General features: G+C 37.2%; 2 protein-coding genes across 3 annotated transcripts; both read left to right on the top strand.

Annotated features, from left to right (window-relative positions):
• The first annotated feature begins 36,271 nt into the window (after positions 1–36,271).
• On the top strand, positions 36,272–90,302 carry CPB1 (carboxypeptidase B1). Of its 2 annotated transcripts, XM_008707396.1 has the most exons (12): positions 36,324–36,393; positions 56,058–56,305; positions 56,417–56,492; positions 63,100–63,224; positions 70,992–71,091; positions 71,179–71,280; positions 72,125–72,226; positions 75,215–75,325; positions 75,414–75,504; positions 76,390–76,592; positions 88,118–88,202; positions 89,992–90,302. In XM_008707396.1, exons 2-12 carry the CDS (start codon positions 56,235–56,237, stop codon positions 90,177–90,179), a joined length of 1,254 nt encoding a protein of 417 aa, XP_008705618.1. In that variant the 5' UTR covers positions 36,324–36,393; positions 56,058–56,234; the 3' UTR covers positions 90,180–90,302. The 2 variants fall into 2 exon arrangements, with proteins under 2 accessions (XP_008705634.1, XP_008705618.1); XM_008707412.1 differs by lacking the exon at positions 56,058–56,305 and having other exon boundaries at positions 36,272–36,393.
• Positions 90,303–95,991: 5,689 nt separating this feature from the next.
• Positions 95,992–125,018, top strand: CPA3 (carboxypeptidase A3). The gene is made up of 11 exons (XM_008707390.2): positions 95,992–96,109; positions 96,208–96,283; positions 98,856–98,980; positions 107,465–107,567; positions 107,673–107,774; positions 109,334–109,435; positions 110,724–110,834; positions 111,756–111,846; positions 112,868–113,070; positions 114,861–114,945; positions 124,447–125,018. The coding sequence occupies exons 1-11, from the start codon at positions 96,042–96,044 to the stop codon at positions 124,632–124,634; spliced, it is 1,254 nt and encodes a 417-aa protein (XP_008705612.1). The 5' UTR covers positions 95,992–96,041; the 3' UTR covers positions 124,635–125,018.
• The last annotated feature ends 2,618 nt before the right edge of the window (positions 125,019–127,636 follow it).

Here is a 127,636-nt window from a genome sequence, read left to right as displayed (position 1 = left end):
ATATGAGGAGCGGCTGCAACCATTTAGTCATTCCAGAGGGAAAGGCAAGAATTTCCTGGAGTTTTCACAGTAAGCCTAAGAATAAAGGCAATGTATGAAGCTAACATATGAAAGGCTAGACTAAGAAATGGGGAGAAACCAAGTCCTTATGACATCGTTTTAAAATTGACTTTCTGTGCCAGGAGCTAGCATTACCCTCCATACTTCTCTTTTCTCTTCAGCCAGTTAAGAATGGGTTTCCTGTCAACAATTATCCACCAAGTCCAATCTTCAGCAAAATCTAAATTACAGCTGCCATTTATCAAATTCTTACATAGGACAGTCACAGAGTTCTCTGTTTATATGCATTATATTATTTAATCCTCACAACAACCAGTCTTTTCAGTTCCACTATTATCCAATGAGACAAAAAGAGGCTTAGAGATTTTGTATAATCAGTGCAAGATAATATGACTGGCAACTGCTAGAACTGAAATTTGAACCCAGGCATTTTGACTTAAGAATCTGTGCTCTTATTTACTAAACTACATTGTCTTCCTCCAAAAAAAAAGGGAGGAGGCATCACAAAATATGAATCATGTAGGCACCTTCCAAAATACTGACCACATCTGCTTATTCAAAATCAGTGTACATAATATTTTACTTTGTTTTTAACTCATACTTACTGGGTTTCAAGCTAGAATTTCAATAGTCTTTGTCCTTGAAAGTTGGGCTCATTAATGGAAAATACTAATTGACCTTATACGACATAACACTGGATTTTACATTTATTGTAATTTGATTTTGGATGAGCTTATACTGGACCTAGCAAATAAACAGGCTATGACTGCTAACCATCACAGTAATTAGTTCAGTGCTCTCTGGTCCTTTCTGCATCCAAGATTTTAGATAGCATTTCCTAAATAGAAGGGGGAAGGAAATTTCTAAAATAATTTTCATGTCAAATTTTACCTTCTTACAATCTAAGGGAATGATGTTCTTTTGAAAAAACATTGTGGAGAAACTATATTACATTCTGAGATAGATTTCCTTTTAAGGTGTAGAGTTCAGATTTGGCAATAAATTTAGATGAAGAATATACCTGGAATAATGAAAACAAAATGTGATTTATTTCAGCCCAGAAAATAGGAGGATAAAGATGAAAGATGACAGCCATGAGTTCTGAAGACAGTTCTAGGAGCATCATAGAAAATCACCTAAAATAGATGGTACTCAAAACAGTGAGAGACAAGAAGAGAGTTGCAACCGATTGTGTACAACATGCTCACCACCTCACCTTTTGCTTCTAGCTGTAGGACAGAGAGAAAGCAGTGGTTACACATGAAACATTAAAAACAAGGCAAGTCAGCCACAAGCTGAGAGAATGACCATGACAAGTGAAAGTTCCAGCAGCCAAGATGAATCAGAAAGTAGTGATGAAACCTATCATCCATGATAGGAAAGTGGGCATAGAGGTAGATCAGTGATTCTCAACTGGGGATGAGTTTGTGCTCTGGGGCATATTTGGCAATGTGTGGAAACATCTTTGGTTATCACAACTTGGGTGAGTAAAGTGCTACTGGCAGGCACCCAGTGAGCAGAGGTCAGAGATGCTGCTAATTGTCCTATAATGCACAGGACAGTCCCACAAAGAAAGAATTATCTAGTCCAGTATGTCATAGGGCCAGGGTTGAGAACCCCTGGGATCAAGAACGAAGGGGAGAGCACCATTCAAGTGGCATGTATTAGCAGCCATGCATGGTGGTAAATGACAAGATATTTGGTCTCCAATGTTTATGACCCCCTCTCTTTTACATGCTTCTCCCCTCTCTTCCCCTGCTATCTTTTATGTGCTTCCACTCACCTTCTCACATGCATTGCATATGAACTTCATCCAAATAATCTATTTCATTGAAAAACTAATAAAAACTAATAAAAAGTGCAATGTCAGGGTGCCCAGGTAGCTCAGTCAGTTGAGTTTCTAACTCTTGGTTTCAGCTCAGATCATGATCTCAGGGTCATGGAACTGGGCCCCATGTCAGGCTCCCTGCTCAGCGAGGAGTCTGCTTGAGATTCTCTCTCTCCTTCTGCACTCCCTGCTCACTCTCTCTCTAAAATAAATAAATAAATCTTTCAAAAAATGCAGTGTCATTTCTGGGGCTAAGTAGGCAAGCCTATTAGGCGTGTGCAAAATGTATATTTTAAATTCACTAATGAATGTTGGGAACAAAGGCAGTTGGTAACATGACATAAAACCAGTGGTTACACCTCCACTTCCATGGGAGACAAAATGAAGGTGTGGGTCCCACTGAGCAGCTAATCCTCAGAGAAGACACTAAGTGCAGAAATGAAACGCATGGGCATGACAGTGCAGCCAGCAGCTTTACCAGGACACTCTATAGTATTTCTAGCATTTGATGTAATTCTACTAATGAAAATTTTTATTGAACAAAATCAAAGATATATTTTATTTTTACCCTAAATATTTCCACAGAGGATTTTAGCAGCTTCGAATAAAGAGCACATTAAAATAGGGTAATGTATAGAAATCAGAAATAAGGACCACAGAAACAAAAAAGAAAAATGACTGATGATGCAAACTAACAGAGTAGTTGTGACTGAAAAATGTATTAGGTTCTGAACTTCTTGCAGGTGGGATGAAAAGAATAACATTACAACAACTTCAGCTCTTTTCATCAAAGCAACAGCAGACCAGGTTCCCAAGGAGCAGTCCTCTTGACACTGGATTCCTTAACGGAATTTCTCATATAGGACTGTAGATGGAGATAAGGAGTCATGTGATGGATCATTTTTCATTTAGGCCTGATTTTTAATGGTTATTTTTGATGTTTCTATAAAGACCAAGAGCATGACACCACCAATCCAATGAAGGTGGTGATTTGAGGGTACCCAGTACTGTGGTGTGAGAGCCACCCACCAGTGTGCTCAATAGAAGTAGTGATGGATTTGTGATGTCAGTGGAGACCTCTGGGTCCACTGAAATCTTAGCTCAGACTCCCTGAGAAAGCCCAAGATCTCCAAAATTTTCTGCAGAAGTCTGAGAAATTTACATTTCCATGGTCTCATTTGAGCCATCTGCTTCCCAATTCAGTTTAGAGGCCATTTTACTGTTCCATACAGGCTGTAGGATGCCCCCATTCCATGTGATACAGATGCGAAACAGCTCCAATTACACACACACACACACACACACACACACACTCACACACTCACAGGCATTAAAGGATACCTTTGATTCAAAGTGTCCTTCGTCCTTCTGGACATTTCTCCCTAGCCCCATGCAGTCCCCATCTTCACTGCATCTCACACCTTTCTTTCTCTGCACTTCCCTCTAATATTAGTACCCCTGTCAAGAAAGCAAATCCAGTTTCTCTTACTTTCTCATATAAAGCATCCTAGCCATTTCATCTCACTAGCTCCCCACTGCTGAATATCAACCATACCTGAAGCAAAGCCTCAGCTTCTTCCCCAAGCAGACTGTCAGAATATTTCCTTAGACAAATTCTAGCACACACAACTAAGACAGAGAATTGTTCAACCCTGTCTACCCACCATTAGAGGAGTCTAATGGTGCTCAATATCAGTACTAATCCTAAATAATGGAAAGCAGAAAAACTCCTCATGGAATAGAGGGGTCTCATAATTTTATTTATTCAGGATTCATGCTCCATCAATCTTCATATTTTTCTGCCAATCTGATATGTCACTTCCTGCTATTCCTACTTGCCAGGGCCATACTGCTTTGCGTATGGAAATGCCCTCATGATCTGTGTGGGCATCCACTCATGAAGGCACACTCATGGGGTTCGTCCAATGAATGTTTAGGTGGAACCAGCTTCTCAACTTTTTTCCCCTTATATCCATTTAATGTATGACTGGGCTTAGTTTCTAAGAAGTTCTCATATTGCACAGTTATTTGAAACATTTAAAACAATATCATCTTTATTTTAAAATATAAATCATTATGCAGCTAATGCCTAAATGTACACATTCTAAGTAATCATATTCTCCATTTACCATATGTGGGCATAAAAATTACCAACGTTAAGACAACCTCACATTTTAAAAAATACTGGTGGCAGGTGATTAATTTTATTGAAGTTAAAGATTAATTTTTGTTCCCTTGAACTATATGTTCTTTTCATAATCTTCAGGGCTAATCTCTTACTTACCAAATACCTTATACTTTTATAAATTTTTCTTCCCCTGTGCCTTATGAAGGCAGGTTTCAGTTCCATCAGAAAGGCTCTAATAAAGTTTCACGTTATCAACTTTAGGAAAGGATCATATCATTGGATATGATCTTCTTTAACCCCCTCATTTCATAGGCAATGACACCGCAGCCCTAAAAGGTGAACCTAGCCCTCTTGGAGGCTTTCTGCTTTAACACCAGGACAATGCCTTACAAAACATGGGATTTTTGAAGATGGGATTCTAACTCTTAAATATCAGACAGAGGGAAAGAGAACTTCGGAGCAAATGTTTCTAGGACTCCTAAAATCACACCATAGGTCAACCCTGATAATAGGAAAAGGCAGTTACAGGAAATGACAAGTCACCACCCAGGGGATCTGGGGAAGGGGAAAAAGGGAAGTTTTTTTTTAATTAGGAAGGAGAAGCCTAGTTTCATGAGGAAGCTACTCAAATAAGCCAAACCCAGCTCAGTAGCAGCTCATCATTATTTCTTCATCGTGACAACTTCCACATGCCTCAGGGGTCAGGATTCCCAGTTCCTGAGACAGTGAACCTACAAAGCAAAGGACCTGTGGCAGGGAGAAATTCAACCCTGCTCTAGAAGTGTTATCTTCTCCAACTGGAAGGTGAGGATCCAGTCACTACGGGAGGTCAGAGTTCAGCCAGAGTTTGAGCTCAAATCTCCTATTTCCTAGGTATGCAAGCCACATGCTGTCACCTAGAAAGCATTTCTTATATGAGAGAGTTGCACTAAAATGAATCTTGGGGAACTTCTGCTCAAAACTTGACTTCCGTTACTTTCCACATAGTAACTATCTATGAAGTATCATTCAGGCTGCTTGAGAATTATGATAGCAGAAACTCAAAACACTAAACGCATTCGAACCAAAAAACACTTCAAACCACAAACCAAGGTTACTACGGCAGCTCCCACACGATTCTAGGGTTCCTCTAATCTCATTCACAGTCATTGAACATCTCTGAAGTGTCTACAACTCTGTCCCTGCCATTTAATGTGGTATTGCTTTGAGGAACAAGTTGAAATTTCTTGCCTGTTAAAATGACAATGCTTAGACTTCATGTAAATTGTAAGACTCAGTCTGCGCAGCAATGTCTCAGGCAGACTGTCTATTTAAAGATGGAGAGAAAGAGCCATTATATCTTTTTCAGGGTTTTATCTTCTCTCAAATGCATATGGATGCACAGCAAGCGAGCAGCAATACCACACTTCCCTGGTCATTGAATATCCTGCAGTGTACTTCTTAATTAAAACCAGCATCACAAATATGATTGCTTAAGTGCCAAAAACCTGGCCGGTTTAATGGCCAATCAAAGAACTACATAATCATTAAATCCATTTGAACTACTGCTTTTTTTTTCCCCCTGAGGTGAATACAGTTAAGCTCTAAATATTCTTATTGTTTTCCATCCAGTGTATTTTTTAAAAATGCTCTTCTTTTTCAGCATCATAACTTCCATTTCAATTCTGTCATCAGATTTAAACCCTATGTTACAATAGTTTATTATGGTTTTTTGTTTTTTTAGCTGGAGTTTGTAGCAATGCCGGGGATTAAGGAATAATTTGAGTGAACGACACATACAGTGTTGCCTAGTAACACAGGCTGATCTGTACAAAGCCATAAATTGCAAAATTTCATAGCAGCATAAAAACTTTTACTGGCACTTAAGCATATTTTTCCCTGATTGAAGCAGAATTCATGCAACAATTACAACCACATGACAAAAGCTGGTAATGATTAGCCTTCAAGAGCTGCTGTTATTTCCTGACAGTTCCAAAGCTGTTTTTGTTTGTTTCAGGAAAGAAAGCATCAAATTCTTTATGGACTAGCCTCACTGACAAGGCAGAACCCAGCCTGTTAATTAGCCAGTGCCAGCATTTTAACTACAGCTCCCGATGAAGAATGGAAGAGTTATGTAATAATTTACAATTCTAATTAATTTGTGTCAACCAAAACCAGCTCTAAATATACCAATACACACTTTAGAGGACAGCCCTCCTCACAATGGCTCAAACATGACTGAGACTATCATTGAGAAAAGAACTTCATGAAGATGAAAGCTGTAAGCCAGGAAGCTTATTTTCAATTATTGTAACAAATATCTTCACGAGCTATGTTAAGATATCTTTAACATTTATAGTTATTGAAGTAAAAATGACAAAACAAAGTTGTTAGAGAGTTCAGGAAAAATTATTATTTTCACAATTAATTCAAGGCAGCCTGTTGAGTAATATCCCCTCGTCAGCCCAAAGAATATATGAGTTTTGGGGAATAATAATTTATCATACCCTGATACACACTCACACACACATATGCGCACACACACAATGAATATTTCACTGAGTGACTTCTTTTTCTCTGACAAACACAGGTTTCTATGAATAGATTCACCAATGTCAAGGGATTCGTACTATAGCTCAAGGAAATTGAGGAATAAATGCTTTGATCCTTTCATAAACTTTGCATTCTTCTAACACTGACTTGAATAAAAAAATTTTAAAAATTAAAAAAAAAAACACTTACAGGGACACCTGGGTGGCTCAGTCGGTTAAGTGTCTGCCTTCAGCTGGATCATGATCCCAGGGTCCTAGAATCAAGTCGCATATTGGGGTCCTTGCTCATCAGGGAGCTTGCTTCTCCCCTCTGCCTGCTGGTCCCTCTACTTATGTGCTCTCTCTCTCTCTGACAAATAAATAAAATATTTTTTAAAAAACCCATAGAACTTTACTAGGTAATACAAGCAGCAAAGAATTCATCATGTAACACATGGGAAGAGTTGTATGTTGAGGCTTAGTCCTTTCATCAACTTTGTGACTGAGCTTCCCGGTGTACATCTCGATAAGTCCTAATTTACTTTCACTCAAGCCCCATAATGTCAAACTTCTGGTTTGATTTCTCAGAATCCCCAAGTCCAACATAGAAACAGTGAGATACTTGCAAAGATCCAGATGCCACCAAAAAAGATGGAACAAGATGGCACTAAAGCAAAGGCAGACAATGAAATAAAATAAATATACAATAAAATAAACAATAAAATAAAACCAGATAAGGGAATCCATTTAATCCAGAGATTTCAGGCCTAAGAAAGCTCATTCACGCACCACAGACTTAAAATGCATGGAAATGGCCCCAAAGTACAATAAGCCCACAACTTTGTGACTGTGGGACCTTGAGAAAGTTGTTTAACCTCCCTGAGTTACAGTTTGCTCCTCCATAAAATTACAGGACTGGATTACATGAGCTCTAACAGCTCTAAGATCCCACAGGTGAATCCTTCCACTGATGTATAAGAACGTCCCCAAGGCTTCCCAGTATCCGATTTTACTACAAGCAACAACGAGCAAACCAGCAGTCAGAGCTGAGAAACTAAAATTATACATAAGCCACGAAGGTCAAGCCGTGATTCGCTTTCCAAACATACAACTGCATGTTACAAAAATGAGACCTGTGTAATTACCTAGTGTGCTTAGGGCAAAGTGGACACTTAGCAAAAATCAACCCCCACTGTTGCCCCTCTTATATACACACAAACCTCCAAACAAGTTTTGCTGTTTGCCCTCCTTTATGGAGTGAGTGCCTGTGATTATGACTGTGAATTTATAAAGACTGAAAATAACAAATTTGAAAAACTTACTTAGCAAGTGGCAGTACCTTGTCTGGATTATGTATAGACTGAGTGACAATTTAGTCATTGATTTCTGATTAAATTTTAACACTGATTCACTTATTTTGAAAAAAAGTTGACATTCATCAAATAAATCCCAACAGTAAGTGAAACATGTTTTCTACACTGTGTTAGAAAGCAAAAGAAACACCAAATTCCTGAATGATCAGTGAATAAATTAGATGGATTATGAATATTTTATGTTTTATTGAAACTAATAATTCATTATGAAAGGAGGCTATAGGACATGGATTCAATACACTACTGAAGCCAAGAAAAGCATAATTAGAATAACAGAACCTCTGAGCATCTTTTTACAATTAGCCAAGAGAAAACAAATAGATACATCAAATTGCTACTCACTTATGGCTGGTCAGAATAAAATAAAGCATATAGATTCCCTGAAATACACTCTCTAAAATTTATTACTTGAAATTTCCAAAGATTGCTTAAAGATAGATATAGTATAATTTTCAATAACTCATGTAAACATTCTAAACTACAGGGGTTATCAGAGCCATGCGTAACTTTGTAGTTTACTAAATTAACCAGCATGACTGAAGTACCTTAGACACTGCATTACACAAATGAAATGTACTTTTATTAAAAGTCTCTGGCCCAAATTGACAGGTGGAAAATTTGTTAATCTGCCAAAAGGACCTACTGTATTCCTTAACATCATAATTTAGAGGAGTAAGGTCTATGTAACCAAGATTGGGAGAGTTTAGGTTCTTAACTAAGGGAAAGTTCCAAATTAATTTTTTGTCTTATCTACAAGTTATTTCATTTCCCAAGGAATTCAGTAGTGATGCTTTTGATTATGTTTGAAACAGTTTTATTTTAATTATCCTTCGTGTTCTTTTGGGGCTCTTCCCATTTATATGAATGATGTTGGACACACAAATGTGAGAGATCTGAAGCTTTTGGGACACCTGGGTGGTTCAGTCAGTTAAGTGTCTGCCTTTGGCTCAGGTCATGATCCCAGAGTCCTGGGATCAAGTCCCCGTATCCAGTTCCTTGCTCAGCAGGGAGCCTCCTTCTCCCTCTCCCTCCGCCACTCCCCCTCCTTGTGCTGTCTCTTCCTCTCTCTCTCTCTCTCTCTCTGACAAATAAATAAATAAAATCTTTTTTAAAAAAGAAAGAGAGATCTGAAAATTTGAAGAGGGCCAGGTTTCTTAAATGTATACTTTAAATCAGAAAAGCATTCAAATAATGTACTTCTCTCAGAAGAGCATATTAAAAGTGCTCTCTACCTTTTAAATAAGGTGCAACGGAGAGTATCATTATCACCCTATATTTTAGAATTTGTAATGGGAGTACCATTAAAAGGTAACATAATGAAGGGGAGAGGAGAAAGCATGAGTTTTGTTTTGTTTATTCTTTCCTTTTACTTAAAATAGTGGCTTCCTAAAATCTCATGGAAGACTGAAAAGTAGTTTTCAACTCAAGACACAGAAAGTAAAATAAAATAGGTCAAAGTCCACTGCATCTATTTTCAATTATTGAGACATATAGTCCTCAAGCAGCCAGAGTCAGCCAGAATTGTCTGAGACCTAGGGATCATGATGAAAATATCTTATAGTAAAATGTATTCCCCATAGGTTTAAATGCAAAATGAGAACCCAACTTTTTATTACCCGTTAAATGAAATGTGCAATCTTTTTCCCCTTTTAAGGTCAAGTATGCAGTATTTTGGAAAACAAACCATAAAAACATGATTAGAGAGAACAGAGGAAGTCATTATTTTCTCTAGTCATAAAGAATGCAGCATCATTCTATCAATCTAATGTATCTTTGTAACGGCAGTGGCAGCATGTGGCAGTGCTTAAATTGCAAATACAGTATTTAAGAAAAAGCTTGAATTAAAAGAGCACCAAGATGAGCTGGAAAATATCCACATGGATTAGATGATTTTTATAAATTCCATCTTCTTCCCAAAGACCGACTTAAAATTATTTATTGCCATATTCTCTACCTACATGGAAATAATGCATTCATCAGGCCCCAAATCATAACGTAAATCCAAACGTACATAGTAAATGGTTAATGGAGAGAGAGTCCAAGTTGTGATATATGGCACAGGAAACCAAAATATCTGTGGAATCAGTGTAGAAAATGTTGAATCTGAATTGATAAATGTACATAACATCTTTCAGTTTAGTTTGGTCTCTTGGAAAGATTTGTAACAAAATCCAAAGATAGCACGATGCACCTTCTCACTGTTACCATCAGGACAGACTCCATGCAAAACCCTATCACAAAGACAAATATTTCAGAGTGTGTGGCTGCTGCAAAGCCCAGCTTCACTGTTGAGGCAGTTCCAATGTAGCGTCAGTTTTGCAACAACAGCTGCTAGCTATCAGTCATATTCAGGGCAGTTATGCTTTTGAGATACTCTGCTAGAGGCAGCTGGATCAACTTGAAACCAATTTGAAAAACATGTTTAGGAAAGTAAAGGAAATGACCTGTAACTTTATAAACACACCATATCATACATGCAATTCTCACCAATCTAGCTCTAGCAAGTCAGGTTATCTAGGAGGGGATGAATTTTTAAGCCACCATTCAGGCTCAGTATTTCATGTTCAGGACTTAGTAATTTTCAGTCTATCTTCTTTCAAATGATGTATGGCATTTTGTGCAGGCCCTGGTTCTCAATAAAATAAAAGAACAAGAGGTAAATCCTACCAAGAGCTTCACCATTTACAATACATAACAAGCAAAATCATTCTGACTGAGGAAGAGCATAAAACAACTCAAAGATTTGGCAAAATCCATAGGAGAGGACTTCTGTTTTCTTGGTTGGCTGGTTGGGGTTTTTTTGTTTTGTTTTTTGGGTTTTGTGGGGTTTTTTTTTTCGTACAGAGTAGTGATGTTGCAACCCTGTCTCATATACTAACATGAATTAAGAAAGTTGTTTCTGCCCTGGACAGTTTGTTTTTCACCCCAATGGTTTGTTAATGTAATGAACAAGATAAATAGTCTGCCTAAGAAATAAAACTGACCTCATGAATAAGCTAAAGAAATGTCAGGCCCCACTTGTTACTGAAAACTCAGCAGAAATCTACACAGACCCAGAATAACTGGAAGAAGGCCAAAGGTGCAGGCGCCAAACAAACTGAAGATTCTCCTTCAGGCTTCAGTTTATTTTTTCTACACATCTCCATAGTAAGACCCAGGATTTGGCTAGTCACTGCTAAGTAAGAATGTTGAGCCCATAAAAAAAATTGGCATAAAAACATCAAGACTTCTTATTTTAGGGGCGCCTGGGTGGCACAGCAGTTAAGCGTCTGCCTTCGGCTCAGGGCGTGATCCCGGCGTTATGGGATCGAGCCCCACATCAGGCTCCTCCGCTGTGAGCCTGCTTCTTCCTCTCCCACTCCCCCTGCTTGTGTTCCCTCTCTCGCTGGCTGTGTCTATCTCTGTCAAATAAATAAATAAAATCTTTAAAAAAAAAAAAAAGACTTCTTATTTTAAAAGAGGTTTTTTCCTTACGCTCACAAGCTAGATATTCACCAGACTCAAAGTTGGTGGCCAGACTGAAAACTTGAACATTTATGTCTTCAGTTTTTTAAACAAAATGCTCCTTTACATTTGGCTTTTTTTTTTTGAGGGTCAGATCAGTTTCTTTTTTATAATTAACATATAATCTATTATTAGTTTCAGGGGTACAGGTCTGTGATTCATCAGTCTTACACAATTCACAGCACTCACCACAACATATACCCTCTCCAATGTCCATCACCCAGCCACCCCATCCCTCCCACCGCCCTCCACTCCAGCAACCCTTAGTTTATTTCCTGAGATTAAGAGTCTCTTATAGTTTGTCTCCCTCTCTGGTTTTGTCTTGTTTCATTTTTTCCTTTCTTCCCCTGTGATCCTCTGCCTTGTTTCTCAAATTCCACGTATCAGTGAGATCATATGATAATTGTCTTTCTCTGACTGACTTCGCTTAGCATAATACCCTCTAATTCCATCTATGTTGTTGCAAATGGCAATATTTCATTTTTGATGGCTGCATAATATTCCATTGTGCACGTGCACGTGTGTGTGTGTGTACACACATCACATCTTCTTTATTCATTCATCTGTCAATGGACATTTAGGCTCTTTCCATAGTTTGGCTATGGTGGACATTGCTTTTATAAACATTGTGATTCACGTGCCCCTTCGGATTACTACATTTGTATCTTTGGAGTAAATACCCAGTAGTGTAATTGCTGGGTCACTGGGTAGCTCTATTTTCAACTTTTTGAGGATCCTCCATACTGTTTCCCAGAGTGTCTGTACCAGTTTGCATTCCCACAAAGAGGGTAGAAGGATTCCCCTTTCTCCACATCCTCACCAACATCTGTTGTTTCCTGACTTGTTAATTTTAGCCATTCTGACTGGTGTGAGGTGGTATCTCATTGTGGTTTTGATTTGTGTTTCCCTGATGCCAAGTGATTTTGAGCACTTTTTCATGTGTCTGTTGGCCATTTGGATGTCTTCTTTGCAGAAATGTCTGTTCATGTCTTCTGCTCATTTCTTGATTGGAATATTTGTTCCTTGGGTGTTGAGTTTGATAAGTTCTTTATAGATTTTGGATACTAGCCCTTTATCTGATAAAACATTTGCAAATATCTTCTCCCATTCTGTTGGTTGCCTTTTGGGTTTGTTGACTGTTTCCTTTGCTGGGCAAAAGCTTTTTATCTTGATGAAGTCCCAATAGTGCATTTTTGCCCTTGCTTCTCTTGCCTTCGGCTATGTGTCTAGGAGAAAGTTGCTGCGGCTGAGGTTGAAAAGGTTTCTGCCTGTGTTCTCCTCAAGGACTTTGATGGACTCCTGTCTCACATTTAGATCTTTCATCCATTTTGAGTCTATTTTTGTGTATGGTGTAAGGAAACGGCCCAGTTTCATTCTTCTGCATGTGGCTGTCCAATTTTCTCAACACCATTTGTTGAAGAGACTGTCTTTTTTCCATTGGATATTCTTTCCTGCTTTGTCAAAGATTAGTTGACCATAGAGTTGAGGATCCATTTCTGGGCTCTCTATTCTGTTCCGTTGATCTATGTGTCTGTTTTTGTGCCAGTACCATACTGTCTTGATGATCACAGTTTTTTAATAGATCACAGCTTCTTCTTTGACGATTTGGATGCCTTTTATTTCTTTTTGTTGTCTGATTGTTGAGGCTAGGACTTCTAGTATTATGTTGAACAGCAGGGGTGATAGTGCACACCCCTGCCGTGTTCCTGAACTTAGGGAAAAGCTCTCAGTTTTTCCCCATTGAGAATGGTATTTGCTGTGGGCTTTACATAGATGGCTTTATGACATTTGGGTATGTACCCTCTATCCCTACACTGTGAAGAGTTTCAATCAAGAAAGGATGCTGTACTTTGTCAAATGCTTTTTCTGCATCTATAGGGAGGATCCTATGGTTCTTGTTCTTTCTTTTATTAATGTAGTGTAACACACTGACTGACTTGCGGATGTTGAACCAACCTTGAAGCCCAGGAATAAATCCCACTTGGTTGTAGTGAATAATCCTTTTAAGTGTATGTTGGATCCTATTGGCTAATATTTTGGTGAGAATTTTTGCATCCATGTTGATCAGGGATATTGGTCTGTAATTCTCCTTTTTGGTGGGGTCTTTGTCTGGTTTTGGGATCAAGGTAATGCTGGCCTCATAAAATGAGTTTAGAAGTTTTCCTTCCATTTCTATTTTTTGGAACAGTTTCAGAAGAATAGGTATTAATTTTTATTTAAATGTTAGGTAGAATTCCCCCGGGAAGCCATCTGGCCCTTGGGCTCTTGTTTGTTGGGAGATTTTTAATTACTGCTTCAATTTCCTTGATGATTGTGGGTCTGTTCAGGTTTTCTATTTCTTTCTGGTTTAGTTTTGGTAGTTTATACCTCTTTAGGAAATGCATCCATTTCTTCCAGATTGTCTAATTTATTTCATATAGTTGCTCATATGTTCTTATGATTGTTTATATTTCTTTGGTGTTGCTTGTGATTGCTCCTCTTTCATTCATGATTCTATTTATTTGGTTCCTTTCTCTTTTTTTTTTTTTTTTTTTTGCTAAGTCTGACCAGGGGTTTATCAATCCTATTAATTCTTTCAAAGAACCAGCTCCTAGTTTTGTTTATCTATTCTACTGGGTTTTTGTTTGTTTGTTTGTTTTATTTCTATTTCATTGATTTCTGCCTTGATCCTTATTATTTCTCTTCTCCTGCTGGCTTTAGGCTTTATTTGCTGTTCTTTCTCCAGTTCCTTTAGGTGTAGGGTTAGGTTATGTATTTGAGACCTTTCTTGTTTCTTGAGAAAGGCTTGTATTGCTATATACTTCCCTCTTAGGACTGCCTTTGCTGCATCCCAAAGATTTTGAACAGTTGTGTTTTCATTTGTTTCCATGAATTTTTTAAATTCTTCTTTAATTTCCTGGTTGACCCATTCATTCTTCAGTAGGATGCTCTTTAGCCTCCCTGTATTTGAGTCCTTTCCAACTATCCTCCTGTGACTGAGTTTGAGTTTCAAAGCACTGTGGTCCAAAATATGCAGGGAATGATCCCAACCTTTTGGTAGCAGTTGAGACCTCATTTGTGACCCAGGATGTGATCTGTTCTGGAGAATGTCCCATGTGCACTAGAGAAGAATGTGTATTCTGCTGCTTTGGGATGGAATGTTCTGAATATATCTGTGAAGTCCATCTGGTCCAGCGTGTCATTTAAAGCCCTTATTTCCTTGTTGATCTTTTGATTAGATAATCTGTCCATTTCAGTGAGGGTGGTGTTAAAGTCCCCTACTATAATTATATTATAGTCAATGTGTTTCTTTGATTTTGTTATTAATTGGCATATATAATTGGCTGCTCCCATGTTAGGGGCTTAAATATTTACAATTGTTACATCTTCTTGTTGGATAGACACTTTAAGTATGATATAGTGTCCTTCCTCATCTCTTATTATAGTCTTTGGTTTAAAATCTAATTTGTCTGATATAAGGATTGCCACTCCAGCTCTCTTTTGATGTCCATTAGCATAGTAAATGGTCTTCTACCGCCTCACTTTCAATCTGGAGGTGTCTTTGGGTCTAAAATGAGTCTCTTGCAGAGAGTATATCAATGGGTCTTGTTTTTTTAATCCAATCTGATACCCTGTGTCTTTTGATTAGGGCATTTAACCCATTTACATTCAGGATAACTACTGAAAGATATGAATTTAGTGCCATTGTATTGTCTGTAAGGTGACTGTTACTGTATATTGCCTCTGTTCTTTTCTGGTCTATGTTACTTTTAGGCTCTCTCTTTGCCTAGAGGACCCCTTTCAATATTTCTTCTTGGGCTGGTTTGGTGATCATAACTTCTTTTAGTTTCTGTTTGTCCTGGAAGCTTTTTATCTCTCCTTCTATTTTCAATGACTGCCTAGCTGGATACAGTATTCTTGGCTGCATATTTTTCTTGTTTAGTACCCTGAATATATCATGCCAGTCCTTTCTGGCCTGCCAGGTCTCTGTGGATGGGTCTGCTGCCAATCTAATGTTTCCACCATTGTGGTTACAGACCTCTTGTCCCAAGCTGCTTTGAGGATTTTCTCTTTGTCTCTGAGATTTGTAAGTTTTACTATTAGATGTTGGGGTGTTGAGCTATTTGCATTGATTTTGAGGAGGGATTCCCTGTGCCTCCTGGATTTCGATGCCTGTTTCCTTCCCCAAATTAGGGAAGTTCTCCACTATAATTTGCTCCAATATACCCTCTGCCCCTCTCTCTCTTTCTTCTTCTTCTTCTGGGATCCCAATTATTCTAATACTGTTTCACTTCGTGGTATCACTTATCTCTCAAATTCTCTCTTCTTGGTTCCAGTAGTTGTTTATCTCTCTTTTTCTCAGCTTCTTTATTCTCCCTCATTTGGTCTTCTATATCATTAATTCTCTCTTCTGCTTCATTTATCCTATCAGTTAGAGCCTCCATTTTTTATTGCATCTCATTAATAGCCTTTTTGATTTCAACTTGGTTAGATTTTATTTCTCCAGAAAGGGATTCTCTAGTATCTTCTATGCTTTTTTTTCAAGCCCAGCTAGTATCTTTATAATCATTATTCTGAACTCTAGGTCCAACATCTAGTTCCAATGCCCATATTGATTAGGTCCCTGGCAGTTGGTACTGCCTCATGTTCTTTTCTTTGAGGTGAGTTTTTCCATTTTGTCATTTTGTCCAGAGAAGAATAGATGAACAAGAGAACAAAATGCTAAAAGGCTAACAATGACCCCAGAAAAATATATGCTAAACAAATCAGGAGACCTGAAACGGGAGGGGGGGGGGAGAAATATGATCAGGCTAGTGAATAGAACAGAGCCACAAACTAGATTTGGGGTGCATTTTGGTCTGTTAGAAGAAACTGCCTCCCAAAATTTTAAAGAAAGAAAAACTATATATATACAAAAATAAGGGTAAATACAATGAAGGAATATGACTATAAAAATGAAAATTAAAAAAGATTTTTAAAAAGGAATTGATAAGAAGTTGGTTGAAAAAAGAAAGAAGAAAAATTACCAAAAAAAAAGTGGGGGTGGGGGGATGTGATCAGGCAGGTGAATAGAACAAAGTCATACACTAGATTTAGGGTATAGTTTGGTCTGTTAGAAGAAACTGCATCCCAAAATTTTAAAGAAAGAAAAACATATATATACAACAATAAGGGTAAATACAATGAAGGGATGGAATATGACTGTAAAAATGAAAACTAAAAAAGATTTTTAGAAAGGAACTGATAAGAAGTTGTTTGAAAAAGGAAAGAAGAAAAATTAAAAAAAGAAACAGGAAAAGAAAAAATAAAGAAAATTAAAGAAATTAACTTTGAAAGACTAAAGAATCATGGGGGGAAAGCCATGAATTCTATCTGCTGTATTGCCCTAGTGCTGGAGTTTTGCAGTTCTCATTGATTGGTAAACTTGGTCTTGGCTGGATATTCTTGCGGATCTTCTGGGGAAGGGGCCTGTTACACTGATTCTCAAATGTCATTGCCCCAGGTGGAATTGTACCACCCTTGCCAGGGGCCTGGCTAAGTAATCTGCTCCGGTTTGCTCTAGGTAGCTTTTGTTCTCTGTCCTCGGAGCTTTAAAGGGTAAGAATAAAAATGGCAGCCTCCCAATCTCTGGCCCCGGAGGAGCCTAGGGCTAGGGGCCCCACTCTTCAGTGCACCCTCAGAGAAAAGCAGTCAATCACTCGTGTCTCCCTGGTCTATGTCCGCACTCCCTGCTCACCCAGCCTGTGACCAAGCATTTCTATCTCTGGCACACAACCCCATTTGGAGTCTCCAAACCCATTAGATTCCTGCAGTGGGCTCCTGTGCCACTCCTGGGGGGAAGGGTCCCCATCCCTGGATCTGCTGCTTGTTGCACCCTGGCTCAAAGAGCAGTGTCCTGACTGTGCTACAGATCACGGTTATGGCAACCCTGAGCTGAGAGCCCTCTCCTCGGCTCACTCTTTGCAGCCAGCTTCCCTGCTCCAATACCTGGGAGCTCTGCTGTACTCAGGGCCCCTCAGTCTTTCTGTGACCCCGAGAGTCCTGAGACTACACTGTCCCAGCGAGGGTTCCGCCCCCGGGTTAGTCACCAGAGAGACCAACGTCCCTCGCTGGAGCAGACTTCTAAAAGTTCTGATTTTGTGTTCCACAGCTCTACCACTTGCCAGTAGCCAGCTGACAGAGGCTCCCTCCCCCGGCAGTCTATCTTCCCGTAGATCGTCTTAGATTGACTTCTCCACACGTCCTACCTTCCAGAAAGTGGTCGCTTTTCTATTCATAGAGTTGCTGCTATTCTTTTCTTCAATCTCCTACTGAGTTCGTAGGTGTTCAGAATGGTTTGATAGCTATCCAGCTGAATTCCTGGAACCAAACGAAATTTAGGTCTCCTACTCCTCTGCCGTCTTGGACCACACTACATCACCGTTCTCCATTTGGCATTTTACAATTAGTAACAGTAAGATTAATCTCACCTCCAAGCAAATTAAGAAGATAATAGTCCCAGCTGTTCCTTTGAGCCATTCTTGGTTCACAAATCAGAAATCCATTTCTAAGGGGAGTTACAAAAGAGCAAATGGGACACCGGGTAAGGTGTCCAGGTCCACAAAAATGTAGGTGTGCCCATGTGGAGAAAGAGTCTACAAGCCCAGCCCACATCTTGAGCCATGGCTCAGCATCTGCATTTAGCAAAGTAATCAAGAGCTGAAATAGTCACATGGATGAGTCAGCCTTGGTAACAATACTATGCACTGTGTCGATCAGTGCTTTCATTTGTGTGAAATCATATTCCAACTTACAAAATCTTGGTAGGTACAACAGACAATACTAGTATGTTGTACATTCTGTTAGCCTAAATATTGTTCTCACCTGTTCAAAGTGCTGCTGGAATCTCATTCCTTGTGATAATTTGATATTGCACTTAAATGAAATGTACCTTCAGGAGCCTGGTTAAATGTATTGGGCAACTGATAAATGCAAGCAAAGCTGAAAGCTGATGAAAAGAAGGATCTGAGAGTGTCAACTCTTTCTCCCTCTTTGTCATTCTTAATGATGAAGTAAAGTTAAACTGCACAACCAGACATGAATTTAACATTCATTCAACAAATATTTTTGAGCACCTAGCATTCCTAAAATTGTTGGATATATAGCACTTAAACATTTAAAAAAACACACACACAAGAAACAACCTCTGCTATCACAGAAATTGCATTCTAGAAGAAGTAAGAAGATAATGAATGGGATAGACAAGGCAAATAAGTAGAGTATAAGTAAATAAATAAAATATATAGAACATATAGGTGGTAAGTACTATGGAAAAAAAGAAAGTGGGCAAAAAGATAGCGACTGCCAGGGTTAGGGGTGGGGCAGGGATTCTGTTACAAATAGGGTAGTATCAGCGAATACCTCATTGTGATGGTGACCTTGAACAAAGGTAATGAGAGGTCAACCAGAGTAATATTCAGGAGAAGAGCATTCCAGGCAGAAAGAATGCAAATGCAAAGTGAGGAGGATGTGCAAATTTTGCATTGATTATGTGGGTCAGTAGAATTTTTCTGGATTCCTTCTGAAACAAGGAGAGATATACTTCTACACAAATATGAAAAATCCTATATACATAAGTACATAAGTATACTTGTCTGTTATCATCATAGAATATTAAAGGATAGTGGCAAATTTGGGACAGGTCACCAAACTCCCTGATTTTTAAGTCACAGAAAAAGAGGCCCAGAGAGATCAAATGGTTTCTCAAGGTCACACCCTTATTCTGGGTGGCAAAGCCAAGGTCAGAACTTCAGTGCTCCTCACTCTGGAATTTTTACTTACTTGAATTAATCATACTAAATGCTCTGGATTCATTCAGAATTATGGCGGGAAATCATTGGAGATTTTAGGGAGAAGAGTTCATGATCCACTTTACTATTATAAAGGCTCACTCTGGCAACTATACGGAGAATAAACATTAGGGAGGGCACAGGTGCACACAGAGAGACCAGTTAGGAAGCTGCTGTGGTGTCCTCTACACCTAGAAAAATATTTGTCAAATCAATGAATGAACATAGATAAGAGATCAAATATTATTTCTTAAAAACTGTTTCCTAAATATATTTGTTTCCTAAAAAGTGCCTGGCACTTTGCATATGCATTTGGAAAAGCTGGAGGTACCAAAAGAATAATAAAATCATAGCCCCTGGGGATCTGCACTTCTGGGAAAATGGAGTAGAGGTGCTTTGCCCTATTCCTCCCACTAAGTACAACTTAAACCATGCACATTATATATAAGATAAAACCAAGAAGACTCTGAAAGATGGAGAGAAGCCAGCAGACTAGATAGGGAATTCAGGACCCTAGGAAAGACAGGATGCTGAGTTCTGGGTTTTCTTTCTAAAGTTGAATACTAGGACAATGCAGAAACGTCAATGGGCACAGACAAAAAACAGCCCCAACAAAAACTTGCTCCCTCTAACCAGAGGACTAGGAAAAGGGCAGCCTCGAAAGACAGGACACTTTTAGATAATAACTGCTCTACTGCAGATGAATACCATAGAAAACATCACGGCCTCACTCCCACCCACACAAGGCAAAGGCCAAATACACAGTCTAAACACCTGCATGAGGCTGTAATGAGGTGCCTCAACAGCGCTGCCAGGGTGTACTCAGTGAGAGTAGTGAGCTGGGACTTTCACCTCCTCTGGCCAGAAACAAGATCCTCCCATAATATTATTAAAGACCACTGGGAAGCTTGGAATTCTACCCTCTCCTCTCAGTAGAGACCACACGGTAAGCCAGAACTCCACCCCTCTGGCAGTAAGGTTAGAGCCCCCAACTCAGGTGTCAGAAGAGGCTAAGTGGGAAACCTGAACTTTTATTTTTTTTTAAAAGATTTTTATTTATTTATTTGACAGAGAGAGACAGCCAGCGAGAGAGGGAACACAAGTAGGGGGAGTGGGAGAGGAAGAAGCAGACTCCCAGCGGAGGAGCCTGATGTGGGGCTCGATCCCAGAACGCCAGGATCACGCCCTGAGCTGAAGGCAGACGCTTAACGACTGCGCCACCCAGGCGCCCCGAAACCTGAACTTTTAATTCCCTCTGGCAACAATGAGGTAGCACTGTGCCTTCCCAGGCATAGTAGCGCCAGAGAAAGCCAGATAAATCAGAAGGCTTAATAAGATCCACAGTCTCACAATATAACGTCCAGGCTCCAACAAAAAATCACTCATCACGCCAAGAACGAGGAAATTTGAAATTGAATGAAAAAGAAAATCAGTACTTGCCAACACTGAGATGACAGAGATGTTAGAATTATCCGACAATGATTTTAAAGCAGCCTACACAGAAATGTTTCAATGAGCAATTATGAACACCCTTAAAACAAATTTTAAAAAAATTAAAAGCCTCAACAAAGGAAGAAAGTCTCAGCAAATGAACAGAAGATATAAAGAAGAACCAAATGGAAATTTTAGGAGTGGAAAATAACCAAAATAAAAATCTCAGTGGATAATCTCAACAGCAAAATGGAGGGGACGTAGGAAAGAATCAGAAAAATGAAAGAACAATAAAACTTCCCCAATATGAAAAAGTGAGAAAACAGATGGTGAAAAATAAATAAATAAACAGAGCCTCGGGGGCCTGGGATTCTATTACAAAAAATTTCACATTCATGTCACCAGAGCCCCACAAAGAGAGGAGAAAGAGGTCTGGGCTGAAAAAAAGGTAGTCAAAGAAAAGATGGCTTAACACTTGCTGTATTTTGGTAAGAGTGATAAACTTACAGACACCAGCAAACTATCCTAAAAGAATGGCTACAGGAGATTCTCTAAACAGAAAGCAAATGATGAAAGGAATAAACTTGGAACCTCATGAAAGAAGAAAAAACATAGGAAGAAAAAACTATGGTAAATACAATGGTTTCTCCTTCTTGTAAGTTTTCTGAATTATGTTTGACTGTTGAAGGAAAAAGTATAACTGTATCTGATGTGGCCCTAACTGTATGTAGAGAAAATATTAAGGCAATTATAAATGGAGGAGGGTAAAATGACAATAGCAGTAGACTGTGAGCAGCTAGCTAGGTATACATAATACCTAGAGCAACTACTAAAAAAAGCTAGACATTATGATACACTCAAAAACACTATACATAAATAAAATACAACTCTTAAAAACTGTTTAAATAGCCCACGGAAGTCAGAGAACACAGAGAAATGAAAAACAGAGAGAACAAACAGAAGACAAAAAATAAAACAAGTCCTAACCTATCAATAATTACATTAAAAGCTGTATTGGTTTTCTGCTGCTGCTGTAACAAATTACTACAAACCTGGTGGCTCTAAGAACAAAAATTTATTACGTGATGGCTCTGTAGGTCAGAAGTCTGACACAGGTCTCCCTGGACTAAAATTAAAAGCTAGGAGTCAGCAAGTCTGCATTCTTCTATGAAGGCTGTGTAGGATCTGTTTCCTTGCCTTTTCCAGCTTCTAGAGGTGTTTGCATACCTTGGCTTGTAGCTCCCTCCTCCATCTTCAAGGCCAGCAAAGACAGGCTGAGTTCTGCCTTCCTCTCCCACGTGTAAGCACCTATGTTTACATTATGCCTGCCCTGATAATCCAGGTATCTCCATGTCAATGTCAGCTTATTAACAGCCTTAATTCTATTTGCTACCTTAATTCCCCTTTGCTGCGTAATAAATTTGTCATGTAAGGTAAAAGGTTCTGGAAAGTAGGATATGGACATCTTTCTGGGAACATTTTCTGCCTAATACAAATGTAAATAATCTAAATATATCCATTACAAGACAGAGAGTAGCCGAGTGGTTTTTCAAAATATGACCTAACTATATGCTGTCTATAAGGAACTTACTTCAAATATAATGATATGGGCAAGTTGAAAATAACAGGATAGAAAAGATATATCATCCAAACATTAAATCAAAAGAAAGCAAGGATGGCTATGTTAATATCAAATAAAGTAGACTTCAGAGCACAGAAAATTACCAGAGACAGGGGCACCTGCATGGCTCAGTCAGTTAAGCGATCAACTCTTGATTTGGGTTCAGGTCATGATCTCAGGGTTGTGAGACCCAGCCTCACATTGGGCTCCATGCACTGAGCATGGAGCCTGAATAAGATTCTCTCTCTCCCTCTCCCTCTGCCCCTCTTCTCCCTAAAAAGAAGAAGAAGAAGAAGAAGAAGAAGAAGAAGAAGAAGAAGAAGAAGAAGAAGAAGAAGAAAAAGGAAGGAAGGAAGGAAGGAAGGAAGGAAGGAAGGAAGGAAGGAAGGAAGAAATTAAAAATTAATTACCAGAGACAGAGAGGACATTATATAAGAAAACGATCAATCTACCTAGAAGATGTAACAATCCTATGTGTATACACCAAACAGCAGAGCTGCAAAATATGTGAAGCAAAAACTGATAGAGCTGAAAACAGGAATAGAGAAGTTCATAATTGTAATTGGAGGTTCAACACCTCTTTCTCAACTGATAGAAAATCAGTAAGGATATAGAAATCAACAACACCAGTAAGGAAAGAATCTGATATTTATAGAATACTCCATCCAATGACAGCAGAAAGCACGCATTATTTTCAAGTACCCATGGAACATATGTCAAGAAAGACCATATCCTAGGCCAGAAAATAAACCTCAACAAATTTTTAAAAATTAAAATCATACATAGCTTGTGTTATGAACTGAACTGTGTCTCCCTAAACCCCAATATGACTTTATCTGGAGACAGGGGCTTTAAAGAGGTAATTAGGGGCATTTGGGTGGCTCAGTCCCATAAGTGTCTGCCTTCGGCTCGGGTTGTGATTCCAGCAGGATCAAGCCCCACAACAGGCTCCCTGCTCAGCGGGGAGTCTGCTTCTCCCTCTCCCTCTGCCTCTCCCCTTGTGTGAGCTCTCTTGCTCACTCTCTCTCTCTCTCTCTCAAATAAATAATAAAATCTTTTTAAAAAATAAAGAGGCAATTAAAGTTAAATGAAGTCATAAGAGTGGGACCCTAATCCAAAATGACTGGTGCCCTTATAAGAAGAGATGCCAGGGATGTGGTGCACAGAGGAAAGGCCATGTGAGGACATAGTGAGAAGATGACCATCTGCAAGCCAAGGACAGATGCCTCTAAACATGCCAATACCTTGATGTTTCACCTGCAGCCTGCAGAATACATTTCTGTTGTTTAAGCCACCCAGCCTGTGGTATTTTGTTATGGCACTGTTAGCAAGCTAATATGGTGTGTTCTCTGACCACAGCAGAATCATACTAGAAATCAGTAACAGAAAGATAACAGGCAAATAAATCTCCAAAAACTTGAAAAATAAACAAGATACTTCTAAATAAACCATGGGTCAAAGAGGAAGTCTCAAAGGAAGGCAAAAATTTCACTGAACTGAGCAACAGTGCAAATATATCAACAGCTGCAAGATACACACAGTGTCAAGAGGAAAACTTATAGTACTAAATGCATGTATTAATAAAAAAGAAAACTATCAAATCAATAATCTAAGCTCCCACTTCAAAAATGTAGAAAAAGAAGGATAAATAAGCCCAAAGTAAATAGAAGGCAGGAAGTAATAAAGAGCAGAAATAAATAAAAATATAGCTCCAGCTTTCTAGGAACATATAGCTTATATATAGAGAAATGGTGTTTATAAGCAGCACAAAACAATGAAGAGCCAAAGTCTATGAAGGCCAAGAGGGCTCCAGGACACTTCTATTTTTGAAGCTCTAATATATCAAGAAATAAAAAATGCCAAAACAGAATTTTTGGTGCTGTGGTATATTTTAAAGCTTTATATTTTGTAAATCAATCTTTATAAAAATAAGGAAATTCAGTAATTCTATTACTCACAAAATAATGACATAAACTATGAACACATGAATTTAGAGTATACTTCAAGGAATCCAGTAATGGGACACAAGGCTAATTGTATAATAAATATGTTCTTCATTAAGCCTGTCTTAGTACATGTGACTATACTTTACAGTCTTATTAAGAAATCATACCACAAATCTGCATTCAAGAGCCTTCAGATCATAAAACGTAAGATAAACCGCCAATTATTCTATTCTAATATTTCTGTGGAAGATGTCTCAACCAATAATAAGCCATTGAAAGTCACACTTTTTCCTTTGCCACTAACCATATGCAAAACTCTGCACACAGACAAAACGGTCTACCATTTGTGTTATTATCATAAATCCATATTCCAAAATTGCATCAGTCTTCTTGAATATGACAGTCATGTCTATTACACATAGAAATGTCAGTATGCAAATTGAGCAGCTAAACACTCAATTACCCAATACGCATGCACAAAATGCAAGTTTTGTATGTGAAAACAGTATCAAAAATATACTGTGGTAGAAATTAACAGAATTGTCCTGGAGGGAAACCCCAGGCATCTGACCCTATAAACCAGGAATTTATAACCTCTACTTCCACTATCTCATCAGCCATTGTAACCATGGAGGCATGCAGCCCCCATGGAAATCAATTTTGCCATTGGTTTTGTCTATTCCAGAACTACATGGGAACAAATTTAAGTTAAGGTCAAGGTAAAAAATGTTATCAGATCAAGGGTCTGCCTCTGCAAACCTGCTGTCTTGATTCAAGCTTAAAGCGCAAATTTGTCTACTTCAAGCTAGAGTGGATTGCAAGAGTTCCATTTTTCTGTGTTGGCAGGCTCAACTGATGGACATTGTCTTCCTGCAGGTACAGTGGGAAGTTCATGTTTAGTTCACCAAGAGGACTCTGGGTGCAGTGGAATGGGCCATTTAAGTCTTTGTTCAATCGCGCATGAGTCATGTACTCTTAAAGCAAGTTACTTCATCTCTTTGAGCTTTAATTTAATCATCTGTCAAATAGAAATACTGGCTCAACCTCAGAGTTATTGGAAAGGTAGAGCAAAGTAATGTGTGGTAAAGAATTTGGTAGGTATCAAGCCCTCAGTAATTGTTAGTAAAATCAATGATAGCTGTCTGTTTCAAGCAAGAGTGCCAGAGGGGAGATACGAAAGAGAGCATCCTCCTGTTCCCTCAACTTAAGAAAATGGAAGAATGAAATGTCCACCCCTGAGAGGTCTTAAGGAGCTTAAAGATGAATCCTGGGTTACAAACAGCCTCTGTCGCTATGAGTTCCTAGTTGATTACTATCCTCATTGCACTTTTCCAGTACCAGGAAAATGGAATTACCCCCTACTAAGTTTCTCACCACTGTGATAAGAAATCAAGACATTACTTAACTAACCTCGCAACTGCTGTAAGAGGTGAATAACAGTACTTCCATTTGAAAGACTGAAACTCTGAAAGGTTGGGAAACAGTAAAAATTTGAACTTTACTCAGTCTCATGCCAAAGCTCATGCCCTCTCCTCTATACCACACTGCTTTGTGATGCATTTCAATACCAGCATTAATACTCTTCTGAAAGTGACCCAAGTATCACTAATACCTAATATTTAGTTAGTATTTATTATGTGCCAACTACTTTCATCCATTAACTTATATAATTCCTACAACAATCTAATGGGATAGATGAAGTTATTGTTATCCTCATAACACAAATGTGAAAACTGAGACCCAAGAAGTGAGCCAACAATTTGCCCAACGTCAAATAACTGATGAGCATTGGGGTTCAGATTCAAATCCAGACAGCCAAGCTTCATCCGAGGTGTACTTTTTTTTTTTTTTTAGATTTTACTTGTTTATTTGAAAGAGAGAGAGACAGAGAACAAGTGCACAAGCCACCAGGGGAGAGGGAGAGGGAGAAGCAGGCTCCCCGCTGAGCATGGAGCCCAATGCTGGGCTCGATCCCAGGGTCCTGGGATCATGACCTGAGCCAAAGGCAGATGCTTAACTGACTGAACCACCTAGGTGCCCCCATCGGAGGTGTTCTTAACCATTACTCAAGATGGATGTACCAGATAGAACCATGATTCTCAATACTTATCAAATAACATTTTCCCCAGGGAGATATGGCCAAGAATTATGAACTTCATTAGAGAAACAAAATGATTTGCCGAAGATCACATAGCACCAACACCAGAACTTAAACCAAGGCTTTGTTGGTATTAATAATAACAGCCACTATATACAGGGAGCCTACCAGATGCCAGGCATGGAACTAGGTGCTTGAAGTCTCAGAATGACCCAATCTAGTGAGTATTATTTTCTTCTTTTCATAGATAAGAAAAATGGAGTCAAAAGTTATGGAAATTACATGAAGCGAGGTAGGCAGTAAACTGGGAATTTGGGATTTGAACCCATCTCTTTCTATCTCCAAAGTCCACGCCCTTTCCAAACATCTCAGATTACTCCCATGAGCCTCACTCAGTCTACTGTTCTCTCCACTATTTATAATTTATTCCTTTTACCCAACAAGAAAGACTTTGTTCCCCCAGATCTTATTTCACAGACAGTTTGCCCAGTTATTTTTAAGATGGGAACAAAAACATTCCAAGGAACAAAGATCTTCTCTAAGATTTTTTTCTTTATCAAATTGTATCCAGTATTATTTCTTATATATTACTATATTTTGCCCTCAGGCAAAAATGCCCCCACAGATCTGGGAATTTGTGAGATGTTCATGAAGTGCCAAAACCTTAATTTAGATGCTAAGTGAAGTAAAGTCACCTCACAAGAGTGGAAATTTGGTAGGTATTGTGATTAAGATACAAGGAACTGGAGAAATCACCCTTAATTTGAAAGATGAAAGACAAAATTTTGAATATCTGGTAACTTTTCACACTCTACTAAAAAGTAACAGAATATTCCTGGTCCAAAGATACCTTGACAATCATCTATTCCAATACTCATTTTATTTGTCCGTGCTTGTTTATTCAGAAAAAAGATTTGAAGGAACATATAAAAAAGATAGGTGAACCAGAGCATTTAAAAATAAAAAGATAAATAAGAACCATATAGAGGAAGGGAAGAGATCATTCCATCAGGAAACTAAAGAAAGATCATAATTGTACTTGGATATCAGTTCCATTTTGGCAGCAAAGACAAAAATAGAAAGTGTTATTTGCATATAACAATTTATATTATGTAATAATGTGAACAGCTTATATATATAAGAAAGGCTAAGGTAGTGCCTAGCATAAAGTGGGTTGCTCAGTAAATGTTTACTTCTTCCTACCTCCCCTTAAAAGAGCCTTCTTTCTTTATTTCACATAAACTGGAGATTAGAGAGTAGCATCCCTTTCTCAAATAATATGGTTTTGAGACTATTTTCTCCAGGGAATTGTTCCTGGACACAGTTTTTTCCTTAAAATAAATAAATAAACTCCTATACTGTAAGATAAAATTCAAAAGATGAGTGATAAATTCTTCATAGCCTTAAACTACTCAAAGGACTAGATTTAAGAAGAGAAAGAGGAAAGGAAGGGAAGAGGAGGGAAGGGAGGAGAGGAAGACAGAGGAGGGTAAGATGTAATCATATAAACTGGCAACTAATATGTGTGGATGTTTATAAAATTATAAGTAAATTTCCTCAAGATCTCAAGATTCAGTTAACAATATTTTTCCCCTAAACACTCGAGACAACTCACCCACAAGCACCCAGTGACTCCAAGAAAGCCACTTCACTTATAAATGTTGATGAGGACTAGCAACATACAGGTGGTGACCATTCTTAAAGAACTATATGCATTTGAGGATTTCAGTAATCAAATAACTTTATACATTTTAAGTTTTGGTTCACTCACTCAAAAGTTTTAAAGTTTTAATAAGTGGAAAAACGACTGAAGCATATGAGAATTTCAGACTCCATAGGTGAAATCCTAACGAAATAGAGACAAGATGGAATCATGCAAGGCTTCCCAACTGGCATGCCACTCCCAAGGGTACAGGCGTGCCAGTGGGGAAAAGGTGATCTGAGATAGTGGCCCCTCAGCCTCAAGGCTACTGGATCAGGTGGCCTTGCTCGTTGACCACAGTGTGTAAAAATACTATCATTTCCCATGTATGAAAAAGGATGGGAAAGTACCAAAAGAGACTATGAAACGACAATAGTGAAGATGGAAGAAATACTGGTGAGAAGAATCATTTGAAACAGAAGAAAAAAAAATCATAGGAAAACCAGTCTCAAATGATTATGGAGATGTAGTCCATTCAAAAGAACACAACAATTAGAAATACATCTTACAGTTGCAAGCATTTCCAGGCAAAATAATAGGGTAAAGAGTTAAACAAGTAAATAAATACATTAAACACTCTAATGATGGTAAAGTCAGAAACAACTAGTTTATTATAAAGTCTGTACCTGGAATACATGTAGATGCATATTTTGGTTTGGTTCAGCTTGGTTATTTTTCTTAAAGCTGTACAACTCAAAACTGCATTTACTTCAGTGTACTCTAAGGTGAAATCACCAACTGGCATTGGTTACTCAACTTTTAATTATATGTACAGCCAGATTTTAAAATGCATTATTTTTATTAGTAACTGTAAAAATCCATTTGAATACAAATATATATGCTATTCCATGAACTGATAAGTAGGAGCATTTCTTATTTTACTAAGTATAAAATTCAAATTTTAGTCCTTAGGGCACTAAGGACAAGAAAAGATTGAATAAGTTACAGAATTTTATTTAAACTTAATTTAGATAATTATATGAAGGTTATTTCTTATGGTAAAATACCTTTGAGAATGTTTACAATGTTTTGAAACCAACGTACTTTCCTCATTCTCAATACTCTTTATTCAACCCCAGATGTAGGGAAAACCATACAATTAAACCTCCTAAAAACTATTTTTTTTTATTTTTAAGGTATAGCCAGTCAAGACATAAAGTCTTCACAGTCCTTGAATACTCTTTGCCTTTTTTTAAAGTAATATCAAAACTGAAAGAATAAGATCAGTTAGGTCTTAAATCACAATTTTAATTGCTTAGGTTTCCCTAGTCCTCAACATCAAAGTATTTTATTTCAACCAATATCCAGATAATACTGGAGTCATAAAGTACCATTGGTATTGTTATTATTAATATTTGAGGAATTCTATGGAATTTTTAGGAACGTTTGTCAAAATTACTTTTCTGTTACCTCTACAGAAAATAAATTTAATAATAATCCCACAAACCAGAGGTTTACTCTTAACATTCTAGTATGTTCTTATAGATACTTTCCGTACATGTCATTTTTATTGTTTTACATAATTAACATCCTATAATTTCATATCATGCTTCCTAACCTAATATTATAAGCATTTCCTTTCTACTTAAGTATATTTCAACTACATTATTTGTAATAGTTACATATTATTTCATCTTATATTATAATTTATTTTAGCACTCCACTACTGTTAAACACTTTAGCCATTTATAATTTTTCATTACTGGAAACAATACAGACTTCTCCAGTCAAAATATTAAAATGGGCACCTGCACCCCAATGTTTATAGCAGCAATGTCCACAGTAGCCAAACTATGGAAAGAGTCCAAATGTCCATCAACAAATGAATGGATAAATAAGATGTGGTATATATATATACAACAGCCATCCAAAAAATGAAATCTTGCCATTTACAACACCGTGGATGGAACTAGCAGGTATTATGGTAAGCGAAGTAAGTCAATCAGAGAAAGACAATTATATTATCTCACTGATATGTGGTATTTAAGAAACAAAGGAGAGGTTCACAGGGGAAGAGAGGAAAAAATGAAACAAGAGGAAACCAGAGAGGGAGACAAAATAAGAGACTCTTAATCTCAGGAAACAAACTAAGGTTTGCTAGGGAGATGGGGTGGCTGGGTGATGGACATTGGGGAGGGTATGTGTTGTGGTAAGCGCTAGGTGTTGTGTAAGACTGATGAATCACAGACCTGTACCCCTGAAACAAATAATACATTATATGTTAATAATAAAAAAAAATTTTAATTACAATGTGCACTAATATGTAACAAAAAAATCAAAATGAAAAACTATTTTAATATATAACCAAGTATTACAAGGTAGGGGAATTCCTAAGTGCCAGAACCAAAGAGAAAACTAAAAGTCATAAGGATAAGAGGAGACAAAACCACTCACCAGGGGTATGAGACAGAAATAGGTCCCAGGGGCTGGAGGCTGGAATTTAACACGTCAGGAGATAGGAAAAGAGAAGTCATATCCACAAGAGTCAGAACTAAACTTTGCATAAAACCAGGAGCCCTAAAAGGCTGTTTTCTATTCTACAAGTTCTGCTTGCCAGCCTCAGAAAGCTACAAGCAATCGGGCTGTGCATGTAGATGAAAGTTGAAAAAGAATCACTTTAGGAAAGCAGAACACCAAAAGATGTGCCACTCATGGGAATGAGAGTCATAGTCTCTAGGTATGGAAATTTCAACATGAGAATAATTAGAATAGTTCATCCAAACCTGTAAAATTCATGTATTCTTAGAAGAGACAAATACAAAATCATTCCACAGGAATGACTCCACAGACACAATTTCACAACCCAGGACACCAGGACTTCCATGTAAACAACTCCTACTGAAGAACTGCTGATAGAAAAATTATAAGCCCTACACAGAAATAAGCCACACTGAAGCAGAGTGGGTAGATCATTTGAACCCTAAGAATGGAATATAACAGAGCAGTCCAAAAGAAACTTACAAATAAATATGAAAGTAAGTTTCAAATAATCAAAGAAACAGAGAAAACAATAGAAACTCTATCAAGAACAGAAGATCATGCATTCTGATTGGCCTGTTTGCCTTGCCTGTTGGTCTCCCAGTGCCCCCACACCCTTTCCTAAGAATCACTTCTTCAAAATAAACTCTCTGCATTCACATGCTCATGGGTGCACACACACACACACACACACACACACACACACACAATTTTTTAAGAGATTTTTTTAAAAAGAGATTCTAATAAAATAAATAATATATGATCAATGCAATTTTTTAAAAAACCTTAATGTTTCAGTTCAAAAGTCATTGTAAGTCATGAGTAAGATGGGTGTCTGAGTAAAGTCACTGAGTGGGGGGTACAACTGCAATAAGAAATGGGCTATGTAAGGTAAGACTGGTGCATTAAGTAGTATATGGATGATAATGGGAGTCCATTTCCTCACTGTTGGAGAAAGTAATGGCAAATATGGAAAGAGAAAAAATAAAATGTATTGGAAATGAAGGTACCAGTGAAACTCACAGTGTTTGGGAAGTAAATATAGAAGTGTGCATATATATATTTATGTTTATGGGGAGAGAGACAGAGAGAGAATGTGAGAGAACATGGGAATAACGGCAATGATTACACTTAACACTTAGATCTTAGTTTCTACATAGCCACTCTCCACTGAAAAGAACCAGGGTTCCTTAGAAAAATGGCTGCTTCCAGGGCTGTGGAAAAGAAAGTATAAGGTGAGCCTAGAACATCTCTAGGACACAAAGTAAGAAAATGCTCAAAGAATCATAGGGAAATATCAAAGACACAGACACCAGTGTAAAGAAACTCCGAGCCAAACTTTGGACAATTTAAGCATCAAAATAAGTAACTATTGTAGGGGATTATAATCCATTGACTAAAAGAAGAATTCATGAGTCCATGCTGATATAAATAAGAGAGCATCTAAATGTGGGAAAAAAAGAAAGCTTTTCCCTACAGTAGACTTCCAATGAATAAATGGAGAGAGAATAAACAAATTAGCAAATTATAGTTTCACAACCATCAGAGTAATAATTAATTCAGCCAAGAAACATCAATGGCTAAAGCTACTTGGTGAAAGTATAATGAAGAATGGGATATTTATATAGCTTCAAAGTATTTCTTCACAAAATCCTTATTAATTACAAAGAGATAAAGGGTACCTTTACAGTGGAAAATCCTGATAGAAACCACCTTAGTCATGATCATGATCACTAATAATGGGACAAGTCAAAAGCATGTGCCACCTGATAGGATGCAATGAGAAGAATATGGTATGACTTCTGTGATACTCCTATCAAAATATATAATGTGAATCTAGCCATGATAAAAACTGAAGGACATTACACAAAATAACTGGGCTATATTCTTCAAAAGTTTCAACATGAAAGTCAAGGAAGACTGAGGAACTGTTCCAGACTCAAGAAGACTAAAGAGATCTGAAAACTATATGAAGTACGTGACTCCATGCTCGATTCTTTGCTACAAAGGGCATTACTGAGATAACTGACAAAACTGGAATGGAGTCTGATTAGATAGTAGTTATGTATCTATGTTAATTTCCTGATTTTGATGGTTGCTTGTGGTTATGGAGAAGAATTTCCTTGTTTGTAAGAATTACACACTGAAATAATCGTAAGTGATAGGGCATCACTTACTCTTAAATGTGTCATGAAAAAAAGTTCTTTATCCTATTCTTACAAGTTTTCTCTAGGCTGAAATTATTTCTTATTTAAAAAATTGAAATGTTAGGGGCACCTGGGTGGCACAGTTACACATCTGACTCTTGGTTTCAGCTCATGTCATTATCTCAGGGTCCTGAGATCGAGCCCTGTGTCAGAGACTCTCTCTCCCTCTCCCTCTGCTCCTCCCTCCCAAGCTTGCTCTCTCTCTCAAATAAATAAATAAGCCTTTAAAAAAAAATGGAAATGTTAAACAGTAGAACAGGCACAACTAACAGTGAACTAATCATCTGGAAACTAGAACAGAAATGACCTTAAAACAAGGGGACTAAAATATAGGACAAAACAAAGAAAATGAGGAGGGGGATTTCAGAGTTAAAGGAGGATAGAGGTACTGTTTAGAATTTAAATAGGAACACAAATATTGAAAGTACAAAGTAGAAAAAGGATAAAAAACTTTCAAATTAGTAGAAGAAAAAGTGAAGTGACAATCTTATAGAACATGATCAATCTTACAGAAAGCTGAATAAAGAATAAAGCCATAGAAACTGAGTTTTATTTTTTACTTACTTCTATTTAAAAAATAAAAGTTGGCAACACCATCATAAACATCCTTGGATATAAAGTACTATATATGTACGTGTGTGTGTACATATATGTGTGTGTGTGTGTGTATGTATATACATAAAATCATGTCCTGAGAATCCCTAGAAATGGAATAACTGCCAAAATTTATGTAGACAGTTTCATTATAGGCACAATAACTTCTGATTCATGAGCAAGTGAGCTAAGGTTTTACTTTACAAACCATATTTTTTAAATGTTTAACTGCATATACTTTGCCATGCTCCACACTGTTGATGATGCCCTCCTAGCCACACTATTCGACTAGCTCCCAGAACATGCCAACCGCTTTCTTGTCTGAGGCCTTTGCATATGCTGTTCCCTCTGTCTACACTGGTCTCCCACTTTTCCCCATACCCCATTACAAACATGTTTCTTTCGGCCTTCCCACAATCACCACCTTCCCAGAGGAGTCCCCTCTTAATTCTTCTTTAGGTAGCCTCTCCTGGAAGATCACCTCCCAGAACATCAGCTACACTCTGCAGAAAACTTTCTACAACTTTCTCTCCTTAAACTGAGAAGTATAGTGTCATCTTCTTTTGTTAATTTTTACAGCAAAGTCCTTCTCTTTTGACACACTACATTCAATTTTTTTCTTTCATAAATCAATCCGCTAAGTGCTAATAAAGCATGTAATAAAAAGGTAAATGGTCTCTGTATTAATCTTAAGTACTGCCCCCTGTAATATGATTTTTAAAACTATATTCTCAAATTACATAAACCCTATAGGGCTGATTATCAATGTCTTTCATATATAAGAAAGCCTCACTGTGGCTGTCGTATAACTTAAGCAAAATCTGTTTTATCTTAAAAAAAAAAAAAAAAAAAAAAAAAAAAAACCTTGTTCTAAAGAGACTTTCATGAAATTAGTGCAGGTGAAAGAAGCCACACTAACAATCTTAGTGACCTCACCATAAGCCGAGGAGAAACGCTTTCTTATAGCGCTGATATACCTCACAGGAACTTCAGAATATCCACAGTTCTCCTGTTAACAATCATCTAATACTAGCGAAAGCTCTCATCATTCATGTTTTTGCCATTTCCAGTCGGAAATGACCTGGACTTCGCAAAGCAACTGGCTTTAAGGGTCTGGTGATGACTGCCAGGCGTGAGCTGGTGAATTATTAACATTACCAGATGTGACCGTAGCACTTTGGATTTTCAAGAGTGTTTTACAATCCCTTTTCTTAGTCGTACCTCCTAAACTTGTGAAAGAGGCAGCTTCTGTCATTTTTGCTTTGCAATTTGGATGCTGATCCATGGAAAGGTTAAATAGCGTGTCCAGGGTCACCACAAGTTTTCCTGACAGAGCCTACTTAAGCATGCATTGCCTCCGACATCAGGCTCTGGGGAGAAGGCAGCAGACGAGGTGAGGAGAAGCCCTGGGCACCGAACGAGAATGCAACACCAGAAGCACATCGCTGGGGATGGCCCTTCTCATAAACTACTAAAGACAACCGTACCATAAAATGGCCAATTATGTCCCATTCTTGATAATATTAAATAACATCCTCAAGATTCCTGAGGAACAGCAAAACTATAAACTGAAATAGAATGGGAGAGGGGATGAAAGGAAGTAAATTGACTTTTTAAGTATGTGCCAAGATAAACTACTTATTTTCTATTTATACCACGTTGGTGCTAACATGTGTAGTTTATATTTATGAACACTAATGTAGACCTGTTACATGTGCTTGGCAGCTTCGGCATTGTTTGATTTTTCTAAGGGTCACAATAGGATCTTATTGTCAAAGGAATCCTCTCATTTTTCAGAGTACTGCAGTGTTCAGAAAAGTGCCTTGTCCAACATCACACAGCTACCCACTGCCCCATTGCGCCTTGCCCCCAATTCAATGCTCTGTCCCCAAGCCATGCTATCTCCCTCTGGCATTCCACTAGTGGGCATAACTGATGACCTTAAATATGTGGAAAATAAGATCCATAAGGCCATTTTAATTTGGGAAAGGGCATGAGTAGAGGGAATCAATCAGCAACAAGAGCTACTAGTTAACTGCAAGGGATCTGGTGAAACTGCATAAAATACCCTGAAATCACATGATCTGAAGACCATTAAAGAGAGGAACTCATCCTTGCTCAGTAATCACCAATCCCTGTGTACTTCATGCTAAGAACATGGACAAAGAGGAGGGTGATAACCCAGATTAGCTCCAGAGGCAAGCTATGACCCCAATCCTAGGTTCTTTTTTTTTAAAAGATTTTATTTATTTATTCGACAGAGATAGAGACAGCCAGCGAGAGAGGGAACACAAGCAGGAGGAGTGGGAGAGGAAGAAGCAGGCTCATAGCAGAAGAGCCTGATGTGGGGCTCGATCCCAGAACGCCGGGATCACGCCCTGAGCCGAAGGCAGACGCTTAACCGCTGTACCACCCAGGCGCCCCCCAATCCTAGGTTCTTAGTCTTCATAATCATTTGTTTAATCAGTCTGTCTTTTGCACAGTGGAAGGTGCAATAATGGCTAGTTCTCATAGAAAACAAAGTAGCATTCTAATCAAATCTCCAGTCTTTATTTATCCCAGATACTAACTTCTTTCCATTGCACTGTGGTTCATGAATACACTTGATCAAAAGAACTTGCAGCTCTTGGGAGTTAATGCTGCTTAACCTGGAGTAGATTGGATGTCAAGGCAGGGCCTAAGGCTACTGAACAGACTTGGACCTTCAAGAAATTCCTTTCAGTTACACTGTCCTCTAAGTATAGCCCAAGCATGGCCCTTTCACCCCTGCTTTCAGAAGCAAGCCACAGACTTTTCACAGTGGGATTTGAGAGTTTGGTTTGTTTTCCCTTAGCCTTGTGACCATGAATTTCCTAGCCTGTTGTGAGCAAGTTCACTGCCTCTCCCTGCTAACTTCCCCAATTGGTCCCCACAGAACAGACTTGGCACCTAAGGCAACATAGTTAGGCAGACCACAAAGTCTCCAGAATAAGGAAATGTTGGAAGCAGATAATGTATTCAGCTGAGCATTCTTCCTGGCAGTGTGAAGGAGAGCCTGATTTGGATCCTAAAAGTTTAGTGACAATAAAAAATGAGCATTGGCCTGGAAAATCGGCTTCCTCTCAGGTAAGACAAGGTGGGTAATATGAAAATAAGTTTTACGTATTTGCTGAATCTATCTGCATTTAATAAGGGGGAAGGTCACAATCCCAAATAGGCCACTTTCATGGAGTCATTTAGCTCTGCATCCCTTGTGTGTAATCCAAAGCTCTTTGCATCTCTGACTGCTTCCCAGTACCTGAGGGTCAAGTATCCCACTGACAGCTTGGAAATAGAAACCAAAAAGATTTGGAGCTGGTGTGGGTGACTGTCGAGCACAGATGGCCGGTTATCAATGTAATCTGTGTATCTGGGAGGCAAGTGCTGTAAGGAGGCAGCTGCTGAACCAAATGAATCAAGCCACAGTTTTTAAGAAGAGAGAGAATGTGGATCGGAAAAAGACCAAAGTTACAGATGCATGCAACTGTATAGGGCTATGATCTACGGTTAAAAATCAGGATTATATGCACTAACTGATCGAAGGTTTCCCAAAGTACAACCCTATCCTATGGAGGGTCAGAGCAATCATCTATTTCCAGGTGGGGTGGGGGAGGAATGTTGTGGGGAGTAGTTATGCAAGTTCAGCTTTAACTCTCTAGGCCCATTGTTTTCCCGGTATGCTGGAATGGATTATATTACTATTGATACTCTGTGCTTTGGGATAAGATAGCAGGTCCAGGTTTAAAAGAAGGTATTGACCTGCCATTTTCCTATGGAGGGAGAGCAGGAAATGCTTTTACTCCATTTATTGATCACTTAGTTCTGTGGCTTAATCTGTACAGCTGGGTAAATCCTGAATTTTCAATCTATGGTGTAACCCATAATGTTAGTGGAAAATGACCCAACATTACTTTGTTCTGGCTATGTGAGCCGCACTGAACTCCAATTGTGTTGCTCTATCTAAGCCCCAGAATGGAAACTGCCAAGATCAATTCATTTTGATAAATCAACTGTTTCTGATGGCCATCTACACTGAACTACAGCTGCTGTGGGTTTTTTTTTTCCTAACAAAATGATTATGAAGCAAGCGTGTTCCAACTATTATTCACATTGTTTTACTGAACTAATGAATTGCTCTGGGAAGCCTGTTATGAAGACTTTTGATCAATTATTGCATACAAACTGGTTAAAAGAAAATACATCATAATTAAGCTAACAAATCTACTGTGATGCTCCCTTTCCTGATGAATGAATTCCTTGGAGATGGGGGAGGGGAAGCACAGAGGGGTACTTTGCATTTTTCTATTTATTGATTTTCATACTTTATAATATGATGAATTAACCAACACTGGCTCACAATTGCTCTTTGTCCAGAGTTTAATGAAGAAAGAAATATCTTTTGGTTCCTTTAAAAGAAAATCTCCTAGACTTGTAAGAGTTGAATAAGCATATGGTCTCCAGCAATACTACTGAGAACATTCACGTAGATTAAAATGAGGAAATGCATTTCAGCTGTCACTACCATGTCATTACAGCCCCTCTTCAACTGCATTTATGTTGCCAACAAGAATCCTCACCAGATCGAAATGATTGGAATCAGGCCCAAGACAGCTGTGGCCTAGATAAAGAAAACTAAATGATTTTCAGTCTCCTAGATGCCAAGAAACAAGATATGTCATCGATGGCCAGTTAGTGATCTTGTTCTATACTTCAATACTGTTCATCTGAGTGTGACACCTTCAGTACAGTCCTTGGACTATCATTGTTGGTTAAAGAGAAACAATTCCATTTTCTTAAAAGCTTTTTACCGCAAAGTTGGGGACTTCGACACCAAGTGACACAGAGAAAAATTCAGAAGCCCATAAAAAGATCCAACAATCCAATCAACTATGATTCATTATCAACTACAATTTCATTACTCAAAAACTGAGGAGGCACTATCTGCAAATATAAACTAGAGACAACCAAATGACATCTGAAGTGTGACTATGGATTTCTTAAAATTTGAACTTACATATTACATAAAAAGAGGGAAAATAACTACATGAAGAGAAAGTCACCAGTCAAACCTCTCACAAAAAGTTTTGAGCAATGATAAGAAATTACCCCTTTTATGGCTACCTATGTTTAAAGACACTGTTAGCATTATGCTCTATGAGATACACAAATTATATCGGTAACTGGCCATCTGTGCTCAACAGCCACCCACACCAGCACTGTGTATGATATAATTTGAACAAGTGAGATGTCTTTGGAGGACCAGAGTGTTAAAAGAGTGAAATCCCTAGTAACTTAGATCGGTGCTCTCCAACCTTTCTCATAGCATAGCATACATAAAGTTAATGGAGGCCCTGCCACGCTGGCGACTGAGAGCGTAAATATCTCGGGCACACTGTAAACTATTCATGTGGGAAGCTCTGCTATCCAGCAGAGGTTCTTAACCTTTTTGTGCCACAGACCACTTTAGTATCTAGTGATGCCTATGGAAACTTTCTCAGAATAATATTTTTAAATACATAAAATTTGTAGGATTGAAAAGGAAACTGATTATATTGAAATACAGTTCTAAAATATTTAAAACCAAATGTATGATATATAGTATATGTGCTTTTTTATTAAAGCATTAAAACAGAAGATCTAGTGGCAAGTCTAGTAACTACCATAATTTCAACATAGTTAAGAGTGTAAGCAATATTTCAAGATATCTATAATAATTCCATTGTGATATGAAAATATTTGTTATTTCTATTAAAGACAAAGCCATCGATGTTGCTAATACTACAGTGATTTGTGGCCTATATTCACAGTTGAGGGAAATGCCAAATTTCTGTTAGAAGTGAGAGAAAATGAGGAGGTAATTTTTTCAAATCCCAACTCATAGACCCCTTGAACTTCCTCCATGGATCCCAGGTTGAGAATCCTGACTTAGAAGAAGAAAGGTACAGGAAGAAGAGTCTTCTCTGTTTCTTTCCATTCCTCCCTTTCCCCAGATTTGTCCTGAATCTCTTATCCCCCTTCTCTGTCCCTTTTTCCTGCAGTTTCTATTTCTTCTCTGTACTTGTCTTTCCTTACTTCCTCCTCCCATTCTCTTCCTTCGCTTCATTTTCTTTTCTCATTTTCCATAATCCACTTCTCAGTACACTCAGCACATGATCATCAGGAGCAGGCCCTTGAATTGGTCTGTTCATGGCAAATAGATGAAGTTTGGGCAAAAAGGGAAATGCACCATGGCATGCTGCCAAAGTATGAGATGGATGCAGCTTGCTCCAGGCCAGTCCTCTTAATCATAAGTAAAAGAAAGCACCTTCCACAGCTCAGAAAGAAAATGGGCAATTATTTGCTCACTTTAGTCAATATACAATCAGTAAAGTTATCCAATCTCCAAAGTAGAATATTTACAGGTATAATTTTTATCACTTAAATATCAAATTCTTCCTATAGAAATGAAGGTTTCATTAGTTAATCCCATATCACAATAGAAATTAATACTAACAAAAATAAAAATATTTCTGGACAGTCAAGAAGACTGTAAGAAGTTCAAACACTTAAAATCATTATCCACATACCTCAAATACACAACCATACACTGGCACTCAAAAACGTAATCATATTTCACACACAATTACCACCCTCCTCCTCAAATAATATTCTAGAAGCATTTAAATGCTTATTCTCTTAGAGGCCACTGAATTTTCTAGCTGGCATTCTGGGCCACTGCTGAGTAATCCAGAAAACCACCAAGTCTCCCAATAAGTAAAGAAAAATACTGAATAAATATGGAAACAATAGGAAAACAAGAGGCTCATGAATGAAATTTATTTTTAAATTGTACTGAATAGATAAGACTTACCAATGAGGCAAGGGAATTCATTAAATGTTAAATATTTCATGTCAATAAAGCACGTGTAACATTTCATGTAATTTTGTGTAAGACCATCTGAACTAATTTTGCAACAAAAAAACTCAGCCATCTGGGTAGAAAACTGAAAAAATAACAATAATTTATAAGAATGCCAATTGGGGAAAGCATGATACCATGCCGCTTGGCCAAAGAAAATGAGAATTATTTCAATGCTCGGTCATGAAGCTTTTTGCATTATTTTGTTCATAATTCCTCATGAAGAAGAACCAATCAGGAGGGAGGTAAAAGCATCTGTGTCAAAGTCACACCTAAAATTCCATGCTTCTTTCTCATATGACTCATCCCTTTCCAGACTATGTAAGTCTCCCTGCTTGTTGTTTCAACTACAAATAAACATGATGTCTCTGATTAAAATCTTGGCTTCTGACCAGTTGTGCGAACTTAAGCAGTTACTTTTTCCTAAGTCCCAGTTTCTTCAAATATAATATAGGAGTAATTCAAAGACAAATTATGAAAATCAATATAAATAATCCACATTAAGTTGAAAGTTCTGTGCCTGGCCCAGAGTAAGTTCTCAATAAATAATATGGTGATAGTCCTTAGCTGACCCACTCAACCGACCAGATAATATTTTCAAACTATGAAAAGGAAGCAGAACTGAATTTGGTGTAATGTGGAATGCCTTTTACCTGTATGGAAATCTATTTTCCCCTTATGTTTGGTGAAATATACACCAATGCTGTGCCAATGGCAAGCCATTTTTCACACACCAAAGTTGATAGAAGTATGACTTTCACTTCAAGCACAAGCAGCTCTTACTGTGCCTAGGACTGTATCACCTGCCTTGATACAACGTTATAAAAAAAAAATCACATCCACCTGGAGAGAGAACAGCTATACCATTGTTTCTGTTAGAATAAATTAAATTTTGTGATTTCTGTAGCTTAGGCCTGAGGATTTCCAAAATAATAATTTTTTAAAGTAATAGTAATCTTTAAAACTAGGAAAATGATTAAAATTCCATCTCCTTTAGTCAGCCCATTCAAACATAATATCTAGAAAGGCTTTGTGTTGTGGTAATAATCCCTTACTATTTCCTCTCTCTCCTTGGTCTTTTCATTTATTCATTTCCCATTAATTGTAAAATTGAAATAAAAAGAGAATGAATTTTTTAAAGTCACTTCCCATTCTGGAGCTTTGTTAATTTCTTCTAAGTGCACTTTAGTACTGTTTAATTTGTATCTAGGGGTAGTGTACTATTACTGCACTATTTGCTTATTCCTCCAGATAGAAGCAATTAGTTGGGCTAGCCAAATCCTCCACCTGGCCACCATCAGCATATGTATAACACCAGGAGAAAACAGGAGGCTGAGTGTTCCTTAGGGCCTGTTTCCTCTGGTATTCAAAACCCCCACTTCCTCCAGTGGGCCTGCAGTTGTGGAGGTATATTTATGGAACTCAGATCTCTCTGATCCTAATCCCAGCAGACGATGAACATAGCTACATTTCCATTCTAATACTTCAGTACCAAATGCAGTTTTTTCTGTTTAAAAGCTAAACTGACAAATAAGGAATCTTTAAAATGCACTTACTAATTTGGCATTGGTTGATATTTCTTAAGAGTGCGTGTGTGTGTGCGCGCGCACGCATATATGCATGGGTGCGGGTGTGGGTGTGTGAGTGTTGTTAACACCACCCAATTATTTGCCCACTTTTTTTCTGTGACACCAGCTGGGTGTCCTACAATTTAACTCAATTCTGACACTACCTGGAGATAGCATCAGATCCCAATATGGTTCTAGGACTAATGGCTAGCTTAAGGGCTCACTCCCGCAAGACTGCCCCCACACCAATTCTAAGTCCAGGCTGTCACTTGCGCTTGTGGCCAACTGGCTATAGACCAGAGGTTCCCATAGCCCCCCCGCCTTGGGTTTCGTTAATTTGCTAGAGTGACTCACAGAACTCAAAGAAACATTATACATATTCGATTACTGGTTTGTTATAAAAGGATATAACTCAGGAACAGCCAGATGGAAGAGATGCATAGGGCCAGGTAAGTGGGAAGGGGCTCAGAGTTTCATGCTCTCTGAGTAGGCCATTCTCCCTGAATCTTCATGTGTACACCAACCCAGAAGTTCTCCAAACCCCAACCTTTTGGGGTTTTATGAAGGTTCATTACATAAGCATGACTGATTAAATCATTGGCCATTGGAGGCTGATTCAACCTCCACCCCACCTCCCCTCCAAGGAGGTCAGGGAGGTGGGACTGAAAGTTCCAACCTCCTAATCGAGGCCCTGGCAACCTGCCCCCATCCTTAGGTGCATTCCAAAAGTCACCTCGTTAAACTAAACTTAGATGTGGTTGAAAGGGGCTTGTTTTGGGTATCAAGACATCTTTATCACTCTTACCACTAGGAAATTCCAACGGTAACTCAGATGTGGTTGAAAGGGGCTTGTTTTGAGTATCAAAACATCTTTATCACTCTTATCATTTAGGAAATTCCAAGGGTTTAGGAGTTATGTGCCAGGAACAGGGACAAAGACCAAATATATAGTTCTTATTATAAATCACAGAATCACAATATGAAAATCAATGTTTATTAATATTATATAAGAAAAGTCTAGGAAAAAAACTGGAGTGCTCTTGGTGTGGCTCAACCAGGATTATGCACGTCCACACTTTGGAAAATATAGATATTGTGCTACAGTAAGATTGTCTTTGTAAGGTGACATAGCCCTTTAAATTAGAATTTGGTAAGTCTGAAATGTAACTTGATATATACCTATGTTGAAAATGGCTTTTCTATTAGATGATAACATCATTAGTTTCTAGGCTTTCTTCTCAACACTCAGACTAGCATTTTCTCTAATTTATTTATTATTTATTTATTAATTATTATTTATTATTTATTATCTATTTATTCACTCCATAATTGTCACCTGATGAGTGCTTGCTGTGATTCAGCAAAGTCTGAATTTAAAAATCAAATTATGCTTCATCTGGGAATCTGATACCCAAGCGAGTAGCCATTTTTAACTCAAGATCTATTGTGTCACATTCAGCCGAAGTAAACACTAAACATCTTGTACAATATCAACAGTGTGAGAAATGTGCAAGAATTTTAAATATGTAGGACACAGCACAATATTTTTTATTCTGTATGAAGTGTTTGTAATTAACTTCATATTTTTACTTTTAAGCAATATTTATATCTTTCTCCTTAGGTTTCAACAAGAGACATAGGGGTCAAAAGAGCTCATCTTGGAGGTCTTGGAACTTTCACCTTAGAGAATGATTCTTCTTCTTTTCAGTCATGTTCTTCCTGGTCTTAGAAGCTGTTAAATACCAAACCCACAGTTATTCAGGAAAAATGCCCACCAAGTTATTCCATCCAAAGAGGCAAAGGGAAGCCCCAAAGATCTTTAAATCAAGTAACCAAAAGTTGCAAATTTCTTCTCCTAAGGCAAATTAAGTTTCCTTAAATTAGTTGGGAAAATCATCTGCTAGACAGCTTCTTTACTGTGTACAATTTAAATTGTTGTTCACACTTGTCATCTACGTACCTAGATTAGTGCCTTGCACATGGAAGATGCTACATAAAAATCTTTGGAAATAATAAAAGACTAGTTTAGCAATGGATGAGTGAATACCAAATTCTAAATTTTAATTGATTGTTACGAATGTATAGCAGAAATGTTCTGAGAAGAGTTGTTGTTAATGTTATTTTAACATTAGTCATCATAACATTTTCCCTATTCATACTGTCAGAAATGTGCAAATGTAGAATTAGGTTCTACATTGCTCTGCAGTGTAAGTGGTCAGGAAACAGAGCAAATCAAGATGGGGAAATCCTTCCAATCTCTTAACTTCCCTGGTAAATTAATAAACTATCCTGCATGTATTTCTGGATTTAGAAAGGTTTTAAAACAAATAACTTTTTTCCTCTTCATCCCTTTAAGAATCAATCTAAATCCCAGTTTTCAAATGTGAAATGCCCTTCAACCATAAAAGGACAAAAAGGGAGGGAATGAAATGATACACTCAAGGACACAGTTTTAAAGAATTAGATTGCTACATCACCTCACAGCAGACAGTCTGGAAATGACAATTGCTAGGCTTTTTGATGGTATTAGCAGAGTAGTAAATATAATGTATATGTCATTTTTATTCCAGACAGGAAGACTGGCGGTAGTTACCAGTGAATGACAGTAAATTGTACCAGATGCCAAGTAAATTTTAACAGCCTTTTAGCTGCATTTCTCATATTCACATACTCATTAGTATTTTAATTTTTAGGTATATAACTCAAGGTCTCAATACAACCCCCACATAAAAGAAAATTTCAAAGATGTCTATAGAACAACATCCTGCTCTTGAGACAAAAATCCATAGTTTGATCAAGAAATTATTCTGTCTCTACCCAAAAGAAATGAAGACAAACATCCACACAAAGATTTAAATGTGCATGTTCTTAGTAGCATTGCTCATAATAACCAAAAAGTAGAAGCAAACCAACTGCCCACGAACTAGTGAACGGATAAACAAAATGTGGCCCAACCAGACGATGAAATATTATTCAGCAAAAAAAAGTTATGAACTACTGATAGGTGCTACGATATAGATTAACCTCAAAAACATTATGCTAGATGAAAGAAGCCAGGTACAAAAGACCCATTTTCTATTATTCCACTTATTTGAAATACCCAGAAAATAAAAACCTAAGAGATATAAAGTGGATCAGTGACTACCTGGAACTTGGGGATGAGAGCAGGGATCGCCTTCAAAGGGCCTGAGAGATCTATCTGGGGTAATAGAAAGGTTCTAAAATTGAATTTTGGTGATAGTTACCCAACTTTGTAAATTTACTTCCTCATCAATTCTTAGTTTACATGGCCTCTCAGTACTTTGGGTCTTAGGGTTGATGCTATAATGCATTGAGATTCGGGGGGATGTTGAGATGGGTGAATGTATTTTACACCTTTACTTCTCCAAAGACCCCATCACTTCCAACTGCTTACTGCACATTTCCACTTGGATAACACACTGGCAGTTTACATTCATATACTGTATTTCATTAAGTCTAAATCACCATCATTTATAAAAATAAATCATTATTTTATATACCACTAAGAAAAAAGTCACCAATTCAATTATGACATGGTATTCATTGTAAGAACCACAGCTAATTGCGACATATTAAAAATGGAATGGGGGGTTGCAAGAAACACTGTGTTCTGAGTTCATTGAACTACAGTAAGGAGGTGAAGGATTTCCTCCACTGGACTTCAGAAAGGAAAGTATTTCAAGCAGCTGGCAGACCATGAACAGAGGCACGGACGTTTGGAAATGCTTGGTCTGTTTGGACAACTATGGCATCTGGAATGACCAAAGGCAACTTGAAACAGATCTATTATCAAAAAAGATCTGAACACTTAAGCAGGCTTTCGACAATTATCCATAATCGCCTACCTCTGAAATGTACTTCAACATCCACGTTCAAACTCTCACCAAAGCACAGTCTCGTTTCCAATGAAAATGCACCATTCACTTCAGTCTTGAAACTACCCTCTTTTAAAATCACCTAGTGAGCAGTTATACATTTTTAAGAATTCTGTAACTCAGAAATTAGCAAATTACATTAGCTCTTTAAAATTCTAAATAGTTTTCTTTTAAAATTATGTGCTAAGGATGAAAGAAAAAAGTACAAAATAAGGAAGAATGTCTAGTGCTTGCAAAGATTTTAACTAACAGTATTAAGCAGGCCAAAGTCCAGAATGTTCTACCGTCTATGGGAAAATGTCAAGGACAACAAAAATCATTTACTTGGATCATAAAGTGACAAGAATTAGCAAGAAATGGGTCCATCTTCCTCACTTCACTTTTGGGAGATAGCATCATAACTAAACAACAGAAAGGAAGTAGATATAAGTACACAGGTCCTAGCTGCTCCTGTCCCAGCTCGTCTTCACCTAGAAAGGGTAGAAGGAATTGAGCCCAAGAAAGATGAGGAACAGTAAGAAGCACCGCAGTCTATTTACTATGGTCATAGCCTCTAGGCTCAGCTGCAGTATGAAAGGAACCCAATTTCCCTGAGGGACTGAAAGCACTTGTAGATGTTCAGAAGGAATGAATGCATGGAATGTTAAAGAAATCAAAATAACTCTATTCAAAAAAAGCCTCCCACTCAGTAACTGCTGCCTTCTTTGTAGGCAACTTGTCACATCTCAGCTTCCACCATTCAAGCTATGCTTAAGGATTTGGTAAAGTTGCTTGCTCCATTTCATCTCACAAAACCATAGCCACCTACCAGGCTGCCAACCTCTCTCTGTTCTGCACAGTTCCAAAGAATAACCTATTGGAACAAGCATAGTTTTCATGCTAGCATGTAAGTATCTCATTGTTGCTGATACTGTCTTGTGATTTAAAGCTTTAATAGGTTCTTATTATGCTGATGGAGCCATCAAAAAGCCATGACCAATGTCTAATCTAAACATACTACACATATCTTTTTCCTGATTTGTCTTTCCATCTATATCTACAATCTTACTAAAGTTCAAGGAAGCCTTAGCTAGATTTGGAAGCAAGCTAATCCTATCAGAGGGCCAGTGGTTCTCAATAGGAGAAACTTAGCCCTGAGGAGACATTAGGCAATGTCTAAAGACATTTTTGGTTGCCACAACTCGGAGGGAGTAAGGGAGATTATTGCTGACATCTGATTGGTACTTTCAGGAAATAGTACTAAACATCCTACAATGCACAGGACAGCCTGCACAACACAGAATTATCCAGCCCCAAAGGTCAACAGTGATAAGATTGAGAAAACCTGCAGCAGTCTAACAAAATGTTACTAATTTCATGACTATAAAGTCATTTCCCATTTGACATGTATTCTTGGTGTACAGGGATACAGTACCTGCCTTCAAAGATTAAACAATAAACGAGCCAGAATACAAACCTGTATTGCATACCTGCCAGGCATATATTTAAACCACGTTCAGAGATCACCAGCCATCAGATAAAATAATGCACATTAAAAACATTGTTGACTTTTTTTAATATTATTCCCAAAATACATGTAAGCTATTAATAAGTCATTAACAAATCATTTAATAAGTGCATGAAAAAGGAGTTACTAATGGTTTATATGCATAATTTTCATTTATGAATCTGTCTCCAGATTGTTTGTTGGCCCCATTTAAGCTTTATCTGCATTAAACATGATACCCCTCACCATAACCAGGAAGAATATACGGAGTCCCTCTCTCATATCAGGAGGTCTGGGCCAGACGCCTGACCCTACATGGCTGGAGTATATATTCTGGATCTACCTAATGTCCACGATGATGCTCCCACACTGTGGTAGTGATTCATGTGAACAGTTTGTTTGTTGGATAACATGCTAAGTAGAAGCATAAGCAGATACGTGATTTAAAAAACATGTGTAAGTAAGAGAGTGAAAAAGGAAGAAAACTGGGAACAAAAAGAGAGAGAGAAAGAGGGGGTTTTTTGTTGTTTTTTGGGTTTTTTTTTTTAAATCATCAAGGCTTATGCCAGAGATGTTGGGGATAATTACTTCAGCTGTGTCCTTGCTCTGCCTCTGAAGCCCTGCCATTGTCTACAATTTGCGACTTGGTCCTGTATTTCTCTTGATCAACTTGTCTGTCAGTTAAATTTGCCATCAAACAAAACTTTTACCAAATGCTACCCTTATGCCCATTGGACTTAAACCAGCTACTCTTCCCCACATTTTATACTCTGAATTAAATTGTGTGTGAAAATTACCTTTTATTGACTTTAGTGAGAGCCTTATACAAACAACTGAGGGCAGATTTCAACTGCCCACTGCCAAAATAGCCCTCTGTCCCATCTGTTGGATGCACATATCATTAAGACTTTTATTAGCCTCAGAAATAGAGAACTCATTTTATGGTGTTAGCTAAAAATCTACAAAAGTCCTTGAAAAGCAGCTCTTACTGGTCCTGGTAACCACTGCATCTCAGCAAATGCTGCTAAAGATCCAGACTAGCAACAGATATCAAAAGTTTAAAATGCTTCTCAATGATAGCACCAAAATGTAATTTCATGTCTATAAAGTCATAGTTTACAACAAACTGCTTAAGAAAAATCTATCTACTATCCCTCCAAAAGTGGAGACTTTTTAAAATTTAAGTTTTAAAGGAATATTAAGAAAATTTCCTCAGAAACACTGGAAAGACATAATGTCTTACAGAAACCACTATGAAGTGAAGACATGGCATAAGGGTCACCATCAGTAGAAATCAAGAACTTTCTTGGAAATGAAAAAGTTGTAAAAGGCTTAACCATTAGGGGCCCAGGGAGAAGTAATGACCTTTTACCAGAAGAAGAGAATAAAATCATGGAAACCTAATATGGCTTTTTACAGTTCTGCTTACAATTACGCATTAGACAATTTACCCCTTGTGGATGAGTTCCTAAAGCCTGCTGAGATGTTGCACTCGGAGAAACGAATACATGCTGTTTTTTCTTCTGTTGTGGTTCATTTTTATTAAAACAAAAACTCACAACAACTAAAAAAAATTTCACTTTTGCTGAATTTTACTCTTTCCAAGAAGACTGACAGCATGGATGAACATTTGTCCAATATTTGTGGTAAGCCCGACAATAAAAGACAATGGCTTATACATTCATGCCCAGTCAATGTCCTATGGGCTGGAATTCATAAAACAAAGGCAGCAGATGGCATACCTAAATTTAATTTGCTATTTGATTTATCCTTGTGTTACCATTCTGAAATGCAAACACTGAATGTTTTCTAACACTGTTAGAAAACACAAGACCATGCTTTGAGGAAGTTTATCATATAATCTGATGCTGGATCATCAATCCTGAAAATGAAAACTGTAGCCCATCCAGAGGCACTCTCCTCAGATTAAGGGGGACCTGTCAACAGCCAATGTTCAATGTATCAGGGATGCCATTTCATGCAGTTTAGAATCACTACTCGTGGCAGTAGTGCAATACCAGACACCATCAAAAGGAAGAATGTGCTTTTGATTCTGCTGGTCTAATTTGAAATTAGCGGGGATATTTCTTGTGTTTCAACCTTACCTTCCAATGTTTCCTGAGAAAACTGGTGTTTCGTTTGATTAACTTGATCACTTTTCCTTGTGGGTTCTTCTCTTGAACACTGTGCTACCATCTTTGATTGCCCATTAGTATGTATACAGATCAATATTCTAGGCTACCACATTCTAAAATGAAAACTTCTTGAGCCTTATGTTGACATCATGTTTAACAGACTTGCCTCCAAGTCAGATCAACGTTGGAGAACAGCATGCAGTGCTGCAAAATTAGGTCATTAATTGTGAAGCAACCTCACCCTCCTTGCATTTGGAGACCAAAACTTTGGAGGTAAAAGGAAACTGAACAAAGATTCTGAATCTTTTTTTTTTTAATCTCAATCAAGGTGTCAATTTAAGTATTTAATTCTCAAAATTCTTTGGAAGGATCTTATTATTTTAAACTGTGGTGATAAGATATCTAATTCTTCAAAGGGACTGCAGAACATTCCAACATTAAAATATATCCCTCCTAAAGGGTGAAAATCCAAGTGCAAATATCCATTGTACTAATTATCTTTCTAAGCACTTCGTCAACTTTTTCAAATGACTCCAGGAGATTCTGTTGTCAATCTGTTACCCTCAAATGTCAACCAGACTGGTCGTCACAGGGTTAGCCTATAAATGACCTCATAGTAATATAATAGACACAAGAGTCTCAATGAGTTAGAATCTGGGAACAGAAAAAACAATCTGGTAGTTAGAACCAGACCGCCAAATAACAGCATCGGCTGCAGTATCTGTGTGCCTGGAGGTTGCCTTTCCAAACTAATTTTAAGAATAAAATGAAGTTGAACTGGAGCCATGCAAAGTAGAACACAGACCTTTTCGAAGATTCATATCAGGTAAATATTAAACAGGCTGTCAGAAAATATCGACTTTTTCTTTTTTGAATTGATTTTATGCTTTTATTTCTCTACCCATACAGCATTTAATATTATTAACATTTTATTTATTAAAACCCTGACCTTTCTTCAAAAGGTTTTAAGGAACTTTCATGTTGTGTCACAGCATTTTAAGAATAAAGATAATTCCCTACTACCTTACAAAAAGGTAAAAGAAACATTTCTTGTATTTGAATTAAAGGTAGAAATGTACATCTTCCTACAAGTTTGTTTTCAGTAAAGACACTAATATGGAAATATAACATTTAATTGATTCATTTAATAATCAGAAATACCTCAGAATTTCTTCCTAAAATCCATAATCTAATACACAAATATCATAAGATTGTGTATTAGAATTAACAAAGATAAATGTAGCTACAAAAACAGGTTGATTTATTTGGCACCATTCCAATTTACCTCCCCACTCTTCTGTCCTGATTAATTGCCCTCAGCAAGGAGCTAGAGCCTAGTTATGCTGTTTCCTTAATTCCTGTTGATGGAGTGTTGATATAAGGATAGAAAGAGAACCAACTGCCTTTGAACTCACCCATTCTTCAAGAGTTAATCAATCATAACCTGTCCATTTTAATTATCTCCCAAATTCCAAATAGAGATATGTTTGCAGTTTCCAAATATTTGCTTGATTAAAGACGTTTTCCTTGTTTCAATAAGGAACCTCAAATTGATGAGTCAGGTGGTAAGATTTATGGGATGAAGCAGTCCTGTTTATCTTCAAGTTTTCAAAAATACTGGTCTGCAATTCAGTAACAAACAACATTCCCCCCAGGGATATGCAGACTATACCCATTAATGATGATGATCATGTTTAAAAACATATATATAAATATATATCAACATCAGTAGATGCCAGAGAGAAAAGCCTGCCAAGAAAATGTTTACTAGCCTCCCTCTTCATATCCATAAAAAAGCAGTTTATTGGGATATTAAATATAATTACACAATGCTAACAGGCCATTGGAGCACCTGGATAACATTGTTTGGTTGTTTTTGCCCTCCTTGGAGCAATACCAACAGATTGGGTCATTAATCAGTTATACCCATCAAGTTACAGGGAAATTCTGGCTGCCTCGCAAACAACCGGACAGTTCAGTTAAGACAAGGATTTGAGCAGAATTTTACCTGAATTGACTGAACTGATCAGTTGTCTTAATTAGATGCAAACAAAAACAAAAACTAACTCTTTCTGGAAATTATTCCCCATTTAGGAGCTTTCCCTCTATCACTTAAAATCCTACTGTATTATAAGATCAGAATCGAAGGACCAAAGTTCTCCTTTCATAGTAAATGATCTAGCAATGATGATAGAATATGATGATAATGACGAGGATGATAAGGACGATAATACAAGATTTCTGAGAAAATAATTGTTTATAAAATTTCTCCTATTTAATATCAACAGACACAAATACATGTACAAAGTACTTGAACTCCTCCAAGTCATTAAAACTGTTTTCTCTGACTTAACAGAAATTACACATTCCCTAATTTATCTCTTCTTATATATCATTCAGTCCTTTAACAGTGATTCTACATGGCTCACAAGTTGAGAGAATGGTTTACCCAGAATCATCAATTGATCCAATTGTTAAACCCACACTTTAAAACAAAGAAGGAAGATGTCAAGAAAACTACTCCTTTAATATCTGTACCTAACCACTTGCATGCCTGGCACAGCAGGGCTTGAAGAACAGAAATCAAGCCCTTTTCATCTCTAAGTACTCCACAGCACTTAACCCAGTGACCTTAATGTTGAAGTCACAATAAACTCTTTGGCCTTGAACAAAACAGACCAAGAATCCACAGAACCAAACTTTTAAGCTAATGTGATTCCATTTGTGAACTCAGTCTTGAGTTTCCCAAAATGTGTTCCCCAAATCACTGGTCCTAACTGATACTTTTGAAGAATTATGTTTCACAGCCAAACATATTGGAATGTAGCAATGGTCCTAAGTCTTCTAATTTTACCTAGACTTAACCAACCTGGGACTCTACCGTGAGATATATTTGGGAAATGCTGTCAGAGTCCCTTTTTGATGATTTACCATACACACTGAAGACTCTCAAAAGCCCTACACTAAAGCAGCTTGTTTGTTTTAGAGTAAAGCAAACACATTTGACCTCAGAACCCTTTCTTACTCAACACCATGGAAGGTGTTTGGAGAAATGCTTTTCCAGAAACTGAGACATCATATAGGATGAATTATAACAACTTGGGGCAGTTTACAGACTCTCCAAAATCTCACGCTGTTACATGAAACACAGACATAAAGGTGCCTTTGGGCTTACTAATCACCAAGCTGTACATAAAAAAGAAGAATTTAAATATATAAACATGAGATGGGAAGCAGAAATTTCAATATCTATGGAAAAATTATTACAACTAACAAAAACAAATTTTAATTACTAACTGAAAATCCTAATTGTCCTCCTCTTGCATTCACAAAGCATCAACTAAAATAAACTGTTTAGTATGTTTAAAGTTCCAAATACAAGACCACATGTCATCCACAAATGATTATGTCCCCCTTTAGTGTATATTTGTCATTCTTTTTAACTGGCCAGATCTGAACCCCTCTTCTAAGTTTGGAGAATGTTCTAGCTAAAAAGCAATACAAGGCTCCCACTACGAAAGTTAAAGTTCGAAATCCCACTTTCCTAGCCTCTCTAGAAGCTAGGGCACTGATCTAAGATATTGACCTTGACTTGGGAGCCTTATACAAGTGAGGACTGCTCATGCACAAGTGAGGACTGCTCAAGATTCATCCTGGGAAGGATGACAACAGCAGCACTAATAGCTGTATTAGATATTTTGCACGGGGTGTATGCTAAGGTTCTAGGGGGTGGTCAAATGACTTAGGCTTGGCCAATCACCACATCCCATCATCGTGACTACAGAATTGCCTCAAGGATAGAGAGGTGCATGTGCCAAGTCAGTCCACTAGGATTTAATCTAAAGATCTGGGTTAATTTTTTAGAAGAAACTATCTTTCCAAAAGATATATACACACACACACTATACATAATATGTATATATATGTATGTGTATATGTATGTATGCATAAATGTGTGTATATATATAAAAATGTATGTGTGTATATATATGTAAAAATATAAATATCATCAACTGAACTTGTGAAGCCAGCACTATTGCTGAGCACTTCAGCTGCATGAATAATGAGTTTTCTCTTTCATTTGGCTACTTTAGACCAGGGTTATTATGCATAATAGAATTGCCATATACCCTCTCTTTGCAGGCCATGGAAGAGTTTGTGCAGTAGTAGCTAATAGATCTGTTGTAACTGTATTATTGCCTCAGGGAAAGTGAAACAGTCAATACTGAAATTGAAGAAGAAAACTACCTGGCTTTCTAAAGCAGACACTGATGGTTTACGGAATCTGTTCAGCTGGTTGGGTCTGGTACCCTGGAGAGGAATGGCTGAGATCAATGTTACAGATTGGTTTCATTGTGCTGCTTGGAGTCCTGTTGATACTAACCTTATTTAAATACCACACTAGATAAACTGCAAGAATTTGGTCCTAGCCCCTGTCAGTCAGATTAATCAGAGTGATCAACAGAGTAGCATACTCATGAGAAAATTACCAGAAGTCAAGAGTGTATAGAAAAGGGTAGGTATTGTTAGAATTTCTCCATGGATCCCTCTGTTCCTGCACATCCTGCAATAGCTTTTATTCTGGACTATCTTTTCAAAAATGTTTATATAGCAAAGAGCTTGGAAAATAGAAATGACATCTCCCTTTGGGGCAAAGGAAAGTTCTGTTTGCCCTCCAGGACAATAAAGCTAATGTCTCCTCTAAAGCAAAGGATGAGCAGATTTGCTAGCAGCCCCCTCATGAGATTGAGAGTTTCCTAAACTCTGTATACCCTCAACTGTGACACAAACCTCTGTACCCAGTATCCAGCTGGGACACCTTCATATCATCCCCCATGGGGTGGGGAACTAAAGGACTGACACAAACATAAAGTCTATGCTGCCTTCTATGTCATGCATAATAAAGCCCTTTGATTCTGACCCAGAACTTTCATGTCTTCTGCCAGCATCTATGAAACTATGGCAGGATAACTTTGTGTCTTGTAGTTAGGATAACATCTCAGACCCTTCCATTTTCTGACAAAGACCCAGACTAATACATAGAGATAGCATGTGTATGAGTTGAAAGACTAAATATTGTAATTTTATCAGTTCTCCCCAAATTGATCTATAGATTCAGTGCAATCCCAATCAAAATTCCAGCAAGATTCTTCATAGAAATTGATAAGTTAATACTAAAATATAGATGGAAATATAAAGTATTTGGAATCAAACTTGGATAAGAATGAAGTTGAGGGATTGACATATTATTTGACCTTAAGACTTACTCTAAAGTATAATAATGAAGACATTGTAATAGTTGTATAAAACTAGACAAATAGATCAATGGGACATAACAGAAAATCCAAAATTACACCACACATATATGGACAAACAAATTTTGACAGAGAAACCAAAGTAATTAAATGGGCAAAGAAAACTTCTCTATATATAGTACTGGATCTACTGGATATCCATATTTTAAAAGTTTTGTTGATCCCTACCTTACACCATACATTAAGACCCAAATGACAAAGCTCTTATAAGAAAATGTAGGTGAATATGTTTGAGACCTTGGGAAAGGCAAAGATTCCTTAGAAAGAATGTAAAAGGCATGAACTGTAAAAGAAAAACATGGATTAACTGAAACTTCATCAAAATTTAAAACTTCTGCTCATCAAAAGATAAAATTGAGAAAATGAAAATGAAAGCCACATACTGAGAAGAAATATTTGTGATATATATTTCTAATAAAGGACTTGTATCCAAAATACATAAAGAACTGCTACAAAGCAATAATAAAGCAAAATAACCAATTTCTTTAAAAAGGCAAGTGGCTTCAATAGCTCCTTCACAAAAAAGGATTTACAAATGGTCAATAAATATATGAAAAGATATTCAACATCATTAGTATCAGGGGAATACAAATTAAAAGCACAATTAGATACTACTATATACTCACTAGAATTGTCAAAATTAAAGACTAATAATACCAAAATGTTGGAGAAAATGGAGAGCTACTGGATACTGGTAGAATCTTAAAATGGAAAAACTACTGTGGGAAAATGTTTGGCAGAATCTTATAATGTTAAACCATCACTTACATTAATATTTAGCAATTCCATTCTTAGATATTTGCCTCCCCCACAGTGAAAACATATGTCAACAAAAAGGTCTGTACAAAGATGTTTACTGCAGCTTTATTCATAATAACACAAAATTGGAAACAACACAAATACCCATCAACAGGAAAATGGATAAACAAATTGTGGTATATTCATACAATGAAACATTACTTAATATTAGAGAAGAACAAGCTAATAATGCAAACAAAAATATTAATATATCTCAAAAACATTATCTTGAATGAAAGAAGCCAGACACACAGGAATATTTACAGTATGACCTTATTTACATGAAGTTTTGCCTGAAGTACAGGCAAAGTTAATATATGAAGCTAGAGATTCAAATAGTGATTGCCTGAGGGGAATACAGAAAGACACTGGAAAAGTGCTCAAAAGAACTTCTTAGTGTGATGAAAATGTTCTATACCTTGACTAGGATCTTTGTTACATGAGTGTATGCATTTGTCAAAATTCATCAATTGTTACACTTAAATCTATATAATTCATTGTATGTAATTCTCAATTCAAAATGAAAATAATACTACCAAAAAAAAAAAGACTACAAAATGGATTTTATTTAAAACTCATTTAGCCCCAAACTATTCAAGGTCTGACATCCAAATTAGATAGGTTGAACTTGAGATTATTTGCTCTATATCCACAGGTGTTGAGAGAGATATGCTCTCAGACTTTACACAGCTACCAAGGCAACAATGCTAGATTAATGGAAAGCCATTAATCAAAATTTGATAGTGCCTATCTGCAATCAGAAGAAGAAAACAAAGAACACCCTGGACTATAAAAGCAGGTGAAACACACCCAAAGGACCTAGTCAGTCATAATGTTGGCGTTCTTGCTTCTTGTGACTTTGGCCCTAGCATCTGCTCACCATTCTGGTGAGCACTTTGAAGGGTAAGTAAGCAACTCCTTAAGTGAGCAAGTCCTCTTCCTTGCTATCCCCAAAATTTGAATGCATTACCCAATTTTAAATTTCTCTTCTTCTTCTGCTATCTCACCATTCAGTGAGAAGGTGTTTCGTGTCAATGTTGAAGATGAAAATCACATCACCTTACTTCATAAGTTGGCCAGCACCACCCAGGTAAATAATGATCCTGTAATATAGGTTTGCTTTACACTTACTTTAAAATCTTAGAATGCACTGTGATTCCATCAAAGGAAGAATGACTAAAATATTAACCATAGCAAGAAATAACTTGAAAAACATTTAATGCCACAATACCTTCTTTGTCTGCCTAAATTAGATTGCCATAGCCCTATAGTATTATAAATCCATGATAACTTTTTACAGAGCTGACAGGACATGACAACTGGATGAGATGGTACTGTCACAAAGGTCACAGAACATCTAATTTACAGTCACTTCCCTTCTAAGGCAAAAGTGAAAAATGATCAACTTGGATATTACTGAAAAACTGGGCTTCTGTCCAACTTGAAATTCATTTCCACATCCCATGTATCATCTGTTCCCTTTGATTTTCTTTCATTCCAAATCAAACAGCTTGAGTTTTCATGACCTTGATTCAGGCCCTCTTAATGATATGACATGAAGGGGTGGGGGGCAAAGGAGGTAAAAAGCCGTGAATGATTTCCATATTTTATTTTTACTTTCAAGAAACCAAAATCTCTATGCTACTTTAAAAAAAAATCCACTGTATATGGGATGAGAACTGATATTTTTAATTATATATGTACTTAGCAGGAAGCTATTGCTGACCACAAATAGTTCACTTGGGCCAAACCTGTTTCTTCATGAAATATAAACCAAAATAATTTATTAGCCCCTAAATATCCATCTATCTATCTATCTATATCTATCTATCTATCTACCTTTTTATAAGTTTTTTCTTTTAACTTTTAAGGTATGGGGGGGAAAAGAAGATACGGTATCGTAATCAGAAACATTCAAAAGTTTAGAATTGGAAGAAAATAAAAAGTCATTTATTTCAGTCTTCCATTCAAATCTGCAATTTCCTCCGTAGAAATACCATCCCTGGTTGCTAGCCCTAATAAAACCTGTTTGAGTACCTCCAAGGATGGCAGGAATACTGTTTTTCAGAATAGTCCATTTGCCTTACAAGTCAGTCCAATTGTTACCTGAAGCTAAAAGCTACCTTCTCTAACTCTAGCCCATTGGACCTCGCTGAGCCAAGTATTGTCTCACCTCTAAGATTTACTTCTTCTAGACCTTCTATAATCTCTCTTAGCACAGGTTTATAGACACCTGATCATTCTGGTCACCCCTGGATATAGCTCAATCTTTCTGTCTATATTTCTTTTTTAAAATGTAGCTTTCAGAATTGACAGTGGACCTCCAGGTATGCTCTGATTAATACATACTATAGGACCACTGCCTGTCTTCATCTGTAAAGCAGACATTAATTAACGGGGCCTGAGATTCTTTTCAACATCTTCAACAGTTATAGAATAATCTTAGGTTATAACAAACATATTGGCCAACTGAAACCATTAGGTTATTCTTTTTTCACACGAATCACCCTCAAACAAGGTATTATTTCTTCTTGCCTAATTTATTTTTTAACCTAAATGCAGGATTTTAGATTTACCCTGTTAAAATTTATCTTTATAGCCTGTTTTCAGCATGTTGAGATCATTTTAAAAATGAATTCAGTCATCCAAGGAAATAATTCTTCCCCCTAACTTTGCATCACCAGCAAGTTTGACAAGCATGCCTTCCCAACTTTTATATTTTATCACTGATAAAAATATTAAGTCAATCAGGGTCACCACAGAATTAGAGGACTCCTTCATGGTTCATTCATTCAATACATATTTATCATGAGTCTTCAATGTGTTAAGTACTGAAAGTGATGCCTTAACCAACTATCCTCAAATAAGTTTGCTCAACTACCCACATCACTGTTAGCGGTAGCTAACACTGAGCTTTCCATCTTATCAAGAAGAATATAAATGCAGAGACTTGGTCAAATGTTTTGCTAAGATCCCGATTCAGCATTCTATTAGGCTAGTGGTTTCTTTCAATAATAAGATGAAGTTGATTAGGCCTGACTTACTCTTCCTTTAAACCATGCTGGCTCCCAGGGATCACAGCTTCCTTCTCTGAGCATTCACAATCCATCTGCTTCCAGTTTACTCTGCAGCTTTGCCAGAATCCATGCCAGGCCCCAGGAGCTCCTACTTCTGGAATTCACCTGTTTTCCTATTTATGAAATCCAAGATTCACCCCCTCCACTCTTTAGTGATTCCTTCAAGCTCTGATTCCTCCAAGAGTGCTGAAAAAGTTCTGTGATCACATGTGCAGTTATTTTTTTAGTACCTAAAATTCAGCATTTTACAATAGTCAAGACCAGAGAATCTGGACTCAGACTCCTGGATTCAACTCCTGTCTCTACCACTTGCTAGCTGGAACTTGGACACCTCCCTGGGTCTCAACTTTCTCATTTGTCAAGTGAGAACAATAGTATTTACCTTATAGGATTGTTGTGAGATTTAAAGGACTTCATATAAGTAAATCACTTAGAAAGAACTATATAGGTCACACTATATAAGTATTTGTTATTATTACCATCTCTAGAACTACAATTGTGAATGCAATTTACATGGCCAGTATAATCCCTTCTCTCCTCATCCATCTTAGGCCTTAATGTTCTCTCTCCAAAGAAGGTATTTCTGCTAAAAATCCTAACGTGAAAAATTCTTTACTTATGGTAATTTCATCTCTCAGTAGAAGTAGAAGAAACAAGAGATAGTGTACCCCTCGGAAAAGACAAAAGCCAAACAATAGTTAAATGAGGTGACTTTCTCTCTTCCAGCTGAAAACATCATGCCTTAGCTCCAAGCAATGGGACTGCATGTTTCTTCTTCATCCATTTTATTTCCAACATGAATGAAAAGATTTTTATTCTCCTTAGCAATCTTGCAAGTGCAGCATATTCTAGACTGTAGCCTTCCTGATAAGATCATTACAAGGGCATCTCATCTTTGTATTCATCCTTGGCCATGTGTCCTTCCTCCCAGCTTTTGAACATATCCTTTTACAAGCTGAATATACTGGAGAGCTGTGACCACATGGGACTCTGGCAGCCTCCCCTTTTCATCTGTAATTATATAGTAAGGGTATTCTTTCATCTCCTTGCAATCAGAGTTGCACTTGTTCCTTTATTGGAGACGTTAACCATAAAACCTATCCTCTTTTCTCTGTACTTTCTTGAACTCTGTTTCTCTGGGTAAGGTGCATGTTCATCTATGCCCAGAGTAACATGATTACAGTCTTCCAGTGTTCCCATCACTCCCACTATACTTTAGTACTAAGCTCCTCCCTGCTGTCTGGAACTAAGCCTCAATTAGAAGTCACTTCTTCCAAGAGGAAGAGAAAATTCCGTAAGATAAATGAAGAGTCTATCAGATGTTCAACTAATAGTCAAATGCAATGTGAAGAAACAAATTTGTGTAAATTTGCAAAGAACCAAAGATCTCCAATATCAATATTTATTCTCTTATAAGCCCAAAAGAATGTATAGCGGATATACTACTTTTCTTGTTTTTGTGCTGGTTTCTTAATATATTTTAAGAAAGTCTCGTTAGTTATTAGCCAGCTGGCTGATTAAGTTGACATTCCCACAGAGCTATCTGTAAAGATATTCCTTTATCTCCCAACATATATTCTTTACGATTTTTTGTAACTCAGCTTCCTGGATTTACAATTTTATAATCCCAGTTTTATAATTTATTAACATATAATTCAATTCCCCATATCTCATATCCTGTTTTGCTCTAATTCCATATTTTAGATATAGATCTCATTCACAAGGTCTTGGTAATTACTGAAATGTATATTTATCTCCTTGTAATAATATTTTGAGTTTATTATTTGTATCCATACTTGATGCATTGGTAAACATCTATGAGGTTATATTGCTCCTGATTTTTGGCTCCATTTCTCCTAAGAAGCACTGGGAACTAACTCTAGTATAGTTAAGTCTGCATCACACTTGGAAAACTTCATAGTGTTGGATGTTGGTATATTTGCCAACCAACTTTCTCCACGTCAAACTGAAATCTTAAGGTACCTCACATTAGATCTGCAAGTTTTCTGTCAAACATTTTCATGAGATTTCTTTACCGCATTTAAAAGAATCCATCATTCTCACTGAAGAATCTTAAAAGTCTGTATGTGTGTGTGTCTCTCTCTGTCTCTCTCTTTCTCTCTGTCTCTCCCTCTCCCTCTATATATATAGACATATAAATATATAGAGAGAGAAAATATCTATAGATACATAGATGGATAGATAGATAGATAGACAGATAGATAGATGACAGACAGATAATGTATATAGATTGCAGATAAATACAGAGAGAGAAAGAGATCAATCTCCTAATATTTAGGAGAGCCAAGACCAATGAGCAAGAAGTAAGACGTTAGGGAACGCAACTTTCAACTTAATACAGCAAAGAAAACCCATTCATAAAGCAATTAGATTATTCTGAAGTGGTACTAGATGTACTCAAGATTGTATTAGAGCCATCACCAAGATATTGTGCAGGTATATGCTGCTCTAAGTGAAAAGCTAGCATCTTAATATAGATTCTTTGAAGCAAAATCCTAGACAAAGATTTGAGGGCAAAGATTTTGTTTGGGAAGTACAAGGAACACTGGTAGAGAAGTGAGGAGTGATGTAGAGAAGGGAAGGCAGCCAACAAAAGGGACACTATTAAGACAACTACCACAGAGCATGACTAGAGCTTAATCCTACAGAGAACTCTAGGAAAGCATGCAAATCACACACCTTAGAATTATCCCACCTGAGAAATGAGGGAACTGGAGTATTTAGACATCCACTTTCCGGGCTCACTGTTGAGCACTTCTCTGGAAAGAGTTTTCTTTGCCACCTCCTGCCTGCTGCAAGCTGTCAGCTTGGCTTTTTCCAGTTCTAGGGGAAAGAACTTTCAAACACAGAGATGCAGATCTTGGCAGTGGGGAGTCCCCTGAGTACACTGAAAGGTCCCAGCATTATGTATGGGTGGGGCACTGTCAAGTTGCCTACAGATGCTTGGAGGACTTTGTGTGCTTTACCAATTCTAAACCTCTGTGTCTATAATAAAGATACACATCCCTGTCCCATCCCACCTTGGAATGAAAAGCATTTATTAGAAACACAAATTCAGAGTTATCTTTTAAAAATATGCTCTCTCCCATAATGTGCTTATCTTCAGTGTCCTTCTCTTTACAAAGTTGGCTAACATCAACAGTCCCTCGCTTTCTCTGCTCTTATCACGGCATGTCTTTATACTTCCCCCCATCTTTTAACCTTTCATCTTTATCCTCTCATCTTTGACTCACTAGATCACATTGTGTAGCCAATCCTTATCAAATCATCGATACTGTCTCCTTTCAACACCTTAGCGACAACCACACTCACATTTTTCTTCTGGAATCTCTTCTGATTCTATTGTCCCAATGTCCCTGCCTCCTACTGCCCTGACATTACCTATGGCCCTGACTCATGACTCAGCACCCATTAGACATCTACAGTGGTCTGAAGATTACCAGGACAGGATATAGGTTATTGGATTCTCCACAGTCAAGTGTATCTGAAATTAAGTCATCTTAATATCTTACCTAATTAGCTTCTATTAAATGACCTCTAAGTCTTGCCTAAACTCCCTTCTAAGTTTCCAAGCAATAGTCCTAACTATCACCTGTCACACCTCCAGCCTGAGACTAGCTCATAAACACCTACACAGGGAACAGGGTGAGACACAGGGGCAGAGAAAGACCCACTGTCAGGCTCACCTCAAGCTTGTAGGACTTTCCTCTGCTCAAGGAAAAAACAAGAAAACAGAAACCTGAGAGAGATAACACATCCTTGGTTAATGTTTTTACATGGAAAAGGAGATTTGAAACCACACATCCACAAAGAAAAACGTTAGAATTATCAAATATGTTACTGTTATTTTTGTGCATAATTTTCTCCAAAATCTCCTCTATAAGGATAGAAGCTGTTTCATTTGCTCACTAGTGTATTCTCAGTTTCAGGCATAAAGCCTAGCACATAGTAGGTCCTTAATAACAGCTGATGAATAACTGAACAAATGAAAATGTCTGGATCTTTGAGAGCATTTTGTTTCTGTCCATGATACCAAGATGACCACTGGGGTAGGGTGCATTTTCCTTTCCAACATATCATCCACAGGTCAGTGATATAGATCCTGGTTCTGCACATTACTGTGAATGCTGAGTTCCAAGTACAAATTAATAAAATAAATCAATTAAAAAGTAAAAAGGAAAGCTCAATTTCTCTCAACCAAGTTTTGTGGCTCTAGTTAATTCATCATCATTCATTCAGCACATTTATCCATTACCACAAACACTGCTATCACAATAAGCAATTGCTCCAGAAAATCAATCAATAAAAAAAGAACCATTATAGAATACTGCAATTAACTAGCATTATGGGAAATAATTATATGTTCTTCATGCTTGATGATAATCAATTAAGGCCATGTATGTTTGTGTAAACATTTTTTTGACATCTAACTGCTTGGTCCCAACTCTTGTTCACTCAAAGGAGACATTTTTAAGAGATTTCATGGATAATTTGAGTTTGAAAATAACTCAATGGAGTAGAGTAATAGTGTGCTTGCTGACGATAATTCACCCATTGAATTATAGGTATCAAATACAATATATCTTACTCCTTATTCAGATTGACTTCTGGAAACCAGATTCTGTCACACAAATCAAACCTCACAGTACAGTTGACTTCCGTGTTAAAGCAGAAGATATTTTCACTGTGGAAGATTTTCTGGAGCGGAATGAACTACAATATGAGTAAGTTTATGTTTTACAGCTATTAAAACTCTCTTCCACGTATGCCCTCATCTGAGCCTCTGAATAACCCTGGGAAAGTAAAATTAAGAGCAAGACCATGGCTTCCCTAAAGCCCCACAAATAGGTCATGGCAAAACTGGCCCTAGATTCCAAATCTTAAGACTTTAAGCCTGGTAGATATTTTGTTTAGTTCTTACTCCAATTGAAAAAATGGTTTTGACTCTTGAACCCCAATTCAGCAAGATATCTGACCTGCTACTGGTTTACAAATGATATATAAACTACAGGCAAAACCAATGAACACTCTGTTACCAGCTAGACACAGTTTTAGTCCCAAATCATATCAAGTCTTCTTTCCAAGTGAGCAGCCAGACCAATTATGAGCTATAATGACTCCTCATGCTCCTAATTTTTTCTGTGCGCACACCAGACTCAATCAATATTTATTTCAACTTAACCAATTATTCATATATTTTATCATTTGAGTTTTCTTCACCATGATAAGTGCACTCTTTAATCCCCACCCCCTGTATCCCCCACGCCCCCAACTACCTTCCCTCTGGTAACCATCAGTTTGTTCTCTATAGTTAAGAGTCTCTTTTTTGGTTTGTCTCTCTCTCTCTCTCTGTCTTTTTTCCTTTGTTTTTTTGTTTTGTTTCTTAAATTCCACATATGGTATTTGTCTTTGACTGACTTATTTTGCTTAGCATTATACTCTCAAGCTCTATCCATGCTGTTGCAAATGGCAAGCTTTCATTCTTTTTAGTGGCTGAGTAATATTCCACTATATATATATATATATATATATATGTCACATCTTCTATATCAATTCATCTATCAATGGACACTTGAGATGCTTCCATAATCTGGCTATTTTAAATAATGTGCAATAAACGTAGAGGTACATGTATCCCTTTGAACTAGTATTTTTGTATTTGGGGGGTAAATACCCAGTAGTGTGATTCCTGGATCATAGAGTAGTTCTATTTTTAAACTTTTGAGGAACCTCCATACTGTTTTCCACAATGGCTGCACCAATTTGCATTCTCGCCAACAGTATAAGTGGGTTCCTTTTTCTCCACATCCTCGCCAACACTTATTGTTTCTTATGTTTTTTATTTTAGCCATTCTGATAGATGTGAGGTGGTATCTCAGTGCAGTTTTGACTTCATTTCCCTGATGATGAGTGATGTTGAGCACTTTTTCATGTGTCTGTTGTCCATCTAGATATCTTCTTTGGAGAAATATCTGTTCACGTCTTCTGCCCATCTTTTAATTGGATTATTTGCTTTTTCAGTATTCAGTTGTATCAGAGTTCTTTATATATTTGGGATACTAACCCTTTATCAGATATGTCATTTGCAAATATCTTCTCCCATTCCACAGGCTGCCTTTTTAGTTTTGATTATTTCCTTCACTGTGCAGAAACTTTTGACTTTGATATAGTCCCAATAGTTTATTTTTGTTTTTATTTCCCTTGCCTCAGGAGACATAGCTAGAGAAATGTTGCTACAGCTGATGTCAGAGAGATTACTGCCTATGCTCTCTTCAAGGATTTTTATGCTTTTGGATCTCACACTAGATTTTCGTGTATAGTGAAAGAAAGTGATCCAGTTTCATTCTTTTGAGGTAGCTGTCCAGTTTTCTCAATACCATTTGTTGAAGAGACTGTCTTTTTCCCATTGTATATCCATTCCTCTTTTGTCAAAGATTAATAGACCATATAATTGTGGGTTTATTTCTAGGTTTTCTGTTATAATCCATTGATCAATGTGTCTATTTTTATGCCAGTACCATACTGTTTTAATTACTACTGCTTTGTAATATAACTTGAAATCTGGAATTGTTATACCTCCAGTTTTGTTTTTCTTCCTCATATCCTTTAGATTAAGGACAAGATTAGGGTCAGACTGAATGGTTCTTCTGTCCTTTTACCCCCCACGGCCCCACCACTATTTCTAATGGTAAAAGTCATGGAGAGAAGGACTAAAAGAAAGGAAAGTGATTCCCCAAAGGCCTAGAACAGAGTTGGCTAAGCTGATCACCCCATGTCTCCTCTCCCCAAATACCACACTGGTCCATGTAAGCCTTTTCAGATGAGAATGTCTTCCTAAGTAGAAGCAGTTGTCCGTTGTTGATCAAACAAATAGATAGTAAGTGCCTACTTACTATATATCAAGCACCAAAAAGGACAGATATGGCCCCACTTCCTTCAAAGGAAAACAGACTTTAAACATAGAATTGCAAAATTGTGTAATAGATGTCAGGAAGAGTAAAGAACTAGAGACATAGGGGAATTGACCAGCTCTAGGCTATCAGGGAAGGCCACCAGAAGAAATGAGGCTTCAGCTGAGAACTTAAAGATGAGCCAGAGTTAGTCAAAGAAAAGAAAAAAATCATACTCTAGGCAGAGACCAGACTATACGGTAAGCTTAGAACTGAGAGAGACCATGTTAACCTGGAGGCATTTGCCCTAGAGGGAAGAAAGAAATGAGGTCTTTCATCCAAAACAGAGTTGTTCCTCCAGGGAGTGGATCAGTAAGAAGCAAAGAGGCAGTGTCAAGCTCCGCTCCTGAACATTCAAATGTTTATCCAACAACACCCCACCACAAGCTCAAGCCTTCGTTATACTTTGAGTAAATGTAACTCAAAAATTTTTAACAGAAATTTTCTCTTGTTTTTTACGTCTTAAAAATATCGAATAGTATTTATGCTAGTGAAGATGTCAGAATTGTTACCTATAACGTCTGTACCTCATCAGGAGAAGTGGTAAAACATACCACAACAAGTAAATGCTCTGGAAAAATAACAGACCAGATTCAAATCCTGACTGCAACTTCCTGAATGTATGACCTTAGATAATTTGCTTAATTTTTCTGAACTTCAGTTTCCTTATCCATAATATGAGGATATAATGCCTCTCTCAAAGGACTGTGAAGATGAACTAAAACAATATGTACATACATTGCAACTGATATTACTATTGCTGTGGTTTACTACTGTACAAAGAGGAAAATGATACATTTTTTAAAGGTCAACAGAAACTGTTTTGTTTAACCCCAATATCATGCTTCATATAGCTTAGCGATCTGCTTCTGCCTGAGGGAAGTGTCAAAACGTGACCTTAAGGATTGACTGTCTTTTTAAAACAAAGATATAACACAGTTAATTTTCAAAATTTGATTACGATTCATGTCTGTGACTTTTTGCTCTTCTTATTACACTAGGAAGAACTGCTAAAACCCCAGCCTCTAGGAGCCTTCAGTAATATATTTTTAAATGACAGTTTCTTTATAATTCTTTCAGAAAAACAAAAGGAAGATCAGAGACCATAAGCTAACCCTAGCTACCTGAATGATGTCCTAATTCTACCTATATCACAAAGTAGTAAAATGGCTTCTAATCACATATCAATCTCCCTTTACCGGGTGGAAAATTCACATCCTTTTTTGGTGCATAAACTTTCTGGGAATTGGGTATGAATGCTGTCTTATCTAGAACATAGGATATTCCCCGAGAGCTAGGCTCTTATTAATTTTTGCTTCTCTGTTTGCTGCTTAGCACACTTGTAGCATACAATTTTCTAAGTATTAAATAATAATAAGTCCCTAGAAATCCTGGAGAAACACACCAGCAATATCCTTGCTGGGGCTGTAAGCAGTCCCTGTGCATCCCATTATGACCTCATATGGTAACTAATTTGTATTTAGACAGTTTCCTGCCGGCAAGAATTTGTAGTTGTGTTTATATCCAACAGGAACCATCTACTGCACAAGTTCCACCAAAATAGCTTTGCAGATTTTTCCATGGTTCCATCCCTCTTCACCAAGACTTGTATCACTTTGGCAGCTGTAACCAGTTTCTGAGTTACCATGGGAAAAAATTCAGAATGTGTGCACCAAGAAAAATAACTGTATTTTTATGCTTATGCTGCACCCTTAGGTACAGAAAGACTAAGAACTGGATGGTACAAATCTCCAACTTACTGTTCTGAAGCCGTTGACAGACCTTTTGATGGGCAGGCTTTCATCGAACACCTTCCTACAAGTTACAGGAAGGTTGTCTTTGCCCTATGCAATCCAGGGAGAGACCGATTGTTACTAACTTCCTATAACCTTATTTTTCTGTGAATTTCAGATTAAGACAGGAATGTGTCCTTGGATAGCAAGGGGTACATACCAGTGTTCTTCAACAGAATGGGCATGTAGTAGAGAAACTAACCAAATTCTCCTTTTTCAAGAATCTATAAGGGAGAGAAAAGTGAGTCATGCCTCTACTTCTCAGACATTCTGTTCCTTGTTTTGTTGGGAGTCCCTGTTATCTAATTTGCCTGCATATTTATAAAAAAGAAGCTGGATAGCACTATAAAAGGAACATATAAAAGTATAAAATAGTGTACATGCCTCTGTATGTTGGAGCTGTAATGCAGTCCCTATTACATTAAGAGGCATTGTTTTAATCTCCTAGAATAGAAGCTCATTATTTAGTAATAATATTTGTATTATAGCTAAAGTAGTGCTTTGTCCTAAATCTAATAAAATCAAATAATCACAAGGCTGGAAAGGATAATTTGAGGTCAATCCCCCCGCCTTCAGACAAAAGTCAGCACCACATTTCAACCTCATTCTGACGTTCTTTTGCAACTTACTAGAGGCTACTTTTACTCCTGGCTGTCATCTTAAATTAAACAGGGTTTTGTTTGTTTGTTTGTTTGCTTCTTTGTCCTAATTATTGATGTAAAGGTTTAATAGTTAACATAGTAATAACTCTAACAGAATGCCTCATCTGACTATCAAACAAAACACTAATACCTACAAAGTCACTAATTCTCCTAAATAATGTGAATTTGAGGATTAGGTGCAGAGAAAGGATAGCAATATGCTGTGGAAGGTCTATTGCCCCCTCTACTCAGAGCTGGTTCCTGATAGATCAGAGCTGGCCATGGTTATGGTCTTAGATACAGCTGCCTATGGAAGATCTTGAGATTGTGGAATGCCTGGGAGCATTTAAGTGATGATTTCTTTTCTCTGGGCATCCACTAACAAGCCATGTGACCAAGATGATATTGTACTCACTGACAATGAAAAATCTTGTTAAAGTGAAAGTAGATGTCATTTACCATTTCCTCTTGGAGTTTTAGTTTTGCCATTCAACCAGAAAAGTTCACCCTTGTTACACAGGATTTGTTCTTCCAAACTGATGATTTGGGAATATAGCTGTTTTCTTTAAGATTTTGGCCAGTCGATTTTTTTTGTTAAGGTTTTTGTTTTGCTTGTTTTGCTTTGATTTTTGTTTTTTGTTTTTAGTTTTTATAAATGTTATATTTGAAAATCATTTTCCTAAACTATCTAGTTTAGGTGTTTCCTGGAGTTTATGAAGTTTATGGTAACCAGCAATTTCAGTTTAAATTTTTTTTTCATAAACCTTGAAAGACAACTATGACCAATGACCAAAGCCTACAGATTTGAGTCAAGTCACTGCATTTTAGAATTGAAAAGAACATATAATGCCAGCTAATCATATGCCCCATTCTAAAAATTATAAAAGTAAGGCCCAGAGATTAAATGATTTTTCTGAAGCCAATTTACAAGTTAAGCAAAACTCTGACCCCTGACCTTTTGATTCCTAATTCTGGATTTCTTCTACTTCTATCCTATCCCCTAACAATCCAATTTGGGTGTTGGATATAATTATAGCACTTACTATAATCATTGTTATAGTAACAGTGCCTAACTGAAGCAGGCAGAACGGTGGTCCTGCCCAAAATGTCTACATCCAGAACACCTGAATATATCACATTACATGGAAAAGAGGAGTTAGGAATTAAGGTTGCTAAGCAACTGAACTTAAAATAGATAGATTACGCTAGATTGTCCAGATAGGTCCAACATGATCACAGGGTCCTTACAAGTGGTGGAGGGAGGCAGAAGAGGGGGTCAGAGTGATGTGGCATGCAAAGGACTCGAGCTGCTGTTGCCGGCTTCAAAGTTAAAAGAGAAGGGCAAAGAGCCAAGGAATGTGAGCAGCCTCTAGCAACTGGAAAGGACAGGGAATCAGATTCTCCCCTAGAGCTTCTAGAAAGAAGCACCTCCCTGCTGACACCTTGATTTTAGCCCAATGAGACCTGTGTTGGACTTCTAACCTACAGAACTACAAAATAATAAATTCATATTGTTTTACACCACATTTGCGGTAATTTACAGCAGCCATAAAAACTAATACACTAACAAAGTACTAATGGCTGCTCAAGGAGAAATTTTCTTTCTACGAGCTAAATTTTTAAATCTTCTCCTTTTCCCTTTTCTTTCTAATACCACCTTAAGACAGTTAAGACCTTAAGACAGTATGTGCCTCTTGCTAGGAAGAAAATATCATTTAGTATTAATTTATTGCATTTTCCATAAACAGACACGAGTTCATTCCCAAGTTAACCAAATGAAGGAGAGACCAGGAGGGAGGTTCAGAGGATGTCCCTGACATACTTCATCAGAATGCCCTTGGGGCAGCCAGAGGAGAAGTAGACTTTTTGATGTGTGGCTGCAATTCTCTGTGTGTCAGATAAAAACATTTCAAGGCTTGACTGTGGATAATAGAAGTTTCTGCAAACTAGTTTCTGTCCATAATATTCACAATGCTGTGATCAAGGACATTAATGTTCATAAAATTTTGTCCTTTTGGAACATATCTTTCACTCAACAGTAGCAAGGACAAATGAAGTCACACGTGTCCACACCTTCTGGCCTGCTTTTATAATAGAAACTTTCACCTGGTTCATTCCCCCTTCTGTTCACTCCCCCCTTTCTTCTTCCCTTTCTTCTCCTACCGATCTTCCTACTTCTTATTTCCATAAATGGGGAATGAACCATGAGAGACTATGGACTCTGGGAAACAAACTGAGGGCATCAGAGGGGAGGTGGGTGGGGGAATGGGATAGACTGGTGACGGGTATTAAGGAGGGCACGTATTGCATGGTGCACTGTGTGTTATACGCAAGTAATGAATCATGGAACTTTACATCAAAAACTAGGCGTGTACTGTATGGTGACTAACATAATAAAGAAATTATTAAAAAAATAATAAAAAAAGAAACTTTCACCTGGACAGTCATTTATAGAAATAAGCAGGCCTCAAAGGTCTGTCACCAATTTTCATACTATCTTGCTTCAGAACAATTCTTTGGTTACTTTAAATCAACCAAAAGACAAGCAAGCAGAAACTAGCTCTTTAAACCCAGCATTTTTTGCCTAATAAATGTTTAGTTTATCAATATTTCTGAATTTCCACCTTTCAAGATATTTTTCTCAAAACCTAGAGAAAGGCTCTCAAGTGGCCAACTGTCCCAGTTTACCTGGGACCAACTGATTCCTGGGACATGGGACATTTAGTGCTAAAACCAGGAAAGTCCTGAGGAAGAAAGTCCACAGATAGGGTTCAAGTGCATAACTTTTGTGTGGCAGCCCAAGGCCCTGTTCCAGAAAGCCCCAGGTACCAGAGGAAATCATTTTCTGAATTTAGGGTCCAAGGACACCTAACTATGTCAAGTTTAGGCTGAGAAAGGTCCTGCCCTGCTTGCACTCTCCAGTGATATATCCACTCTTTGTGATGAACAGCTCGGGTTGAAGGGCATGAGGAACACTCAGAGGACACATGTGACTCCGTGGAGAAAAGTATTGCATAATTTACTAAAGCAGTGACTCTGGTTTTTTGCATATGTTCACTGGGAAATACTCTAATGTTCACAGGAGCACCTCCTTTGGTTTACTGCAGGGTATTGATAAGCAACCTGAGATCTGTGCTGGAAGGTCAGTTTGACAGCCAGGTCCGTGCAACTGGACACAGTTATGAGAAGTACAACACATGGGAAACGGTATGATGTGCAAATGATTTAGACAGACATTGCTGTGGGAATTGAACTAAGAATGGCACATTAATCTACAAATGGTTGCATTGGTAGATAGAGGCTTGGACTCAACAAGTCACCAGTGAGAATCCAGACCTCATCTCTCGCAGAACCATTGGAACCACATTTGAAGGACGCGCTATGTACCTCCTCAAGGTAATCATTTTTACCCATGACCTTGCCATGTCTGAAGGCTTTAAATCAATGAATTCTAACACATTAACATCTGTTTCACAGACATGCTTATCCCAAACATTGTTATAACTCTTTCCCTGCCTATATGCCCCAGGGAATCAAACAGATTCCCCAGCTTCTTTTATCATAGGTGGATTTTTAAATCATTATTTTGATTTATTCAAAAGGAAAATGCAATAAAATAAGAGAAGTCCTATAAATTTACCCACATTCCTGTAAGCAATGTAAATGATCACCTACCTTGATGAAATTCTTCTCTCCCAGATGTTGTTTGCAAATCCATTTGCTAAAGAGGTTCATAAACTTCATGTCTATCAGACAACATTACAGAGCGTATCAGCGATTTGTTTCTGTCGTCCTCTAATGCCATTTTTGTCATGTAATTCTAATGAAGAAAATAAAAAGACAAGGAGTAAGTGAGAGAGAAGGAAAAATTCTTACAAGATTAGCAACAATCATGATTACTTCTAATTACTCATCCAGTTGTCTTGGTCATGTCACCTAATAATAGCAGCTGAAAATAACCTCCACGTGAGTACAATTAAGCAGGGTAATCAGCATCTTCTGAAAATATGAGCTTGTCAAGCTTAATAAAAATAATAAACAGCCATGTAAGCCTTCAGCTCAAACATTGTGTCTAGAGGCAAGAACATACTGTGCTAGTATTATGTTTTAATTTAATCATGGGATATATCTCTTGCTGCTGTCAAGTTTCACCTGTTGAATCCAAAGCCCAGACGGGTAGTGAATGTTAACCCCTGACTGTGATGAATCACAATTTCCCTTTTCCTTTTGTTTGCAATAGGTTGGCAAAGCTGGACCAAATAAGCCTGCCATTTTCATGGACTGTGGTTTCCATGCCAGAGAATGGATTTCCCCCGCATTTTGCCAATGGTTTGTGAGAGAGGTTAGTATGTAGAATCATTTTTGGCCGAGGGAAGTAGAAAGTATTTTGTGTATTTAAATCAATTTCTTATAATCCAGCTATAATAAAAGAGAATAAAAACACAGAAAAACCTCACAATTCCAAGTTCCCATTTTTGGGCATTAGTTTCAACTTTCACCAAGAGACCTTTCTAAGGTAAGACTTTAAAACAGTTACCAAATTGTATTTATTTATATTTAACTCATTTGAACTTTCTCACCCACCTTCGGTGGAGAGACTAACCAGTATTATAGTAGATATGTCATTTAAAAGTTAAAGATTATGGATAAGCCACCAGCTTGATCATTATCTCCTGAACAATCATCATTGTATACTTCAGAAAAAAAAAACAATACATAGCAGTCCCTACTGTAAATGATACTGTTTGTCATTCCTTATAAGTCTAATGATAAGATATATATGAAAGCCCTTTAACTGAAGTTTTTAAAAATCCATGAGCCCATATTGATATAGATACATTATTCAATAAATAAATAAAAGGGAGAGAAGGAACATCTCTTTCTTAAAGAAGAATTACAACTAATGGATGTACAAAGAATGAACAAACTAGAAAATTATCATTAGAACACCACAGTAATAATCATTTCATGAAAGCCTATGTGTGTATGCAAAAATTAGTAAAAGTTTAAAGACAAATAGAATATTTGCAGTCTCAAAGTATCCCCATTCCCCCCCCCCCATATATGTTATTACGTTACAAAGGCAAAGTTTACCGTGGAGAAACTTAGCAGAAACTACTTAACCAAGTGATCAAGGTTAACATCACCCATAACATCACCAGCATTAAGACATAATCAGTATCATATACCCCCTGATACTATGTACTGAAAAGACACATCATCTGTAGGGTATTCTTCCTCAAAATTCATAACTTTCCTCTAATCAAAATATATATATAGAGAGAGAGACAAACCCAATATATATATAGAGAGAGAGAAACCCAAATTGAGGGACCTTCTGCAAAGTAACCAGATCAGTACTCTTCAACTGTCTCAAAGTCACAAGAGGCAAGGACAGACTGAGGAACTCATAGATAAGAAGAGACTAAGGAGATATGACAACCAGTGCAATGTGGGATTGTATATTGGATCCTAGAACAGAAAAAGGATAACAGTGGAAAAATTGGTGAACTCTAAATAAAACCTACAGTTTAACTTATATTATTGTACCAATGTTAATTCCTTCACTTTGATCATTGTACCACAGTTAAGTAAGACAATAACATTAGGGGAAGCTGAGTGAAGGGTATATGGGAACTCCTTGAATTTGCAACTCTTCTCTAAGTCTAAAATTACTTCAAAATTAGAAGTTTAAAATACTGAAGTGCTTTTAAAATTAAGAAAATTATTATATACAATATACTATCTTTTGTGTGAAACACTTCTGTATCTATTTGTGATGGTTTTGGTTTCTAGACATGTTATGTATCCAATTAGAACCATTTAACTTCTCATAGTCCATAGTCTCTCATGTTTCATTCCCCCTTCTGAACTGAGGGCCTCAAAGGGGAGGGTGGTGGGGGAATGGGATAGACCGGTGATGGGTAGTAAGGAGGGCACGTATTGCATGGTGCACTGGGTGTTATACGCAACTAATGAATCATCAAACTTTACATCGGAAACCAGGGATGTACTGTATGGTGACTAACATAATATAATAAAAAATCATTTAAAAAAAAGAACCATTTAACTTCAATGGATATCTCACCATCTGCCCTCTAGAAGGAAAAAACTTTTATCACTACTTCGGTTATCTCCAAGATTAGAACGTGGTTCTATGGCTCCTTCAGCCTAAAAATCACTTATTTCATCATGTGTTATTGTAATAAATACACATGTATAGAGTCACAAAAAGTATAAAAAAAACTATTAATATATAGAAGCCTTAAATATTTTAAAGTCTATTCAAGAAAGCCTAGGAAAGAGTTGAATTTAAGTTTAATATGATCCTGGGGCTGAGGAACAATGACTAAGAGAACATAATAAATGAGTATGAAGTCCTTCATTCATGGAGAAATGTCCACATTACTTAGCAGGGAGAACTAGTCTCCTTACAGGATTCCCTACTCAGTATAGAGGAGTAAGAAGGATACTTTCATCATTATGCAGCCTGGAGCCTAGGTGACAGCCATCCAGAATCCATCAGTGTGAGCTCACTTCATAATGGGAGGCTTTCTCATTCTTCTTCCTTACTGGACACTCTCTCTAGTGAGACCATCTACAGGAGGTTTCACAAAACTTAAATAAGTTTCTAGATTGTATTAGAAACATGCACAGCCATCCACAGACATTCCTTACTTACTAAGAATAGGTCTTACCCTCATATCCTACTCACTTTGAAAAAAAAATTAAATTAAATTAAATTAAATCTTTACACTTATTGCAAAATAAGTGAATATATGTATGTTTCTTAAAAGTCTATAATTTTATTAAATCTTTGTTAATCTTTAAAGTAAAAAGTCAAATAGTTATGTGAGTTATATATGGATATAAAAGAATATCCTGGAAATAGAGAAGAATTAAAAACAACTATTTTAGGGGCGCCTGGGTGGCTCAGTTGTTAAGAGTCTGCCTTTGGCTCAGGGCGTGATCCCAGCGTTCTGGGATCGAGCCCTGCATCAGGCTCCTCCACTGGGAGCCTGCTTCTTCTTCTCCCACTCCCCCTGCTTGTGTTCCCTCTCTCACTGGCTCTCTCTCTCTCTGCTAAATAAATAAATAAAATCTTCTTTAAAAAATTAAAAAATAATAATAAAAATAAAAATAAAAACAACTATTTTAACCAAAACTATGGGTAATATTTTGCTAACTGCCTTTTAAATATTAATAATGTCTACCTCAATAGGGGACACGGCTTTCATTACCAAAGTCAATATTCATCCAGTCTATGTAAATTTTAGTAGCATCACACATTTCATACTTCCATGAAATTCTCTTCCTAATTCATACATAGGCTATTCGCACCTATGGACATGAGATCCACATGACAGAACTTCTCGACGAGTTAGACTTTTATGTCTTGCCTGTGGTCAATATCGACGGCTACATCTACACCTGGACCAAGGTATATGAACCAATACTGAGAGGGCCTGATGAAATTTAAACCAACCCACCTTTTATTATACTTGGCTAACCACATAATCCACTTTCAGAACCGAATGTGGAGAAAGACCCGCTCCACCCAGGCTGGAACTACCTGCATTGGCACAGACCCCAACAGAAATTTTGATGCTGGTTGGTGCCGTAAGTATCTGACTGACCATTTTGCAAGCGTCTGTTGGAAAGCACAGGAGGAAAAATAACACAGGAAAACACAACAGTGTCTAAAATAAGAAAAAATGTAAAGTTTTATATTTTAGAATTCTAACTTTCTGAAAGCACAGACAATAAACAGTTTATTTATTCACTCAAAAAAAAGTATTGTGTGCTCTATTATGTTCCCAGCTGTGTTAGGTGCTGGAAACATAAGACTGAGCAATCCAGACATAATCCTACTACATCGAAATGTATAATCTAGAGGACACAGTCATTGAAGAATTATTTAAATGAAACTGTGATATAATCCTAATTTTGTAATTTAACTTTCAGAAAATGATTACAGTAGTAAGGAAATTTCTCATGGATATTAGTTTATCCCCTACTTATTAATTTTTTCAGACTATATTGATCTCATTGTATATTACTACACAGGGACACACTGATGATTTCACAAGCAACTTTTTTTTTTTTAAAGATTTTATTTATTTATTCGACAGAGATAGAGACAGCCAGCGAGAGAGGGAACATAAGCAGGGGGAGTGGGAGAGGAAGAAGCAGGCTCACAGTGGAAGAGCCTGATGTGGGGCTCGATCCCATAACACCGGGATCACGCCCTGAGCCGAAGGCAGACGCTTAACCGCTGTGCCACCCAGGCGCCCCTCACATGCAACTTTTACCCCATTAGCTTAAAAACATACCACCCTAATCTTGTGACTAAATGCATGCATGCTTTATAATATATACATACATACATTATCACAAGGACTCCTGTGAAAACAGCTTATTTTTAACTTTCTAATTTGAAAGTTTGAAACATGCCTTGTGATAACTTCAGTAGGTGACCATTCCATTAAAAACCTGTTTTTCTAGAAATCGGAGCTTCTCGAAGCCCCTGTGATGAAACTTACTGTGGACCTGCTGCAGAGTCCGAAAGAGAGACCAAGGCCCTGGCTAATTTCATCCGCAGCAACCTCTCTTCCATCAAAGCATATCTGACAATCCACTCATACTCCCAAATGATGCTCTACCCTTATTCCTATGATTATAAACTCCCAGAGAACAATGCTGAGTTGGTAAGTAGTCATGGTAGTAAGTATGGTATTTCACTGTTGAGATTTTTAAAATCCTATTCCTGAGTAAAAATTATAAGAACAATTTCTAATGATTCCATTATTAATTTTTGATAGTAGAAGCAAAAAAAAAAAAAACTTACTACAGATTTGCAAGGAATCTGGAATTGGCTAGATAAATTAGCTAAAAGAGATAGGATTTTGATACAGGAAACAGTTCCCAACATGTTAAACCGGTTTAGTCATTGGTACAATTGGACAATTTAGACATGTGGTACATGTCATTTCAAAATGTGGTACATGTGGTATTGCCATTTCAAAATGACAATAGGTACACTTATTCCTGCTTCACCACAATACTAACTCACGTGATGATTTCAGATGCCTCTGGGATCAACAAAGTAGCTTCGTCTCACACACAATAAGAAAGTCAATTTTGTCAAGTTGCCTTGAGCTGGATTTGACATAGGCAGAAGCATGGCAGGTGTCACTAGGAATCTGGGACATTTGGTTGATACTGGGTTAAGTGACAAGATCTTAAAATTGCTTATTTCACAATTTGATTAGGTGAGACACAGAAATAAAGCAATCAATGAACAAATGATATGAATGGGTCCTTACTAGATACAGGAAACAATGCAAAAAAAATTTAAGAATCCATGACTCAAAAGATTAGCAATCTTGTTAGAAAATCACGGTATAACCACATGAAAAGTTAAGTAAAATAAGAGTTTTATAACATTCACATTAACAAACATCACATATCAATTCATAATTTTTTTAAATCAGTAGGTTTGAACACTTCGAACAATATTTTTTTCCTAATTTATGAAACATCTGGCTGCCAGAAGTTCGGATCGGTGATCTAAAAGAACAAGTGTAAGATTTAAAGCATTTGAGTTATGCCCAAAAAAAAAAAAAAAGTGTTCCACTTAGACAATGACATAGATATTTGGCTTACCTAAATGCATAAATTTGAAGACCCAGTAACTTTAACAACTGGAAATTGTTGTTTGTATTTTCAGTCTTTCAGGGACCAAATAAAACGTGTAATGCTATAAATATTTTGTGAAGAGCAAAACAGAAAAATGACTCAGCCTCTTAGAAAATTGATAGCTAATAGTTGGCCAGGTCCTTCTCATTTAAAAAAAAAATGCTATTTTTTCATAAAGCTTCCCATTTTCCTTATCCAGAGCCAAAAAAACAATGGAAAACATCATTAGTTGGAACCTTTAACTATTTCAGTTTTCCAATTATGCTCCATCTGTTGAATGTTCCCAGTGGGTGCTCACAGTCCTGCTATCCCAGAGATGGGTGTGGTCAGCTCCTCATTTCAATCCCTGATTTCAGTCCCAGAGGAGAGAAGGTGGAGCTACACTGTTTGCTTTATTCATGTGAATATGTTTAAATTGTACCACATCAGAAAAGAAAAAGAGCCATAATAACTAAGCACTAAGGAGTTAAAAAGTAAAATATTAAAACTAAAATTATAAACCATATTAAGTGTAACAATAATATATCCAGTTTGTTTAATATAACTAGTTTTAAACATGAATTCTAGAAGACAAATGCTAACAGAAAAAAAGTGTTCTCTGGAAATGAGCTGCTTCACAAAGTTTCAGTACCTTTTCCTATTTGGGGAATAAGTTAATTCTAATTAACAAAGAAGTGGAATAAACAGAATTATATCACAATAAAATATTCATAATCTATTCTCAACAAAAGCACAAACCATAAAATAATCTTATCTTGGATGTTTAATTTTATATTCACAAAACTAATAAATTCAAGAAATACATGCTACTTCTTATCCTTTCCAAGCATGATAAGATAGGTGGCTAAACTACAAAATTTAATTGCACTTATATCACATTAATTGATTTAAAAGTTACATTAATTTCCAATAATTTTTTTCTATGATTAAGCTTTTGCCTAGCATCTTAAAAGAAATATTTAAATCCCACTAGTGAAATCTAAGGTGAATGTTAATTTGATTAGTTGATTCACTGGGAATCTGAATTTAGTTCAGCACCCCAAAGCAACTTAAATCTTTTGAGTAACTAGAGTTCCTTTCAATCTTTTTCTTATTTTGCATGATTCCAATTCACTTACTTCCTAAACACATTTTGCTAGAACAACTCATAACCGTAGTGTTAATGAGTATGTGTGTGTGTGTGTATGTGTGTGTGTATATATATATATATATATATACATATATATAGCCAAAAGAGAATTTGAGTCTCTCATAAAGAAAAATATTGGTTTTTTTCATGGTTTTTATTTGTAATGAGAATATTAAGAAAAAAAGTAAAAGTCTCGATCTAGGCATGATAAATGTTCCATCCAAATCAAATGCTTCTATATGAATTTTCAGCTAGAAAATTGTGACCCTGCTGTAGAAAACTAAAGGTAGGAAAAGATTTATAAGATGCATTCTTGGCACACCACATTATGGATAACTCAGAAGTTCTTAAAGTAATGCAAAGTGGGCTTTGTCTTATCCAGAATTCAGCATATAGATATAGATATATTTCTTATTTATCTTTACACTTATAAAACTTTTAAGATTATATTTGTAGCAAAAAAAAATGCTTCAAGGAGACTAAGACTTTAAACTGAAGGAAATTATTCTGTACTTCTATTAGGATTCTCAGCCCAAATTTAGGACATACATAGCAATCTTTGATATCTGAGTCATGATAAAAATGTATGTGGCTTCATTTCTGAAAGATCTTACATGTAGATTGCCTGAAATTATTCATATCATGAGACAACCTTCAGAGGGAAGAAAGGCAGAGATGAGAATGCAAAAGACCAATGAAGTAAAAGAACAGGAGAAGTAATAGCATGGATGACAAAGAAAGCTACCAAAAAATCTATGGCAGATCAGTAAAAAGTATGAAAGATCATAAATATACCTTACATATATAAATGCTTTTCAGTTTGCTAACTGCTTTTACACATACTATATTATTTAAAGAAAAAATACAAAGTATACTGTGAGTTTCCAGTGGTTTCACACACCTTCCAGTTCCTCAGCATTGACTTCTTCAATATGAAGTTATCACTATCTTCAAAGGAAGTTTTAAGGCCCACAAAAAGAATATACTTTACATTTTCAAAATTCTGAAGGATAATGAAATATTGAATTGTATGATCTCTTTATTGTCAGATAAATGATATATTTCATATGTATATGAAATATACATATATTTCAGGATAATGAAATATTGAATTGTATGATCTCTTTATTGTATCTCCTCTTATCAAGGAGACTTAATTGAAAAGGTTCCCAAACCTATCCATATCTTTGCATTTATTGAGCATGGAAGAAACTCCAAATCTTTGGTCTGCCTTCCCCACCAAAAAAAAGGCCTACATGGCACTGTTAATAATTATTATCATTATTATCATAATACCATTTCTAAGTCCAAAAGCAGGAATGCAGAATAATAGCTGGTCAACTAAGTATCTGGCCCCATTCCCCAGAATGACCAAATTAGAAGCTGATATGCACTCCACAAAGGTGCTGATCCAGGGCACACATCTCACACCACATTTCTACATTAGAAGCACAGAAGCTTACAGCTGGAAATCTTGGAATTTCTCTGGTTCTGCTTTCTCATTTTCCAACTGAAACAATGAAGGCTTGCCTAAGTCAACACAGTAATACAGCCAGCCTTGGGCCTAGACCAGTGGATCCTGAAGAATTTCCTAGACTTCCCCAATTTCCAAAGACACCCACACATATTTGTGTGGCCATGTTCTATGTTGGTACCCCATGTAGCCGTTTTGCAGAACATTCATCAAATAGTTTTTTATCCCACAAATACCTTATTACCTCTGTGCCTGGACATTGCTAAGTATTTGCAGTGGTCAGCTGAGATGCCAAACTTCTAAGGATCCAGTCTTTATGATTCTGGCCCTATGCTCTCTGGGGATATATTCACTAACCAGGAGAAAGATGATAGTCTTTCTGAAAAATTATTAAACTTGACCAAAAGATAAGAATCCATTTCTAAAATCTAATACCTTTCAGTTCAGAGGCACCTCCCTATCTCTTAATTAAAATTTGAGTTAATGAGCCACCAAGATAGAAATCCACTGCTCCACCAAGCATGTGAGCATAAAGCAAGACCATGATTAGAGATAAACATAAAAATCAGAGGAAAGAAATGTTGTGATTAGAAGGTGGATAATTGCAGGGCCATGTGCACACCCAATCACAGCTGTCCCCATGTCCCTGCCTAATAACAAGAATAACAAGGCCATAGTCCCGCTGTCAAGCAGGCTACCAGCAGCTAAGGCAGACAGGACCACAAAATATCCACATCACGTATTTTCTCAGAATTTTTAAATTTCACTTATAAAATTTTTTAAAAAATCAGAGGACAACTGCAGAATTTATTTAATTAGAGAAACTGGTTATTGATTTATCACTATACATTTTAAGAGACTTCTTGACCTGTTAAAATTGTCCTACAGAGGCCTGGTCAGAACACAGCTCATCAGACAATTACCAGAAATTTCACTGAGTACCTATTAAGTGCTCAGCATAAACCAGGGTTTAATTATTAAGAATGTAAGATCTTATTGAAATGGTAAGACTCAGGTATCAGAAACCATACAAGAGAAGTACAAAATTCGGAGTTTCAAACTAAGCACAGTAGTAGGAATTTAGGGCAGGAAATGGTAATATGTAATGAGGCTAGTCAGTGAAGGTTATAGAAAGGAGAAATCCCATTTATTCTGGGCCTTGAAGGATGGGCAGGATTTGGGCAACATAGGACAGAAGAGTGCATTTTAGGCAGAGAAAAGAGCCAACACATGTCCAACAACAGCACTGAAAAATGGGGAGGGAAGAAGGATCAACCCATTTCCAGTGTTGTTGTGAAGGAAGAGTGCAAGTGAGGTAATGAGATTACCGAGAGACTTAAATGGCACAATGAGTCCCCGTGTCATAGCAGGCCCTGGAGCTAGTAACCTGGCAAACAGGATTGCCAAGTCAAATACAGGACTCCCAGTTAGATGTGAATTTCAGATAAATAATAAACAATATTTAGTGTGTTTTCCAAATATTGCAGACTTATACTGAAAAAGTATTCACTGTTTATCTGAAATTTACATTTAACTGGGTATGCTATATTTTTGGCAAGGTCTGGCAACCCTGCTAGTACAGGGATATTTTAGCAGCACTGACCTAGCAGCAGTGTTTAATAGACACTTGTACTATCATCGGCAAAGAAGACAGGCATTCAGAGCACCTTCAAAACGAGTTGTCTTCCTTTTTAATTTTCTCCAAAATACACTCATGTTCACCATAATTATATCTTTTATCTGATTTCTTTCAAACTAATTTTGCCCCCTCCCCTATATCCTAGGAGACATTTGGCAATGTTGGAGAGACATTTTTGGTTGTTATAACTGTGGGAGTACTACAGGCATCTAGTGGGTAGAGTACAGAGGATGCTGATAAACATTCTACAATGCACAGGACAGCCCCCACAATAAAGAATTCTCCCGCCCACAGATCAAGAGTGCCAAGGCTGAGAAACCCTGCTTTAAGCTAAGATAAGAACAGAGTCACATTCCTGGCTAAAGGCCCCTGGCTTTCACCCTCCTTACAAATAGTTTACAGTGTTCCGCAAATCTGAAGTGCAAGAGATCCAGTACATTCCCATTATACAGCGTTTATTTTCTAATATTTATTTGGAAGAAGTACCACCTCCACACACACACACACACACACACACACAAATATTCTCTAGACTTTACAACTTCAGCTGACTCACGTTTCACATTTTCCTTGAATTTTAAAGAGTTTAAAAATATGCATGCAGATCAGCCAAAGAAAAAAATTGCTTTACATCAGTGAAAGCATTCCCACACTCCCCAAGGGCTCTGCCAAAATGGGCAGGCCCTGCTCTCCCAAGCCAAGCCTTTCCCTAACTCCTTGCCTTTCTCTAATCTCAGGCTTTGCAACCAGAGCCTGCACTTGTTTACCCTCCTGTTTTTCTCAGAAACATATTTGTTTTTTCAAATCCCAAAGGGTTTCTCCTCAGTGCCTGCTTGTAGGCCTTGCGGGCTTCTCCTCTCGCATCAAAATTATAAAAGTTAAATTCCTCATTGGTCCCTTGGTGTAAGTTACCCATTATCACAGAACAGAAGGAAGGAAACCGCAGTTAAAGATCATTTTGATGCTTCCATTATCACATGTATTCACCCAGAGGAATAATTAAACTCAGAACTTCAAGTTAGAAACAAAGTTCTGGAGAAAATTTCCTTCAAACTGGCTTATACCCCATAGTCAGTTTGGAACTTTTGTTTTCTTGTACCATAATAAGGGACCAGTGGAAGATTAGAAGAGGCAGCCCCCCACCTCCCATGACACTGGCTTGCAATGAGGACCGTGAGCACAGCCATGAGACAAGGGCTTCCTGGTCACATGTTACCGGAAAGGCAGGTCAGTGGAAAAGAACACCCTCGCCCTATTCATCTTACCAGCCCCCTGGAGCTCAGAGCCTGGGAAACATTACACTAGTTGGTCTTTTGTCTCTTGGGCTTTGAGTTAGATGTGACATTTTAGACTCTCTCTGTCTTTTGCTCTATGACCAAGGCCTCTTTTTAAGAAAACAGGTGACAAAAGAGAACATGCATAAGACATGGTAGGAAACTCATATCTAAGGATTAATAAAGGCTGGCCATGTTTGGCCTTGACTGAAAGCAAAGTTTTCTCTGAGGCTGATTTATATTTAGCTTCCTTCTGTTCTTTACAATTGGTAAAACCAGCTCCAGCAACACTTCTTTTGAAGTATTCGAAGGCCACAAGGAGAAGTGAAAAAGAGCACAGGATTTAAAGCAAGAAGAACCTAGCTCAAGTCAGCCACTTATGGGGCTGCATGCCCTTGGGAAAGTTCTTTTATCCTCTCTGAGTTTCAGTTCTTTTATCCGTAAAATGGGGATAAAAATATCTAGCTCTTATCAAGAGCTCTTTGTAAAGTCTAAGGTTTTATGTAAATGTTAGTTCTTATTTTGAACCCATTGAGCAAGGATGTAAGATGTCCCTCAAATGACAGGTTGTATAGAAGTGTCTTTAATTGGAGTTTCAAGATGTGGATCAGGCTTTCTGATGTGCTATTGCTTCTGCAGGTCTTTCGTCAGCTGTCTTAGTCCCTTTTTACAGAAATGTACAAGGGAAAGGAGTTACCACTCTAACATTTTAGCAAATGCAGGAATTATCTCTCTTTTACCATTCCTGGCTGGGGTCAGTCACCCATCTTGGTTGGAACATTCCCACTGAGCGTGCTGCCCCACGTGGCATTCCATTCTGCGAGAAAATTCTATGCCGATCAAATGTGGACAGATAGTGTTGGAAAGATAAATGAGTAACATTTGTGAAAGTATTTGAACTCTTCAAAAGAAAAGACCCACACTGATTCCAGGGATTTTTGTTAAGATCATTGGAATTTAAAATATGATATTTTGGTCAATTAATCTCTGTTCTGATTTTTTTGTCTCTTGGCCTCAGAGGGGCAGAGGGAAAGGGTCTACAGACTTCATTTAAAAAAAAAAACTAATGGAAATAAGTAAAATGCACAGCAGAAGTCATTGTGTAAATGTGGCAACCCAGCAACCATCACTACATGGTACCACCACCCTCCCCACAAACATCCCCCATCTCCATTCACAGATGTCACAGCCTTTGCAGAGCTCAGCGTCCTGCACACCCAGCCAAATCAGGCCCATCTGTAATGCACCAGTCCTAGGATAAGACTCAATCAACCAACCATATGCTAGATGCTATACAATCTATTGAGTATACAAATAAATAGCCAAGAATCCCTTCCCACAAGGAGCTTGCCTGGGAGGCAAATAAATGCAAAAACAACTGATTACAGAACAGAGTAACAGGAACTCTGACAGTGATTTTAGCCTTCACAAAAGAGGGGGGATCGATGCTCCCTATGAGATTTAGGGGCAGCTTCACAAAGAAGGTGACACTAAAACTGAATCTGGAAGAACAACAGTAATTCTCCAAGTGAACAAAGACAAGAAGACGATTCCAACAAAGGGAGAAGGATACCCAAAGCAAGGGAGGTAAGGAGGGGCAGGAACAGGTGTATACGGAAGAAGTTCAGGGAAACCTAGCTCAGAAGGAACAGGGAATGCACAGCAAGTGAGGGAGACTGAAAGAGAAGGGAGGGGCTAGCTCACACCCTTGACGCCAAGAAAGGAAGCTGGACTTCATGAGAAGGTGAGATAGCCACTGAAAGATGTGGTGATGAGGTGACACTCAGAAGATGAGTGATGAGGTTGACATCAAGAGGACAGAGCAACTGAGGACAAGGAGAGCAAAGGCTGACACAAACTAAATGTTCCTGCAATGTGCAGCAGTACAGGAACATATTACCATCCTTTTTAAACTAACATCAATCTTAAATATTGCAGTTAGCACCAGAGGCAGAACAAGTACTTCCAGAAGATGCCTATGAAGTCTTAGAAAGCACTTGGTTATCACTTTAAGGAAAGGCAAACTGAACATTTTTGTGTGGCCCTAATGGTAGTTATGACTAAAATGATAAGTTGATTAAGTCAGAAGCGATAACAGATCACAAGTAGGCCCCTTCAGTTTTGTCAGATAACTCATATATTATGTCACACCAATAAACATATTAACAGACTTGAAGGTCAACAGGCACACAGGAGTTTAACAGATAACGACAATGACCTTCTTGTTTTAAATCTTCTCTAGTCTTCATAACTGTTTATGTTTGGAACTAATCCTAATAAATCATACTTCTTTTTTTTCCCCAGTTTTATTGAGATATAACTGACATATAACACTGTGTAAGTTTAAGGGGTACAATGTGATGACTTGATGCAAATAAATATAGGGAAATGTTCACCACATTAGTTAACACAACCTTTACCTCACATAACTACCATTTTGTTGTTGTTGCTGTTTTGTTGTTTTGTTATGATGAGAACATCAAAGCTCTACTCTCAAAGCAACTTTCAAGTATATAGCACGGTACTGCTAACCATAGTCATAATGCTATACCTTAGATCTCCAGAACTTATTAGAACTGTATTTCTAACCAGAAGGAATAATTCAAGCTTAAAGAGGGAACCAGAACAGATGAAAAGCCTCAGAATGGTAACTAGGAGAAGAATAAGAGTTCTTTAGAATCAGAGGTTCTGCTACAGAAAATAACTACAGATGTCCTCAGACGAATGGCAAGTTAAAGAAATTATAGAATAGTTGAAAAGGTACTATTTCCTTACCAAAAATAACTACAGATGTCCTCAGACAAATGGCAAGTTAAAGAAATTATAGAATAGTTGAAAAGGTACTATTTCCTTACCAAAAATAACTACAGATGTCCTCAGACAAATGGCAAGTTAAAGAAATTATAGAATAGTTGAAAAGGTACTATTTACTTACCAAAAAAATAGTACCTCACCACGTTTCACATCTCCACAAGATGGTTTTAAATCTATTCTGAGCACTATGCAATTGTTAATTGATTATTCTCATTTCAATCTGCAATAGGCCCTATACTAAAGGGTAGAGAGAAGACCTAGCTCTAGTTTGTTGGTTAGAATAAGATTAAGCAACAGGAGCTATACATTTCGATCACAATAGTAAGGATTCCATGCAGTTAAGAGAAAGCACATATTAGGTTACCAGACTGGAGAAAAAGGGAAATAAAATTCTAAAATTTTCAAGTTACTGTTCTAAAACTCTAAGAACAATAAATGAGTTCCAAGAAACTGATTATACCATTTCAGTGCCCCAGACCAGAAAATCATGACTTATATTTTGTAATTCTTTTTAAATTTTCTAATTTTCCACTTGGTTGGTAAAGCATTAACAATTTGGGAGCTGGAAATTTGAAGTTTTATAGACATGCCCTTGTCAATTTGACATAAGACACTATTAAACTGGTTTCGATATTAGAACAAGGACTAAGGGAAGCTGCTACTTTGTAAAACGAGAAGTATTTTGATTTCATCATCAACCTCATCGCTTTCCAAGCATATGTACAAGACATAATTATGATGCCAAAGTATGAAATATAGCTAGTTTCATAACCAGAATGAATTATGGCTAATTCTCCTGTAGTAAACAATCAGATTTTCAAATCTGTATTCCCAAGACAGCCAAGTCAGGCCTTACTTTTCGAGTGATTCATTTAAATATGCAGTATATCAGTGGATGTTGGGAAGTTTACAGCACAGGGGGACTGGGGATACAGAGCCCTTGTCCTTGAAGAGTTGGGGGGCAGGGAGGCAGAAAAGCAATGGTTCTTTTGAGAAAATGAAGCTGCTTCATAAAGAAAAAATACACGTAAGCTAATACGTCTCTCTTTTTTTAAATTCTGGAATTCAAATGTTCTTCATTTTGAAATAGAGTAGATGTTGTCTAATTCTTCAGTCTAAAAATCTTCCAAGCTGGAACCACCCTCATCTCTGGAACTGCCTAAGTATTTCTATGTTGGCAATGAACACTGCATTGGGTATCCAATAATTCATATGTTTAGTTGTTAATACTCCTGCCTCAGCTCATGTAATTCTACCTTATCCTGGCTTTATAACCTGCCACATTTCCAGGTAGTTTTTGTTTTGTTTTTTGGGGGTTATTTTGTATGTATTTGATTTTTGTTTACCTGTATTAGGCAGACAACCTCTTTGTACAACCACAAAGACTTCCTTTTCTCCTGCTTTTCTCTTACAAGCTCCAGAGACAATATAGATTTGCCAAACCAATCCTTACACATAACCTAATTCTTAATACACAGTGACATTTTACTAAATCAATAAATGTAATATCTGGGACAGTTACAAATTGCTATAGCCTCATTTCTCTAGCCTAAACTAAGGTTTAAAAAAACAAGATGTTTAACAAGCCTAAGGAAGAATATCTGAGAAAAAAGACACACTAAGTTCTATGTTAATAGAAAAGAAAAGGAAAGAAAAGAAAAGAAAAGAAAAGAAAAGAAAAGAAAAGAAAAGAAAAGAAAAGGAGATTGCCCTCCGACTAAAATAAAAGTTATTGCTAGGACCCGTATCTTACTGCAACAATGACTTAAAATGAATATAAAGACCTAATTCTCAAATAGGAGGATAAGAAGAGTGCTAATTACCCACAGAGTTCCAACAAATAGGTGGACAACCACTAAGTGGTAAGCCTTGGCCTGGACCCTGAAGACATGGAGATAAAAGACAGAAAAAGTCACTGACAACTCGGAGGCCAGCAAATGGTGTTGCCACAATATGACACATTCAGAGGGAAGCTCAGAGTGAGTGCCTGGAGAGGGCATTAGGGAAGACATATTTTCACAGGAATTGCTTGGATCATATGACCAGGTTAGCTAGAAAAATTGGATGGGCACTGAGCAGGAAAAAAACTAACCCAGATTGTGTCTTATAGCTCTTCGATGTCTTAAAAATAACGTACAGATGTTTGTTTGTTTGTTTGGCAGTGTGTGATTTTATTTACTCACGAACTGCTGGTTCTTTTGCAGAATGCCCTGGCTAAAGCTACAGTAAAAGAACTTGCCACCCTGCACGGCACCAAGTACACATATGGCCCAGGAGCTACAACAATCTGTGAGTCTTGGCTTCAGAACTGTGCAGAGACCACATGCCTAAAAAGGCGACAAATGGTTCCCAGAGCCTTTCCTTTCAGATCATTTAAAGCATGTGGCTTTGCCTGACAGTGGATTTTTTATACGACATGTCATCAGTTCTCTGTTCAGAAAAAATATCCCTTCCAACCCAAGAAAACACTTGCACTCAGTAAACATCCATTGAGCAGCCACTACTATGTGCCAGGTCCTCACTAGGTACTAGGGAAGAAAGAAAGGAAGGATGGAGAGAAGGCAAGAGAAAAGGAGAAAGGGAAGTTGAGGAACCAGCACAGTCTTCAAAGAACCCACAGTAGGGCAGCAGGAAAACTAAATATAGGGGTGCTAGATGTTATGACAGAGGGTGCACAAGGAAAGAGCACACGCCAGCACCAACCAGCGCATCCCACAGCATCGGGGATGACTGCCCACGACAATGACACAGAAGCTTTACCTGGAAGGACAACTGCTGAAGAAAAGTGTAAGAAGGAGTGTTTTCCTGACTAAACAGATTGCAGGTGTGAGGGCTAATTCAGGCTCAAGCCACTTTCCAGGAGTAGATATCAGCCCCACAGACCAGTCACTCAGTGTATTCGAGCAAGTGGCAAGAGACACACAGCAAGAGAGTTAGGGGCTAGACCCCAGATTTCACTTAGATGCTACAGAGTTTAAATTTCACTGGGAAGGCACATCCTGCAGGCCCTTTTAAATTTCTACTTATAATTCCCTTTCCCTTTGTATGACTTATTTTTGCCCCAGATCTGAAAGGACTAGAAATACAATGGGAAAGGTCCAGTCCTGTCATCACAGGGCCTCCCATGAAGTTGGAGAGGCTCCAATCCTGGGTTTTGTTTTGTTTTAAGTTTTCTATAGAATACAGTTTTCTATATTCTTGTCCTTTTTTAACCTGCTCTGAATCACATGGGATATAGCGTTTTCCTAAGGGGATTCTAGCAGAAGTAGCCCACCTATTCATAGACTGTGAACTTCTATGTTTTACGCGGACTAGTTCAGTGAGGGTTCTTTTTTCATTATACTGTAAACCCTGGAGGGCAGAAGTCACATATTTCCTTTATTCTAGCATCTCCAGAGGAGAGCCCACGGCCTGCTGCTCCGTTAGGGCTGTACACTGTTGACTGTAATAGATGAAAGAATGAATTAATGAATGAGTGAACAAATGACCTAGTGACTGAACAGATACGAAATCTACCAGGCAGTGACATCATAACTGTAACTGAATGAAGAACTGAACGAGTGCGGAACCTCAGCCACACCACCTGCTAGGCCCTGAGGAAACACAAACAAGGCCCAGCCCCGCCCTCCACGTGCTCCACCTTCATCAGTCAGTGCTGTCTCCTTGGGGTTTGGAGTTCTCTCCTACCACCAGTCATCATGCAGCTTTCCCTACTTTCCTAGGAAACTTTCTTTTCCCAGAAAGTACCTGTATCTTATAAACAAACTACATATGACATAGTTTACCACTGCATACAAGCACAGTGAGAAGTTTATATTATAAATTACATACTTTCTAGGGTATTAAACACATCATTCCCATTAATTAGGTTTAGAGGTAAGATTGGACTGATTTTTTTTAAAAGAGCCCCCCATATCTTTTATAATCCAGTTTTCTAGAAAATTGGCCTACCTATAATATTTTGCCCAGTGAAACAGTTGTAATTATAAAAGAAAGTTAGCTTTTTTTTTTTAATTTCCTTCCTGTATTTAAAGTTTTTGGAGTTTGTTTGTTTGTTTCTGCTCTTTGCACATTTCAGATCCTGCTGCTGGGGGCTCTGATGACTGGGCTTATGACCAAGGAATCAAATACTCCTTTACCTTTGAACTCCGGGACAAAGGCAGATACGGCTTTGTCCTCCCTGAATCCCAGATTAGGCCAACCTGTGAGGAGACAATGCTGGCCATCAAGCACCTTGCCAGATACGTCCTGGAACATCTGTACTAGTAGAGAATGCTGACAGCCTTATTTCAAAGTGCTCACTCTTTGTTTCTTTTCTATCCTGAATTCTTATTTTTGTCTGCCTGGATATTTTCTAGATCCCAATCTTTCTTTTAAGCTTCTAGTCTATTAAACTACAGATCTTTTAATACTGATCATAATAAAAATGAATCATTATAACTAGAAACCTGACAGACTGTCTACTTCTTTGGGGGAAAAAAAAGAAATGATGTGAACCAATGACTAAGCAAGCCATCCACAGGTAATGATGTGGATCAGCTATATAGGAATTAAGGTCCTCAAGGTATTTGTCAACACTGGCAGAGTGCAGAGATGTACAGGTTATATCGGGGGCTTATGAGGAAGATGACACATAAGGGAAGATTTAGGAAAATGTAGTCTAGGTGAAAAAACCCCATCTTGCTTCAGGTTTCATCTCAGCTTATTTATTCTGTGAACTGTCTATTTCATGTCAAACAATTAGGGACAGAGCAATGAAAAAGAAAGACAGTTCTGCCTTCAGTGGACATTTGGGAAGACAGACATGAAATAAATAATCAGCTATTTCACTAATTATTTAATAATTCAGGATTTAATTTATATTAAGCAAGTAACTGCTAGAAAAATTACATTAAAAGAACATATACAGGGTCAAGGTCTGCCTCCCTGATGTGGGAGAGAAGGCTCTCTCAGGGAATGCTGGAACCTGAAGAATAAGTCACAATCATCTGGACAAAGGGAGTGCCCCTTCCAAGCCCTATGAGGATGCAGAATTCATAGGAAGAAAGGTAGTTTTCTATATTCCCTGGGGAAATTCCCTGAGGGAAGAAGGGCTGAGGAGGGAGGGCGGGGGACTATCAGGCAGAGTTTAGAGCTTAAGGGTTTGGAACATTGGTCTAAGAACAATAGGAAGCCTTGGAAAAGATTCAGTTGCAAATGACATGATCAGAATTTTTAAAACATCAACCAACTAAGGTGGAAAGCAGACTGGAGGTAAAACAAGAGGGTCTCAGGAGGCTGTTATAAGGAGATTGTTACAGGAGGGTGTTACAAAGCAGATTGGAGGTAAAACAAGAGGGTACTGGGCCTTAAACAAAAGAGGCAAAAACTACTCCATGACTTGAAGTTTCCCAGAATTAGAAATGAACATGCTAATGTCAGAGAGTATTATGCACAAAGTTCAAATTTTAAAATATAAGAATAGGTATTTAGTTACAATTCGGGGGCATCTCTTAATTTAAAATGTAGTACTCTATTTACTTTAAAATATGAGCTCACTGTTTTCTATGTGGATCCAAGGAAAATAGGATTCCAAATCTAGCAAAACATGTTAAAATATCTATGGTAGTGTTCTTTTCAAAGAGTACTTTGAAAGCTGTCAAGCCAAAGAATGATTAATTTCATTAATTGTCCACTAGATGGTAGCAGTGCAGCTGCTACAATTTGTCAAGCAATCATCTTCAAAATAATTTAGTAATACATCATTTAAACAGATACACAGACAGACACTTAAGTGCAAAAAGAAATTCCCATGATTCTCAAGCAGTATTGACGGTAATAAAAAAAATAGATGTAATTTAGCTAAATTATCTTTCCCTGTTTTATTTAAATTATATCCATGTTGGGAATTGGAGAGCTACCTGAGTGAAGTTATCTTGCTGGACATATATCATTCGATCCATAGATAGTTCCACAAGACACTCCCATACTTCACCTCTAGCAGGTAACATTAACTTCTAACTAAGAAATGCTGTGTGTGACCCAAAGTTCAGAAGTCATGTGTGTAAACCATAAAGAGCCTTCCAAAGTCTCTAAACTAAATGCTTTAAATTAGAAATTAGAAATGTCTAAAAATTTCAAGGAATTTTTAAGAAAAATAAGGACTAGTAAAGTAAATATGCAAATATTCTCATTTAAAATCCCATGTATCCAAGATTTCTTACACCAGAAACATTGTTGCTGTATCTCTGGCCCACTTAAAGGAATGCCACTTGCTTGAGCTAAACTGAGAAAAAAACAGAAAGAGATGCCTGTTTTAATCCTTCCCAGCGCAATAATACCATATGACCTCCTTCCATTCCTGCCCAGCCTTGCCCACCCTGCAGCCTCTGACTCTCTTCCTCTCTCCTTTAAATTACTCCACACTGAGATCCCAGGACAGGCTCTAAGCCCTTCCTCAGTCCCAACCTCTTATCTCCCCAAGCCACTAATTAACCAACAGCATAGAAATGGCTCCCTGAATCTTTCCTATCTCAAATGGTGTTGCTACAACATAGCAAGACTGGTTTTCCAGTCTGGAATATGAGAGTTCCTCATATCTAGAATAACATCCCATGCATTCACTTGCTTTTGCCAGCTAACCTATAAGAATTGTTCAAAGAAAATTTCAGACACCAAAGAAAGACAGAAAGAACCATGACAGCAAATGAGGTTATTTGGGGGCAAAATGGCGTGTTGATGATCCTCTTAGATCATCTCATTTGAGCAGGCAGTCACTCCCCCTCTGGCCAGGTCTGACACTGCCTGAACCACACACCCACATCTTTGTCCAGAAATGCCACCTTTCCTCCAACTAATGAAGACAAGTTTCCTGCAGCATTTTGCAGAGCAGCTTCATTTAAATGTTAAGAATCCAATATCCACAACTAAAGGCAACAAATTTTTCTTTCAACATATCCATTATGAGATATCTAAAGGTACTCCAGAAGTTTATTGGATTTGATTTGAAGATGGAGAATTATTTGAAAGACTCTAGTAAAATCACAAGAGAATCTTCACTTTAATTTTCTAGAATATCTCTTTTATTTTCTAGAATATCTTTTATAGTGATAATGTTGAAATATGCATAAAAATACAGTTTAAAAAATAAAGCAATATTTTATTTTTTTTAAGATTTTATTTATTTACTTGAGAGAGAGTGAGAGAGAGAGCACGAGCAGGGGGTAGGGGCAGAGGGAGAGAGAGAAGCAGCAGACTCCACGCTGAGCAGGGAGCCTGATGTGGGACTCAATCCCAGGACCCTGAGATCATGACCTGAGCCGAAGGCAGACAACCAACCAACTGAGCCACGCAGGTGTCCCTAAAGCAATATTTTAAACTGTGCCTAGACATATACTACTACAAAACTCCTAGGAGTACAAAGATCCAGAAGGATCTTTTCTTTTTAAAGAGATTAATTTGACCTATGAAACATCACACCACCTTACAAAGTGAAGCCTAAAATGATATGTTGTCCAGTAGTTATTCATCCTATTCTGTACATATGCCAAGATCTTTTTTTTAAATGATTTTTTATTATATTATGTTAGTCACCATACAGTACATCCCCGGTTTCCGATGTAAGGCTCGATGATTCATTAGTTGTGTATAACACCCAGTGCACCATGCAATACGTGCCCTCCTTACTACCCATCACCGGTCTATCCCATTCCCCCACCCCCCTATGCCAAGATCTTTTACAAATTTCAATGCAATAATACAGATTGTTCAGAACTATGCCTGCCAAGAAATCACAACTGTTCTGAGAAAAAGCTCCAGAATACTCTTGAAATCCATCTATTGTATCTATTCTTCAGAGGCTAAATAAATTGGGGAGGAGTGGGAAGTCTTAAAAGCACCACATGACGATGTCCTATTCCAGAAACAGAGAACTGAAATATGTAACAGATATTAAGAAGTCCAAGATTATTTATAATCAGAATCTTATCCTGAGAGATACCACGATCCTTCACACATTCACCTAGATCCCCAACTAAAACAGAAGTGTCCTTCCTAGTTGACCTGAAAAACAGACATACAAGCCTTCTCCACAGTTCTAAAACTAGTCACACAGAAACAGGCTTTAAGAAAACATACAGGAATGTTAGAATTAAGGATTATTTCTATTTTCTTCTTTCAAACTTTCTGTTTTTGCTAAATTATTTTCAGTAGGAATTTATTGCTTGAAGAATCAGAAAATAAAACTCCAAAAACAAAAGCTGTAACACAAAAAATTTTTTCTGAAGTAGGCTACATTAAAAAAAATACAAAAAGACATTTCACCCCTAAAGGATACAGCCACCACTTTATTTATTTGTCAGAGAGAGAGAGAGAGAGACAGAACAGGCACATAACAGGGGAGGGGCAGAGGGAGAAGCAGGCTCCCTGCTTCTTCTTGCAGGGAGCCCAGTGCGGGACTCGATCCCAGCACCCTGGGATCATGACCTGAGCCGAAGGCAGACACTTTACCAACTTGGGCCTCCCAGGCACCCCCGCAGCCACCGCTTTAATCTACCACACTATCCATGCTGATAGTCCAGTTGACAGTGGCCAACTGTAAGTCTATTTGTAGAACCTGGCAATTTTATCAACTGCTGGGAGGGCACGAGCATATTTTTTAGCACCTACCATCCACCAAGTCCTTCACATCTGCTATCTCAGTTAGCCTTCACAGCACTTGCCAGAGTTCAATTTGCATCTCCATTTTACAGATGAGGATACCAAGGCCCAGAATGACTAGGCAGCCTGCTCAGGGTGAAGGAGCCGCTCTGAGGTTACATGTGTCTAACTGCGACATCAAGCTCTTCCTTTTCCTTTGTCCCCCTACCAAATAAAACCTCAGAAGCAATGGAGCAAACATTTGCTTTGGGAGTTTCTAGTGCTGATGAGCTTGTCCAATGTCAAGAACATGAAGGCATTTGTAAAACCCTCCTCTCCCTTACCTGCAGGGTTAGGGCAAGGGGAGTTCCCTAGGGGATATGTTCCAACACACACCTAACAGAGGAATGAAGCTATTGCTGCTGTACATATAACATGGGCATCTCCCCCAGTGCTATTATTCTGATAATAAAAATATATAACAATGACTCTGAGAAGATTCCTATAGGACAATCTACATACATTTGTCAATGTGAAGAAGTAGTTTTTAAAAGGAAATTCTAATAAGTTATCTGATTAGCTAAATTTACTCACTCCGTTAGATTACCTATAATTCTGAGTAGAGGTGTTGCCTTCTCCCAAATAATCCATGTTCAAAATTAAAGACCCCTCAAGAGACTATTTATAATGGTCTATAAATGACTTTCATTAATTCAACTTTCTGAAAGCATTTATTGAACCCTGCATCCAGACCCTAAAGAGAGCAGCCAATGAACAAACACTTAAGCAACCATTAATTGTGCCTTCTAGGAGTCCTCAAGTTGCTTTAAAAATAGGGGTTATCTCTGAGAACAGAGGGAGGAGAAGGAGAAAGGAGCAGGGATGTGATTGTTTTAGCTCTTTCTGTAACATTTACTTCTTTACAGAGAGGTACAGAGAAAATAAGGCAAAAGTACAAGATATAGATAGTGAACACATCAATATTTTTGAGATTATAGTATTTTTAGTATATTCAAAATATTTTGCAATTTACCAAGTTACAATGTAGCTTCAAAAACATATTTTATGTTATTAAGGACCACCCACCAAGGTTCTGCAGCCAGATACCCAAATTCATCTCAGGTTCCAAATGCAAATTTAAAGTGATTTCTTCCATCATTCAATTCAAACATATGGAAAAGCTGCATTTTAGAACAAAGAACTGGGCTCAAATCTCAATTCTGTGAACATACTAGCTCTGTTACCTTGGGCAAGTTATTTCCTAAAAAATGAATTTGCCTGCCATCTGTAAAATGGGTATTCCCGATTGCAAAAGGGTAGCGTGACATTGCATCTGCCACAAAATGGGCAATTAGTGTTAGTGTTGCCATTCTATCCCTCCCTCCCCAACCAGAAAACACAGAGAGAAAAACATTTCATCCACCAGAACCCTAAGAGGAAATCAGCTGCTCCTCCAGATAAGAGCTGAGGCATAAAACTGGCAGAGCGTCTTGGGTCAGGCAAAGAAGAACCATGAGGTTCATCCTGCCTGTGGGTTTGATCGCTACCACCCTTGCAATTGTTCCTGTCCGCTTTGACAGGTAAATTTCACCACTCTGCGTTGCAGTCTCTATACAGGAAGAAGATGAAGGAATGCTTCTCAACAGTTCACATGTTTCATCTTCTTACATTCTTAAAGGGAGAAGGTGCTCCGCGTGAAGCCCCAGGATGAAAAACAAGCAAACATCATAAAAGACTTGGCCAAAACCAACCAGGTAAAGCATTTAGAGGGTTATTTTATCTTTTCTTTCTGTTCTCTAAAAGTTGCCTCTTTTCTATGTTATTTTTCATGCACATGGAGCTTCCAAAGACAAAGATGGGGGAAGTAGCAGAAGCTACTCAGATAATTTAGTCAATCATCACTATAGTGCTTCCCTTGTTTTTGTTCATTTTTTCCCCAAATTACCATTCCTGTTCTCCCTCCCAAAAGCTTTGCAAACAATAGCTTTTTCTAGGTGAAACTGTGAAATAAGGAGGCGGGCATTCTTGACACCTTTCTGGGGGCCTCCTTCCCCTCCCTGCTAGTGCCTTGCCTGCTCCATTCTCCTCCCTCCCACCCTGATCTCCACCTGTGGCATAGTTTCTCTTAAAAAAATGGTAACATCAAGGTACTGGTTAACTGGTAACATCAAAGTAATGGTTTAAAATATCAATATGTGACCCTGCCCAAGAGTAAATCCATTTTAAAAGGAAACTCTTAAAGTTTGATCACTCTTTTTTTTTTTTTTTAAGATTTTATTTATTCATTTAACAGAGAGAGAGACAGCCAGCTAAAGAGGGAACACAGGCAGGGGGAGTGGGAGAGGAAGAAGCAGGCTCCCAGGGGAAGAGCCTGATGTGGGGCTCGATCCCAGAACGCCGGGATCACGCCCTGAGCCGAAGGCAGACGCCCAACGGCTGAGCCACCCAGGCGCCCCTGATCACTCTTTTAAAAACCAGTGAGCTAACATAATCATTTTATCATTTATTCAGCTGCTTCAATACACAAGGCACACTGTGCCAGCCACCTTATATGTATCATTTCAAATTCTCCAATAGATTTTCAGTATCAGTGGCATAATTAAGCCCAGTTAAAACAAAAGACTCGAAGTTCAAAGACAGTAAATTAAATGACCAAGATGACACAGCAGACTTAAATCCAGGACTGAATCAGATTTATTCTAGTCCCTCATCACTACATCAAACTAATGGCAAGTTCTGCTCTTCTAATTTCCCAAATGTTTTTCAAATCCATACTTTCCTCTTCATTCCCTTGCCACTGTCAAATTTATGTCTGCCTTACCTTTTACCAGGACTATTTCAATAGCCCCTTATCCAGGGTTCAGGTTCTAGCCCTGCCTCTCACAAAGCCACGTCTGCACTACAGCCTGACTGCTCTAAAACTTGATTATAATATTCCTACATTTGAAGGTTTTAGTGAGAGGCAGCCTGGTATGGAAAGACCATGGTCTTCAAAGTCCAAATACTAGCTCTACACTAGCTCTGTGGACTCAAGCAAGTTACCTAACCTCTCTGGATCTCAGTTTCCTCCTCTATAAAGTGAAGATAATAATCCTACCTACTTTCTAAGGTTGTTAAAAGACTAAGCTAATAATTGGGTGACGCTCAGAAGGACACCCGGTCATAATAAGCACTATAGAAGTATTTTCTGTTGGTGGTATTAGTGTGACATTTGAAGTCCTTCATGATCTGCCAAACTGCCAATCTCTACAGTTTCTGCTCCTCCACCCTCTTTCTCACTGTTCAAGCTCTATGAGCACCAAAACGCCTTTAAATCACACTACATCTCTCATGTGTCCAATTTATGCTGTAGCTTTCTGATCAAAATAAACCAATAAATATTAGTTGGTTCACAGCAGCCTCATATTAGCACATAATGGACTGACAGAGAGGTAGAGTGCGATTCAACTACAAAATACCCAGGGGACTTAGACATGTCTACAAGCTTGGAATGGTGGGTAGGAATTGAACATTTCCTTCACATTTCCCAGGCTGGGGAATTGTACTTCATTTGATTTTACGACGGAGCATGATTTTGAAGAACAATAAGAATTGGAATCTTCTAAAAGTTATTTTTACCTCAGTGCTATCCTTTTGAACCCATTCACCAAATTTGTGAAATTCTCAGCTAGAGGAAGAAAAAGAGCAGGGAATCAGCAGCTGTTAAATGCTTGCAGGTCCCAGAGTTCATATTCATTTCACAGTGTTTACAACACTCCAAATGAAGTCTTCTTAACCCTTTTAGGGAAAAGGACTGAAACTCGAGGAGTTTTAGTATTGCCCAAGGACATACTGCTAAAAAAATTACAGGGCTGGAGATTACTATGCCTTCTGTTGGACACAAACCTTCCAGGAATTTCAGAGTTTACAGGGGCAACTGGTTTTGAGGCCTGACTCAAGGGCGGGGGGGGGGGCATATTTTTAATCTATATTCCCAATTAGAAACAGATTCTATGGCTAAATGAATTGTGAAACAACTCCAATCAACCCCAAGATGGTAGAAGCAAACAGATTAACCAAAACTACTCTTTTTTTTTTTTGCATTTATAGATACTATCTATGTCCTGAAAAAGTGATCAGTACAAATGCTCAGTACAAATGCTCTCTCCTACTCCCTAATATTCAACAGTATATTTGCACATTCTCATAAGCTTATTAAGAGAAGGGTCCATACCATAGCCACATTGAACCCCAAATTCCTTTTGTAGTATATGACACATGTGTTTCTTAAGAAATATGTGTTGGGTGAACAACTCACTGTGACTAACATTGAACTCATCTCTGCAGCTTGACTTCTGGTATCCAGATGCCACCCACCACGTAGCTGCTAATATGACGATAGATTTCCGAGTTAGTGAAAAGGAATCCCAGTCCATCCAGTCTGCCTTGGATCAAAATAAGATGCACTATGAGTAAGTCCTATGAAATATTCAAATGTGTTAGACACTCAAGGTTTGGGGTGTCTTGAAATTAAAAGGGAAGTACTATTTTTAAATTGGGCCAAAAAAATGAAAGCTCTATGAGAAAAAAATTTACAGTTACTTCCAAATAGACTATTGAGGCCTGCGTGATGAGATCAAACTCGGCCACTCAACTTCCATCTTTTTTTGTTCTGATCTTCAAGAAGGGCAATTACCTATGTCTGTCCTCTCCAAAATTCAGCTTCTAGTAAGGACACTGTGCACTTGTGCAGGCATGGATGGGTTAGCCACACTCATCACCTCTGACAGGTAATCAACACAGAGTTCAAGCACTACTGGTGACTACCGGCACCGAATTCTTGAGAATTTGAATTCTCCTGCTACATAAAAGGACACCCAAATAACTATGCTTATCTTTGAGTCAGAGATGTGGGAATATAAGATACATAATAAATAATTCTTTGTGAAAGAAATTCTTCCTCAGAGAAAGCAAAAGCAATGCAATAGAGTAAGACTTAAATCCAACAGGAGGGAATTCTCAAATGGCCAAAGATGCACAATGAGTCATTGTGGTCCCATAGAGAAATAAGGGAAAATTAGAACTCACTGAGCACCAACCATGGGCCATGCACAGTCTGGGCCCTGGGGCAGTGAACAAGGGAGTCCAGTGATGAATATCACAAATCCACACATAACATAGAAAACAAAATGTGTTTGATGTACCGAGGGGTCCTGTTTTAACTCTACCAGCCCTTGTCATCCCAGCAGTTCCCTTTACTGAGACCCTCACCATTCAAAACACTGCTAAGCACTAGCTCTTTCTTTTTGACTTGCTATTTCATGCCTCTGCTATCCAACACAGAGCTGTAACTTAAAAAGCCTTCTTATTCTGGCTGTAACATATCATGTCATATTGCAAAGCAGGATTTACTGCTGCTTATCACGACTTGACTATGTTCTTATTGCTAGAATATCCTTAATAAATATAAACTCTATTGAAATTAAGGAAGGACAAATATAAGACAAGTAAAAAAAATTCTTGCCTGTGGCTTAATGGCTTAAAAAGTAGCAGGCTATTATTTGTGATTGTTGCTAATGACTGTCTTTGTTTTTGCTGTCATTTCAAGAGGGTTGTGAAACAAATTTAGAAATTAATAATTGAGAAGCACATATTCAGAATTAATTTCTATCAGCATTTAACCCTTTCTAATTAATATATCAATATGTGCTTTTCTATGTTCTTATAAATTGTACCATTAAAATTAGAAAGACACTTTATAAATAGACTTCCAAGATCTCAGAAACTAGTATTGCATTAGAGACTCTCTACTTACACTAACATTCAGATGTCTTCTTTCATCTAAAGAAATCCCTCCTCCCCCTATATATCCTCTGCTGCCTGTGTCTCTTGATTCACTTCACTGCCAGTCTTCTTAAATGTGTGCCTCAATTACTACACTCTTTATTTACTACATTAGGATAGACCGGAGCCAAATTCCTGTGATCAACTAATTCTTACAAAGTATCCAGCCCAAGCTAAAATAAATTTTAGCTGGTCAATTTTGTTTAATTTGATTCGAACAGCAACAGAAAAATAAAGTATTAGGTTTTCCTTTATATCCTGGTAATGTAGACAAAAAGCTAGTTACTTGATGTGAGTGTGGACAACAGAATAGATCACTGTGACAGAAGATATCCAGACAGATGGCACCTCTCTCTTCTCTTTGGACCTCTAGGTCTCTCTTAGGCTGAAACAATTCTGACTTAAACAGGGGTCTAAATCCAGATCCTCACAAATATAGTGTGTTTTTCACTTTGTTTTATGCCAAAATACTTCCTTGCTATCTACCTCAAGAACCAAAGTGTTAAACTACCAATAAAAATTAGTTTTATCTAATTAGAACATGATTTCTAGAAATTGGTCCAAATTAGCCACAGTTGTGGGAAATCCACATAATTAGATAGTTACCTTCCTCAGAAATATAAATATGTAAAGTGATCTGTGCAGACAAGGACTATTTAAATCTTGTCTCCAAGTACTAATTATATAGATAATTTTATTTGCATATTAATTATATGTGTTACTTGGTGTCACTCAGTAACAGTCTTCTGTGTTCTAAGAACAGAAACATCTGGTGGACCCAGGCACCAGTCTGAACAAAACCACATTAAGAGGCTGGTTTGACACAATGATTTACTTAGACACCCTTCATTAGACAGTGCATATAGACCACTATTTAGTTTAAAGTATCTGTGTGTGAATTTTTTTTTAATTTTTAGAAAATTAAATTACTAAGACAGATTTTATTTTAAAGTAGCATGTTTGCTCCATTTTTACTTACACTTTTACAAAATCATAAAAAACCAAGTCTGCAAAACAAATTAATACCTACATACCAACAAACCTGAACAGACTGGTGAATAAATGTCTAAAGAAAAGCACACCCACGAGGCGTCTGGGTGGCTCACTTGGTTAAGTGACTGCGTTCAACTCAGGTCATGATCCCAGGGTCCTGGGATTGAGTCCCGCATCAGGCTCCCCCTGCTCTACAGGGAACCTGCTTCTCCCTCTCCCTCTGTCTGCCACTCCCCTTGCTTGTGAGTGCGCGCACACGCGCTCTCTCTTTCTCTCTCTCACTCTGTCAAATAAATAAATAAAATCTTTTTAAAAAAAAAAGAAGAAAGAAAAGTACGCCTATTAGACTGAGGCTATAGGAGCAGACACCATATTTAGATTCAGTAGTTAAAAACCCTAGTGTCTTTACTAATTTTTTTAAATTTTAGATATTTGTATTTCAGATCAATTTTAGGTTATCTTTTCTTTGATCAAAAGTTAAAATCAGAAAATAAAGAATTGTTAATGAAAGGTAATTCAGAAAACAACTACTAACATATATGGTATAACACATACAAAGCAAAACAAATGATACAATTAAGTGAAATCTTAGTAAGATGCATGTAAGATTATATGGGAAATGCAAAAGAAATCTATATCAAACTGACCAATCTATATCAAACTGACTCATCGACACTTCATATTAATGTCTAATTACCCAATAATGATCAGTCATACACAAATTCATATTCCGAGTATATATACTGTCCTATCAGATAAGTATTCCAATCAAATAAATGATTCTAATGTCTTATTCCATTCATTTTTCCTTTTGCTCTACATTTTTATATATTACTTGCCCAAGAGTAAAACAGGTATGCTGATTATCTGCTACAAACTGCAAAGAGATGTTGGTGATGGTGGAAAGCAGAACAGTGTGGTAAATAAGAATGTGGATTCTCGGTGAGGTTGTCTGGGTCCAGTCCCATTTAAACTACACATTAGGTATTTAAACATTGAAAATTTATTTAACTTCTCTTCATCTCATTTTCTTCATCTCTAAAGTGGTGTTTTGTAGAGGTTTCATGAAGATTGACTGGAACCATAAAATCACCTGGTTCCTTTACTTCTACTAATGCAAGTGAGGGAAACACTTATACATGTGTTTACATGAGTGCACGCACACACATGCACACATACACACTCTACAACAGAGGATAACTAAGGGCTATCATTAGATGCTCCCTTTCCCTCCTAGTGAATAAATTAGTGCCTTAAAGTTTATTATTCAACAAAGAAGTGTGCCTCAAATGTTGGGAAATCCATGTCAGTAAATGCCTAGTTGTATACATGGTAACCCAATTAGGGAGTTACTGGGGACAAATGGGATCTTGTGGAAACTTGAAATCATGCTTTTTGAGTAGCCCCTATCCTGCTGGAATGTGGGCATAGAGGAGGGGACGCAATCCAGACTTACAGTTTATAAGACACCATTAATAGTGACTCTGAATCCCTGGAACATGTTTCTCTATCACACACACACACACGCACACACACACACACACACACACACACACACACACATATATATATATATACCAGAGCCTATGGAAGTCACATACACTGGCCTACCATTCTCCATTTCTCTGTTACTCTTTAAAAGCAACAGATGGAGGGAGCCCTGAAATTGTCAAAAAAGTATTCATCTTGCCTCTTCTCTGAACTTCTTATCTACGTCCTGACTTTGGGACACAGCCTTCCAGGAGAGCTGGTCAACTGGGCGAACTCTGCACAATACTCAGTAGACTAAGAAGACTACAGGTCTGAGGGTAATATCCAAGGATTTCACTCCTTGTCACTGGAAGCACTGTTGTATAATGGCTCACAACTGGAATACTGAAGTCAGACACCTCTAGGTTCAAATCCCAACTTCTGCATCTTAACAGTTGTGTCAACTTTGGAAACCTCTACCTAACCTTTTGGGGTGATAACAGTACCCAATTAATAATGCTGATGTGAAGATTAAATGATAAAATGTAAATACCATGCTGAGCTGAATTCCTGGCACATAAGAAAGGTTCGATAAACATTAGCCATTTATATCACTAAATCCTCAGCGATGATTATTTATCCTTTCATCTACATTTAGGATTTTCTTTAACAAATTAGACAAATCTTGGAGTGCTAAAATAATATTTGGGAGAAAGTAATTTGGTTTCATCTGCTTAAGCCTGGCTGCTGGTTAGTGAAAGGGCTCATGAAAATAACATCTGGCCCTAGTTCTTAATTTCCAGCCTTAGGCTTAATTTCTAGTCCTTATCAGCAACAATCTGGCACTATTCTGATGTCCTCATGCAGCTGCTTTATGGAAAGGTCGTATTTTAGCTCACACGATTTTCTCTTGCTGCTGTTATCACAAGAGCTAAATTGATATGTGTAAGTCTAAAAATATTCTTAGATACGAGCTTCCTGTGACTAATTAATACTGCCTTATGTTACAAATCAACCTCTGGGACCATAAAATTGCCCTTTTGCTCTACTTTTATAAATGCAGGTAAAGCAAAAGCCTCATACCCTCTTTAGAACTTAAAACAATTAATTAAAGGAATTCATTATGTCTATAGTGACCACCCAAAATATAATTTCTAACCCTCTCAGGCCTCATGAGTGTTAGTGCAACATACCACACCTGATTCCAAATCTGGTGTCATAATTTTTCTTCTGAGAAATCCCAGATTCATCGTAAGTCAAAAAGCTAAGCATACAGTGAATTAGATATAATGTGCATAATAATGTGTTTGTCAGTAATGTTAATGGGAATCAATATTCATGAGTAGTACTTGGTGTCATGTGCTAAATAAACTCTAATTAGAAGTACACCTCATTTATCTTCTGTCTCCAAACTCAGACCAGTCAATCAGCAAGAAAAAAGAGACAAGTAGAGTGGGTGCTACGGTGTCACAGTTCATTATTGTAAGAAATTGAAGATATCAGAGTCAAACAACTACATACCACCAAGGCCTGGGTCAAAGACATGTTAAGTCTATGAAGTAGTTGTCAATTTTGTGACTCAACTTCACTGTCATACTGAGCTTCACTGGGCACCTATGGCTTGCCAATCACTTCCCACATTTCAATTCATTTCATCTTCACCACAATTCTGGCAGACATGTTTGATTCCACTGTAAAAGTGAGTAAACTGAGGCTCAGAGAGGCGGTTAACCCACCCAAGATCACATAAAGTATTAAGCCAAAATGGGGTTGGAATTCAGGAATGACCACAGAGCCTCTTCCCACCAGGTCACTACTTCCTTTTATGATTGGGTTCATGGAGGTGAAAGAGTGCATGATACTATCCTAAATGATTAGAATGCATGTTAAAAAACAGGCAGCATCTTCCTACATAGGACTTACTGCTAACAGAAGGAAAATACATATGCATTCCATCAACAATACTAATGCTTTTTTTTATAAAAAGTCAATTGCAACTATGATAATCCAAATAAGGAAACTATTCAAGTACAACTTCAAACAATTCTTGATTTTAAATATCTCACTGAAACATTTCCATTATAAGCCATCAATCTCTATCCTGAAAAATAAAGTATAGCGAATACTGTAGTTTAATTTGATTGAGGAATTACTATTACCAACACGAATTTTCACACTGTGCTATAAAAGAATGATCTCCTCAAGGGTTATTCACATTTTTAAAATATGCTGGGTCATTTGGACTTACACCAAAGGACCACTGACCCTTGTCTGCTAAATCCCTCCTCTGTTGATGTAGTTTATTTTCCTTTTTTTTTTTTTTTGCTGTTAGCTATCACCTACTGATAGTATGCTTGCTTTCTACAAGTCATTTTACCTATGTCCAATGTATTCCTCCTAGATTAAATAAGCCTTTTATAATCTTATCTAAAATAAGATGAATGAAGCTTTTTGTGAGAGTGTTTGTTAGTCTCTGATGGTTGTAACATTATATTTAACATATTAAGGAACCTAATAATAAAATTCAATGCAACTAGACACCAATGGACAATAATAATTTGATCATATCAATAGATACCACCATATTAATCTCAAGTGGCAATCAACATTATATGTAGTGGTGAAAGACAGGTTTTCTTGCTAAAAGCAGAAAAAAATAGAATGCCCTCTTTCACCACTATTATTTTCCATTGTTCAGAGTTTAACCAATGCAATAAAGCAAGGGGAAAAAGTAGTTATTGGAAACAAAGTAGAACGTATAATTTTTTACAGAAGAAATAACTACCCTAAAACCATAAAAAAAAAAAAAAATCCTAAAGGCATAACTAAAAAATCATTAGAAGTGAACAGATCATTTTTTAACTAATAAGGTAGCTAATAAGTATAACCAAAGCAATAAGTTTTTTTAATATATGAATAACCAGTTCAAATGTTTAGTGAGAAAAAAGCCACTCACAAGACTAATAAAAATATATGAATAAACAAAATATACAAAATTTTACTGAAGAATCAAAAAGACAGCTTTATTATGGTCCATTAATAATTAGATTCTTCTCAAATTTATTCCTAACTTAGTACAATTATTTTTCTAATAATTCTAATAATTTCTAAAATGATTCTGACCAAATATTTATTAAGAACAGGTAAAATTACTCAAAAATTTGGAAACAAGAATAAGACGACACTACATTAAATATTAAAATTCAATATTAAAACTATAATTAAATATGGCTTGGTTCTTACACAAGAGTAGGAAAACAGATCAGTGGAGCACAACAGAAAATCCCCAAACAGACAAAATATACAAAAATATTTGAGTACATATGAGATAATGGCATTTCCGAAACATAAATCTTAAAGTCAAGTAAGGTTGCATTCAAACTCCCAACCCCAACACACACAAATTATGGGTATGTAAGCTTTCTAAGCAACAATGTCCCCATCTCTAAAATGGGTATAATATTAACAAGAGAAAAATAAAATAACGTATGTAAATCAGGACCTGGCCCATATGAAACAAATGGATGTTCAAATGAAAATGTCAGGTAGGCAGCTGGATGAACAAGCCACCAGAGAAGCAGGAGAAAATCTAGGGGTGTGGGAGGTTCAGGCGAGAGTCCACAACTGTAAATGCAAATGTGGGCAACCATTAGAGCCATGGAATTCATTGAGATGAGATGAGATAACTCAGGAATAGAGATGAGAATAGAGATGAAAATATAGAAGAGGGTAGAGGTATAAGAGCTCTGGGTCCCCAATTAGCCTCCTAACAATTCTTCCTGCCTCTTATTTCACTCTCTCCAAATCAGCCTAACCATTTTTTAGCTCTGTAACTATGGACAAGTTATTTAAAAACTTTGTGTCTCGGTTTTCTCATCTATAAAATGAGGATAATAATTTCATGTGAAGATTAAATGAGTTAATGTACATAAGGTGGTTTAGAGCAATGACTGGGACATGGTAAGTACTAAGTAAGTGCTTACTATCACTGTTATTCAAGTTTCTCCCAACTCTCAAAGTATGAAGTGGTACAGGATGGTCAGTAAATTTGTATGTAAGAGTATCCACTATTGCCTGTGTTGTGTGTATGTGAACATGTATGTGTTTGAAGAAAGTTAGAGAATGACTATAGATCAATGCTGACCCAACAGTAGTATTAACGCAAGCCCCGTGTGCAATTTTAAAGATTCTAGTAGCCACATTTAAAAAGTTAAAAAGCAATGGGCAAATTAATTTTAGCAATATAGTTTATTTAACCCAGTATTTTTACTTCAAAATATTATTTCAAAATGTAATGAATATAAAACTCATTAGTGAGATGTTTTACATAATTTTTTATACAAAGTCTTCATAATGTTGTGTATATTTGACATAACAGCAACCTCTTTTTTGGACAACCCCTATTTTAAATGCTCTATAGCCATGTGTGGTTAGACTATCACATTGAACAGCACAGCTCTAGATAAATGGGAAGATTTGAAGCCAGACACATGACATTTCTAAAAGAGATGGTTAGAGAATAATGAAGAAACAGGGCAAACTTGATCTAAGATAGAGAAAAAGGAAGAGAAAATTTCTGTAAATGAAAGATAACTGTGGGGTTTTTTCCCTCCAGTAAATGTATATTTTATCATTCCCCTGTCAAACAGAATCTTGATTCATGATCTACAAGAAGAGATTGAGAAACAGTTTGATGTTAAAGAAGATATTCCAGGCAGGCACAGCTATGCAAAATACAATAACTGGGACAAGGTACGGTATAAAGTGCCTGTACTTCAAAAAACACTATAAACCTGAACATTTGTTCTCATTTAGTTTTTTGTATTCTAATTCCTCAAAATTGGTTTTGTTCTTAAGATTGTTGCTTGGACTGAAAAAATGGTGCATAAGCATCCCGAAATGGTCTCTCGTATTAAAATTGGAACCACTGTTGAAGATAACCCACTATATGTTCTCAAGGTAAAAATAATTCAAGAACTACTGATTCTTATTATTTTGGAAAAATATGAATTTAAAAGGTACTTTGTGACACAACTAGTGAATTTTGAGACAATAAAAAGTTTTATATATATTTTTTAAGAATATATAAGCTCCAAATGTCCATTCAAAAATAAAAGTGACAGATGGTTTTGGGTGGAACCAAGAAAGTTCCTGAATTAACCATTTGTGGGACACAATGGACAAACTCAGATAAATATCTTATCCCATATCTTTATTATAAGAGTTTATGATGTCCCTGGTATATAAAACAGTTTTCCATCCATTAAAATTCAGTGAAGGGGCGCCTGGATGGCTCAGTCGTTAAGCGTCTGCCTTTGGCTCAGGGCGTGATCCCAGGATCCTGGGATCGAGCCCCACATCGGGCTCCATGCTCCGCACTGGGAGCCTGCTTCTTTCTCTCCCACTCCCCGTGCTTATGTTCCCTCCCTCCCTGGCTGTCTCTCTCTCTCTGTCAAATAAATAAATAAATAAATAATCTTTTTTTAAAAAAATTTTTTAATAAAAATAAAAAAATGAAAATAAAATAAAATAAAATAAAATTCAGTGAAGCTGGTGACTAAATGTCATGAAGAAAAGAGAAGTTTAAGTATCACAGAATCATAGGATCCCAGCACAGTACGTGAGGCATTTCAACCCTGTGTTGTTTTTTTTTTTGGTTTTTTTTTTTTAAGATTTTATTTATTTATTCGACAGAGATAGAGACAGCCAGCGTGAGAGGGAACACAAGCAGGAGGAGTGGGAGAGGAAGAAGCAGGTTCATAGCGGAGGAGCCTGATGTGGGGCTCGATCCCATAACGCCGGGATCACGTCCTGAGCCGAAGGCAGACGCTTAACCACTGTGCCACCCAGGCGCCCCATTTCAACCCTATGTTGATGGGGAATTCCCTTCTATAATGGACCTGACAATTACCAATCAGCTGCTGCTGGATTTTTCTACATCCAAAGACAGTGTTCCCTGAGACCTACCCTTAATAACCAGGAAGTCCTTCCTTACCCTGAATTCCCCCCATCCATTCAGTCTCCCCAACTACCCAAAACAAATCTAAATTCTCTTCAAAATGACAGCCCTTCAAACATCCAGCCACTGTTTCTCCTACCCACTGCAAACACAACTACAAAATTTTTTCCACCCAAAGCTAAACATCCCATTTATGAAGCCAGAAAAACAAAAGGAAATGGCAGAAACAGAAACAACATATAATCTATTTCTCAGACCAAAGGATGTTAACAATAAAATAAGAAAAACAATATATTGTGATTTTTTTAAACCCTAAAAGCAACTCTGACATTAGGAAAAATTTTTGAAAAAAATAGACTATGTAACAGATTATGAATTATGTATAGACATTTAAGGATATGTGCCATGGTCCTACCTGAAAATAATATGTGCATATGCAATCATTCAACAGAAGACAGGGGAAAGAATCGCTTTGAGAGCATAGGAATGAGGTATTGGACAACAAAGGATCAATGTGTGACCCCATGCAAAATAATACCTCAAGTTTATTTTTAAATAGATTGGGAAAAGGGATGAAGGAAGAAAGGCTATTTTTATGGATTGTGGCATTCATGCACGAGAATGGATCTCCCCAGCATTCTGCCAGTGGTTTGTCTATCAGGTAAGTGAATCAGAACGCTCATACAATTCTCCTTCAATTGTCAAATCTCCAGCACTTCACTGAGTGGCAACAGCCCTTTCCAAATGAGTGCAGTTTCACTTAACTAGAAGGGCCCACATTTGGTGCTGTCAGGAAACAAATGCTCTGGATTTTACTCATTGTTGAGGTTTTTCTAAAATTGACACCTTCCTTCAAACTTCTTGAATTCCAGCTGACAGTTTATAAAACTTAAAGAATTTGGGGGGGTTATGATATGGATTCCCCTATAGCAAGGTATGGACGATCTGCAACTGTCTTAACATTACAACCTACGATCTTGGCCTTTCTTCAGTGAGCTCAAAGCACACTTTGAGTTCCTGTTTAGATCTTTAATTGGCCAATCACACACTTGGAATTTTCATACTTAATTTCCTTTCCGAAGGAAAAATAACTCACTGTTTTTAAAGGTCAATCCAGCTTATGAGTTGTTCTTCTCATTCTATTCTATTCCTACTCCTACTATCTTTTAACTTTCTCTTTTCTGCCAGCTTTTGCATACAACATGCTGATATAATATGTGTGACAATGGCTTTCTGAGCATGGATACTTTAACTAGGAATGAATCTGCCAGTAGAATTTATTTATCCCTGCAGTTGTTTTAGCTCTTCCAGTTCAGGGCCAAGAGCTCTCCTTATTCAACCTATAAAGGAATACATGTGACAAGGCTAAAAGAAATCCCTTGGCTCTGGAACAGATGTACCTGGAAGAGATTTTGCAAGAATGAGAGAGGTTCTAGGTAGCCATAGAAAGTATAGATAATTACAGAAATTTCAATCTGATGGGAGAAAAGGAATTGATTGGTCAATCTAAATGCTTGAGCTTTTTATTAATACAGCATTTTTCTTTAATCCTATTTATAATTAATTTATGAATCCTCTCCAATATTTACATATTCCTATGCTTACAAACTCAATCTATATTTACCTAAAGGATGTGAAGGAAAGAATCCACGTAAAGCAAGGTGTACTGCTAATTTTTCACTTGGCCTCCATTCTTCCTATAAAACATACCTTGCAGGCTATATGTGGAATGCTACACTCTTGACAATTAAATGATCCTTTAAAGAATGGTCAGTTTAGTTAATTTCACTAGTCTGAATAAGTAACATGCTATTTAGGAGAAATATGTTTGAAATCATGTGACCTTAGGCAAATGACCAAAGGAGTGGTAGCTATGACTATTATAGCCACAACTTTCCACATGGTGATAAACTTTACACCAATAGCTGAATTTTTTCCTACTCCTACAGGCAGCCAAAACTTACGGAAAAAATAAAATTATGACCAAACTCCTGGACCGAATGAATTTTTATGTTCTTCCTGTATTCAATGTTGATGGATATATTTGGTCATGGACACGGGTAAGAGACCATAGTCTCTTGTTTGCATTTGGACAATATAGTATTTACTGACTTTAATGCACATTGATTGTTATGCATTAAGTTTAAGGTTTCAGTAACCAGTTAATTCTAATTCAGAAAAATATATTTTTAAGAATCTCAATTTCAGACTAAGACAAGCATGATTTCCTGGTTGCATAGGTGTCCTTGAAATAATAGGAAATTTTTGCCACTGAAACTAGAAATGAAAAAAAAATGAAACAGAGCAATAATTATAAAAGAAATGTATGTTATATGATACACCAAAAGCACATTCTACCTAAAACTAAAAGTCAATTAAAGACATTCTGAACACTGACCTCAAAGCAAAAGCCACTGTATTCCAATCTATCTGTAATAGAATTTGATGTGGAATAAATTTATCAAAAATTAATAAATAAATGAGTGACACAGTTGTCTGTGTATCTGTCCTTTAACAGGATCCTTTTTTGACCCATTGTTGCTTAATAAGATTAATACTGAACTTTCAAACAGATACTATCACATTCAGTTCTTTTCTGAAAATTATGCTCTAAGAGTCACAATTTGGCCTGTTTTATATCTGAAATATATAAATAGTGAAGGATGTAATGAAGTTATAATTTAAATTATAGGTAATTTCAGAACATTATTGATCATTTTCTAGTACTGAGAACTAATCAACAGTTTTTAAAGCTAACTAAATTATTTTATCAAGGCCTTAGAATATTAATGTAAAAAACAATGTTTCTGAAAATATTAAAAGTTATAGGAAAACTATATTTTTCTTTATAAAAAGGAGCCTCAGGTTAACTAGGTAGATTTCAAATAAAGCTGTAGACACCTGCAGAAAGGATCTGAAATGATCAAACTGAAAAATGCAAACTGATCTGGTGTAAACACCTCCATCATTCAATCCTGCAGAACCGCATGTGGAGAAAAAATCGTTCCAAGAACCAAAACTCCAAATGCATTGGCACTGACCTCAACAGGAACTTTAATGCCTCGTGGAACTGTGAGTAGTACACTTGATCTCAAGGAAAATAGCTATAAAAGAGTGTTCGACAACAAATTCAGTTAAACCACTGACTTATTTCAGTAAAAATATGTATCCCCTGAGTGTTAATTTTCTAATCTAAAAAATAAAAGATAATTATCCCTACCCTAGAAATATTATGAACGTTTTGTTATATAGGAGGAAGTGGGGGGTGGGGTTGTTTATCAAACCATCTCTTGCTTAATATATCTAGCTTGCTAAAAATCAGGCACTATCCAGTTGCACAAAAATTCAGATAATCTGAAGAGAGGTCTCAGGTCCCTCCTCTTCCTGGTCTGATAAAAGCTGAGAAATACCAGTGGTTAAAACTAGCATACAGATAGTTCTTTAGATGTTTAGTGAAAAGAAACAGCTGCGGCAAAGAAAGTGAAAAGGTTTAATGGAAATGCCATGATAAGCAGAGGCCTGCTACATCAGATGACACTGTAGTTGCTATACAAATATGAATTCATCATTACATATATTCAAGGAGAAACTACCACTACCCCAATTCATAAATTTTTTCTTTACCTAACTTGGTTGAAAATACCACCTCAGCTTTTAATTTTATTCTACCATAGTAATTATGATAATAGCAGCTATCTGTAAGCGAGTGCTGCCTGCTTAAATGGGTTGAAGAAACTCAGACTCAAAAAAGGTAATTAACACCAGTCCCCAACAAGTTGGAGTGGGTTGAACTGGAACTTGGGTCTATCTGGCTCCAGGCTCTGAGCTGCTTCTGGTATTTTATTCCTATAACCCTGGGAAACAGAGGCAAAATAAACAAGGTTAAGAATATTCCAGTGGGCTGGGTCTGTCACATTCTGAGTTGTGTGTACAAAGCTGGTCTGCAAAGACTATGACTCCAGAGACACTGAGGCAGCCCTGTAAACCCGGGAGATGAAAATGTTTAAAACATTTTGTGAGTCCATGTCAGAAGAGGCAGGAGCTTTTCTGATGGGGAGCAGACTGTCATCTCATCCATCCATGTCCACTGCAGCTTTTCTGAACACCAAGAATCCATGTGCAGATATCTATCGGGGCCCAGAACCAGAGTCCGAGAAAGAGACCAAAGCTGTCACCGACTTCATTCGAAGCCATCTGAAATCAATCAAGGCCTATATCACTTTCCACTCCTATTCCCAGATGCTATTGTTTCCCTACGGATATACATCAAAACTGCCACCTAACCACAAGGACCTGGTATGTAGAAAAAAGCATATGATTATGCACTGACAGACACCACCGCTGACTTTCACAAACAACTGTTCTTTATGAACAACTGCATAATGTTGAAAGAATTTCACATTTTAATACCAAAGGAAGGAACTAAAAAAGTTTACCTTAGAGTTAAAAGTCATAATTCCTGGATTAATTTTTCATGTGATAAAAAGAGATAAAATCTTTCAGTGTGATTCTAAGATAAAGCCAGTAGGGAACAATGTCTAGGCCATTCAGACTAGAATTCCATTACTACACAGACTGTTATATAAACATTTACCATAGACATACTGTAAAATCACATGCAGCAAAAGTCTAATAGAACAGAAAGGTATCTATTTACGTCCCTAAAACACCATATTTGAGAAGATCTATATTTTTATCCTCCTAATCAACTTGGAAATAATATTAATTCTATTACTATCCAAAGAAAGAACATTATGAATGTTTGTGAAGCTTCCTCACTGAGAACACACTGCCTTTCAAGAACTAAGAACCAACAAGCATCCTCTTCCTTTGTATGAAAACTAATTTGATCAAGTTGGCTTAAAACAAACAAAACCTTTGCTTATGGGTTCCAGTGCAACACAAGAACCTGCAGTGTGAATATCCATAAAAAGGGATATTTTTAATTGCTGTAAAAGAAAAGAAATAAAGCAGATAAAGTTCAGTGTCCCAGATCCCATGTGGGCCTGATAAATACAGCACATTCAGTAAAAGCTATGGTTCCAATACTGCCTCATATTTTTTAAAAATATTTTTTTGAAAAAGAAGTCACAATTGTCATTTTGATTTCCATCCATTGTATTCAGCACAACAGCATTTAATTTCAGTTGCAGCAGAGATTTGAACCAGTCATTAAAACCATCTGTATATATACAACAAAGAAAATATACAAGCAATATGTGGCCCATAGTCATTTATTTAGCCAATATAGTTGAGAATCTGAACCCATGAGTTTGATTAGTTCATGAAAAGCTACAGCAATGTAATTTCAGTCTGCCCTTAGGAAAATGGTATTACCGATTAAAAATACAAATACACACAACAAACCCTATTGAGTAAAGAGTTCTTACACAGCAACTAAATTAATTAAGAAAAAACTTATCTTTTGGTTATATACATTACACATACAAACTAAAAATCTTCATTGAGGGTACAAATATGTTAGTGATTATATGCCTTTAAAATTCATCCCAATAAGCATTCTCATAGCATGAAGCACTAATGTGTATTAAAGGTCATGAAATGCATTCACCCTAGAAGAGAAATACTAATTTAACAACTATTTTAAAGAAGAGTCAACCACATTTCTTCCCTCAGCATGCTAAAATCCAATGTGGAAAAGTCCTTTGGCAATGTGGTGCCCATAAAAACAAAGGAAGCAGGAACATGGGAGAAACGAACTTTGGAAGAGACAAGTTATCTGCGGCCAAAAAGTATCTGAGAGGAAGCATGAAGAATATGTTTTTTAGAAGGGGGGGGGGGGGGGGGGGAGGGAGAACAATGAGGGAGGGAGAAAGAAGAGAGAAAAGAAAGGGTAGAAATCCAAAATGAGATATGACATTTCTATTTATAACTGATTTCACATTTAGAATTCTTCACAATGATAATATATCTTACCAAAAATAAATTTTTCATTTAACCTTTGATTTTATTTTGATCTTCAATTGCCAAATAACCAGTAAAATTTCCTTTTTTTGATTCCCAACAAATTAATAGTATTTACATAGCTTCCTATCATTCCAACTCTAACTTCCCTTTTTCTCCAGGCCAAAGTTGCAAAAATCGGCACTCATGTTCTAGCAACTCGTTATGAAACCCGCTACATGTATGGCCCAATAGCATCAACAATCTGTAAGTTTTTCCTATTATTTACTGTGTTATTTTCCCTCTTTTTTTAAATATTAAAGAAATTTTAGAATTTGTAAGTTAGGATTATAACATCTAGAATTGCTCATTTAAACTTCAGTTTCAATGAATGATTCTGAATTACATGTGAATCTAGGGGATACATTCTGCCCTTTTGTGGGGATAAGACTTTTCTAGAAACAAATTATACAGGGTTTACAAGGTCAGCAGAAATTGTTAAATCAAGATTAAGTTTTGGTTTAATTCATCCACCCCCCTGTTCCCCATGAACAACATTTATCCTCACGGGAACTAACAAGAATTAGTTGGAGCAAACTCAACAGTTTTTGTTGTTGTTATTGTTATTTAATTGGACAGGCTTCCCTAGCTCCTGGTAGGAAAATGGGCAGGCCAAAAGTTACAGCCACTTTCATCATGTAAAACCAATTTCTTGTCCTTCTCACCACCCCTTTCCTATTGTGTTAAACTGAAATGTCTATGGCGGATTAAGGAAGAGGATGTAAGGGTTCTAGTTCTGTTGCTTTTGTTTTATTGTCCAAGTACCACTTCTAACTCTTCACTATTTTTTTAGACTTTCTTTGTCTTTGTGCATTTCTTTAATTACTCACAGATTTCTGACAAGTCAGGCACTGTGCTTGGCCCTTGATTTCACAATCTCAGTTAATCATCACAACATCCTGTGAGGTAGGCCGCACTTGTAACTGGCTAAACTGGGATTTAGTCTCAGGTTTCAACAAAACCAAAACCCATGATCTTGACCATGCACATAACGCTTTCTCACTTGGTTTCTGTAGCTAAAATAACCAGGTTTTTCTATTTTTAAGCAATGAAAAGAAATTCATTTGATTTTTCACCAAAGACCATTAATTCAGACCTTGGGAAGTGAAATCATTTTTTCTCTTATAGCAAGATCCCACTGATCTTAGTTTGGAAATACTTCAGTAAAAATTGCCTTTTCTCCAAATCATTTATCAGTTTCAATTCTTAGAACTAAAGAATGGAAAATTCCCAATGAACTGCCTACAAAATCTTAACTTCCTAACAAAACTTAACTTCTCAAAAGCAAGGATTATACTTCAGATCTCTTCTCAGACCACAAAATATCTAGCGCAGTGCAGGGCATAGAACAACAGCAGAATTAATTCATAAACTTGCTCAATTAAAACAGCACCCTGACTGATCCAAAAAGAGTGAACGTGGATTGAAACGACAAGACTAGATTCCATTTAGCTTGCATCACTCTCTAGAGCCATGACATCCAATACTCTTAGCATAAAGACTGCTGTTTAACCTTTAAACATTTTTTAAAAGAGTTTATGTTTTTACTTGAGATAGAGAGTGAGTGAGAGAGAGAGAAAGAGCATGAGTGGGGTGAGGGGCAGAGGAAGAAGCAGACTCCCTGCTGATCAGGGAGCCTGACGCAGGGCTCAATCCCGGGACTCCGGGATCATGACCTGAGCTGAAGGCAGATGCTTAACCAACTGAGCCACCCAGGTGCCCTTAATTTTTAAACATTTCATGAACAACACACCACCACCAAACACATATACTTATTTCCATTACACTTTTTAAATTTGTGGATTGAAAAGAAGATATATGTACGTGTGAATCCATGGATTTCTTGCAATAATTCTACCCAGCCACACCTTATAAACTACTTTCCCAACCCAAGCTAAAAATATAAACTTGGAATTAAAGTCTGTACCCTCAATAATTGCTAATTGCTCTGGAATTCAAAAATGCCTGAATCATCACATACAACTTCTAGAGCCAACTTACTGCAAGCAGCTTCAGTGGAATTAGAAAAATGAACAAAAAACCAGACAAGTCCCATTCCCAGAGAACATTCATCAGCAATCACCTATCAAGCAGTCGTTGTTAAAAAGCTGAAGAGAAAGTACAATGACACAGTCAATTGCCAGTTCCCAAACAGATCTTTTGCTACAACACAGCCATGCTAGAGATTCATTACACATACAAGTGGATGAAAATGAGATTTCAAAAAAGATGATATACTCAGCTATGTAAGTGGACCAAAAGTGAGCAAAGAATGAGAGGACACACTAGAACACCAGTTTAAAATGGCAGCCTACTTAGTGAATATTGAGAAACTGCAGGACCAAACAAGCTAGATATTCTTGGCATCGAAGAACAAAGGGTTCCAAACAGGAACACACTTCACAAATGGCAACTAGAACATCAAAGGATTATTGCTCTCACACTTTCCACACATATATATACAATTTACATATATATGCAAATTATGAGCATACTAAAGCTATGCATGGCATTGTATCACAGTCAATTTAATGAGCAAGAATTTATGGAATGCCCCCTCACAGCCCAGAACTTTGGAGCTTTGAGGGGTAGGTCATTTTTTTTTTTTTAAGATTTTATTTATTTATTCGACAGAGATAGAGACAGCCAGCGAGAGAGGGAACACAAGCAGGGGGAGTGGGAGAGGAAGAAGCAGGCTCATAGCGGAGGAGCCTGATGTGGGGCTCGATCCCAGAACGCCGGGATCACACCCAGAGCCGAAGGCAGACGCTTAACCGCTGCGCCACCCAGGTGCCCAGAGGGGTAGGTTAGAAGAATTAAAACACAATAACTGCTCTCAAGGAATTATATTCTAACTGGGAGAAAGAGATAGCCAAAAATACCATGGCTCCAAACCATCATGTATCACTTTCAAAATGCAAGGATAGGATGAAGAGGAATTACTATTCTGTACAACTTTGTAGCAGTATCTTAATTTTTTTTTAATTATATTAAAAGATTTTTTAAAGAAATGCAGATTTAGGGGCGCCTGGCTGGCGCAGTCGTTAAGCGTCTGCCTTCGGCTCAGGGCGTGATCCCGGCGTTCTGGGATCGAGCCCCACATCAGGCTCCTCTGCTATGAGCCTGCTTCTTCCTCTCCCACTCCCCCTGCTTGTGTTTCCTCTCTCGCTGGCTGTCTCTATCTCTGTCAAATAAATAAATAAAATGTTTAAAAAAAATAAATAAAGAAATGCAGATTTAGAAAGAATTGCCTCTTTCACATAGGGCTGCAGCAGCTTGATAGATGTTTAAAATTTTTAAGAGTGACTGCTTTAATAAAGCATCTGATTGAATTAATCAAACATTCATGAGAAGCTGGGGGTAACAAAGTGTCACTGACTTGGTAAGAATAGAAAATAAGAGCACCCCACAACTAAAGTTTAGTCATTCCAAGACCCTGGTTGTCCCAGGACACAGGGAAAGCATCTATAGCATTTGCCAGTGGTTTTCTTCCTTTGATTTGATGGAGACCAAAGAAAAGAGCTGAGGGAACATTTTTAAACCCAAATTATGGAGAGAGCTCTGACCTCCAGAAAAAGTAAGTTTGCAATCTGAACCCAAGAAGCAAATACAGCAAAGAAATAAAAAATCATAAAATTTGAAACCAGGAGGAAATCTAGGAGATGATCTAATTCATGGTTCTCAAGCCTGACTTCCCATCAGAATCATCTGAGATTTTAAAATATGTGGATGATTAGGCCCCACCCCCAGGAATTCTAATTTCATTAGTTTGTGGTGGAGGCCAGTCACTTGCATTTTTTTAAAGTACCCAAAGTGATTCAAAGATTAAACTAGGTTTGAGAACCACTGGTCTAAACTTAATCCCTCACTTATAGACTATAAAAATAAGATAAAGAAAGATTTTATCAATTTAGGGAAAAATAGGAACAAAGATCAGCATTCCAGACCAGAGTCAAATGGTATACCAACTCTTTGCCACAAAGCAGCAATATTTAGATGGCACAAAAACTGATGTAAAAGACTGTGAAATGTTTACAATTGTATACTGCTGACCTATCCAATCTTTTACCATCTTAGAAATAATTTAGAACATAGTACCTAGTTAGTAAGAACAGTTCACTGAATTGACAGAAATAGATAGCTTGCATCATTAATATCATCCATCTGTGAGTCACACTGTAAATTAAAAAGTTAATTTCAGAGTGCCTTTCTTATTGCCTTCTTCACACACCAAATTGCTAGATCTGCTCCTGTCTCTCAATCCGATACTGTTTTCCACACTGTGTATCACTCTACATTTTGAAAAAGAGAAAATCAAGACCTCACATTTGTAACTCACAAAACCCAATCTCTATCTACTAAGATATTCAAGCTGAGATTATTTTAAGGGGCAACAAAAATGCAGAGAAAATATTTCAATTTATGCCCACATACCTCTAGCTTAGCTCTTGCTTCAAACAGAACTTTAACTTAGTATTGACATAAAAGTGTCGGTTATTATGTTTAATGCATGTCAATAATATTTTTTTCAAAAAACACATGTTAAGCCATCAGCATCATGTTATGTAGATTCCTGTGGGCTAAAACCAGATTCCCAGTTTGGTTCAGTTTCATTTTGACTTGTTTTGATTTTATTACAATAAGTTCCTTGCACCTAATGTGCTTTGAAAGGTGTAGAATTTTTTTAATGACAACATATTAAGAAAATGTTGTCAACAACAAAAAATTATCTTGCAGAACTCAAAGGAGAGTTTTTATTGGGAGGACTATAGATTGACATACAGTGGCTCATATAGTACAATAGTTAATAGCACAAACCCTAAACACATGCTCTTAGGTTTGACTCCTGACTCAACCATGTACTAGCTAGTGTCTTTGAGCAAACTGTTCAATTCCTCCAGGCCTAAATTTCCTCTTCTGTAAAAGAGCAATTGGTACTTAAATCCTAAGGTTGTGATAGGAATTTACGAAATGAGTTAAGATACATTAAGCACTTAAAAGGGTACCTGATATTTAGCAAGTGGTTATTATATTTTATAAATACACATATTTTAGTAGGTTTAGATGTAGATAAATAAAAGGCTAAGTATCATGTTCAAAAGATTAAGTTTTATAAAAATGTATTCTTACAAGTAAAAAGCTTTTAGTGTTGCATTTATTTTATGCCTTATATAGGTTTTGTTTGCAAAGTTAAGGTTTTGAAGATACAAAAACTGAGATCAAAAAAGAAAATGTATTATACTAACATCACACAATTATGAAGAAACACAAATTGCATATATTCTCAATAACCACTACTAATCTTAATGAGAAATTTCACATAAAGCAAATTTGTCAAAGTGAAATAGCCATACTCTTTAACTCTTTTAAATCACAATAGTTTACTTAACTGCAAATGGGGAGCTAGTACAGCTAGAAATTGGCCAAGTTTATTAAAATGCCTGGTACACTCTAAATCACCATACAAAACATAATTCCTACTTACCCTACCTCTATCGCTACCAAAGTCTTACTTTTTTAAGCTTTTTTCTAATGAACTTAAACCCAACTCTAGCTAAAAATGACAGCCTTCTTGATCAGTTATCTCAGCTCACACGCTCCACAAACTCCCTACAACACTGGACCCTGTTGATATTCCTTCTTCTTGCCATTCCTTTGCCTTTCTTAACAATGAATTCTCCTGGATTGCCTCCTCCCCCTTCTTTCCTACTCTATCTCTGCAGACTACCTCTAAAAGTAGACATTTTCAAAAAAAAAAAAAACTGGTACACTACACACATACCACACAGGGTTCTCTCTTCAGTCCCCTCCTCTTCTTTCTGCTTCTTCCTCATCAGGGAAGTGCTCTATCTTGCAGGCTAGAGCCCTCATTTGCCACCTAGAGGCACCAGGTGGCCAAGCTAAGGGGATCACCTTTCACCCATGTAGCAGTCACCTGCAGCAATCAATGGGAAGCCAGCTGCACTAGGGGAACAAACCAGACTAAATAGCCATACAAAGATTTTGAAAACCATCTTGTCATCGGAAACACAAGTCACAAAAGAAGACCAGGGCCTGCACACTAAATCTAAACAGGATGAATGACTGCTAAAATAGGTTTCAGTTAAGATTTGAGATTTAACATAATAGACAAAGTGTCCAGGATACAAGGAAAAATCATTTGTCACAGCAAAAATGAAGAAAATCATAGCATGAATGAAAAAAGACAATCAACAGATGCTAACACTGAGATGATTTACATGTTGGAATTATCTGATAAGAATTTTGAAGTCACCATCATAAAAATCCTTCAACAAGTAATTAGACAGCCTTGAAACAAATGAAAACACAGAAAATCTCACCCAAAAAATGCAAGATATAAAAGGAACCAAACGGAAATCACAGAACTGGAAAATACAATAACTTAAATTCTTAAAAACTCACTGGAAGGGCTCAATAGCAGAATGAATATGAGAGAGAAGAATCAATTAACTTAAAGACAAAATAAGAATTCAGCTAAGCTGAAGAGAGAAAACAAATTGAAAAAAAGATGAGCAAAGCTTCAGGAATCTGAGGGGTAGTAACAAAAGAGCCAGCATTCATATCATCAAAGTCTCAGAACAGACGGAGAGTGAGAATGGAAAAAATATATGAAAAAATAAAGACTGAAATTCATAAAATTTCCTAAAAACATAAACCAACATACCAAAAAGCTGAGTGAATGCCAAATAGGATAAACTCAAAGAAAATCACATCAAGTACATAATTAAAAGTTCTGGAAACTAAAGACAAAGAAAAAACTCTTGAAAGCAACCACAGAGAATCTAGAGGGAAAAACAATTCAAATGACTGATTTCTCATTGAAACCATAGGAACCCAAAAGGAAATGACAACATTTTTCAAGTGCTAAAAGAAAAGATCAACCCTAAATTCTATACTCAGCAAAAATATCCTTCAGAAGTAAAGAGGAAATGAAGACCTTCTCAGACAAAGGAAAACTAAGAGAATTCATCACCCAAAGACCTACCCTTTAAAAATGGCTAAAGGAGGCTCTCCAAATCAGAAAGAAATGTAACAAGAGAAGCCTTAAAACAACAGAAAGGAAGCAAGAACAGTGGATTAGGGAATGAATGAATGAATGAATGAATGAGTGAATGAATGAACAACTATCTCTTCATGAGGGTGGAACCACAAAATATAACTCCATTTGATGTGATCCTCAATGCATGTACAGAAGCACTCAAGACAATTATGTTTTAAAAGTAGGAAGATAAAAAGACCTTAAATGCAAGTAAGATTTCTATATGTCACTTGACATGGTGAAACACTGATATCAGCAGATAGTGGTAAATTATATATGGATAATGTAATACATGGAGCAACCGCTAAGAAAACTACACAAAGTGATAGACTCAAACATGCTATTATAAATAGATCAAAATGGGGGCGCCTGGGTGGCTCAGTCAGTTAAGCATCTTCCTTTGGCTCAGGTCAGGATCCCAGGGTCCTGGGATTGAGCCCTGTGTCCAGCTCCGCACTCAGTGGGGAGCCTGCTTCTCCCTCTCCCTCTGCAGCTCCACCTGCTTGTGCTCTCTCTCTTTCTTTCTGTCAAATAAATAAAATCTTCTTTAAAAATAAAATAAAAATAAATAAATATATTAAAATGGAATCTTTAAAATGTTCATTTAAAAAAAAGTAAATAAAAGAGAAATAGAAGAATGAAAAACAGATAGCACAAATAAAAATCAAACAATAAGATGGCAGACTTAATTCCTATCAATAATTTACCTAAAGATATTAAATAAAGACAGACTGGCAGAGTGGACTTAAAAAAATACAATTGAACAATACACTGTCTACAATAAACTCACTTTAAATATAACATAGACAGGTTGAAACTGAAAGGCCAGAAAGAGATATACCATGCAAATGTTAATCAAAGGAGAAGTAGCCATATTAAATATCAGATAAAGTATATTTCAGACCAAAGAAACTTGCTAGAAACAAAGAGGGGCATTAATAAAGATAAAAGGATCAATCCCCCAAGAAAATATAATGATCCTGAATGTGCACAAGCCAATTTCACCTATAATGTTTCTGCCAATACCTTCAAAATTCATTTTCACAAGCTCCTTCCTAAATGTGGTTGATGCTAAACATCGTTTTGTCTTCCCTCCTTTATCCTTTCTTTTCCCCATCGCTATCCTCTCTGAGTTCCCATTTCTATTAATAATGCGTTGATTGTTTTCAGCCACCCAGACTGAAATCTCAATCATTTTTATCAGATTTTGTGACTCTTCCATTCCAATGTTTCTGACATAAAGCCCTCAATGCTATTCCCAGTGTGGTGACTCTACACAAGTTCAGGCTTTCATTTCACAATACCTCCTGATGTGGTCTCTACTCTTTCCAGTCCAGCTTAACTGTCCTAAGTGCAACACTAAAATAACTATTATTGCCTCCCAAACAAAACACCTGTCCTGATGTATCAGGTCTTCTGAGCTTTGTCCACAAACTCTCACTGCTCCATTTGTTCCAGTCCAGCTGGATCGCACTGGTCCCTAAAAAGGCGTTCATGCTTTTCCATCTTTGTAGCTCACTGATTAGAATGCCCTTCTTCCATTTCCATTCAGAAAAATACCTTTCAGGGCTCTCCATCATGAAGGTGGTATTTAGTAGGCACTGAGCATGAAGTGTCATCCTCCTCACCAGACATACATAATCTTTTCTTAATCTTCATAAGAGATTGTACCTTCCTTATGGTACTGACATATTCTGCCTTGTCTCTATCGATTTGCATCTTTGACTTCTCTCACCTAAACAGTAAGTTCCCAAAGACACCAATATCGTCTTTATCTTTGTACCCTGCATAGCTACCCTCCGCAGTGTGAAGTAAAGCGCACTGTGCATATTAAAGCTTTACTAAATATTTGTTGAATAGTTTAAGAGCCAACCCTCTTTCTACCAAAATATTTCTTCCTTCTTTCTTCATCACAGCTTTGAATTTTCATCATTCAAACCTAAAATTATCAATTAAACTCATTACCTGTCCTAGAACATAAATGATTTTATGTACAAGAAAGTAGTTTTCTTACTGTGCAAAGCAAAATATACATAAATGCACTTGTATAAACCTTACATGTACATAATTTATAGATGTCTGTTTAGATTTTCAAATAACATTCTTAGTAAAATCTCATAAAAATTGACATTGAAAAATTGGATTAAGGGATTAAATGCACCCTTAAAATAACTGATTTAAGCTTTCTTGGTCTTTTAACTATAAAAATAGTTTATCCATGAGTAGAAAGAGACCTGAACTATTAGAAAGAACATACTTTTGCCTAGCTTGTATGCATGATCTTTCTGTTCAGTTTTCAGTGACCAGAGACCCGTTCTCAGTTGGTTTCCACAGCTGCTTGCACTTGCCCAGACCATCTCCATCTGCAACACTGTGTGCCCAGGAAACAAAATCAATTTAGAGTACTGACCCAAACAAAATGTAATTTTGAAAATGCAGCACATATTTAAAATGTGTGGTGGATCCCCAAACCATGATTATGTTTTACTCTACACTCTATACTATGTAGACCACTACTGCCATTCATTACTGCAATTAACTGTACACATAATTATTTTTTACTGCTAATTTTACACCAGTGAATTTCTATTTCAAGAAAAACATTAGCATTTGCTTCTAATTAAATATTTATTGCTTATGTTTTACAGACCCGACATCAGGTTCTTCTTTAGACTGGGCTTACAACCTGGGCATCAAACACACATTTGCCTTTGAACTCCGAGATAAAGGCAAATTTGGTTTTCTCCTTCCAGAATCTCTGATAAAGCCAACATGTAAAGAGACCTTGCTAGCTGTTAAATTTATTGCCAAGTATATCCTCAAGCATACTTCCTAAAGTGGCCTTGGTTTGGAATAAGCGAATTAATCCTTCTTTGTGTCTTTTACCAGAAAGTCAATCTTCAATTATCCCAAGATATAGCTTCCACATTACCTGAATAGGTCCCTCTCTTGCTCACTTAAGTCCTAAAGTTATTTCTTTTTGCTTTTATTTACTCTTAATAGCACCTTAACAAACAGCTTTAAGTGAAAGCTTTCAACTACCTTTCTTTGCTCCAAATAAAGTTCAAACCCGGCAAGAAGTATAATTTGAGAATTCTGAAACATGATATACAGTGGGTCACAGAAGAGTAATGAGAACCTTGGGTTTCTCCAGAATCGGATTTTCCATGTGCCTTCATGGAACTATTTCATGTACTAATATAATAAAATAACTTGTATTCCAAAATGCGTCTTCTGTTTTTGATAAACTATACTCTCTACAATTCTCTATTAGCATTAATAATCAAGCATTAATGTGTCTCCTGCAGTCTGTTAATAAGAAATAATATCTTCAATTCAAAAACATATTTTGCCTGCATATATATTTCTTTTTAGTAGAAGTAAATATTGTTTATATCTTCACAACAGCAAAAGGATGTCCTAGCAGGAAATAAAGTGGCTCATACAGAGATGAATCTCAGTGCTTCAAACAAGCAATCCAGTTCTCATCAACATAACGTACACTAACTTCAAAACAGTTTGATTTAACCTGCCATAATCTACCTGCCAAAACACAGTTACTAACACAGCCAAGACAGTCTGGTCAGCTGTGAGCCCTGCTGTCATAATGGATGGGGAAAAAGCCTGGAAATGTAGTACAAGTTTAAGAGAGAAAGTCACATTGACTAAGGACAATCGGAGTAACTTATACTTTTATACTGCTTTAATCCTATTGCTTAAGATAGAGTTACAAAACATCTCCCCCCACCCTGCCCCCAGCACCATCATTTTTCAATGCCTCATCATGTGTCTACAGCAGTGTCTACAATCTAGAAACCCAGAACACAGATGCCTGACCAGAATTTGACGAACAAGTAAAGAGTTGCTTGACTTCCTATAAACTGACTTCTCATAACACTCTGGACAAAATTTTTGAAGATCCTCAAAGATCCTGAGAAACCAGGTAAACAAACAATCTGGGACATTCCTCATTAATCCTTTAGGGGTCCATAAAAGAAAGAATGCCGTCAAATCTACAAGATGATGAGTATTTCCAATAGTTATCGATGAGGGAACAGAAGGCTGGCTGAGGACAAAGCAGAAACTGACACCCCGCACACACACCCCCCACCATGGGATGTACGTGACATTCCTCAGGCACTCCTGGCTGCCCTAAAGGGCAAAGAAATAGTTAAACCTATAGATACCACAATCCTGCAAGACTTAAGTCTCCCTCAGTTTACAAATGTCTTAGCAGTTTACAAGAACGAAGCATTTCTATCAATAACCTAGCTTCTGGAAGGAAATGTAGATACAATTAAATGTCCTTATAATCTGCAGGCTCCAAGAACTTGCCAAACATCTCAATGTTAATGCCTTGGTAGAGGGAAAAACAACCTTAACTTGACAATGGCAAGCCCTCTGGTATCTTGTGAGTCTTCTTTAACATATGAAAGTACTTTCTCAACCTCCCTTTTTCCTTACCTTCCCCCAACCCCATAGTATATAATGAGCCACCCCTCACAACCCAAGGCAGCAGCTCTTTCTGCCCACGGGTCCCGTCCCGCGCTTTGATAAACCACCAATTTTGCACCAAAGACGCCTCAAGAATTCTTTCTTGGTCGTCGGCTCCAGACTCCACCCCACTGAACCTCACCTATATTCTACAACCTCATCAATTATGAAATACGTAAAAGTTTCCCATGCAAAATTGTCTAGAGGAAACCAATATAAACTAACAAAATTGCTTTACAGGTACGGGGGGGAAAGGTGACAGAGTGAAGAAAGTAAAAAGCAAAACAGTGGTTATGAGATTACATTGCCTTTTATTAAAAAAACATAATATCTATACCTAAATATTCAGCATTCAAAACTGGCTCAGAAAATGGGAATGTAAATTCATTCCATCAAACATACCATATGGAAATTATTCACTCATTCACACTTAAGTTACTCTACTGAGAAAGGACTGAAAGAAGTTTTAACCTTAAAATTTGCATAAATAGTTCTAATTCCAGTGCGTCCTTAGGTGGAGGAGGTAAGAAAGATAATCCCAATTGTTGACTATCTCCTGTGTTCATCTATTACTCAGATTATAAAAGACACAAAAGTTTTATATACCATTTTATCTGAGCTATTATGTAGTTTAATATTTCTTTTCTCAATCAGAGAAAAATTATTTGAGTGGCTAAAAATCAAAAATCCTGATTAGACCATTCTTTATAGTAATTGGATAGTTTTTGTATGACATTTCAAAGTATTTGCTTCTTTGACTTCATATGAATTGTAAAAATAAATATGTGAACATATATTACAATTTTAAAACTAAAACGTCATTTTATTTATGGGACAGTCTGAGTAGTCCGTATTGTGATTCTTCTCTTATCATTTCTCATTTATCAGTAAAAGGACTTTGTACCCAAGTTACAAGTTGTGCTATCCCTTACAATATTCTTGACAATATGTCTCACCAAAAAAATCTTCTAAATCTTCATTCCTTTTCTAGTTTTAACTCAAGAGACATTGTTTAGTATTTTAAAAATTTATTATTTTATGTCATTGGTCTAGTGGCTAAGACACACATCTCCATTAAATGAGAAAATGAAGCATCTGATTATTTTCACTCACGCAAATAAATGAGTTTCCAGCGGGCGTGTGACGCCAAACTGCTTTTAAAATGTTTTATCAGAGGTTCCCTCCCCACATCCTACACAGTGTATGTCTTCTATAACTATGTAAGTGCTCACTGGCTAGGGAAACATTAGGTTTATTGACAAAAGTTTCTGTTTTTCATTTAAGACAAACATCTATGCCTGATCTTCTTTAGATAAAAAAAATAATTCCCAAAAAACTTGTAAC

This window comes from Ursus maritimus, unplaced genomic scaffold (genome assembly GCF_017311325.1).
Source record: "Ursus maritimus isolate PB19 unplaced genomic scaffold, ASM1731132v1 scaffold_20, whole genome shotgun sequence".
NCBI classification, from domain to species: Eukaryota; Metazoa; Chordata; class Mammalia; order Carnivora; family Ursidae; genus Ursus; species Ursus maritimus.
The sequence above is the reverse complement of the archived record's forward strand: the minus strand, read 5'-3'. Positions and strand labels throughout refer to the sequence as shown.

Excerpts from the sequence above, each read along its gene's own strand:
- CPA3 (XM_008707390.2), top strand. The coding sequence starts at position 96,042 with ATGAGGTTCATCCTGCCTGTGGGTTTGATCGCTACCACCCTTGCAATT. Across the intron at positions 96,284-98,855 it reads ACTTGGCCAAAACCAACCAG|CTTGACTTCTGGTATCCAGA; the intron begins GTAAAGCATTTA and ends TCATCTCTGCAG. Across the intron at positions 113,071-114,860 it reads CACCTAACCACAAGGACCTG|GCCAAAGTTGCAAAAATCGG; the intron begins GTATGTAGAAAA and ends CTTTTTCTCCAG.
- CPB1 (XM_008707396.1), top strand. The coding sequence starts at position 56,235 with ATGTTGGCGTTCTTGCTTCTTGTGACTTTGGCCCTAGCATCTGCTCAC. Across the intron at positions 72,227-75,214 it reads GCCAATGGTTTGTGAGAGAG|GCTATTCGCACCTATGGACA; the intron begins GTTAGTATGTAG and ends ATTCATACATAG. Across the intron at positions 88,203-89,991 it reads CCCAGGAGCTACAACAATCT|ATCCTGCTGCTGGGGGCTCT; the intron begins GTGAGTCTTGGC and ends TGCACATTTCAG.